This window comes from Nerophis lumbriciformis, linkage group LG24 (assembly GCF_033978685.3).
Source record: "Nerophis lumbriciformis linkage group LG24, RoL_Nlum_v2.1, whole genome shotgun sequence".
Classification (NCBI taxonomy): domain Eukaryota; kingdom Metazoa; phylum Chordata; class Actinopteri; order Syngnathiformes; family Syngnathidae; genus Nerophis; species Nerophis lumbriciformis.
The window spans coordinates 30962403-31106581 of NC_084571.2; the positions used below are offsets into that span (position 1 = coordinate 30962403).

Sequence of the window (144179 nt, forward strand, 5' to 3'; positions counted from 1 at the left end):
CCCGGTAGAACAGGAAGCGCTTCTTCTTCTACGCAAGCAACCGCCAAGGTAAGCACCCGCCCCCATAGAACAGGAAGCGCTTCTTCTTCTACTGTAAGCAACCACCCGCCCGCGTAGAAGAAGAAAAAGCGCGCGGATATTACCGTACATTTCCTTTGTGTGTTTACATCTGTAAAGACCACAAAATGGCTCCTACTAAACGACAGGGATCCGGTTCATGAAAAGACGCAATCTCTCCATCCGCACACGGATTACTATTTCACAGCAACTGATATTCCTGTGAACCGCACTGTGGATACAACGGGAGCACGTACGGTGAATATTCGCACCACAGGGAATGAGAAGTCATCCTTCACTGTGGTTCTAGCTTGCCATGCTAATGGCCAGAAACTTCCACCCATGGTGATATTCAAAAGGAAGACCTTGCCAAAAGAGACCTTTCCAGCCGGCGTCATCATAAAAGCTAACTCGAAGGGATGGATGAAGAAAAGATGAGCGAGTGGTTAAGGTAAGTTTAAGTTTACGCGAAGAGGCCGGGTGGCTTTTTTCACGCAGCTTCGTCCATGTTGATATACGATTCCATGCGCGCCCACATCACGCTGGTTTTAATATATTATTAAAGTTTGACTGACCTATTTGACTGTTTTTTTGACATTCCTTTAGCGCAGTTAGATGCGGCTTACAACACGGGGCGGCTTATAGGTGGACAAAGTTTTGAAATATGCCGTTCATTGAAGGCGCGGCTTATAACCCAGGGCGCCTTATGGTGCGGAAAATACGGTATGTATGTATATATGTATACATGTGTATATATGTATGTATGTATGTATGTATGTATATATGTATACATGTGTATATATGTATGTATGTATATATGTACACATGTGTATGTATGTATGTATGTATACATGTGTAAGTATGTATGTATATATGTATGTATGTATTTATGTATATACAGGTAAAAGCCAGTAAATTAGAATATTTTGAAAAACTTGATTTATTTCAGTAATTGCATTCAAAAGGTGTAACTTGTACATTATATTTATTCATTGCACACAGACTGATGCATTCAAATGTTTATTTCATTTAATTTTGATGATTTGAAGTGGCAACAAATGAAAACCCAAAATTCCGTGTGTCACAAAATTAGAATATTACTTAAGGCTAATACAAAAAAAGGATTTTTAGAAATGTTGGCCAACTGAAAAGTATGAAAATGAAAAATATGAGCATGTACAATACTCAATACTTGGTTGGAGCTCCTTTTGCCTCAATTACTGCGTTAATGCGGCGTGGCATGGAGTCGATGAGTTTCTGGCACTGCTCAGGTGTTATGAGAGCCCAGGTTGCTCTGATAGTGGCCTTCAACTCTTCTGCGTTTTTGGGTCTGGCATTCTGCATCTTCCTTTTCACAATACCCCACAGATTTTCTATGGGGCTAAGGTCAGGGGAGTTGGCGGGCCAATTTAGAACAGAAATACCATGGTCCGTAAACCAGGCACGGGTAGATTTTGCGCTGTGTGCAGGCGCCAAGTCCTGTTGGAACTTGAAATCTCCATCTCCATAGAGCAGGTCAGCAGCAGGAAGCATGAAGTGCTCTAAAACTTGCTGGTAGACGGCTGCGTTGACCCTGGATCTCAGGAAACAGAGTGGACCGACACCAGCAGATGACATGGCACCCCAAACCATCACTGATGGTGGAAACTTTACACTAGACTTCAGGCAACGTGGATCCTGTGCCTCTCCTGTCTTCCTCCAGACTCTGGGACCTCGATTTCCAAAGGAAATGCAAAATTTGCATGGTTGGGTGATGGTTTGGGGTGCCATGTCATCTGCTGGTGTCGGTCCACTCTGTTTCCTGAGATCCAGGGTCAACGCAGCCGTCTACCAGCAAGTTTTAGAGCACTTCATGCTTCCTGCTGCTGACCTGCTCTATGGAGATGGAGATTTCAAGTTCCAACAGGACTTGGCGCCTGCACACAGCGCAAAATCTACCCGTGCCTGGTTTACGGACCATGGTATTTCTGTTCTAAATTGGCCCGCCAACTCCCCTGACCTTAGCCCCATAGAAAATCTGTGGGGTATTGTGAAAAGGAAGATGCAGAATGCCAGACCCAAAAACGCAGAAGAGTTGAAGGCCACTATCAGAGCAACCTGGGCTCTCATAACACCTGAGCAGTGCCAGAAACTCATCGACTCCATGCCACGCCGCATTAACGCAGTAATTGAGGCAAAAGGAGCTCCAACCAAGTATTGAGTATTGTACATGCTCATATTTTTCATTTTCACACTTTTCAGTTGGCCAACATTTCTAAAAATCCCTTTTTTGTATTAGCCTTAAGTAATATTCTAATTTTGTGACACACGGAATTTTGGATTTTCATTTGTTGCCACTTCAAATCATCAAAATTAAATGAAATAAACATTTGAATGCATCAGTCTGTGTGCAATGAATAAATATAATGTACAAGTTACACCTTTTGAATGCAATTACTGAAATAAATCAAGTTTTTCAAAATATTCTAATTTACTGGCTTTTACCTGTATGTATACATGTGTATATATGTATGTATGTATGTATGTATGTATAATGTATACATGTGTATATATGTGTATATATGTATGTGTGTATGTATAGTATATATGTATGTATGCATGTATATATGTATACATGTGTATATATATATGTATATATATATATATATATATGTATACATGTGTATATATGTATATGTGTATATATGAATAGATATGTATATAATTACAGTATTTATGTATGTATATATACTGTATATAATGTGTGTATGTATGTATGTATGTATGTATGTATGTATGTATGTATGTATGTATGTATAATGTATACATGTGTATATATGTATGTATATATGTATGTGTGTATGTATAGTATATATGTATGTATGCATGTATATATGTATACATGTATATATATATATGTATATATATACAGTATATGTATGTATACATGTGTATATATGTATATGTGTATATATGAATAGATATGTATATAATTACAGTATTTATGTATGTATATATACTGTATATAATGTGTGTATGTGTGTATAAATGTGTATATGTATACTGTATGTGTATATATATATATATATATATATATATATATATATATATATATATATATATATATATATATATATATAGTAATAGTAATATTTCATTGTATTGCTTTTTAGATGATGTAAATTTTTAGTTAAAGCAGCGTTTACGTCAATGCTCAGTGTTATTGACATTTTTTTGCGTTTTATTCATTTAATTTCTCTTTCCTTTTCAACGGTTGTAAAGCGCTGGAAAAATAAAGTTTGGATTGAACCGTGAACCGGGACTCCACGCCTGTGAGAGGCAGAAATGTGCAACATCACGCCAACAGGAATAGTCCTTTTTCCACGCATAATAACCACAAACGTTGCGACTCATGTTCCCCCTCAACGAACCGTAGCTCCCCTCATAGCGCTGGCAGCACTCGTGCAGCCATGCCACCATGCGTGACCGCAGACAACACATGATTGTCTTGCCTTGACTCATTTTTCAGTGAGTCGTAAACCTCTCCAAGCTGTATCATGACTACTCTTGAGCACATCCTTGATGTTGTCTCCTGACCAGACATCATAAAACTGACTTTTTTGAGGTGTTGCACACATATTCTCTCTACATAACGAGTAGTAAATATTCTGACCCCGTCGGCCTGCGTTTGCTGGCCTCCCAAAATGTTGCCAGTTCTCCCACAGCTAAATGTGTCACCTATTGTGCGTGTTGGTGTTTGCTACGCCAAGGGAGGAAACGGCCTCGGCGGACGGAAAACAGGCCGCGGCATCAGCTCGTCCTTTGTTGAGGACGCTTTTGTTGCTGGTTTCCAGGGACAGAATAAATAACCCAGTCCAAGCAAAAGCATTCCCTCGCTCGCCCACACCAGTCTCTCTCTCTCTCTCTCCCTAGTTTCCCCAATATTCGAAATACAACAAATACAACGTAAATATTCCCATTTTCCAAATAATCTCTCCTATAGTCGTTAGGTGCGTGTGGTCTACAAAATAAACCAATAATATTAACCCCCAGGTCAAAAAACATGAACATCTGTGGCTGTAGGCGACCTCTTGATTAGGAGAGAGTACAAAATGTGGTCCTTTAATAAGGCACCGACCTAATTCCTTCACTACTACCGGGTATTGAGTCAGGGAAAATAAAATGATGTCATATTTCCATAGGTTTGGCTTCCTGTCCGGTTACGGACTAAACACTTGGTGTGGAAACAAGCCCCCGGGTACAAACAAAAAATTCCCCAAAAAATAAATGAACCAAAAATATATATATATGTATGTATGTATGTATAGTATATATGTATGTATGTATGTATAGTATATATGTATGTATAGTATATATATATGTATGTATGTATATATGTAACATATGAAATAACAAGTGTATGTAAGAAATTAAAATGCGCTCCCTCTGGCCAAAATTAATAAAAGAAATATGTATGTAGAGACATACTGTAATAACTTGAAGTAAATAATGAAGATTAAAAACTAATTACAAAACCAAAAATTACCCAAAAAATAAATGAACCAAAAGCAGTCTTTTTCCTCACAATGTGTCAACTTTTGTCTTATAAAATTGGGAACAATTTCTCATATTCTTTCCGTTTCTGTAATATTGCAATATTTTCTCGTAGAATTGTGACTTTTTTTATATGTAAAATTGTAATTTGGTTTTGAAAAATGATTACTTTTTAATGCAAAATAATGATATTTGTCATATAAAATTCTGACTTCTATCACAATATTGCCAATTTTTTTGGTCGTTTTTGTAAAATAGTGACATTTTTGGAGTACAATTATGACTTTTGTCATAATTTTGCCAAGTAAAATTCCGATGATTATTATGATATTATGATATTGCCCAAATTTGTAAGTTTTCTTAAAAATGTTTGACTTTTGTCGAGTAAAATTACGACTCTTTTGATAAAATTGCCAACATTTTAAGCTTTCCTTGTTAAATTGCGACTGTTATTGAGTAAAATTCCAACTTTTATCATAATATTGCACAAATGTTCAGTTTTTCTTGTAAAATCTTGACTTGCGTTGAGTAAAATTACGACTTTTATTATAATACTGCCAAAATGTTAAGTTTTTCTTGTGAAATTTTGACTTGCGTTGAGTAAAATTACGACTTTTATTATAACGCTGCCAAAATTCTAAGTTTTTTTTGTGAAATTGTGACCTTTTTTGTGTGAAATTCCAACTCATTTTTCACAACAAGGCTTTTTTATATTTGCATAGTATGTATATATTATTAATGTTGAAAAATACACTTCTTTATATATCTAGAAAGGGTGGTCCTAAAGAGGTAGGCATTTTTCGGAGGTCTCAAGAAGGTAACAAATACAAGAGTGTGTGCATGTGTGTGTGTAAGTGTGTATGGTCTCATGTTTGCACCGAAAAGCTGAGGTGAAAGTAGCCGAAAGCGAGCAAGTAAACGCGAGCATCACATTCCAAAGGGATGAAGGGAAGATGATGAGATTGGCTATAGGATCACAGAGCACGACCATATATGGAGGACGGAGGGTTTTGATCCCCCCAGCAATAATTGGGAACATCAGCATGAAGGAATGTCCACATTATGATGAACCACTTCTGAGAAACACCCGATGTTTCAGACAAGACGGGGGTCGAAGGTGAAACAGGTGTAAATGCTGCACCTGTGCACGTGAGAGAAGACATGTGCAAAAATACAACACACAATAAACTCTTAAGATGAAGCAAAAGTCCACAGAAACACAAAGTGAAAGAATGTGCGGCCATAAAAAAACAACACTAAAGTATGGCTGAAGCCACATGAAAGTATCCACCGACATAAATAGAACATCAAACATGTCTTTATTTTTTATTTTGTTGGCATGCGAGCCGACATTTGAGAATAGATTATAGTACTGAACTTGTTTTATAGCGAGTAACTAAAGAATACAGAATAGCATTTTGATCAAGCTTATTGCGTGCAGAATGTGCCAGCGTTGTTGGACTCGGACACACTTTAATGATCCACGAGGGAAATTGTTCCACACAGGAGCTCGGTTACAAAGGATGGAAAGGAGAAGGATGGAAAGGGTCATGCACACAAGGGCTAAAAAAGAGGGCGAAAATAAAAGTAAACTAAAAATGTATCATAGTAGCAATATAAAATATAACATATACTGGTATGTAATATTTACATATTATATATACATTATTTTATACATCCTGATACATTATTTATATATATATATATATATATATATATATATATATATATATATATATATATATATATATATATGTACATATTATTTTTTTTAATATTTTCTTTTTATATTTTTATATACTATATACAATATATAACAATGACGTTGACGTTGTCGATGAGACGATGTTATAAATGTGAATAGTAGCAATATAAAATATAACATATGTAATATTTACATGCTATATATACAGTATATAATATATCCTGATATATTATATTATATTATATATATATATATATATATATATATATATATATGTATGTATATATGTATATATATATATATATATATGTATGTATGTATGTATATATATACGTATGTATGTGTGTATATATATATATATATATATATATATGTATGTATGTATATATATGTATGTATATATATATATATACATATATATATACATAATTTTTTATGTATATTTTTATATAATATATACAATGAGACTATGTAATAATTGCGAATAGTAGCAATATAAAATATATGTAATACATACATACTATATATACAGTATATAATATATATTGATATGTTATATTATTATATTATATTTTTATTATATATATATATATATATCATATATATAGTTTTTAATTTTTTGTTTATATATAATATATACAAAATATAACAACGAAGTTGTCGATGAGACGATGTAATAAATGTGAATAGTAGCAATATAAAATATAACATATGTAATATTTACATGCTATATATACAGTATATAATATATCCTGATATATTATATTATTATATTATATATTTATTTTTTATTTATATATATATATATATATATATATATATATATATATATATATAATACATATATATACATATATATATAATATATATATATATATATATATACACATATATTTTTTTTTAAATATATTTTTAAATAATATATACAATGAGACAATGTAATAAATGCGAATAGTAGCAATATAAAATATATGTAATATTTACATACTATATATACAGTATATATTATATCCTGATATGTTACATTATATTTATATATATATATATATATATATATATATATATATATATATATATATATACATACACATATATACGGCGTGGCGCAGTGGGAGAGTGGCCGTGCGCAACCCGAGGGTCCCTGGTTCAATCCCCACCTAGTACCAACCTCGTCATGTCCGTTGTGTCCTGAGCAAGACACTTCACCCTTGCTCCTGATGGGTGCTGGTTAGCGCCTTGCATGGCAGCTCCCTCCATCAGTGTGTGAATGTGTGTGTGAATGGGTAAATGTGGAAGTAGTGTCAAAGCGCTTTGAGTACCTTGAAGGTAGAAAAGCGCTATACAAGTACAACCCATTTATTTATTATCATTTATCATTTCTGTGAAATGCTCAGTCATTCACAAACAAGGATGGGGCGAGGGTCACCACTTTGTCAACAAATGCGTGAGCAAATTGTCCAACAGTTTAAGAACAACATTTCTCAACCAGCTATTGCAAAGAAATTTAAGGATTTGACCATCATCAAAAGGTTCAGAGAATCTGGAGAAATCACTGCGAGGCCGAAAACCAACATTGAATGCCCGTGATCTTGTATCCCTCTGGCGGTACTGCATCAAAAAGCGACATCAGTGTGTAAAGGATATCACCACACGGGCTCAGGAACACTTCAGAAAACCACTGTCAGTAACTACAGTTGGTCGCTACATCTGTAAGTGCAAGTTAAATGATTGGGTACAAAAGTAGATTCCATGAAATGCTCAGTCATTCACAAACAAGGATGAGGCGGGGGTCACCACTTTGTCAACAAATGCGGGAGCAAATTGTTGAACGGTTTAAGAAAAACCTCTCTCAACCAGCTATTGCAAGGAATTTAGACATTTCACCATCTACGGTCCGTAATATCATCAAAGGGTTCAGAGAATCTGGAGAAATCCCTGCACATAAGCAGCTAAGCCCGTGACCTTTGATCCCTCAGGCTGTACACATCAACAAGCGACATCAGTGTGTAAAGGATATCACCACATGGGCTCAGGACCACTTCAGAAAACCACTGTCAGTAACTACAGTTGGTCGCTACATCTGTAAGTGCAAGTTAAAACTCTACTATGCAAAGCGAAAGCCATTTATCAACAACACCCAGAAACGCCACCGGCTTCTAAGATGGACCGATGCAAAGGGGGAAATGTGTTTTGTGTCAATTCAAACTTGGACCAAAGCGTCAGTTGCTATGTAGAGTAATAATAATAATAATAATAATAACTGGGATTTATATAGCGCTTTTCTAAGTACCCAAAGAACCCATCAATCATTCACACCTGGTAGTGGTAAGCTACTTTCATAGCCACAGCTTCCCTGGGGTAGACTGACGGAAGCGTGGCTGCAATTTGCGCCAACGGCCCCTCCGACCACCACCTATCATTCATCATTCAGTTCACCGGTGTGAGTGGCACCGGTGAACTGAATAGAGCTGAGTAGCGCTTTCCACCATTTTCAGCAGACTGCATTGCAAGATGATTAACCCCCCCCCCCCCATCCCCATACCTTTTAAACGTTAATAGTATCCAATATTGCAACAAATATTACAGTATATTATCATACTTTCCAAACGTGTTTTTTAAAGTCTAAATAAAAATACTTAACTTTACAGCAAACTACCCATCAAATTAATAAAAATTATGAATTTTACGTTGTTCTTTTGGAGGAAGATTATCCTGAAGCCTTATTGGTATTTCATTATACTTTCTGAGAAGTATTTTCGGAATCAAAACAGAATTTGAGATGAAAGCCGACATTCCTAACAGACGTTTTGACTTGAAAGTGCACTTTAAAGTTTGCTGGAGATAAAGCGGCCCAATGATCATGTTTGCGGAGCGTAAACACGGCGGCCGCTTTTGCAATCTGGCCTGGGATGACACTCTGGGACATTTCTAAGAAAGTTCTAAGAAAAGAAGAGGACTCGTATAAATAGTAATAATAAGCAGCTTTATTATGACTGGAAGCTAATAGGAAAGAGTCTCCCCCAGCCCACCCGCAGGACCTGATGTTCCTCATCATGGACTTGTACTGCCTTGGCCTCACGAGGTGTCAGCAGGAAGACAAACTGGTGTTTATGAGACCCCTCACCTCACAAACGCTGCTCATTTTTAGAAACTGCAGTGGGCCAAATAAAAACAACAAGAAAAAAAAACACAAAAAAAGTGTTTTTGCCAGAATTGACAAAGTAGATCCTTCTGTTTGGAACCTGAACAGCGAATAATTGGCTCAAAGAGGCTGCAAATGATGCGTAAAAAGAAATACTAATCTACATCCAGTGTCAATTTCAGTATATATACTTTTTTTTTTAAATCAACATCATTTTTTAATGGAACAGGTTGACAATCTGAGTGACTAACACGCCCACAGGGAGGTGAAAGGCTGAACAACAGCGACACCAAGAGGCGTTTTAAAGTATTGCAAGGCCAGGACTCTATAAACCAACAATTACATCCAAATATAACGAAAACAAACAAAAAAAACACAAGAAGTGCAAAACTTCATGAAGTACAAACCGAACAAAAAAAAACAAAAGAAGTAATATACACCTCACGGGATGATACAAAACAAATACAAAACCAAGCAAAAGATACGTAAAATAATAAATATAAAGCAAAATGTAAATATGATCTTATTGTTCTGTCTTTATATATTTTTTCAACTGGAATATATTTTTACAATCTTTTATCTCATTGTAAAAGAGAATTCCATAGTTTAACCCCCACCATTGATATGCACATTTGTTTTAAACTTGTCCTTGAATACTGATGTTGGAAATGACCTTTTCTTCTATGCTCTTCATTCTCAGAAGTGATGACAAACATTTTTTGTAAATTTCCTAGTAATGTTTTACTTTTAGCCTTAAACATGACACATAATGTCTGTAACTTTACTAGCTCCTGTAATTTCAATAAACCCGAATTAATAAATAATATGTTAGTGTGTTCTAAGTAATCTACTTTATGAATAATCCTTATAGCTCTTTTCTGTAGTTGATACAGAGAAAGTTGCGGTGCACAAGGAATACAACTTGAAACGTCATTATACAACTAGACGTGCTGAGGAGTATGCAAAATACCAGGGAGATGAGCGAGTGAACCGGGTTGCAAATTTTAAAACCAGTCTACTGAGGCAACAAGATTTCGTCAAGAAAGCAAGCGAAAAGAGCGACGCAGCAGTCAAAGCTAGCTACATGGTGAGTGAGATGGTTGCTATTCAAAGAAGGTGAATTCATTAAAAAGTGCATGTTGGATTTTTTTTAAGAAATCTTTTCTTGCGGCCCAGCCTCACCCAGTTTCTGCATCCAGTGGCCCCCAGGTAAATTGAGTTTGAGACCCCTGCTCTAGATAGATCAGACCTGGGCAAATTAAGGCCCGGGGGCCACATGCGGCCCGTTAAGCTTTTCAATCTGGCCCGCCGGACATTCCCCAAAATTGTTTTTATATCTTTGAGATGGAAAGTGTAGCTGCCATTATGTTGTGCAGTGATGTTTTCTAATGACCGTAACTCTTGAACTATACAAAGTAGAGATGTCCGATAATATCGGCCTGCCGATATTATCGGCCGATAAATGCGTTAAAATGTAATATCGGAAATTATCGGTATCGTTTTTTTTTATTATCGGTATCATTTTTTTATTTTTTTTTATTTTTTTATTTTATTAAATCAACATAAAAAACACAAGATACACTTACAATTAGTGCACCAACCCCAAAAAAAACCTTCCTCCCCCATTTACACTCATTCACACAAAAGGGTTGTTTCTTTCTGTTATTAATATTCTGGTTCCTACATTATATATCAATATATATCAATAGTCTGCAAGGGATACAGTCCGTAAGCACACATGATTGGTCCACTAATAGTACTAACCTTTAACAGTTAATTTTACTCATTTTCATTCATTACTAGTTTCTATGTAACTGTTTTTATATTGTTTTACTTTCTTTTTTATTCAAGAAAATGTTTTGAATTTATTTATCTTATTTTTTTTATATAATTTTTTTTTTTTAAAGTACCTTATCTTCACCATACCTGGTTGTCCAAATTAGGCATAATAATGTGTTAATTCCACGACTGTATATATCGGTTGATATCGGTATCGGTAATTAAAGAGTTGGACAATATCGGATATCGGCAAAAAGCCATTATCGGACATCCCTAATACAAAGTATTTCTATGGTTGGAATCTGCGCTTTTGCATGATATTTTAGTGACTAGTGTTGTCCAGATACCAATATTATTTCGATACTTTTCTAAATAAAGGGGACCAGAAAAAATTGCATTATTGGCTTTATTTTAACAAAAAAATCTTTGGGTACTTTTCAGAGGCGGTATGGTACCGAATATGATTCATTAGTATCGCGGTACTATACTAATACCCGTATACCGTACAACCCTACTAGTTGCTATGGTAATCCACGTCACAGCAGGTCAGACGAGGCACCAAGCAGTTTGGGTGTGGCTTGACTGTAAAATATGTCGATGGAGAGGGGGTGTGACGTTCATATATTCTCAATATTCAGGATTTTATCGTTCATAGAAAAATTTAAAATTCCATTCCATTCTGTCATAACATTTTTAGCATTCAATCAGACTTTATTGTGAGGTTTTGTATTAGTTTTATTTACTTAAAACGTATATCAATAATTCAACAACATAAGTAAATATTTATATGGCAATATATTAGAATATCTCACCAGGACTTATTAATAACAATATAGTGGTACTTTTTTTTAATTTTTTTTTTAATTACATTGAATATCATCCATTTCTTTCCTCAGCACTGTCCTTGACGCTACCATGCTTGGAGAAACAAAGTTGCTAGCTATAAGCTAATGCTAGCGTGTAAAACAAGTTTTTTTTGGTTGGATTGTATAGGGTTGACTGTGCCAACTAGTGGTGGGGAGGCTCCTAACCCAAATTTCGCTTGTAGCCTCTAGCAGTTATCCTCAAACTGTGGTACACAGGCTCTAGTGGTACGCCAAAGATTGATTAAAGTAGTGTTTTATGTTCCTATTTTCCAACACAGTGTTACTGTTCAAATTGTTTGTCAGAATAATTGTATCTAAGTTATCACAAAATGTGTTGCCATGAGTTCCCGGCGAGCAGAAAAAAGCTGTCTTTGATCTTACCAATCAAAAGGCTTGTAAAACTCCACTGTGTATGATGGGAAGCGCCATGAAGGTGTCGGTTTCTGTGATCTATTGTGATCCACAGGAAGATCTTGTCTTGACCCGAGATCTACAAAGCGGAGAGGAAGCTGGACCTGACGCAGCTCCTGGCACCTTTTCTTTGAACTGTTTTGTGACCAAGGGGCGACGGCTGTTTACGACCCCTTGCCCCTTAGAAACAGCTGTTGCTATGCAATCAGGGAAAGTTCAAATAAAAGAGGCGTAGAATTCTCTTGTCAAAGCGTGGTGGAAGTCTGTACAAAGAGTACAGCCCAGACGTTTCTCCCCAATGAGCTAAATTGAATTCTGTCTGTTTAATTCCTTGCTTCTTGTCTGTTTAATAGATGTCCTCGGTGTTTGAACCTGACACTGTTTGTGACAGTGGCCAATAATGTTAAATATACTTGGAGAGCAAAGTGTTTTCTGAGGTGGTACAGTTAATCCGCCGAAACTACCCAAAGAAAGGTGTGCCAAGCGTGTGGCGTCGTATTCAAAAAGACTTGAGGCTATAATTGCTGCCAAAGGTGCATTAACAAAGTATTGCACAAAGGCTGTGAATAATTATGTACATGTGTTTTTTTTTTGTTTTTGTTTTTTTTTAAGTTTTGACCAATTTTGCAAAATTTAAAAAAAAAATTACTTTTTACATTGTCATTACATGTAGAATTTTGAGGACAAAAAATATTTTTTTTCCATTTTGGAGTAAGGCTGTAACATAAAATGTAGGAAAAGTGAAGCGCTGTGAATACAATAAGTTACATAAAATAGTTTGAGAACCCCTGACCTAAAGCAAGGCAACTGGCTGAGAGACAACTTGTTAGATTGAATTACAATTTTTGAAAAATGCGTAGTAATATTAAATCTAATTGAATGTTACTTTATATATTGTGCGTCCAGAAATAGTCATTTTTATTCCATTTAATTTTCTATTTCAATTTAAATTAAAGCTGCAAGCAGCGATGGACGGGACAGACTTTGACGGCACATCAAATCCAAACCAGAGCAGTAATTAAAACTCTTAGGTTAACTTTTAATCAGAAGGGTTCAATCTCTCTCCTGTGCTAGTTTGAAGCCGACACGACAAACGCGCTCAGAGGAGATAATGTTTGAAAACAGGTGATCGGTTTTTACAAAACTTTTGTTTTGAAGGGGGAATTGCAAACTTCCTGTTGATTTTTGCTGGGGGCTGTCAGTATATGAAATGTAGGTCTAAGTGAGACCTACACAGAGGTCTTTGTTTCATGTCTCTACGACATTCCTACTGGAAGTTACAGGCAGTTTTGTCTGAGTTATCTTCCTAGGAGCAGTTGTGTCTGTTTTCTTCCTAGGGGCGCTAGAGCGCAATTTTGAGTTTTGGGGTTGGGTTTTTTATTAGATCGCAATTTTTGCCAGTCCTGTTGTGTGTGTCCAGTTTGGCGAGTTTTGAAGCAAGTTAAGGGGGTCAAATTACAGCTCAAAGAGGCAAAAGTGACTGTTTTTACTAAATATTTGTTTTGAAGGGGGAATTGCCAACTTCCTGTTGATTTTTGCTAAAAGATGTCAATGTATGGAATCTAGGTCTAAGGCAGACCCACATAGAAGTTTTTGTTTCATGTCTCTACGACATACCTACCGGAAGTTACAAGCAGTTTTGTCTGTGTTTTTTCCTAAGGGGCGCTAGAGCACAATTTTGAGTTTTGGGGTTTGTTTTTTTGATTAGATGGCAATTTTCGCCAGTCCTCATGTGTGTGTCAAATATAGTGAGTTTTGAAGCATGTTAAGGGGGTCAAATTACAGCTCAAAGAGGCGGCGGAATAATAGAACCTTACAATTACAATAGGGTCCTCTGTCCAAAAGGGACATTGCGGTCCCTAATTACTTTCTAATTTAAATATGCCTGCAAATATTTTTATTTAATAAATGAAAAAAAACATGCAACAATGTTTTGTAATTTTTTTACACAAAATGTATTTGATTTATTAATGATAAAATATTAAAACCCTCAATTATTGCAGTTAATTTGTTTCAGACATGGCCAAGATAAATGAATTTCCATCAAAGTAAGAATCCATCCATTTTCTACCGCTTGTCCCTTCATTCATTGTAAATCAAATATTTTCATAAGTGAGCGCACGAACATACCAGTTTACGACATTCCTAATATATATTTTTTAACATGAGAGCCCACTAGACATGAATAAAACAGTTTAACTCCAACATAGTAATGCTGCAGCCAATCAGTGGCCACGATACTGAGCATCGCGCTGTGATTGGTTTGGTCTCATCTAGTGACAAATACTACTGTAGTATTGATATTTGTGGTTAATTTAGCTATGTTTAAGCTTGAAAATGCTTGATTTTAGAACCCCAAAAAAATACAAAACAAGGGACAACATTTTATTCATCTTTATCTTATTTTTACTGGATTTTTTGTTGCATTTTTATAAAATAATTCAAAATTAAATACGGAGGAAGATCCTTCTACAGCAAATATTTTGTGTTTTAAATAAGGAAATAAACCAAAACCAGCTTTTCCCACATTTATTGGTGAAAGATGATCAGACAACACAAGACGAATGTATGATGGATCTGCATTAATCATATCTCGTTAGTTTACTATGATTTGCAAAGAGACGGACATATGTCTTAATGCACACTTTCCCTTTTGGACCTTCATGACTGATACATGTTTGTGGTAATCATTCACCGTGAGGAACTGTTTGCATAAATAATATACAACTACAAACTCATTAAGACGACACACACACACACACACACACACACACACACACACGTGCTACTTGAATCCTGCTCTGAGAGATGAGACTTTTAGATCCTAGAAAGGTGAGACGTTTAAAACAAACAGGTCGGACACACACCGGAGACGGCACCTCAGTCTTCAGAATTTCCATCCAGGATGCTTACGAAGGTGAAGGGGAGGAACTTAAAGCCCTGACCGCAGTAAAACTTGCTCTGGAACTCCACCCTGCAGGCACAAGATGGAAGAACCACACAGAGTATTTCTTTAATACAATACTATACAAGTACAACCCAACCCATTTTTTTTTACTTAAGAACCTCTAAAGGCTTAGTGGCCACATACGTGGACAGCACCTTTTAGTTCTTATTTCCAAAATTGTGTACACTACTGAATTGGGGTCTTATGGCCGCTTATGTGGACACTTATACTGCCATCTGGTGGTGTCAGAAGAGTATAACATACAATGGAATTACAAACCCCGTTTCCATATGAGTTGGGAAATTGTGTTAGATGTAAATATAAACAGAATAAAATAATTTGCAAATCATTTTCAACCCATATTCAGTTGAATATGCTCCAAAGACAACATATTTGATGTTCAAACTCATAAACATTTTTTTTTTTTGCAAATAATCATTAACTTTAGAATTTGATGCCAGCAACACGTGACAAAGAAGTTGGGAAAGGTGCCAATAAATACTGATAAAGTTGAGGAATGCTCCTCAAACACTTATTTGGAACATCCCACAGGTGAACAGGCAAATTGGGAACAGGTGGGTGCCATGATTGGGTACAAAAGTATATTCCATGAAATGCTCAGTCATTCACAAACAAGGATGAGGCGAGGGTCACCACTTTGTCAACAAATGCGGGAGCAAATTGTTGAACAGTTTAAGAAAAACCTTTCTCAACCAGCTATTGCAAGGAATTTAGACATTTCACCATCTACGGTCCGTAATATCATCAAAGGGTTCAGAGAATCTGGAGAAATCCCTGCACATAAGCAGCTAAGCCCGTGACCTTCGATCCCTCAGGCTGTACACATCAACAAGAGACATCAGTGTGTAAAGGATATCACCACATGGGCTCAGAAACACTTCATAAACCCACTGTCAGTAACTACAGTTGGTCGCGACATATGTAAGTGCAAGTTAAAACTCTCCTATGCAAGGCGAAAACCGTTTATCAACAACACCCAGAAACGCCGTCGGCTTCGCTGGGCCTGAGCTCATCTAAGATGGACTGATATAAAGTGGAAAAGTGTTCTGTGGTCTGACAAGTCCACATTTCAAATTGTTTTTGGAAACTGTGGACATCGTGTCCTCCGGACCAAAGAGGAAAAGAACCATCCGGATTGTTATAGGCACAAAGTTGAAAAGCCAGCATCTGTGATGGTATGGGGGTGTATTAGTGCCCAAGACATGGGTAACTTACACATCTGTGAGGGCGCCATTAATGATGAAAGGTACATACAGGTTTTGGAGCAACATATGTTGCCATCCAAGCAACGTTACCATGGACGCCCCTGCTTATTTCAGCAAGACAATGCCAAGCCACGTGTTACATCAACGTGGCTTCATAGTAAAAGAGTGCGGGTACTAGACTGGCCTGCCTGTAGTCAAGACCTGTCTCCCATTGAAAATGTGTGGCGCATTATGAAGCCTAAAATACCACAACGGAGACCCCCGGACTGTTGAACAACTTAAGCTGTACATCAAGCAAGAACGGGAAAGAATTCCACCTGAGAAGCTTAAAAAATGTGTCTCCTCAGTTCCCAAACGTTTACTGAGTGTTGTTAAAAGGAAAGGCCATGCAACACAGTGGTGAACATGCCCTTTCCCAACTACTTTGGCACGTGTTGCAGCCATGAAATTCTAAGTTAATTATTATTTGCAAAAAAAAATAAAGTTTGAGTTTGAACATCAAATATCTTGTCTTTGTAGTGCATTCAACTGAATATGGGTTGAAAAGTATTTGCAAATAATTGTATTCCGTTTATATTTACATCTAACACAATTTCCCAACTCATATGGAAACAGGCTTTGTAGGAAAAAAAGGTGTAAAAATAAGAATTAGCATGTCACTAAACATGAAGTACACGTTTGTGTACTTATGGACTAAGTACATCATATCAAAAGATGATTTTTTATTCTAATTAGGGTCCAATAAGCCCAAATAGCAAAGAGAAAGAAAAAAAATTATGTAAACAAACAGCTAGGGCCTTAAGAGGTTAAAAAGGATTCAGACCACTTGGAATCTAAAGCCCTACTTCCTCTCTGGGAACTGATCTTGCTCTATATTTCGAAATGGTGATGCTAATTAGCGCGTTGACCTTTTTAGCTCAGCAGACAGAAATAACTAAGGAGGGTGGGGGCGCAAATCTTGAAAAAACAGCAATGAAAAAGATGCAAGTTTGAGCACAGTAGAAATGACAAGGAGTGGCCAGCAGGTGGAGACAAACCTGACAGGTGCAATGCAGCTTACCAGTGCAGCCTGAGGGCGTGAAGGAAGGCGGACAAGCCCTCCATGATGAGCAGAATGGCCACTGTGAGAATGGCGAAGAAGTAAAAGACGATGAACACCATGAAGAAGCCGCCCAGGCCGCGCGTGGACAGGCCGATGTGCATCACCATGGACCAAAGCACCTCGGACAGCTCTGCAAACAAAGACGTCGTTTTTACATGATCACGGGTTGCGTTTTGTTTGTTTTACCGCACCCTTACAATTTTATATCCACCATGGATATCACTGGACATGTTGTACATTTTCTCACGCATTTAGTGGATGAAAGCACAATTAAATTAATGAATTAAAATCCACTGATGCTTCTATTTAGACTTACATGCACTTGTCCCTCGCCACATCATGCTTTACTCTGCTGCAATTGTTTTTATTACATTATTGGAATGGTTTCACAAAATTATATTATGTCTTCTCATTCAACATCGCTTTAAAAAAAAAAGGGTTTTCTTTATTTTCATGACTATTTACATTGTAGATTGTCACTGAAGGCGTCAAAACTATGAATGTATATGAGTATATATATATATATGTAATGTATATATATATATATATATATATATATATACACACATACATATATATATATATTTATATACATATATACATATATATATATATATACACAAACATACATACATACATATATATATATATATATATACACATACATACATACATACATACATACATACATACATACATATATATACATATATATATATATATATATATATATATATATACATACATATATATATATATATACACACACACATATACATATATATACACACACACATATACGGTACACATATATATATATATATATATATACACACACACACACACACATTTACTTCCGTTTTTCTTACTAAATTGTTGAGGCTTGAAAAGGTTTAAATATAAAAAAAACATTTAACTTTTAGACTTAGACTTCCTTTATTGTCATTCAAATTTGAACTTTACAGTACAGATAAGAACGAAATGTCGTTGCATTAGCTAGTTGTAGTGCAGGATAATTGTCGGGCTGTTAATAATAATAATAATAATAATAATAATAATAAAAACAGTGCATTTTTATGGAAACACATTTTGGTCTTTAAAGTGCAAAATACCAAAAGTATAACATGTGTATTTTAGGCACAAGTCATAAAAAAAACCTACTTTATTAAAGTAAAAAAAAATGGCTATAAATTTTATACTTTATCAAAATACAGAAATACATTTTTATGGTGTAAACTAGAGATGTCCAATAATGGCATTTTTGCCGATATCGGATATTCCAATATTGTCCAATTCTTGATTACCGATTCCGATTTCAACCGATATCGATATATACAGTCGTGGAATTAACACATTATTATGCCTAATTTTGTTGTGATGCCCCGCTGGATGCATTAAACAATGTAACAAGGTTTTCCAAAATAAATCAACTCTAGTTATGGAAAAAAAATGCCAACATGGCACTGCCATATTTATTATTGAAGTCACAAAGTGCATTCTTTTTTCTTTTTTTTTAACATGCCTCAAAACAGCAGCTTGGAATTTGGAGGGGGGCGGGTAGGGGTAGCGGGGGGTGTATATTGTAGTGTCCCGGAAGAGTTAGTGCTGCAAGGGGTTCTGGGTATTTGTTCTGTTGTGTTTATGTTGTGTTACGGTGCGGATGTTCTCCCGAAATGTGTTTGTCATTCTTGTTTGGTGTGGGTTCACAGTGTGGCGCATATTTTTAACAGTGTTCAAGTTGTTTATACGGCCACCCTCAGTGTGACCTGTATGGCTGTTGACCAAGTATGCCTTGCATTCACTTGTGTGTGTGAAAAGCCGTAGATATTGTGTGATTGGGCCGGCACGCAAATGCAGTGCCTTTAAGGTTTATTGGCGCTCTGTACTTCTCCCTACGTCCGTGTACCGCTCCGTAAACAGCGGCGTTTTAAAAAGACATACATTTCAATTTTTTAAACAGATACCGATAATTTCCGATATTCCATTTTAAAGCATTTATCGGCCGACAATATCGGCAGTCTGATATTATCGGACATCTCTAGAGTAAACCGTCAATGTGAAAACGTTTGGTTTGAGCGTGTAGGACTTACGTGCGTGGGCCAGACTGAGGGCCCAAAGCCTGAGATAGGAAGCCGTATTGGAGATGCAACCCAGGCAGTATTCGATGGTGTGTATGGCCTGGTGCACGGCCATGTCTGCAAAGTTAAACTGAGGGACAAGAGGTGCATGTCAGTGGGAAACAGAAACATCCCTTAAAGCCCTTTTCTCGATCAGACACCAGCCCTTAAATTTAAGACCTGAAATGATGGCAAACCTGTAAGCTTGAAGCGCTACCCTGCATCATCCTACACCAACACACAGCCGCTAACATGTCAACACAAAGCCAGAGCGACAACACGAGGGGTGGGGGGGGGGGCGGCGACACATGCACAGACTAAAGAGATGTTAGCGTTTCAGGTCCTACCTCTTCCTCCTCACGGGCCTTGAAAGCAGACGACAGAAGGCAACGCTTAATTATACACACACACAAACACACACACGTGCATGTCAGAACACAAGGTAGTCATGACAGAAAGGAGGTTACACAGTAAAAAAAAAAGGGGGAAGATTCAAGAAGAGTGAGTGGGCGGCCGAGAGTGGAGTCGGCTCTCTTGGTTGCTTTGTTGGGTCTGCTCTTGTCTCTGGCCATGCTCCCTCCACCCCAGCAGAGGCCACCACAGTGTATGTTTCTTTCACTTTTTATTAATAGCTGTATGTAGAAGTGCCTGGTTGCATCAGCTCTGCTCTTTTAATGTCTTTAATGTCCTTTGTGTTGTTTGATGTTTCCCTCTTACATGATGTGTGCTATGGGTATGAGTGTTTTTTTCCCTTGGCCTCAGTCTGGACCCCCTCTCCAGGGGCCCAGGCTTAGACCGATTTAAAAAAAATAAAATAAAAATACATTCTTCATGCCTTTCAGAATGATTGAACGATTAAAAAAAAAAAAAGGTGCAGTTCCCCTTTAAGTTACACTGTAAAGATGGCAAAGAGGTTACGTATTAGTGATGGGTTGATGAGGCGTCATGAAGCGTTTCGACACATTGCAAAACTGTATTGATACTGTGTCGATACTGTGTCACTAAATACTGACATCTGCTGGACATTAAAAATCCCTATGGACCGACTCAACTGACACTGATTTTATGACCTAGTACAGTGGTTCTCAAATGGGGGTACTTGAAGGTATGCCAAGGGGTACATGAGATTTTTTTTAAATATTCTAAAAATAGCAACAATTCAAAAATCCTTTATAAATATATTTATTGAATAATACTTCAACAAAATATGAATGTAAGTTCATAAACTCAGTGAAGCACAAGCTCAGGTTTGTCACTAAAATGTCTGTCAAAAAGAAGTGTGAAAAGAAATGCAACAATGCAATATTCAGTGTTGACAGCTAGATTTTTTGTGGACATGTTCCATAAATATTGATGTTAAAGATTTTTTTTTTTTGTGAAGAAATGTTTAGAATTAAGTTCATGAATCCAGATGGATCTCTATTACAATCCCCAAAGAGGGCACTTTAAGTTGATTACTTCTATGTGTAGAAATCTTTATTTATAATTGAATCACTTGTTTATTTTTCAACAAGTTTTTAGTTATTTGTATATCTTTTTTTCCAAATAGTTCAAGAAAGACCACTACAAATGAGCAATATTTTGCACTGTTATACAATTTAATAAATCAGAAACTGATAACATAGTGCTGTATTTTACTTCATCTTTTTTTTTTTCAACCAAAAATGCTTTGCTCTGATTAGGGGGTACTTGAATTAAAAAAAAATTCACAGGGGATACATTGCTGAAAAAAGGTTGAGAACCACTGACCTAGTATATACAATAATATAAACCAAGTCATTGTATTTCATTTAGGATGATTTCATAACTTAATTTAAATAAAAATATATTTTTTGTCTTTTTTAGATACAGTCAATAAATAATGTGAACATGTATCATAACATGGAAATCTAAGAGAACATGTTGTGAATGAGGAGGCTTGTGGACCTGGAAATTATTTATTTATTTATTTTTACACATTTTTATTTAAAAAAAACAACAGTTTTTCCAACGTATTCAATTTTAGACGCTTTCTTTTCTTAGTTATTATTTCTCCGGCTGTAGAAAAGACCCGCTCACGGGGCACAGAGGAGGCGTCAGTGCGACACAGTTCGCGTATCGGTCACGTGAGCAAAACAGCTCATGATCGGTCACGTGACTTTCTAAAAGCGGTACGCGCACCGACACAGGGTTTTGCTCTATGAGCTCGACGCATGCGTCGATGCATCGGTGTTGCCGGACCCATCACTAGTACGTATGTATTCATTATTTCCCATGATGGGGGTTGTCTTGTGTTGTGCTTTAGAGAAACTTGTTTTTATTGAGAGCCACGTCGCAATTATGGCTGCTCGCGGAGGGTCGCTTGTAATAGTGAATCTATATGAATTTAAAGGCCTACTGAAATGCGATTTTCTTATTTAAACGGGGATAGCAGGTCCATTCTATGTGTCATACTTGATCATTCCGCGATATTGCCATATTTTTGCTGAAAGGATTTAGTAGAGAACATCGACGATAAAGTTCGCAACTTTTGGTCGCTGATAAAAAAGCCTTGCCTGTACCGGAAGTAGCAGACGAGTAGCGTGACGTCACAGGTTGTGGAGCTCCTCACATCTGCACATTGTTTACAATCATGGCCACCAGCAGCGAGAGCAATTCAGACAGAGAAAGCGACGATTTCCCCATTAATTTGAGCAAGGATGAAAGATTTGTGGATGAGGAAAGTGAGAGTGAAGGACTAGAGGGCAGTGGGAGCGATTCAGATAGGGAAGATGCTGTGAGAGGCGGGTGGGACCTGATATTCAGCTGGGAATGACTAAAACAGTAAATAAACACAAGACATATATATACTCTATTAGCCACAACACAACCAGGCTTATATTTAATATGCCACAAATTAATCCCGCATAACAAACACCTCCCCCCCTCCCGTCCATATAACCCGCCAATACAACTCAAACACCTGCACAACACACTCAATCCCACAGCCCAAAGTACCGTTCACCTCCCCAAAGTTCATACAGCACATATATTTCCCCAAAGTCCCCAAAGTTACGTACGTGACATGTACATAGCGGCAAGCACGTACGGGCAAGGGATCAAATGTTTGGAAGCCGCAGCTGCATGCGAACTCACGGTACCGAGTCTGCGTATCCAACTCAAAGTCCTCCTGGTAAGAGTCTCTGTTGTCCCAGTTCTCCACAGGCCAATGGTAAAGCTTGACTGTCATCTTCCGGGAATGTAAACAATGACACACCGGCTGTGTTATCCGGCACAACAGTCAAGGGGTGCATTCTCCGGCGGGGGTGCGTTATCCAGCACAACACCTGCCGCAATACACCGCTTCCCACCTACAGCTTTCTTCTTTGCTGTCTCCATTGTTCATTGAACAAATTGCAAAAGATTCACCAACAGAGATGTCCAGAATACTGTGGAATCTTGCGATGAAAAGAGACGACTTAATAGCTGGCCACCATGCTGTCCCAAAATGTCCTCCACAATCCGTGACGTCACGCGCAGGCGTCATCATACCGAGACGTTTTCAGCAGGATATTTCGCGCGAAATTTAAAATTGAACTTTAGTAAGCTAACCCGGCCGTATTGGCATGTGTTGCAATGTTAAGATTTCATCATTGATATATAAACTATCAGACTGCGTGGTCGGTAGTAGTGGGTTTCAGTAGGCCTTTAAACGTATAAAAGCCTCAATACACAATTTGCATATGCAAATGATTTTGTTTTACCAATTGATGGATAACTTGCTTTGAGTCAAGCAGATATTAGAGTACCATAAATTCCGGACTATAAGCCGCTACCTTTTTTCCTGCACTTTGAACTCTGTGGCTTATAAGACGGAGCAGCTAATTTATGGACAAAAAAATGTTTTCCCTAAAATTGTTTGGGTGAGGCTTACATCCCGGTGCGCTCTATAGTCCGGAAAATACGGTATTTATTTTGTATTAAAAAAAATGCTTGTTGCATGATCAGATAATATTTAAATGTAGAACTTTTGCTGTTTTGTGAAATAATTTTTTTTTTTTGTCAAAAATTGAAACAACAAATACATTTAGCCTTTCACAGGCCACATTAATGATATGGCAGCTCATATAAAATGACGTGGCGGTCCACATTGAATGACGTACCTGGCCACAGAGTATTAATAACAATGATGATGAATTACATTTATATAGCGCTTTTCGAGACACTCAAAGCGCTTCACGGTGAGAACGCCATACTCACACGTTGTGGTGGTAAGCTACGTTTGTGGTCAGACTGATGGCAACCTGGCTTCCAGTTTGTGTTTCTGGCCTCTCCAACCACCACCAAACATTTAAAACAAAAAACAAGCAAACACACCACAACACCAAACCACCACCAAACTGAATTCGTACCAAGAACCCTCAAGTTTTTGTACAGCCAGAATGACGTGCGGGCCCATTTCACGAGGCGGTCCATGAAGAATGACGTGGCTAGCCACATTAAATGACATGCCGACCCACATTAAGACGTGCCGACCCACAATAATACTGTGGCCCAAATTAAACGATGTGGCGGCCCATATTAAACGATGTGGCCCCCGGGCTGTGAGTTTGACAGCAGTGGTCCCCAACCTTTTTGTAGCTGCAGACCGGTCAACGCTTGAAAATTTGTCCCACGGACCGAGGGGGGGTTTAATGGTATTTTGTTTTTGTTTTTTGTCATAAAGAAATACAATCATGTGTGCTTACGGACTGTATCCCTGCAGACTGTATTGATCTATATTGATATATAATGTATATATTGTGTTTTTTATGTTGACTTAATAAATAAAAAAAAATGGAAAAAAATTAATTAATTTATTTATTTATTTTATTTCTTGTGCGGCCCGGTACCAATCGGTCCGCGGACCGGTACTGGGCCACGGACCGGTGGTTGGGGACCACTGCCTTAAAGGTTCCAATGTGCAGTATTTGAAGGTTCTTATGTTACACTGTCGCAAGCGAGGGAAACATAAGAACCTTCATTCATAAAATATGCTTTTGTTGGCCTCAAAGCCACAGTGGAATGAGGTTTCTGTTTCCGAATAAACTATTAAAGGGGAACATTATCACCAGACCTATGTAAGCGTCAATATATACCTTGATGTTGCAGAAAAAAGACCATATATTTTTTTAACCGATTTCCGAACTCTAAATGGGTGAATTTTGGCGAATTAAACGCCTTTCTAATATTCGCTCTCGGAGCGATGACGTCACATCGGGAAGCAATCCGTCATTTTCTCAAACACCGAGTCAAATCAGCTCTGTTATTTTCCGTTTTTTTCGACTGTTTTCCGTACCTTGGAGACATCATGCCTCGTCTGTGTGTTGTCGGAGGGTGTAACAACACGAACAGGGACGGATTCAAGTTGCACCAGTGGCCCAAAGATGCGAAAGTGGCAAGAAATTGGACGTTTGTTCCGCACACTTTACCGACGAAAGCTATGCTACGACAGAGATGGCAAGAATGTGTGGATATCCTGCGACACTCAAAGCAGATGCATTTCCAACGATAAAGTCAAAGAAATCTGCCGCCAGACGCCCATTGAATCTGCCGGAGTGTGTGAGCAATTCAGGGACAAAGAACCTCGGTAGCACGGCAAGCAATGGCGGCAGTTTGTTCCCGCAGACGAGCGAGCTAAACCCCCTATCGACCCTAGCTTCCCTGGCCTGCTGACATCAACTCCAAAACTGGACAGATCAGCTTTCAGGAAAAGAGAGCAGATGAGGGTATGTCTCCAGAATATATTAATTGATGAAAATTGGGCTGTCTGCACTGTCAAAGTGCATGTTGTTGCCAAATGTATTTCATATGCTGTAAACCTAGTTCATAGTTGTTAGTTTGCTTTAATGCCAAACAAACACATACCAATCATTGGTTAGAAGGCGATCGCCGAATTCGTCCTCGCTTTCTCCCGTGTCGCTGGCTGTCGTGTCGTTTTCGCTTGCATACGGTTCAAACCGATATGGCTCAATAGCTTCAGTTTCTTCTTCAATTTCGTTTTCGCTACCTGCCTCCACACTACAACCATCCGTTTCAATACATTCGTAATCTGTTGAATCGCTTAAGCCGCTGAAATCCGAGTCTGAATCCGAGCTAATGTCGCTATAGCTTGCTGTTCTTTCCGCCATGTTTGTTTGTGTTGGCTTCACTATGTGACGTCACAGGAAAATGGACGGGTGTTTATAACGATGGTTAAAATCAGGCACTTTGAAGCTTTTTTTAGGGATATTGCGTGATGGGTAAAATTTTGAAAAACACTTCGAAAAATATAATAAGCCACTGGGAACTGATTTTTAATGGTTTTAACCATTCTGAAATTGTGATAATGTTCCCCTTTAAAACCTCAATGACAAGACACCGACACGTCCATTTCACCTCAGGCTCGTCCTCGGAGTGTTGTGACAGCTGGTCGTGCTGGATGATCTCCGCCTCGTCATCGGTGGGCCCGTTGCCCACCCTGATGCCGCCAAAGTTCTGCATTCCCTGTCGTGCAAAACGCAGCACTTAGGAAGGACAAAGAGTTATGAAGATGCGAGTCTTAGCGCAGCTTACGAGGTTTTTGCGCCTCAGATACTGTCGCCGCAGGACCAACGTTTTGACGATTAACATGCAGGGAACGCACGCCAAGGCGATGATCACCAGGAGGCACTGCAGGGCTTGCTGCAGATTTCAAAACAAGTAGACAATTAGCTTCTTGTACTTAAGGGGTATAAAAAAACAAAACAGGATTACTTAAACCGACCTGTCCAGGATAGAGAGGTTTGACGGTGGGGTCGCTGTAGTTGAAGAGGAACATGTTGATGAAGGCGATGAGAAGACTCGGAGCGTCACGGGACGTCCGGGCGTCGTATGACAGCCACTTGTAGAAGACGAGCAGCACTAGGTAGCCGAAGAGGCTGGCCATAAAGACGATCTCAGGGATGAACCCCAGGTAGATGTTCAAGGGCTTATCGAAGTACCTGAGGAGAGAGTCTGTCAGTGAGAAGAAAAAAGAAGGCACTAAGAGATGCTCACTGGTGGTTGAAGAGACTGAGGGTGACTCCAAAGAGCATGTGGATGACTCCCAGGATGACGGACATCTTCATTTTGAAGGAGTTGAGGAATGTCAGCTTGTTTTTCGCAATATTCCAGATCTGACGGACAAGGACAGTGAGTGTTTAGGGTCATTTAGAAATACACTTTATGAACAAGCCTTGAGATACACTTTCTGATCAATTAACAAATCAGAGGTTGCAATAAAGCCCTTATTAGTTAACCCCGGAATCGCAAAAGTTCCCATATTAGGCTATGTTCTAACTAGGGCTGCAACTAACGATTATTTTGATCGTCGATTAGTCAACGATGATCTTAACGATTAGTCGACTAATCAGATAAAGCGTACACATATTTAATGGCTAAAATTTTTCCACGCACTACTAAATGCAGCTTAAGTTATTTTAGGCATGTGCTTACTAACAACAAATATGACTAATTCATTCATAAATATTAGGGATGTCCGATAATGGCTTTTTTGCCGATATACGATATTCCGATATTGTCCAACTCTTAATTACTGATACCGATATCAACCGATACCGATATATACAGTCGTGGAATTAACACATTATTATGCCTAATTTGGACAACCAGGTATGGTAAAGATAAGGTCCTTTTTTTAAAAATTTATAAAATAAAATAAATACATTTAAAACATTTTCTTGAATAAAAAAGAAAGTAAAACAATATAAAAACAGTTACATAGAAACTAGTAATTAATGAAAATTAGTAAAATGAACTATTAAAGGTTAGTACTATTAGTGGACCAATCATGTGTGCTTACGGACTGTATCCCTTGCAGACTGTATTGATATATATTGATATATAATGTAGGAACCAGAATATTAATAACAGAAAGAAACAACCCTTTTGTGTGAATCAGTGTGAATCAGTGTAAATGGGGGAGGGAGGTTTTTTGGGTTGGTGCACTAATTGTAAGTGTATCTTGTATTTGTTATGTTGATTTAATAAAAAAAACAAATAATAAAATAAAAATTAAAAAAACATACCGATAATAAAAAAAAACAATACCGATAATTTCCGATATTACATTTTAAAGCATTTATCGGACGATAATATCGGCAGGCCAATATTATCAAACATCTCTAATAAATATGTATTTATACTGTAACTATCCTGCTCAATCAGCTGTTACAAACATTTAAATGACTAATAAAATGTCAATTTAAAAGAAAGGAAAGGAAAAGTGTTAAATAGCAGCAATGAAAACAAAACACAAAATCTCACTTCCTCAAAAAGAAAAGCATTTTGTGATGTTTAAAAAGCTGCACACTGATATATTGACTATTGGCAGTTTTAGAACTCTAATAGACTCAATGTGTAGAATGTTATATTTGATTAATTATTAAAATGTTGGCTATTATGTTTAATCTTGTTTAATCATATGATACCTCTGCATTGGTGCCTGTCAGTCTCTCTAAAGTTAAAGTTCCAATCTCTGCATTTGACCCATCACCATTGATCACCCCCTGGGAGGTGAGGGGAGTAGTGGGCAGCAGCGGTGGCCGCGCCCGGGAATAATTTTTGGTGATTTAACCCCCAATTCCAACCCTTGATGCTGAGTGCCAAGCAGGGAGTTCATAGGTCCCATTTTTATAGTCTTTCGTATGACTCGGCCGGGGTTTGAACTCACAACCTACCGATCTCAGGGCGGACACTCTAACCAATAGGCCACTGAGTAGGTGTGCGTGTGTGCACGCGCGCTGCTCGGGTTTGTTAAAGTGCCTTATTTTACGACATTGCAAATTGACGCTGCTTTCAAACGTACTTGAATTGATGTAGACAAAGTTTAGCTGGCTTACGCTAAAATAAGTTATTTTTCACACAACTTCGTCTCACTCTTGTTAGCTAGTATATATCTGTATCATGAATCAATTTAAGTGGACCCCGACTTAAACAAGTTGAAAAACTTATCCGGGTGTTACCATTTAGTGGTCAATTGTACGGAATATGTACTTTACTGTGCAACCTACTAATAAAAGTCTCAATCAATCAATCAATGGCTAGCAAGGTAGAAGCTAACAATCTTACCGAGATTGAATTGTGGCCAAGCACGGACTGAATTTCTAATTCGTGTCAACGGGCGGGCTTATTTGAGATACGAGTGTTTGGAGCTATGAGCTCGGTTGTGGAACCAATCGAGCTTGTAAGTTGAGGTACCATTGTATATGTAAAAAGTGCACAAGGGCACATAAACACAGCTCATTAGTAGGGCTGGGCGATATATCGATATACTCGATATATCGCGGGTTTGTCTCTGTGCGATATAGAAAATGACTATATCGTGATATTCGAGTATACGTTCTCACGCAGTTGCTTTTAGCTGCAGGCATTACACTACATGCTCTTTCTTGTCTCTCCTTCTCACAGAGACTTAAAACAAGCACACCTTCTTACACACGTCACGTGTGCAACGTCACACGCTCCCACGAAGCAGAGAGGTAGCGACATGGTAACATTAGCTGTGATGCTAACGGTGTGGTGCGAGTGGTAATACGAGAGAGAGAAGGTGCTAATCTGGTAACAAATGGAGGAAGAATTAATTCCCAAGAAAAACAGCACGGGGTCCATCGTCTGGCGGTGGTTTGGCTTCAAGCGGGAATATGTTCAACAAGTATGCGGCAAAAGCGTTGCTACAAAAAGTAGCAGCACCGCTAATATGTAGCATCATTTGAAAAGTCACCCGCTGGAGAATGAAGAGTGCTTCAAACTCTGCATGTCAACATCTCCGTTCAGTGCCACACCAACAAATTGCCGAAGCAACTGTTTCCACATCAACACCGTAGGACAGTGGTTCTCAAATGGGGGTACGTGTACCCCTGGGGGTACTTGAAGGTATGCCAAGGGGTACGTGAGATTTTTTTTTTATATTCTAAAAATAGCAACAATTCAAAAATCCTTTGTAAATATAAATAAAAACCTATCTTTTTTTCCAAATAGTTCAAGAAAGACCACTGCAAATGAGCAATATTTTTGCACGGTTATACAATTTGATAAATCATAAACTGTTGACATAGTGCTGTATTTTACTTCTTTATCTCTTTTTTTCCAACCAAAAATGCTTTGCTCTGATTAGGGGGTACTTGAATTTAAAAAAAATTCACAGGGGGTACATCACTGAAAAACGGTTGAGAACCACTGCCGTAGGACATATACTATTTGATATGCAGCTCATTTTTATGTGACACTTATTGAAATATCTTGTGTGACATCATGCACAAAAGTGCACTTTATTTGTTTTAAACTATTGTAGTGGCGTTCTGTACAAAAAGTGCACTTTAATTTTGTGTTGTTTTGATATGTCATCTTAGTGACATCATGCACAAAAGTGCACTAATAGCTTGTTTTAAAATGTCTCTGACAATCTTGCACTTTCTGTTTTGAAATGACATGAATGTTTGTGCCACTGCTTAAGAACTGTTTAGGTCAATTGACTTAGTTGTGATTTCCCTCTCTGCATGAAAGTTTCAAATGAGCATATATTAATGGAGTATAAACAAGAATGTTTTAAAGGGGAACATTATCACAATTTCAGAAGGGTTAAAACCATTAAAAATCAGTTCCCAGTGGCTTATTATATTTTTCAAAGTTTTTTTCAAAATTTTACCTATCACGCAATATCCCTAAAAAAAGCTTCAAAGTGCCTGATTTTAACCATCGTTATAAACACCCGTCCATTTTCCTGTGACGTCACATAGTGAAGCCAACACAAACAAACATGGCGGAAAGAACAGCAAGGTATAGCGACATTAGCTCGGATTCAGACTCGGATTTCAGCGGCTTAAGCGATTCAACAGATTACGAATGTATTGAAACGGATGGTTGTAGTGTAGAGGTAGGTAGCGAAAACGAAATTGAAGAAGAAACTGAAGCTATTGAGCCATATCGGTTTGAACCGTGTGCAAGCAAAACCGACGAAAACGACACGACAGCCAGCGACACGGAAGAAAGTGAGGACGAATTCGGCGATCGCCTTCTAACCAACGATTGGTATGTGTTTGTTTGGCATTAAAGGAAACTAACTAGGTTTACAGCATATGAAATACATTTGGCAACAACATGCACTTTGAGAGTGCAGACAGCCCAATTTTCATCAATTAATATATTCTAGAGACATACCCTCATCCGCTCTCTTTTCCTGAAAGCTGATCTGTCCAGTTTTGGAGTTGATGTCAGCAGGCCAGGGAAGCTAGGGTCGATAGGGGGTTTAGCTCGCTCGTCTGCGGGAACAAACTGCCGCCATTGCTTGCCGTGCTACCGAGGTCCTTTGTCCCTGAATTGCTCACACACTCCGGCAGATTCAATGGGGGTCTGGCGGCAGATTTCTTTGACTTTATCGTTGGAAATGCATCTGCTTTGAGTGTCGCAGGATATCCACACATTCTTGCCATCTCTGTCGTAGCATAGCTTTCGTCGGTAAAGTGTGCGGAACAAACGTCCAATTTCTTGCCACTTTCGCATCTTTGGGCCACTGGTGCAACTTGAATCCGTCCCTGTTCGTGTTGTTACACCCTCCGACAACACACCGACGAGACATGATGTCTCCAAGGTACGGAAAACAGTCGAAAAAACGGAAAATAACAGACCTGATTTGACTCGGTGTTTGAGAAAATGACGGATTGCTTCCCGATGTGACGCCACGTTGTGACGTCATCGCTCCGAGAGCGAATATTAGAAAGGCGTTTAATTCGCCAAAATTCACCCATTTAGAGTTCGGAAATCGGTTAAAAAAATATATGGTCTTTTTTCTGCAACATCGAGGTATATATTGACGCTTACATAGGTCTGGTGATAATGTTCCTCTTTAATGTAGACACATAGAATCATCATACTGCTGTGATTATATGCATCAAGTGTTCATTCAAGGCTAAGGCAAAATATCGCGATATATGTCGTGTATCGTGACATGGCCTAAAAATATCGAGATATTAATAAAAGGCCATATCGCCCAGCCCTACTCATTAGACTTAAAGCTAAAGACACAACATAACAGTGTGTACCGGGTCAATGCCAATGGGGTATGGTCCTCTGAACACGCCGTCTACTACCGGGTCCAACTGCAAAACTGGGGTGCTTTCGAGCAACTCAAATCTTTAACACAAAATAAAATAGAAAAATAGAATAAGAAATCATTTTGAGGTTAACAATGTTTGCTTATTGAAAAAGCTCGGCAGCCGCGCTTACGTCCAGTTGCCTGCCAAACGGGGGTCAAACATGGGCCGAACGCTCCAGCCCGAGCCAAAGACGTTGAGCGACTTGGAGAAGCAGTCGTTGTAGATGATGCCCGTGTAGATGGAGAAGATTCCCATCAGCAGGATGATGTAGCGGCCAGCAAACACCATGCTGAACATCTGCAACGACACGCGTCGTGTTAAATTTACGGGAGGAGTGGGCGTGTCGCGTGACGGGAAGAACAAATCAAATCAAATCAAATCAACTTTATTTATAAAGCACATTTAAAATTCAAATGAGACGGGAGGGGGTGATGAGGTGGCCTGTGATACCTCGTTGTCGTTCTTCTGAGCGATCAGGCGGCTCTCCCGCAACACCAGATAGAGAGCGGCGCAGGTCATGAGCACGCCGTGGCCCAGGTCGCCAAACATGACGGCGAACAGGAAGGGGAAGGTAATGATGGTGTATGGTGCTGGAGTGGCATCGGATGCAGGGGTGAGATGGCGTGGGAGAGGACACTCGTCATGACAAGGAGATAAAGGCACACACAAAAATTCATACCTGGGTTGATCTCGCGGTAGCTGCCGATTCCGTAGGCGTCTACAATGTTTTGGAAGCCCGAGGTGAACTTGTTTGTCTTGTTGTAGGTGGGTGGGGTCTGTTTGCTCTGCATCCTGTTCAGGATGGAAGGCACTGTGGAGCCACTCTTCTCCTGGAGGCACGAAAAAGCAGATTTTGGTCAAGCAAGTACACCATTTTACCATAAGATAGGGTAGGTAGTTCTTTATTGTCATTGCACAAGTACAACGAAACTTTGTTTTCAGCACAAACCCCTTCAAGATTAGACAAACAAACAGTGTACAGCAGACCTGGGCAATTATTTTGACTCGGGGGCCAAATTTAGAGACAAAACCTTGTCTGGGGGCCGGCATATCTATTTTTAGGAACACTAATACAAAACCTCACAATAATGTCTGATTGAATGCTAAAAACATGATAACAGACCGCCTTAAAAAAATGAAATGGAATTTTTAATTTTTTTACTGAATTACACCCCCAGAATTTACATGAAAATAAAGAATGTGGGTTTTACAATATTAACTATGAAGGATAAAACACTGAATATTGACAACATATGAACGTCACACCCCCTCTCCGTCCACATATTTTACAATCAAGCAAAACACAACAAAAATGCAACAAACAGCAAAATATGAACGCGAAGGGTAAAAACAACCCTATCTACAATCTGATATATCTGATATATTACTAAGCTTTAGAACTTTGTTGTAAAAATCTCCTTCCGCGTCTGTCCCTGACACCCGCATTTCAGGCTGGCCGCTCTGGAAACACTCTGTGGAAACGCTCCCCACCCACACTGCTTGGTGCCTCGTCTGAGCTGCTGTGACGTAGATTACCATAGTAACTAATTCGACGACCATAGTAACTAATTAGATGACCATAGTAATTAGTACATTATGCAAAAGCACAGATTCCGACCATTCAAGACTTACGGTCATTAGAAAACATCACTGCACATCACAATGGCAGCTACACTTTCCATCTTAAAGATCTAAAACAATTATTTGAGAATGTTCGGCGGGCCAGATTGAAAAGCTTAACGGGCCGCATGTGGCCCCCGGGCCTTAATTTGCCCAGGCCTGGTGTACAGGGTTAAAGAACAGGAATGCTGATGGCTCAAGGCACCCCGTAAAAGATGGGGAAATAGGTAAACGCTGGGGAAGGATGAGTAAAAAGATACAAGCTAGACTAGTCTGGAGTGGGGGAAAAAACCTCCATAGCAAAGCACATACAAATTACAACAGCCATCTCGAGACTAGCAACAGAGGGGAGGGAGTGGGGGGCCACGGTGGCAGGCTGCAGCTCTTCAGGCGCTGCCCATCCATCCATCCATCCATCACTCCTAAACGATTCGCGTCAAGGGCGTTGGGTATGTGTGTGTGTGTGTGTGTGTGTGTGTGTGTGTGGCGTATATTTTTGTGGATGCATGTGTGTGTGTGAGCCTGCCGCGTGTCTCTGTTCCGCGGCCTTGGTGTCGTGCAGTCGCTAGTCAGTCCAAAGTCAACAACAGGTGTGTGTTGATGAGAGACAAGAGGGGAGTTTGTTGTGTCTTCGCCGCACTGTCCTTCGGGAGAGTCTCGAAGCGAGGGAAACAATCCAAATTAGAATGTTTAGTATGCGAGTGAAAATAATATTTTCTTTTCACTCTAAATTGTCTATGACTGGTCCTCAAAATTCATCCTGCGGGGCATACAGTCCGATGTTACACAAGAGTGTCCACAGTATCTTCCCGCATCCTCCAATCATTTGTGGCAGCTTTGGGGTACTTTGAAGACTGCCAACAACTTCCAATTTGTCGACAAACCAGAGCAACGCTTACTCCAATCAACAGATGTCCTGTTGTCATAATTCAGAATAGGTGGATATCTTCACGTCCTCGACTGAAGGGTCGACAGGCACACAGCACTACTCCTTCTCCCATGAGTCCGTTGTGTGTCCAGCAAGAATCGCTCCGTCACGACAAGCAGGTTCCCCAAACCCAAGATCTTGTCAATTTCATTGAGAACAGTGAAGTAGTTCCAATGTTTAGATTCGGAGAGAAGTGCAAAAAGAGGCAACAAGAAAGTTAAGACAAGACAAAGACGCAAGCAGGAGAGATAAGGGAGAGGAAAGGGGAGCGTCCGCCCTTGATGAGTGCCAGTGAGAATGCTCGAATTATACCTTAGGCTTATATGTACCAAAACCGCAAGGTTTATGTAACAAGTTAATCTATTGTATTTGATAGTAATTTCTGACCAGTCATGATACTTAAAATGCAGGTATGGAAAGTTGGCCGCAGCCTCTGCTGTTCATGTTTTTAACGTGTCGCTAATTAAAGACCTGGGTGGTTATTTGCTTTTGTAGACCACACACTCACCGACTGAATCGAGGCGTTGACCGGTGCGTTCACGGTGGCTCCACAAGTGAATAAATTGTACAGCACAAATACAAGCAACGTTACAGGATAACTTCAGGAACGTCTCACCGTGCCCCTGCGCAGAGCGAACTGAATGGAGTCCAGGTCAGAGACGGGGCACCACACCTCGGCGATGAGACACTTCTGGGTCACGTCGATGTTGCAGAGGTTGAGCGTGTGGTAGATGGCCTTCATCTTCCTCACCTTGATGAACCACACCCGCACCGCCTTGGCCGCCGCCTGCAGGACCCTCTGTCTGTGGTCCTCCGTCTGGTTCAGCACCTACAGGCCAAATCGCACATGGTGCCAATAATGTGTGTGAGGCTTTTAAGCGATGGGTTTTCTTTGAAATAATTTACCATTTGCAGGTCTTCGATGCGAGCGTTAACCCCCGCCAGCATCTCTTTTCTCTCCAGGGGGGTTTCTGGACATGGGTACAACGTTGCTCGGAAGCTGAAGACATGGAATAGGGAGCAGGACTTAGCAGAAAAATACATAACTAGCGATGGGGACTATTCACATTTGAACCGACACCAATTTCTGGTACCCGGGCACTAGAGATGCGCGGTTTGCGGACACAACCGCGGAGTCCGCGGATTATCCGCGGGTCGGGCGGTTGAAATAAAAAAAAATTAGATTTTATCCGCGGGTCGGGCGGTTGAAATTAAAAAAAATTAGATTTTAAATAGATTCAGGCGGGTGGCAGTTAAATCAATTCGGAAATATATATACATAGTTAAATGTTGTTACCCACATACGAAAAACGAGCAGGCACCTGCAGTACGCCACAACAGAAGAAGAAAAAAAAAAAGATGGCAACGCCGGCAGCAAACGTGGTACGCGACAAACTAAAAAAGGGAATACTAAAGACCAGGGGAAAAAAAGGCCAGAAAAGTTCAGCGTGGACTCGTTTTTATGAGGTTGTAAATCAGGATGATAGTAATGCTGGCTACGTGATTTGCAAGAGCTGCGACGCTGTTTATGTCTACGACAGTCACAAAGTCGGGACATCTAACATGGTGCATCACATTTGTGCAAAACCCCGAAACTCCACAAACACCCTGAGCATGAGCAGTTTCGTCCGCCGTGATCCCAGAAGAGTGCCACAGGATGTTAAAACAAGATAGAACGCAGCTACCTGCAGCAGTTTGAGTGGCGCGAGCGCGCTTGGAGGTGCGCTCAGCGCGGCTCCCAGATGATTGCGCACTGGTGTGCGTCTGGGCCGTGACAGCGTGGCACGCATTGAATGTCTCTGCTGCATTGGATCAGTCTCCTTTCTTTAACAGGCAAAAGCTGTATAACCTCACTAATGCCTTGCATCGTCTATATTAGATATATAACAACGGGTGGGTGCGGTTTTGATAAAATGTTAGTTCGGGTGGATGGCGGATGGGTGACGACTTTTGTGATGCGGTTGCGGATGAAATAATTGCCTATCCGCGCATCTCTACCGGGCACATACTTGCCAACCTTGAGACCTCCGAATTCGGGAGTTGGGGGGGGGTGTTAAGGGGGAAGGAGTATATTTATAGCTAGAATTCACTGAAATTCAAGTATTTCTTATATATAAATAAAATAAATGCCGTATTTTTCGGAGTATAAGTCGCACTGGAGTATAAGTCGCACCTGCCGAAAATGCATAATGAAGGAGGAAAAAAACATATATAAATCGCACTGGAGCCCGGCCAAACTATGAAAAAAACTGCGACTTATAGTCCAAAAAATATGGTACTTGACTTTCAGTGAATTCTAGCTATATATATATATATATATTTTATTTATATTTTTTTTTTTTTTATTTAAATATATATATATAAATAAAATAAATACTTGAATTTCAGTGTTAATTTATTTACACATATACACACACATAAAAGTCTGATCTACAAAATGTGCAGGCAGCATACCCCTTTCCCTTTCGAGCTGTCCTGGATGAACTGAAATTATTTTTTCCAATCATTTTGGAACTTGCAAGCGTACTTCTTCTTCTTACTCGTCGTCGCCGTGTCTCTTCTCCGTTCTTCTGCTTCGTCTCTGTCATGTTTTTGGACATTACTACTTGCCGTAGTTTTGAAGCAATGCATGATGGGAATCCGGATGTTGTGTGTCAGTGTATGAACGTGCCGGCTGGAATAAACACACGCTGAGAAATAGCTCCGTGCCTGCCTACTTTATGGGTTATAGATAAACCTATGGATAATGGAGACATATAATAGTCTCCTTTTCAGGTGAGAGAGGATGCTAAAGGCAGTGCCTTTAAGGCACGCCCCCAATATTATTGTCCGGGTGGAAATCGGGAGAAATTCGGGAGAATGGTTGCCCCGGGAGATTTTCGGGAGGGGCACTGAAATTCGGGAGTCTCCCGGGAAAATCGGGAGGGTTGGCAAGTATGCTCGGTTATCAATACCGGTACTCAACTGTACTGTGTTAAGAAATGTTATTTTTGATGACAAAATATATTTGTTTGTTGCAACATTTAAAAATGAGCCGATTGTGATACCTGCTGTCCAGTTGTTATATCTTGTGACATTTCTGAGTCTCAATTACAGTTGCAAGTCCAAGACGCTAAAATGGCAGTAGTGTTTATGGTGTGACAGCAAGTCCGTTCAGTCTTTGCTGTCTAGTCTTTTGTTGCGCCCAAAATGTTTTAAAACTGCAAGTATTGTACTTATTACACCAGCTATTTGATTGTAACGTGCATCTTAGTTGCAGTTTTTATTAACAAATTTGGAGCTGTTGAAATTGCCATGTAAAATCGCTAATGCTAATCAGTAGCATGTCAACAGTAAAGCCGATGTATATTAGCATCAAACTAGCGCATTTTCGTAAAGGTGGAGCCTACATTTACTTACGTTTTTTTAATTAATTATTTTGTTTGAATTTAAAATTGCAACATTACCAGTCCACTCTCAGTGCTGCTGGAATGATGACCAAGTGCCCAAGTGGGATTCGGTCGGTGCCAAAACTGTACCGGATTCGTTACTCATTCTTATAAATAAAAAAAACATATTTGGGTTTATTCACTCACCCTTCACAGATCTTCTTCACTCTGTTCTTCAGCTGGTCTCCCTGGAAGAAGATGATGAAAACCGACTTGTGGACCTGATCGCCCTGCGGACACATTTAACACGGTAAGCACCTTGACATGCATTGTGTGCACCATAAAGCTGCAGGCTGACCGAACGAGGGTCCTCCAGGGTATCTTCGATGTCAGCCTGCCTCAGGAACACGTTCCCTCTGCAAACTCTCCACAGCATCCTCTCAAAGGTGGGAATGCGCTCTCTTCCGATGACTCCCGCCACAAATCTTGAGCAAAGAATCGGGTCAGTCGTTGCGCTTCAAATATATTGCTTTAATATATTGAGAATGCTTTGTTCATACTGTCATTTTTTATGTTTTCGTCTTTAATGTATTGAGTATAATCATTCTTCGTGCCGTTTGTAATAATACTATTTAGGATTTCCCACATTGCTCTCATATTATCTTTGTTCCCATCTAATAAATGATTGTAATATTCTTTTAGTTGTTGGCTATTCAGCTTGTTTTTATACTTTTTGTACTTATTTTCTGCTTCTTACCGGTACTAATAAAGTACTGCGATACCAATTGATTGAAATTGGTACTATACTGCCTTTGAAAAGAACCAGTACTGTTCTTTCATCTAAATGCCGCTGTGTGGCGGTGACTACAGAGCCTAGGCCAGGGGTCGGCAACCTTTACCAGTCAAAGAGCCATTTTGACCAGTTTCACAAATTAAAGAAAACAATGGGAGCCACAAAAATCTTTTGAAATTTAAAATGAAATAACACTGCATACAAAGTTGTTTTTTTTGCTTTGTGCTATGTATAAACCAGGGATCTCAGACACGCGGCCCACACCTTAATATGAAAATTGAATGTTAGTGCGGCCCGCGGGTTTAATGTGAATGGCGCTTGACAGCGTCATACTTGTCAACCCTCCCGATTTTTCCGGCATTTCAGGGCAACTATTCTCTCGAACGTGCCGTGATGGTACAGCATTTAGCGCCCACTACAACCAGCGTGCCGGCCTAGCCACATGTTGTTTGGGGCTTCTGCTTGCTCACGTAAGTGACAGCAATGCATACTTGGTCAACAACCACACAGGTTACACTGACGGTGGCGGTATAAAAAAACTTTAACACTCTTAATAATAATGCGCCACACTGTGAACCCACACCAAACAAGAATGACAAACACATTTCGGGAGAACATCTGCACCTTAACACAACATACACACAACAGAACAAATACCCAGAATCCCATGCAGCCCTAACTCTTCCGGGCTACATTATACACCCCCGCTACCAAACCCCGCCCACCTCAACCGACGCACAGAGGGGGGTGGGGGTGTGGGGGGGTTGATGTGTGAGGGAGCAGGGTTGGGGTTGGGGCGGGGTTTGGTGGTAGCAGGGGTGTATAATGTAGCCCGGAGGAGTTAGGGCTGCATGGGATTCTGGGTATTTGTTCTGTTGTGTTTATGTTGTGTTAAGGTGCAGATGTTCTCCCGAAATGTGTTTGTCATTCTTGTTTGGTTTTGGTTCAAAGTGTGGCGCATTATTAGTAAGAGTGTTAAAGTTGTTTTATATGGCCACCGTCAGTGTAACCTGTGTGGCTGTTGACCAAGTATGCATTGCTGTCACTTACGTGTGCAAGCAGAAGATGCATATAGCAAGAGGCTGGGCTGGCACGCTGTTTATACAGATCGTAGAGAGCGCTAAATGCTGTACCATCATGGCGCGCCCTTATTATTATTGTAAGGGTGAAAATCGGAGAATATTAATCCCGGGAGGTTTCTGCGAGAGGCACTGAAATCCGGAAGTCTCCTGGGAAAATCGGGGGGGTCGGCAAGTATGCAGCTAAGCCGCATCAGAGTGATCAAAGAGCCGCGGGTTGTCGACCCCTGGCCTAGGCGCATGATGTTGAGTGTGTCAAAACGCACACACAAAGTGCATATAAGCAATATGGCAAAATACCACAATTCTGCTGGTTAATAAAGAGGGTGGTGAAGCGTATTAAGGAGGTATTTGGGCTTGAAAACCAATGGTAAAGGTGACGCTTTAAACAAGGAAGCGCCGCGCTTCAAGTGTTGATTTAAAACACACCACGCCAAATGTGGCAATTAGTATTACCACCTTTGCGTCAAACGTAGGTAAACACAAGGATTTATAAAGAGTGACAGGTAATAATGTAGTTGTTACACCTGTCCTGCTGTTCGCTCTGGTGCAGACCGTAGTAGGGCAGCGCAGGAGAGACGTTCCCTTCTGTTCACTTTACCCCGCAATGAGTCTGCTAAGATCCGCTTTCCGGTCAGAATTCGAGGCCGCCGATTTGTGACAATCTGGTTGCTTTGGTGTTAGTTTTGCAGGACACAACCGGACCTGTTCATCCTTCTACTGCGCAGTGCGTGTGCTCCTCTCTCTCTGTACTCGCCCACTCACTCACTGACGTCACTCAGCCAACACGTTGACATTCTCGCAAACACCCATACTACTCTCATAAGTCAACAGCTCCTCTGTTGTGCACATGTAGATACATAGACATGCACACAGCTCCTTGGCTTGATGCCAAATATTTGCGGAGTTAACACCACCTATCTAACGTAACTACAATTTGTGTTTTATCTTTAACAATGTGTGTTTTACCTGCTACATGGCTTATCTGGGTACATAGTTTTGTTGTTAGTACTTACTAATAATTGTATTTTTCTTAAAGCACAAACCAGGATTGGCAACCATAAATCATGAAGCATTTAATATAATGTAAATAAAGATTTTTTTCATTATATTCTAATCTAATCCTTGATTATGGCAGACAAAAGGGAATATGGAAATTTGTAAATTGTTCTTTAAGTGCAACAAGAAAAACAATGTGTTTAATGCCTTTAGTTTATATTTTAACCTTCTAAAATTGTTCTTTGAGTGCAATAGGAAACATAAGTTTATTGTATTGCAAGATTTTATGTTAAAATAAAACTTTGTTTTCGTAGTTCCCTTTATTTGGAAAAGTATCGATATACATTTTGGTACCTGTAACAAATAATTGGTATCGGGACAACCCTAGTTCTATATAATTTATTCTTTTTGTTACAAGCATTTTTCAGTCCCTTTGTAATCTTTGGTTGATTTTTCTTTTTTTGCTTCTCACTAAGTTGTTTCTATGGACAATGTTTGTCATAAAGCGTCATGAAAGTACTGAAAAATTTAACATATGCTTTGTTTACATCATTTCCACTGTACACATTGTCCCAACTTTGTTGTCTTAAGATAATTTTTTTTAAATATTGATACTTTTCTCTGTGCATAGTGTGCAAAGTGGAGACTTACTTTACATTTTAGCGTTTTTTTATAAGGCATAATTGCTTTGTTGACATTGAAAATTGCAACATTAATTAGAGGCAATATGGCTGCTAAAGTGCTTGTTTCCTTGCTAACAACGGTGTTTAGTCTGCAACCGGACGTGACGTCACGAGCAACTAAAGGTATCGAAATATGGCACCTTTTGATTTTTCGTGAATCATTACCTGGCAGTACCGACCAGAGGTGGGTAGAGTAGCCAGAAATTGTACTCAAGTAAGAGTACTGTTACTTTAGAGATTTATTACTCAAGTAAAAGTAAGGAGTAGTCACCCAAATATTTACTTGAGTAAAAGTAAAAAGTATGTTCTGAAAAAACTACTCAAGTACTGAGTAACTGATGAGTAACCTGTTCGTTTAATGATGACGGCAACAAATAATGCACAAAAACATAAAAATAGCAATGAGCAAATTCAGAGCCAGGAATATCTCTTAAGCAACTAAAACAATAATATATATTAAATAATAATACATTAACTTAAAAAAAATTAAGGCAAATTGAGCCACAATAATTTTAACAGAACCATAGGTCCAGTAGGCAGAGATTACAAAGGAAAATAAAAAGTTAGCCTTTACGCAAACTATAAACTGATAGGTGTGGGCTGCACCTGGGAACACACTGTGCACTTCTGATTGGTGTTTCTATGCATGCGTGTGCCTCTGTCTGTCTATGAGGCTGCAGTGCGTTAATAAATGTCCCCACACGATGTACATTTGACAGTGATTCATAGCAGGGAAGCTAACATCAGCCTACGGTGACAGCCACAATATCTACTAACGTTACTTACCGCGATGTGCTTCCTCAAATTTGACGTTGAGTTCATGTAAGCTTAAGCTTGTTGTTGTTTGCCGCTGAAACTTTATGTGCAGTTAATCATGTGACCGCCTGGCTCTGTTTGATTGGTGAAACGGAGTCAAATGTCACCAGTGACTGCATTTGATTGGTGAAACGCAGGCATGCGATAGATCCTACTTTGTAGGTATGTCTGACAAACCAAAACAAACAAAGCGTGCATTAACAGTTCGATACAAATCAGTAGCGAGTAGCGAGCTGAATGTAGATAAATGGAGCGGAGTAAAAGTAGCGTTTCTCTATAAATATACTCAAGTAAAAGTTAAAGTATGTTGCATTGAAACTACTCTTAGAAGTACGATTCGTCCCAAAAGTTACTCAAGTAGATGTAGCGCGTTACTACCCACCTCTGGTACCGACGTAATTGGGTGCCTATAAATGTACCAAATTCGGCACCAATTCTTACGAGTGAGCACTGTGTAGAACAGGGGTGCTCATTACGTCGATCGTGAGCTACCGGTCGATCTCGGAGGGTGTGTCAGTCGATCACCAGCCAGGCATTAAAAAAATAGTCCTAAAAATGAGCGATCATAAATCTTCAGTATGACGTCACTTTCGTCACTTGATTGACATTCACGGCACCCGAGGGTCTTCTGAGATGATGCTGGCTGCTGCCAGCTCATTAAAATTACCGACTGGAAGGCGAGAAACACTTTATTTCAACAGACTCTGGCGCCGTACCTGTCGTCAAACTTCCAAAGACCGACTGCACAGTTGCACAGTTGCGCTAACAAAATAAGAGTCTCAGAAAGCTGGCGTGCACAAGCTAGCAAGCTACGGAGTTTGCCGACAATGCATTTCTTGTAAAGTGTATACAAAGGAGTACGGAAGCTGGACAAATAAGATGCCAAAAAGCAACCACTTTCATGTGGTATTGGACAGAAAGGAGGACTTTTTTTCTCCTCCATTCGAAAATGCGGACCTTATCAGCACCACTGCATAATCAATGCAAGTCATCAGAATCAGGTAATACACCAACTTATATTCTTGTCTTCATGAAAGAAAGAAATCTATATGTGTTAAACATGCTTGTATTATCATTAAACACCTTTTACTTGTTAACAATATTAACTATATGTGTTAAACATGCTTGTATTATCATTAAACACCTTTTACTTGTTAACAATATTAACTATATGTGGTAAACATGCTTGTATTATCTTTAAACACCTTTAACTTATTAACAATATTAACTATATGTCTTAAACATGCTTGTATTATCATTAAACACCTTTTACTTGTTAACAATATTAACTATATGTATTAAACATACTTGTATTATCATTAAACACCTTTAATTTATTAACAATATTAACTATATGTGTTAAACATGCTTGCATTATCATTAAACACCTTTAACTTGTTAACAAAAACATATATTTCATAAATAAGTCAATATAAATTATATATATGAATGAGGTAGATCCCCACGACTTGATCAATTGAAAAGTAGCTCGCCTGCAGAAAAAGTGTGAGCACCCCTGGTGTAGAACATAATCAAGATTACTATATTGGGTGAAACGTGTGTAAAGGTAACTAAATTAGTGTTATTTCATGTTTAAAGCACTATAATTATGTGAAAACAAACATTTTTTAAAGGTTGTAAACAGTTTTTTAATGGTAAATGGTAAATGGGTCGTACTTGTATAGCGCTTTTCTACCTTTTTAAGGAACTCAAAGCGCTTTGACACTATTTTCCACATTCACCCATTCACACACACACATTCACACATTCACACACTGATGGCGGGAGCTGCCATGCACGGCGCTAACCAGGCCCATCAGTTAACTATGAAAACATCCTACTTCACCGAAATGTGTTTACCACTGTCAGGCCTGGAACCAATTAGCCGCGATAAAGAAGGGACGACTGCACCATTAAAAAACACAAACTCACCCAAGCCGCAGCGGAGTCCCTCGATTTGCCTCGTTGGGGTCCAGCAGGGTAGATGACTCCTCCAGGAGCGTGGGGTCCTCCATCTGTAGGAGAGTCCATTAACAGTAAAAAAAGAAAAAGAATATTAAATAAAAAAAGGAGACGGTTAATTGCTAAACTTCGAGATGTCTGGTTGAATGATTAACCTCCTTAACAGCTTATTAAAGACAACTTTACAACTTTACATCTGTAGTTTGTGGAGCGGCACTGATGTTTGGGCAAAAGTGAGCGGGATAAAAGCGAGGTTCACATTGCTACTTTCTCCACTGTGTCCTGGCTCGCATGTTTTGTTTCTGTCTCGTGCTCACCTCGTCGAAAAACTGCTGAGTGCGCCGCAGAATGTGCTTGAGCTCGGTCAGCTCCAAGAAGTTCTTTTTCAGGGCTTCCTGGTTGGTGTTTATTTCCTTCAGCTCGTTCTCCAGCTTCTCAAAAGTGGCCTGCGGGCGAGTCGAGCGGGAAGTAAACAAACGGCGCTACTGGGAGATCTTGGCAGGCTAGTAGCGATGGGCACGTACCTCCAAGTCGATCATGTCTCTCGGGAAGGGGACTTCTGGGTTCTCTCCGGTGTCGACTATTGGAATATTGGCCTTCTTGATCTCTTTCTCCACAAACCCTGACGATCAGTAAATGGCAGCGATACAATAAAAACTTGACACTTAAGGAGCAAGCCACCCCAATTAAATAACACATCGAAAAACAAAGGGCTTAAAGCAGGGGTGTCAAACTCAAATACAGAGCGGGCCAAAATTTAAAACTGCGGGCCAAGGCTGAACAAAGTAACCTTTTAATAGGGACCCAAACAAGTTTTGCATTGAATATTGAACAAGCAAGGCGTATATAACTTTATAGTGACATGCAAAATCGAGTTTCAAATAATAATAAAAAAAATATCAATGGCATATCAAATACAATTTTAATACAAATTGAATGCCTCTTTTCTATTTGCAGCCTTCTGAGGTAAATATCAAAACAAACTTTTTCCACGGGCTAAAAATAAATTTGAAAATAAAATAACAATAATGAATGAATCAAACATTCAAGCTGAAGTAGCAAGAGAAAGTGAATGAATAAAACGTTAATTATTGCTCAGTTTGCTACACTGATTTGCTTTAACACTGAATACTTAATAGTGCAAAATCAACGTTTAAAAAACAAACGACAAAACATCAATGGTATATTAAATCAAATTTAAATAAAAAAATGTAATGCCTTTTTTCTATTTGCAGCCTTCTGAGGTAAATATCAACATTATTGGGTGGGGGCGGGGATGGGGGGGCGCAGTTTGGTGGTAGCGGGGGTGTATATTGTAGCGTCCCGGAAAAGTTAGTGCTGCAAGGGGTTCTGGGTATTTCTTCTGTTGTGTTTATGTTGTGTTACGGTGCGGATGTTCTCACGAAATGTGTTTGTCATTCTTGTTTGGTGTGGGTTCACAGTGTGGCGCATATTTGTAACAGTGTTAAAGTTGTTTATACGGCCACACTCCATGTAACCTGTATGGCTGTTGATCAAGTATGCCTTGCATTTACTTATGTGTGTGTAAAAGCCGCATTTATTACGTGACTGGGCCGGCACGCTGTTTGTATGGAGGACAAGCGGACGTGACGACAGGTTGTAGAGGACGTTGAAGGCAGTGCCTTTAAGGCACGCCCCAATAAAATGGAAAATCGGGAGAAATTCGGGAGAACAGTTGCCCCGGGAGATTTCCGGGAGGGGCACTTCCGGGAAAATCGGGAGTGTTGGCAAGTATGAGTATTAGCGGTGAATGCGGTGTTACAGCGGCATTGCCGCTGTATAATACCGGCGGGCCAGCTCTAATGTTAATTTGATATTGCCTCAAGGGCCAAATTAAATTACACACCAGAGTTTGACACCCATGGCTTAAAGAGAAGGAACAAATAAAATACCGTTTTTGGAGTTTTGAGTACTGGCAGATATTCAGCTGATACTTTTATTATTTTGTAGTGTGCAATGTTAGAAAATGATTGACCAAGTGAAATTACTAAAACAGAAAACAATGGCAGGTATAAAAACACTAACCTCTTTATTATTAACAGTCAGTAATAGACGTATATTGTCTTTAAGTCAAAGTGAAGTCATATATGTTTTTTTTTGCCGACACCAACTAGTCACCATAAATAGTTAGTTACTCTAATGATGCAGTTAGTTGAATGATGCAGACACGTTTGTTACTGAATACTTTCTAATACATTTCTGCCTTGCAGACTTTGTATCTGTAAGTAGTATGCAACTATAGTTAGTTGATAATTATTTGTTGGTTTAGACTGCAATATTTATATTTACATTTATTACATATTTCTAGCTTTTGTGCTATTGTGTGCATAGCTGTTGTGTAGCTGCCAGCTCTTAGAAGCCTATAGCCTACCATGTTTACCTTTTGTAAATGACTTGACTAAAATATGTGATAAGACGAACCTTGTGTGCTTACTGGAGGACATTTAGATGTTAATTGGCTGTTCAGCTTTGCACTAATAAACCCACAGCAGGACTGCTTGTATCAGAGCTCTTATATCAGAGATGTTTTTTTATTTGTTTTTATTTTTTTATCAGAGATCTTAAATGCAAGCCCATATATTGTTTTTTGCTGACATCGAACCGATATTTGATATCAATATCCGACTGGGACAACCCTAGAAAAATAATGTTGCTGGTTATATAATTATAACCTATGTAATTTGATATTAACATACATAATGTACAATGTACATAGTATGATAATGTATTACTAATATATATATTATTTATATACCGTATTTTTCGGAGTATTAGTCGCTCCGGAGTATAAGTCGCACCGGCCAAAAATGCATAATAAAGAAGGGAAAAAAAACATATATAGGTCGCACTGGAGTATAAGTCAGTATAAGACATTTGAAAGGCAATTTAAAATAAATAAAAAATAGTGAACAACAGGCTGAATAAGTGTACGTTATATGAGGCATAAATAACCAACTGAGAACGTGCCTGGTATGTTAACGTAACATATTATGGTAAGAGTCATTCAAATAACTATAACATATAGAACATGCTATACGTTTACCAAACAATCTGTCACTCCTAATTGCTAAATCCCATGAAATCTTATGAGTCTTGTCTCTTACGTCAGTGGTTCTCAAATGGGGGTATGCGTACCCCTGGGGGTACTTGAAGGTATGCCAAGTGGTACGTGAGATCTTTTTTAAATATTCTAAAAATAGCAAAAATTCAAAAATCCTTTATAAAATATATTTATTGAATAATACTTCAACAAAATACGAATGTAAGTTCATAAACTGAACATCAAATCAAGTAGGCTATTCCATTCATTATGCAACAATGCAATATTCAGTGTTGACAGACAGATTTTTTGTGGACATGTTCCATAAATATTGATGTTAAAGATTTTTTTTTTTGTGAAGAAATGTTTAGAATTAAGTTCATGAATCCAGATGGATCTCTATTACAATCCCCAAAGAGGGCACTTTAAGTTGATGATTACTTCTATGTGTAGAAATCTTTATTTATAATTGAATCACTTGTTTATTTTTCAACAAGTTTTTAGTTATTTTTATATCTTTTTTTCCAAATAGTTCAAGAAAGACCACTACAAATGAGCAATATTTTTGCACTGTTATACAATTTAATAAATCAGAAACTGATGACATAGTGCTGTATTTTAATTCTTTATCTATTGTTTTCAACCAAAAATGCTTTGCTCTGATTAGGGGGTACTTGAATTAAAAAACAATCACAGGGGGTACATCACTAAAAAAGGTTGAGAACTACAGTCTTACGTGAATGAGCTACATAATATTATTTGATATTTTACGGTAATGTGTTAATAATTTCACACGCAAGTCGCTCCTGAGTATAAGTCGCACCCCCGGCCAAACTATGAAAAAAACTGCGACTTATAGTCCGAAAAATACGGTAATCATTATTAATATTGTGTAGTTACACGTTTGTTTTTACTAATATTTTTTTTGTTATATTAGGACCTTATTTACTCTAAAAAAAACAGTTTCATAATCGTAAACCTTTTCATATAATTTTCTTTACTTAAAATAACATCTTGGTTACTGTAAAAATATGCAATTTTTTTCTACCAATATTTCATATTCAGTGTGTAAAATTGTGTTTTTTTTTCTCCTGTATTAATATGAGAGTATATTTTCATAAAATAATTTATTTTCGTAAAATTAGTCCTGTATTAATGAAATGTTAGTCTAGTACAGGGGTCGGCAACCTTTACCAGTTAAAGAGCCATTTTGACCAGTTTCGCAAATTATAGAAAACAATGGGAGCCGCAAAAAATTTTTTAAATGTTAAATGAATTAACACTGCATACAAAGTTTTCTTTTTGCTTTGTGCTATGTATAAACCAGGGGTCTCAGACACGCTGCCCATATCTTTATATGGAATCTGAAAGCTGGTGCGGCACGCAGGTTTTGAATGAATGGCGCTTGCCAGCGACATGCGTGCCGTGATGGTAAAGCATGTAGCACCCTCTACAAGCAGCGTGCCTGATCAGTCACATGTTGTATGGCGTTTCCGCTTGCTCACGCAGGCGACAGCAAGGCATACTTAGTCAACAACCACACAGGTTACACTGACGGTGGCGGTATAAAAAAAACTAACACTCTTACTAATAATGCGCCACACTGTGAACCCACACCAAACAAGAATGACAAACACATTTCGGGAGAACATCTGCACAGTAACACAACATAAACACAACAGGACAAATACCCAGAATCCCATGCAGCCCTAACTCTTCCGGGATACATTATACACCCCCGCTACCAAACCCCGCCCACCTCAACCGACGCACAGAGGGGGGGTTGATGTGTGAGGGAGCAGGGTTGGGATGGGGGCGGGGTTTGGTGGTAGCAGGGGTGTATAATGTAGCCCGGAAGAGTCAGGGCTGCATGGGATTCTGGGTGTTTCTTCTGTTGTGTTAAGGTGCAGATGTTCTCCCGAAATGTGTTTGTCATTCTTGTTTGGTTTTGGTTCAAAGTGTGGCGCATTATTAGTAAGAGTGTTGAAGTTGTTTTATATGGTCACCGTCAGTGTAACCTGTGTGGCTGTTGACAAAGTATGCCTTGCTGTCACGTACGTGTTCAAGCAGAAGATGTATATTGTATAACAAGTGTTGGGCTGGCACGCTGTTAATACAGATTGTAGAGAGCGCCAAATGCTGTACCATCATGGCACGCCCTTATTATAGCTGTAAGGGTGAAAATCTGTGATTATTAATCCCGGGAGTTTTCTGCGAGAGGCACTGAAATCCAGAAGTCTCACGGGAAAATTGAGGGGTTCAGCAAGTAAGCTGCTGAGCCGCATCAGAGTGATCAAATAGCCGCATGCGGCTCCGGAGCCGCGGGTTGCCGACCCCTGGTCTAGTAAAAAATATGACTCCCCCATATATATTACAATTGTGTATAATTTTGTGACTTTTTCGTTTTTTTATTAAATTACAACTTTATTCTCATAAAATTGCAATCTAATTCTAGTAAAATTCAGATTTTTATGCCCAGTTAATATTATGACATTATTTTTCTCATATGGTGTATATTTTTGGGGTACTCTTGAGTGTGCCCTTGATACTTCTACTGTGTTTGTATTAATGTTGAAATAATTGTCTTCCTCTTCTAAATATTTTTGAAGATGGTTTAACCATCTGATGTTCAAATAACATGAAAAAAAATTAGACTTCAACTGGAAATAACAATAAATTCTTCACAATTCATGTAGACTCACTCAGTTTGCGATCCATTTCCTCACATCGCCGCACCTCATTGACGAACTTGCGCTGGAAGACGTTAACGTCAGGGTTTAACTGCGAGAGAATCAAGCAAAACGTGTTAAATATGAAGCAAAATATGTTATTTTATGGATGTGCCCCATCATGTGCTCAAACAGTCTTTCTTTCACTAAGTAAGGGACGTGAGGATACGACATAACCGCTGGGGATGCCCTCCACCTCAACTCTCTAGCACAATACTTCTCTCAGGCGTCTTTAGGGGTGGAAGTTCTCACGTGAGGAACAAGGCGCCAGCTGGGAGCACATGATGGAGATGACAATCAGAGACTCACGTCGCGGAACTGCACCATCCCAATCTCTCCCAGTTCGCTGACGCAACAGTAGGCCGCTTCCGACTGCAGGAAGAGCTGAGCCAGCGTCATCTCCTCGCTTCTGAAGAGTTCCCCCATAACGGCGGGTAGTCGCGAGTGCCGCCGGTGTCCTGCAAGAAATCACAAACAATTATTCCACCCCGTTCTTAGTGGCGAAGCTCCCTTGTGTAGCACCGTGGTGTGACGCTCACTAATGATGTAGGCCAATATCAACTATGTGTGCAGTTTGGCACAAGCGTGAGAGGGCTGACATGTGATGGCCAGAGGACAGAAAATCCGGTTGCCTTCACGCTGATCCCATGATCGGTGTAGGAATGCGGTTACGCTGGCATAGACTAATAGCACAGTGCTAATAAAGATTGAACAAAGCAAGTGCTATTATGGGTAGAAGGCCAAGATTAATTTCTGCCCTTTCTGGGATGCCAGGCAATGAAAACAAAGCATTTCTCTGTCCATAGGACAGTGTTTTTCAACCACTGTGCCGTGAGATACAGTCTGGTGTGCCGTGGGAGATTATCTAATTTCACCTATTTGGGTTAAAAATATTTTTTTGCAAACCAGTAATTATAGTCTGCAAATGATGTGTTGTTGTTGAGTGTCGGTGCTGTCTAGAGCTCGGCAGAGTAACCGTGTAATACTCTTCCATATCAGTAGGTGGCAGCCGGTAGCTAATTGCTTTGTAGATGTCGGAAACAGCGGGAGGCAGTGTGCAGGTAAAAAGGTGTCTAATGCTTAAACCAAAAATAAACAAAATATGAGTGCCCCTAAGAAAAGGCATTGAAGCTTAGGGACGGCTATGCAGAACCGGCTACAAAGTAAACAAAACAGAATGCTGGACGACAGCAAAGACTTACTGGGGAGCAAAGACGGCGTCCACAATGTACATCCGAACATGACATGACAATCAACAATGTCCTCACAAAGAAGGATAAAAAACAACTGAAATATTCTTGATTGCCAAAACAAAGTAGATGCGGGAAATATCGCTCAAAAGGAAGACATGAAACTGCTACAGGTAAATACAAAAAAAAAAGAGCGCAAGACAAGAACTAAACCACTACACACAGGAAAACAGCAATACACTCAAAATTAGTCATGGCCTGATATGACAGGTCGTGACAGTTGACCTACTTTGAGACAAGAGCTATAGTGATGTATGGTTGGTTATTGTTTAAAGCAGTGGTTCTTAACCTTGTTGGAGGTACTGAACCCCAGCAGTTTCATATGCGCATTCACCGAAACCTTCTTTAGTAAAAAATACAATTTTTTATTTTTTTTTCAAATTCAAGACAAAGTTATATGTTTTTGGTAACACTTTAGTATGGGGAAAATATTCTAAGTAATAAAGACTTCATTTAGAGTTATTTGGTTAGGGTTAGGGTCAGGGTTATAATAAGGCCATGCCGAATAAGGCATTAATAAGTACTTAATAATGACTAGTTAAGAGCCAATGTTACTAATTTGCATGTTAATAAGCAACTAATTAATGGTGAATATGTTCCCCATACTAAAGTGTTACCATGTTTTTTTACTGGTGCACAAAATGAACCGTGCATGAACATCACCTTGTTCAAAGAACAAAACCAACGCAGTCCATAAACTCACAACAAATTACACACCTGCAAATAAGTCTGACTTCTGCTGTTGCCGTATCCGTAATACGCCAATAGGGAGAAGTTTTTATTTACACGATGAGTCGGGTGTGTTTTGACCTCCGCCGAACCCCTGAGCCCGACTCACCGAACCCCTATGGTTCGATCGAACCCAGGTTAAGAACCACTGGTCTAATGCTTAAACCAAAAATAAACAAAATATGAGTGCCCCTAAGAAAAGGCATTGAAGCTTAGGGAAGGCTTTGCAGAACGAAACTAAAACTGAACCGGCTACAAAGTAAACAAAAGCAGAATGTTGGACGACAGCAAAGACTTACTGTACACAATGTACAACCGAACATGACAATCAACAATGTCACCACAAAGAAGGATAAAAAAAACAACTGAAATATTCTTGATTGCTAAAACAAAGTAGATGCGGGAAATATCGCTCAAAAGGAAGACATGAAACTGCTACAGGAAAATACAAAAAAAAGAGCGCAAGACAAGAACTAAACCACTACACACAGGAAAACATCAATACACTCAAAATTAGTCACGGCCTGATGTGACAGGTCGTGACAGTTGACCTACTTTGAGGACAAGAGCTATAGTGATGCATGCTTGGTTATGGTTTAAAGTCATATCCAACAATTGCGACGACGACTTTTTACTGTCAACTGAGTTTCGTTTTTTAATGATTTCTGTGGTGTGCCTTTTTCAACGCAAAAAAAATGTGCCTTGGCTCAAAAAAAGGTTGAAAAACACTGCCACAGGAGGTGCCATAACCACCTTGTAGGAGGAGGAAAAAAGGACCACCCAGGTCTTATCTGTGGATTACAAGAGGAGCATGTGATCTGAAGCACCATTAAGCCTCACTACTCCTTTGATTTCAGCATGCAACTTCACTATAAAGCCCCTATTCGGTTAGTCCAAATGTTTACTTTAACTGCACGTCCATCGGCGCAGTTGACAGCTTCACCTGTCTAAAACAGGAAGTGGACACATTCTGCACAGCTAATGTGCCAATAATTTGCTATAAAGGGGATTAAATACATACAATGGCGACAGTAGTGATTCCCGGTTAGCTATAGTTGACTTTTTAACACTTTAAGCACACTTGAAGTTGAAAGCGTATTTTTGGGAAGCGTTTTGGCATCTAGAACAAACGATGACGTAATGCGGTTATTAAAACATGCTTGGCTAATTAGCTTTGTTTCGTTAAACTGTGGCTAAAGTCAAGCACCTGTTCATCGATGTGGAACCTTCGTATAATCACTTGCGTTACTTATTTTTTATAACTACAACGTTTTGCTTTTGTTTTCTTTAAAGCGGTGTACTTACCGATGAAATTGGGATGTTATCGTCCGCCTTTCAGTCCTGTTTGTTGTTAAAGACTTTTTAGTGGCGGAGCAGAGAGGAGTGAAGCGTCCATTTGTCAGCGAAAGCGCTCAAGGCGGAAGTAGAATTGTCGGTCACGTGACCACCTCCTTTATATAGTCATTCACATAGACATCTTATAAGTAGACGCAGCATCGAGCGCGAACTGCCTACTGGCGCTGACGAGACGCGGGGCCGCCATCTTGGAGTGGTGATCCGCTCCACTCAGTGCAATTCATTTGGCAGGAGTAATGAACTGTCAGCGCATTTAATTCATTTTACCTCACTGACACCACTGATTTTCACGCGCTTTTTTGTCATATGATCAAGGACACATGTTTTGGCGTGTTTTATTATTCATAGTTTGCTTAACAGTAATAGAATATTCTTATCTTAGTTTTTGGTGCTAAAAAAGAAAGGTTTAAAGCATACTTGCCAACCTTGAGACCTCCGATTTCGGGAGGTGGAGGATGGGGGGGCGTGGTCGGGGTGGGGCGGGGGCGGGGTTGGGGGCGGGGCTAAGGGGGGAAGAGTATATTTACAGCTAGATTTCACCAAGTCAAGTATTTCATACATATATATATATATATATATATATATATATATATATATATATATATATATATATATATATATATAAGAAATACTTGACTTTCAGTGAATTCTAGCTGTATATATATTTATTTTATTATATATATATACAATATATATATATATACATATATAAATAAAAGAAATACTTGAATTTCAGTGTTCATTTATTTACACATATAAACACACATAACACTCATCTACTCATTGTTGAGTTAAGGGTTGAATTGTCCATCCTTGTTCTATTCTCTGTCACTATTTTTCTAACCATGCTGAACACCCTTTCGCAGGTAGCCAGAAAGGTTTCGAGTACCACCAAAAAAACGGAATCTCTGAAGACAGTATAAAAATATGTGTTAAAGGTGTACAAATACTGTTTGTATAATAAGCATGTTATTTTTTTTTTACAAATGAGGGTTAAGAGTTCAGTACTAAAAAAAAGAAAAGAAAAAGAATGTGGCTTAAGTACAGTTTTTTAATTGAGCTGCTGCATTTTTTGGTTGGGTTGTTTATTTATTTTGAGTAACTTCTATACATTTCTAAAAGGGGAATAATGTAATAGAGTTATCTATGTTTGTCTGTTGCCATCTCCTGGTGAATGTTGGCTATAGCGTACTGGGGTTACTTTTTGGTTGGCCAACGATTTACGTGGTGTTGCGCACCTGACGTCACTCAGGTCCGCATGGAGCTGGAGGGGGCGTGATTTCCAGCTCCGCCTGAATTTCGGGAGATTTTCGGGAGAAAATTTGTCCCGGGAGGTTTTCGGGAGAGGCGCTGAATTTCGGGAGTCTCCCGGAAAATCCGGGAGGGTTGGCAAGTATGGTTTAAAGTCATCCAACACCTTCAATCACTGTCCCTGAAAACCTCAAATAAAGCCAGAAATCGTGGGGTTATTTTAGATTCTGATTTACATTTCGACAGTCACATCAAATCAGTAACAAAATCGGCCTACTATCACCTCAAAAATGTAACAAGACTTAAAGGGCTCATGTCAGAAAAACTTGTATATGCCTTTATTACCAGTAGGTTAGACTATTGTAATGGTCTCATTGCAGGCCTTCCCAAAAAACTGTCAGGCAGCTACAGCTTGTTCAGAACGCTGCTGCTAGAGTTCTAACAAAGACCAAAAAATGTGAGCACATTACACCAATTCTTAAATCCTTACATTGGCTCCCTGTACATCAGGGAATTGATTTCAAAATCCTCCTACTCACATATATATCAGGTCTAGGGCCGAAGTATATCACTGATATGCTCCCACTATATAAGCCCTCTAGATTACTAAAATCTTCTGAGACCAATCTGTTAGCGGTTCCCAGAGTAAACTCAAATCAAGGGAGAGCATCATTCAGTCACTATGCAACAAATAGCTGAAATAAACTTCCTGAAGATGTCAGACTTTCCCCAACTCTGACTACTTTTAAAACTAGGCTGAAAACTTTTATGTTCACCTTTTTCATCTTTTAATCTTTTAACTTTTAACATCCGCACTGTTTTTATTTTTATTGTCTGCATTTTAATTTTGCTTTTATTTTCTTTCATTTCACTTTGTTGTCTGTGAAGCACTTTGAGTCTGCCTTGTGTATGAAAAGTGCTATACAAATAAAGTTGCCTTGCCTTGCCTTATATTTTATAAGTGACCAGACGTCCGAGATCAAAAGTGGGAATATAATCCCGGAGAAGGGGGAAAAAAACGGTCAGCTATTTTTAAATTGAAGAAACAATATGATTAGGTTATATATACATGCGTATATCCTACATAAACAATGTATTAATACATTCGATATCTATATATCTTAGGGACTTATAGCAACAGAAAGTTTATTCTGTCTTGACACTTTGTATTGATATTTTGTATTACATTATTCCCTTAAATGATAATGTTTACAGTGATTGTTTTATATGTATTTTTATGTATGTCACTTTGGATAAAAGTCCCACACATTTCACAAAAGTGGGCTACACAAAATTGGGTTGGAAAAGCTAGACTAAATTTAGACTTGTATAATACTGTATAGCCACTGTACATCTGATTGTCTAGTTAGCTAACCCCCCCCGCCCCCCCAGTTTAGGCTGCTCGCGGCTCCTCGTCACCACTTCAAGATGGCGGCCGAATTTCTCGCGTCACAGCAGCCAATGATGCATCTACTTATAAGATGTCTGTGGTCATTCACGCCCATCCAAATGAGGTAAAAAAAAACAAAAAAAACAACAACAACAACAACTGTCAGTAAAGATTAGAAAACTAATTTGACCAGATTGGCACATAAATATTACTTATATATTTTTTTTTTAAGTTGAGTTGTGAACGCTCAAGATTCGTGTCGTAAACAGTTGACACAAATACTAACGATTATGCAAATTGACACAAATACCAATGATTATGCTTCTCCCATCTCCTTTTCGGACATGTGGAATTTTGCATCTCAGGGCAACACACATAGACAACATTCACACTCACAGACAAGCGGTATAAAATGGATGGATAGATGGATGGAATTTAGCGAATACGTCTTTGTCTTATTTTGAATGCTCATACCGGAAACGCACAATGCCAAGCGCGTCCTCGGTCACGTGACCACCTCTTTTAAATAGGCATTCATTATATAGTCATTCGCACCCATCCAACTGAGGTAAAAAAATTAAAAAAAAAATGTCAGTAAAGATTAGAAAACTAATTTACCAGCTTGGCACATAAGTATTACTTATGTGATTTTTTTATTTTATATTTTTTATTTATCAAGATTCGTGTCGTAAACAGTTGGCACAAATACCAATGATTATGCAAGTTGACACAATTATCAATGGTTATGCTTCTTCCATTTCCTTTTCGGACATGTGGAATTTTGCAAGTGTGCCATCGTAATTTAACTGCATTCGGGCGGAAGGCGGGGTACACCCTGGACAAGTCGCCATCTAATCGCAGGGCAAACACATGTAGACAACATTCACACTCACAGACAAGCGGTAGAAAATTGATGGATGGAATTGAGCTAATATGCCTTTCTCTTATTTTGAATGTTCATACCGGAAACGCACAATGCTATGCACCTACTCTCAAGCATGTTACACAAACCGACCGCGTGGAGGCAGTAATGACTTTCGGTAAATATTGCATTAGCTTGATGTTTTGGCTAAGCTAACCGTTTATATTTATTCTAGGAAAATTCCACAAAATAGGCATGGAAGGCTGTCAATTTGTCTTTATGTGGGCATCGTTTTTGTTCACTTTTAAAAGCCATTTCCCGACGTAAGTGAGTTGACCCTCTACTACTAAACGATCTGAACTAAAGGTGAGTGTCTCAAGAAAAATAACTGGACTGAAACAAAAAGTCACGTTTTTTTTTAAATGTGCTTTAAAGAAATATAAATATAAATAGTGTGTATATATTTTTGATAATGACTGTTAACTATTTCAGGAGTGTCAAACTCACACTTCTGGCTGCCGTTAGTATATGTTCACTGTATGAATATCCATCCATCCATTTTCTACCGCTTGTCCCTTTCAAGCCTCATGATATTATTAAACAATTGCAAAGGCATTTAGATTTTTTTTTTTTACATTCACTGTAAAAAAAAAAATCTGTAGATTTGTAGTAAAACACTGGCAGCTGACTTGTATTGTAAAATATACAGTGTTTTTACAATATATTGTTGTAAATGAAAAAAAACACGAAAAAACATTTTTTTCCTGTAAAATTCTGGTGACTGAATTTTGAGTTTGAGTTTGAGTTTATTTCGAACATGTATGCATACAACATGATTAGGGCTGCAGCTAACGATTATTTTTCTATCGATTAATCTATAGATTATTTTTTTCGATTAATCGGTTAATCTATAGATTATTTTTTCGATTAATCTATAGATTATTTTTCCTTTTACCGATTATTTTTTTTATTTAAAATGAAGAGGAAAAAATAAATGTAGGCCAGTTTTTTCAAAAGGCATGGCTTTTATTTACAAAAAAAAAAGTATGGCCACTCAGTCAACATTGACAACAACATGACAAAATATTCTGTAACAATGTAAACATTTAAAACTTTTAACGTTTAACAAAATTAAAAGTAGCTTATTTGCGTTTTAATGTGCAAATATAAAAGTAAACATCCAGTGCAAATCTTAATATTCTGGAATAGTATAAGCATTTAAAAAGTAAAAGTATTGCTTATTTTGCTTTAAAATGTGCAAAAATAAAGATAAACATCCAATACAAAAAAGTGCAAAACGGAAATATTCTGTAACAAGTGTAAACATTTCAACAAAAGTAAAAGTATTGCTTATTTGCTAAAATGTGCAAAAATAAAGCTAAACATCCAATACAAAAAAGTGTACAGTGTAAACATTTCAACAAAAGTAAAAGTATTGCTTATTTTGCTTAATAACACAACAATGATAGTATGATTAAAGTGAAAGTTAATTGTTGGTTTGTACATAGTATATGTAACTGTTAATGTTGTAAAAGGTATTTGCACAACTAATTAACGTTAGCGTTTGTGACACGTCTTGTGCCGTGGGGTTCTTTCAGGACCGACAGACTGAACGCCAGACGGCTTTGCCAGGTTTACAATCTTTTAATTTTACACAAAGTCTTTTCTCTTCCAACTCTTTTCTCTTTCTTTCCTCGCTTTTCAGCTCCTCTTGCTCGCTCGCTCGTCGTCCCCTGTCTCTTGCGGCGTCGCTCCCGGCGCGCCCCGCCTCGCCGCTCGCTCGCCGCCGCCGCCTCCTCACAGCGTTAAAGAGGAGCGCGTCTTTGTAAACACTGAACAGGCACGCCAAACGCGCCTCTCAGAGCAAACGGTGCTTTAGTTTATGAATTTACAACGCAGATGCAAATGACACATTCATGTTTTTGTGTAATAATGACAACGTATACGCACGCGGACGATTGACTTGTTGATGGTGATGGCAAGAACGCTGTCGGGGGTTTTCTTTTCAAATGTTCGTTCATAGCCGTTGTGCTGCTATATGATAGGCCATTTCCGCTCGACACAGTGTGCATACAACAACATTATTAGGCCGTTTATTGAAATACTCCGACACTTTTGACGACTTTTGCCGTGCTTTTTCCCCCTCGCTCGCATCGTCTGCTTTGCGCTCCGCCATGACAGTAGTGTGACGTAAATATGCGACGCGCCGACGCACAAAAACGGCATCGACGTATTTACGTAACCGATGACGTCGACTACGTCGACGCGTCGTTTCAGCCTTAAACATGATACATCAGAATTTCCATCCATCCATCCATCTTCTTGTGCTTATCCGAGGTCGGGTCGCGGGGGCAGCAGCCTAAGCAGGGAAGCCCAGACTTCCTTCTCCCCAGCCACTTCGTCCAGCACTTCCCGAGGGATCCCGAGGCGTTCCCAGGCCAGCCGGGAGACATAGTCTTCCCAACGTGTCCTGGGTCTTCCCCGTGGCCTCTTACCGGTGGACGTGCCCTAAACACCTCCCTAGGGAACCCCCTCATCTGGCTCCTCTCCATGTGGAGGCGTAGCGGCTTTACTTTGAGCTCCTCCCGGATGACAGAGCTTCTCACCCTATCTCTAAGGGAGAGCCCCGCCACCCGACGGAGGAAACTCATTTCGGCCGCTTGTACCCGTGATCTTGTCCTTTCTGTCATAACCCAAAGCTCATGACCATAGGTGAGGATGGGAACGTAGATCGACCGGTAAATTGAGAGCTTTGCCTTCCGGCTCAGCTCCTTCTTCACCACAACGGAATGATACAGCGTCCGTATTACTGAAGACGCCGCACCGATCCGCCTGTCGATCTCACGATCCACTCTTCCCTCACTCGTGAACAAGACTCCAAGGTACTTGAACTCCTCCACTTGGGGCAGGGTCTCCTCCCCAACCCGGAGATGGCACTCCACCCTCTTCTGGGCGAGAACCATGGACTCGGACTTGGAGGTGCTGATTCTCATCCCAGTCGCTTCACACTTGGCTGCGAACCGATCCAGTGAGAGCTGAAGATCCTAGCCAGATGAATCCATCAGGACCACATCATCTGCAAAAAGCAGAGACCTAATTCTGCAGCCACCAAACCGGATCCCCTCAACGCCCTGACTGCGCCTAGAAATTCTGTCCATAAAAGTTATGAACAGAATCGGTGACAAAGGGCAGTCCAACCCTCACTGGAAACGTGTCCGACTTACTGCCGGCAATGCGGACCAAGCTCTGACGCTGATCGTACAGGGAGCGGACCGCCACAATCAGACAGTCCGATACCCCATACTCTCTGAGCACTCTCCAAAGGACTTCCCGAGGGACACGGTCGAATGCCTTCTCCAAGTCCACAAAGCACATGTAGACTGGTTGGGCAAACTCCCATGCACCCTCAAGGACCCTGCCGAGAGTATAGAGCTGGTCCACAGTTCCACGACCAGGACGAAAACCGCACTGTTCCTCTAATCAACATGTTCGAAAAGGAGTAGGAAGAAGCAGAGCTTGTTTAATCCTACCCCTTTTCCTTTACGTAGCAGTTGCTAAAACTCTTGTTCACTTCCTGTTCTCAATTTATTCACAATATACTCCATAAGTAATAACAATAAAACTAAATAAATAATAATTGGTAAAGTTAGTTATATTTCATATGGTGAGTTGAGTAAGATTATCTTGAAAATGAATGGATGGATGAAATAAATTCAGAATGTTTGCCATGGTACTTCTTACATTTTTTTCCATTTTGTTAGGTACAATTTTGGCCACTGAGCTGTCAGTTTTTTTGCCATAAAAGCCACGGGTGTTTTTTTCACAGTGTGTAACTGTAAATGGAAGGAAAAAAAAACGGTACCACTGTTTTTTTACGGTACAGTTTTGGCAACTGAGCTGCTGTTTATTTACAAAAAAATCTACAGTTGTGGATATAGCACTGTATTCCTGGAAATGGAAAAAACTGTACCACTGTTTTTTTTCGGTGCAAGTTTCGTAATTGAGCTGCCGGTGTTTTTTTTTTTTTTTTTACAATCAAATCTACAGTTGTGGTTTTTACAGTGTATTACTGTAAATCAGGGATGTCAAACAGGTTCAATCCGGCCCACGAGATTAGTTTGCTAAGTGTAAAAATGTATCTGCATTTTTTAATTACAGAAACTGCTGTTCTAAATGTGTCCACTGGATGTTGCAATAGCAATTCTGTTAGGCAAGCAAATACTTTATACCTGGGTGAGCAAGTATACCAAGCAAGACGTGCACGATAAAGCTGTGACTCCTCCCCCTTGACCCAATGTAAAACAAACAGGAGTAAAATAAACAATTGGTAACCCCACTTAAAATGCCTCATAAGACACTGCACATTAATAATAATAATAATAATAATAACTGGGATTTATATAGCGCTTTTCTAAGTACCCAAAGTCGCTTTACATGTAGATATAGTTCTGTGAAAATTATTGTCTTAAGTGCACATTTAAAGGAAGTGAACATTGGTAATGACAAATGAGGTAATTAATACATAGAAGTGTTTTTATTTAAGCTTTATTTTGTGTTTTGTTCAAGCCTCGATGGGCTGTGACTTAAAGTTTGATAGCTTTGTAGCTCCACTGAAATCAAGTCTAAGTGCATTGTGTTCTTCATTGTGTTTTTGAAACAGCACCAATTTTCTTCCTCAGAATTTTTTAACTAACTTGAAGTGTTTTGTCAAGAGGATTATTTGCGATATGTAAATTTTCGGAATGTGCTAGTTATATTTTGGGCCGAAGTAAAACAGAAAACAATGCGAAGTTGTCGTAGCTGTATTTTTAAGTTATTATGCCATGATTTTACCCGTCCGACCCACATAGGAATAGATTTTCCTCCATGCGGCCCCTGAGCTAAAATGAGTTTGTACCACTGTTTTTTTACGGTAAAACTTTGGCGATTGAGCTGCCAGTTATTTATTATGTCGGTATGAAGTCCTTCATACCGACAGCCATCAGACTGTATAATGCATATGTTCCTTTTGACTGTACATGTACTATAAATGTATAATGTATTTATATTATTCACATGTGAATAATGCTGTATAATATACTGTATTTATGTTATTCACATGTGAATAATGCTGTATAATAGACTGTATTTATATTATTCACATGTGAATAATGCTGTATAATAGACTGTATTTATATTAGTCACATGTGAATAATGCTGTATAATAGACTATTTATATTATTCACATGTGAATAATGCTGTATAATAGACTGTATTTATATTATTCACATGTGAATAATGCTGTATAAAAGACTTTATTTATATTATTCACATGTGAATAATGCTGTATAATAGACTGTATTTATGTTATTCACATGTGAATAATGCTGTATAATAGACTGTATTTATAGTATTCACATGTGAATAATGCTGTATAATAGACTGTATTTATGTTATTCACATGTGAATAATGCTGTATAATAGACTGTATTTATATTATTCACATGTGAATAATGCTGTATAATAGACTGTATTTATATTATTCACATGTACAAAATACCTAAGTGTTTATTGTCTATTGTGAGCGAACTGTGGTGCTGAATTTCCCCCAGGGATCAATAAAGTACTTTCTATTCTATTCTATTCTATTTACTGTAAAAATCTATAGTCATTTTTACAATCATAAGACAAGCAGATGTTGAAGTATTCATTTTTATTTTAGCTAAAAAAAAATGTTTATGTATGATAACAAAATTTTGTTGCATTATTCGATACTATTACAGTTTAAAAGATATGCAATTTTTTTTCTATGCCAAAATGGAAAGAACGGATACTCGTACTGGTACTTTATTGACGCGTCTTATTGTTAGGGTTTTGCGGGCCATGTTAAAGGATGTGGTGAGCGCATTTGACACCATTTTTCTCGAACAGTGATTCGTAAACTATGGTACTAGTGGTCGCGGGTTCCATCTAACCAAATAATTGCTTAAAAGGGAACTGCAATTTTTGGGGAATTTTGCCTATCATTCACAATCCTTAATGAGAGACAAGAGCACATGTCTTCTTTTTTAGGATTCTAAAGAATATAAAAAACACTTGCAACGTGCGGCTAATGGGAGTCACTGTTGTAGCCTTCAAAGCCCTCTAAAAACTCTTCAAAACCCTCCATCAAAGTTCTATAAAACACACCGCAAGTCTGTATAATGTTGTAACTGACACATTCATAACAATTAGTAATATATCTACGTTCAATATTTGTCGTATTTTGGTAATTTTGAGCAATAACCGAACTTCTTTCATCAGCGCAATTATTTTTGTTACCATAGCAGCGCACTTCTGGCAACAAACGTGAGTGGGTTGTAATCATGGCAGACTTGGTAACAGACAACAAGGACGACTATTTTTGGGCAACCGAGAATTCACAACCTAATCTTTTTGAAGCTGAATATACGGAAGATGAACTGCTGGTTACAGAAGCGAGCACGAACAGAGGGTGAAACGTTGGAGTAGAGACTTTGACGCTGCAAATGTGGAACTTGGAGCCAAGCTATGCCAAAATAAATGCATACCTGCCAACTACTCCGGTTTTCCCGTAATTAGTACGGTTTTCATCAACCTATTCCGGGTTACGGTTGCAGTGATAAAAAATACGGTTTTTCATTAATTAAAAAAAATAAAAAAAATTTAAGTTTTATTCATGAAATCGCGTAACAACAATGACAATCGACACTGCTTCCCGTAACTTCCTATCGAGCCATTCCGAATGCCATGCGCAAGGCTATTTATAGCACCGCTGCCAAGCACGAGGCACCAGTTGCCATTGTTTCCAAACGAGTGAACGATCATGGAATCAGCCGGAGAAAAATCGCAAACGAGTCTTAAACCGAAAAGAAAACTGCAGTCATTCCGTGAAGAATATTCAAAAGCCTATCCGGGGCATAATTATCCGTTCCAAAAAGGGTGAAAACTACGCGAATTGCACCTTGTGCAGACAAGATTTTTCGATCGGACACGAAGGAATTAGCGTTGTAAAAGACCACGTTGGGACAAAAAAACACAAGTCTAATGCCGTTGCTAGCGATACAAGTGGAAAACTTTCAACGTTTTTCGTCGCCCAAACAGATGTGATAAATGTCAAAGTTTTATTTACGGAGGCAATAATTGAGCATGGACTTCCAATCGCACTGGCTGATCACATGGGACAGTTATTTCGGAAAATGTTTCCCGACTCGAAAATTTCTGTTGAAAAGTTAAAATGATTACATTAGAGATGTGATGTGCCACTTTTCAAGTGTCTGATGGCTTAAATTAATTTTCATTAATTTTTCATATTTTGAATTCTTTTGAAAGGCTTACAAAAAAACTGCATTTGAATTGTAATTCCATGCTATTGACAGGACTTTTAATTTTAATGAAGTTAGCTTACCATGTTTACAGCATGATAATTGTGATAGAAATGTGAATTTTAGGCACAGAATATTTTTTACAATTGAACAAGGCAGTAGATTATACAAGCTTGGACAGAAAGTTAATAATGACACCAATTTTTTTTTTAATGGAATTGTTTAGTACTGTTTTACCATTTGTTTACTGTAAAAAGTGTTTATACTGTTTATACTTTCAATTAACAAATTGAAGTCTTGTGAAAGGTTGACAGGATAACTGGCATTAACTGTCAAAATAATTTCAAACTATTGAAGTTAGCTTACAGAATAAACATGTCAATCAACCCATATGATTTTTGCTGTAATATTTTTGTTTTGAAAAGTCACTGTGACTGATAGAAAAGTGATGGTTTTAGCAACATTTTAACCTGTCTGAATGCTAATAATCATTTTGCGTCGGGGGGCGAACCTGAACCCCCCCACCAGGACTTTGTCCTGGACCTACCGGGGCCTGCGGCCCATGGACCCTGGCTACTAGGTTTTTTTCTGATTTCAAAAGTTGGCAGGTATGTAAATGGATTGCTTACCAAATCAACTAGAAACGGCCCCGGCCAGCTGAATGATTGGAAGGTACCAAAAAGCTCCTTGTAGTTGCATGCAAATGGTCAAAAAACTAACTTTTCAAAATTGAATCTTTAAAACAAACATTTTTTTAATTATTTAATTAATTTAAAAAAATACTTTTGACATTTGAAAGCTCATGGAGCCCTTTTTTGCTGTATGTCAACTCTCTTGACCTATGCCCAGACGCAGATGAGGAATAATCTCCCTTTTATTTATTAGTATTATTTTATTCTATTTTTTATTTTATTATATATTATTATTATTATTAATTTTTATTTTATTTTATTATTATATATATATATTTTTTTTTATTTTATATATATATATCTGTCTGTCTCTGGCCGCGTATGTGTGTGTGTGTGTGTGTGTGTGTGTGTGAGAGAATGTGTCTGTCTTTGTCGTCTTACTTGTTACACAATTGCGCCATTTGTCCCTCGTTAGTGGGACCTGAGTGGGGTGGGAGGGTGGGTGAGTGGTTTGGGTTTTAAGGGAAAGGGTGTGAATCATTTACTGCCTTTAAAATTGTACTGTTTTGACTTGTACTTTTTTCTGTCTGTTTGAAAATGCCAATAAAAAAAGTTGGAAAAAAAAAAAAAAAAAAAAACTTTTGAAAATAATGACTCCATTTAGAATCAGAATGAATAAGAACCGCAATTCGGATGTGAATTGATTTTTTTTGTGCACCCCCTGATTATTATTGTTATTACTAATATAAATATAGCGGTCCATGTACCTTTCGTTCATTCTATTTCCAATTCTGAAACGCAAATCAAAAAAACTAAGATAGGGCCGTTTTTCGTTTTTTTTTATATATGGCAGATTTTAAAACAAACAAAAAAAGGTTGATTTTCATTCAAATATTGCCATAAAATTGGTTTTTGTGCTGTTTTCTTTTTATGGATTTTTATTTTTTTTTTAAATGTATGGCAATTTTTTAAAAGGAAAATCAACCCTTTTGTGTGTGTGCCATATAAAATAGAAAAACAGCCCTAACTTTGTTTTTTGATTTGCGTTTCAAAATTGGAAATAGAATAAACGGCGTGGCACGGTTGGGAGAGTGGCTGTGCCAGAAACCTGAAGGTTACTGGTTCAATCCCCACCTTCTCCCAACCTAGTCACGTCCGTTGTGTCCTTGAGCAAGACACTTCACCTTTGCTCCTGATGAGTCGTGGTAAGCCCCTTGCATGGCAGCTCCCGCCATCAGTGTGTGAATGGGTGAATGTGGAAATAGTGTCAAAGCGCTTTGAGTACCTTGAAGGTAGAAACGCGCTATACAAGTATAACCCATTTACCATTTACCATTTAAGGTACACAGACTAATGCTCCTTCTAGTTGCATGTAAATGGTTATAAAACGTCCATCCATCCATCCATTTTCTACCACTTGTCCCATTCGGGGTAGCGGGGATGCTGGAGCCTACCTCAGCTGCATTCGGGCGGAAGGCGGGGTACACCCTGGACAAGTCGCCACCTCACAACAGGGCCAACACAGATAGACAGTTGTAGTGTTGCCAATCAACCTATCCCCAGGTGCATGGTTTTGGAGGTGGGAGGAAGCCGGAGTATCCGGATGGAACCCACGCAGTCACGGGGAGAACATGCAAACTCCACACAGAAAGATCCCGAGCGCAGGATCGAACCCAGGACCTTCGTATTGAACGGCAGACGCACTAAGCCCTCCTCCACCGTGCTGCCCGGTCTGAAAATTATGAATCCATTTAGAATCAGAATGAATAAGAATCGCAATTCGGATGTGAATCTTTTGTGCACCCCCGGTTATTATTGTTATTACTAATATAAATTAGCCTATGTTTAAATCATACTTGCCAACCCTCCCGAATTTTCCGGGAGACTCCCGAAATTCAGCGCCTCACCCGAAAACCTGCCGGACAAATATTCTCCCGAAAAACTCCCGATTTTCAGCCGGAGCTGAAGGCCACGCCCCCTCCAGCTCCATGCGGACCTGAGTGACGACAGCCTTTTTTCACGAGGACAACAGGGTGACAAGAACTAAATCATCCAGACTAGAGATAAATTGTATTATTATGTTTATCTTACTTAAAAATAAATATATTTATTAATAAAAAAATTAAAAAAACGAAATACATTTTGACTATATTTTGCTAAAAACATCAAAATTAATTGTATTTTTATTTGTATTTTTTCTGACTCCTTATTACATCCAGCCATAGAATTATACCGGTACATTAAAATAAACATATTTGAAATAATTAATTTTAAATTATCATAATAATTCATTTAAAATGACCATATTTAATTATTAAAATAATTGCTTGTTTATCAACAACTTTACCATTTTATTCATTACAATTTGAAGCTCTCAGAAGCCAAGTTATGTTATATTCATGTTATATTTATGCAAGTTTGAAGTATCAATTATCTAAACACAGATTTGTTTGCATATTTTCAGGATGTAGATATATATATATATATATATATATATATATATATATATATATATATATATACATATATATATATATATATATGTATGAAATACTTGGTGAATTCTAGCTGTCAATATACTCCTCCCCTCTTAACCACGCCCCCAACCACGCTCCCCCCCCCCCACACTTCCCGAAATCGGAGGTCTCAAGGTTGGCAAGTATGGTTTAAATGCATTTATTATGTTACTCTGATATACATTCAAATCCAATGTTAAACTTTCATGCCTCTTTTGAAACTGACCTTTGACCCTATGCTATATTGCAATATAAAGGGCATTGACACAAAATGTCAGTGTTCAGCCTTTAACTTGTTCTTGTGCCAAATTTGAGGCAATATGGCTCTTCTGTTGGGTTCTGCATAGAAGGCACTTTCATCACAATGGGCATGTGTGAAATTGTTAACGGCATAAAATCCAGAGTGTATCGTGTTGCTGTTTGTCATTTGCTGAACCCCCCCCGCATGCGTGTGGCGGGTTGGGGGGGGACAGAATGGGGTGGAGTCCCGGCAGCAATTGGGAGCCAGGGGGGGGTCTGGGCAGGGTTTAGTCAGGAAAAGTCTGACAGGGTGGTTTCACATGGAGCGGCGTGCCTGAGCTGTGAGAGGCCCAACTCCCCTTGGCTGGCTGTCATCCCAGAGCAGAAGCACAGAGGTTTTAGTGTGAAAGGGTACGAGGAACAGTGAGAGAAGCAAGAGGGGATCCGAGAGGCTCTCGTTGGTCATTTTTCAGAAGGTTTATTTTTATCTGCAGAGGGAGTGCAAGTTTGTTTTTGGAGCCGACAGCCATGGCGGATACAGCGGTCCAGAAGGAGCACGGCGCTCTGGCAGAGGTCTCCTACGATGACGACGAAGTCGCCCTCGTGGGTGCTGCCACAGAGCCGGCGGTGGACGGCGGTAAACCCGCAGAGGACGCGCTCGCCATCGGCTCCGGAGAAAAGAGCGAAGCCCAGGCGAACGGCGTCATGGTCCTGTCCCTGCTCGACAAGATCATCGGGGTGGTGGACCAGATCCAACTGACCCAGAACGGGCTGGAGGCTCGGCAGGAGGCCATGGAGAAGTCGGTGTCCGCCATCCAGGGGGAGCTGTCCAAGCTGTCCAAGAGCCACCTGGGGACGGCCACCACCGTCAACAAGATGCTGGACAAGGTCCGCAAGGTCAGCGTCAACGTCAAGACAGTGCGGAGCAACCTGGAGAAGCAGGCAGGCCAGATCAAGAAGCTGGAGAGCAACGAGGGCGAGCTGCTGAAGAGGCGCAACTTCAAAGTCCTAATCAGCCAGGTGAGCACGGTATTGTCCAAAAGTCATTTTAAAAAAAATGGACGGTTAGAGTAACAAACTGGAAAAAAGTAACTTTTTTTCCACCAGCATCGACATAGTATGGGGCGGACTAGGTTCTGTATAAAATACAGGGTCGGATAAATACCGGTTGTAACGGTTATAATGCGGCTATTTACCCTCATCCCTGTCTGTAAGGCTTCGTGAAACATGGCGGGGGAATTTGATTGATTGATTGAAACTTTTATTAATAGATTACACAGTACAGTACATATTCCGTACAATTGACCACTAAATGGTAACACCCGAATACGTTTTTCAACTTAAGTCGGGGTCCACGTAAATCAATTCATGGTAAAAGGAAAGTGATACCCTTACACATTGGTGGAGTGCCGCCTCTGCTAGAGTTCGGATGTTATCTCAGACAGCGAATCTATGTCGCTGTTCTTTACAAACCGCAGCGACAGAAAAATGGCGGCTTTTTGCAGGCAGACTGAAAAGGGCTAAAAGCAACTGTGCGACATCTAAAGCCTCCGGCTTCCACATGATCCTACAAAGGATGTACGCCGGTTTAGAGATGACCAGACAGATAGGTGTATTGCATCAAAGTTGCGCACATAAAAACTATAATCACCAAGCAAAAAGGTCACTCTCTGGGTTTTTCCCCTTTGGCACTCCGGAGGCCGGCACTGAATACACGGCCCAGCCACTCCCCTCCTTTTTGATTGGTCACTTTAGACGCCAATCCAATGAAACCTGTTACCGTCGAACCGAGGTAACAGTTTAATGCAGCGCGTGGAACAAGACTTGTCTTTTTGCACACTGATTACGGTTTCTATGAGGGATCTGCCGATCGATCAGCCATAGTTTTTTTGTGGAAAAAAGTACGAAATCTACCCCGATTAATGCCTTTCAAAGTCAATCACCGCTGACTGATACTTCATTTTTGGTCACTCAACTGCTTAGTTAATATAATCACCTCTATTGCGGCAAGTAAACTACATTTTTAGTATTTTAAGTATCTTCACACAGTCAGAGCAGGCCAGGATTAGACATGTTATCGCTAAAATAGCTTAAAACGACACAAGAAATTTAGAAGTCTAGAGTACTATTTTCATGTCTACAAATTCAGGTAATAATTCCCTGTACCAAAGAGGACTTTGAGCGGATACAAAACAAAGGATTTAAAAGATAGTAGATAGTAGTTTTGACTTTTGTTTAGGTATGATGTTCTATTGACTTTGTTTTAACCAAACATTCTTATGTAATAAATAAGGAACTAGTTTAAATATTGTGCCTATATTGTTAAAATGTCAATAGCACTCACAACAAATATTTTGAAAAATGTACAGTTAATACATGTGATCGCAATGGAACGATTTCACTCATGGAAGATTGGCAGCATAAAACCCTGATCGGAACATCCCGAATTTGATATGTTTTTACACCATACGTGTTTAATTCCTATGAGATGTCTGGGATCAGAGGGTTGGTCTTGAACTGGGCAAGAAGCTAAGAACCAACAAAGAACAACAACAAGAACCAACAGGAAGCAATATGTGAAGCTACAGCTCTAAATCTATCTTGCGGCGTACCCCAGGGATCAATCCTGGGTCCAAAATTGTTCAGTCTCTATACAGTATAAACCACATTTGTAAAGTTACAAAGGACATAAAGTAAATACTAGGGATGTCACGTATTAAACATTTCCTATCGGTTCAGTTCAGTTCAGTTTATTTATTTTTATAGCACATTTAAAAACAACCCCAGTTGACCAAAGTGCTGTGCAGACATAGGAAAAGGGACGCATTTGTGTCACATTTACATCGTAACTTGGAAGGATGAATAAAATACAGTAGTAAAATATACCTTCAAAGAAGTGCGGAATATATCACCTTAAATACTCAAATGTAATAAATAAATAAAAAGGATAAAACAAGAAATTAAAACAACCAAGAAATTAAAATTATCCCGGTAATCATTATTATCGCGGTATTGTTAAATTAAATAAACATTTTCAAAAAGTACTGAAACTAAAATCTTTTAACCAACTTTTAATTTAAAAAAAACCCCACAAACAACACATCCAAAATGGTTTGTAGAAGTAACATTATTGTAGATCAAAACACTGTTTCATGGACCTCAAGTAGAAATTGAATGTGCACATTAAAGCAACACAAGTAATATAAACAAAGTAATATGGCAAAAAACAAAAAACAAACACATAAATAAATAAAATAAATGTAAAAAGTGTGCTTTATTGACATTGAGATTCAAAAAAATGTAAACAAATGTATGAATTTTGCGTCTTTTGGCCAACAATTGTTGGCACTTTTTGTCCATATAGATACAAATAGTGTTCATGTACGAGATATAGTCTTATGGAAAAAAATGGTGTGTAGGTAATGTGTATGGCTGGGGAATTAAAGAAAAAAGCGTAACATTAGCTAAAACAGTTAGCACTTTAATGTTAGCATGCTATTGATTGATTGAGATTGATTGATTGAGACTTTTATTAGTAGATTGCACAGTACAGTACATATTCCGTACAATTGACCACTAAATGGTAACACCCGAATACGTTTTTCAACTTGTTTAAGTCGGGGTCCACGTTAATCAATTCATGGTATAAATATATACTATCAGCATAATACTGTCATCACACAAGTTAATCATTAGAGTATATACATTGAATTATTTACATTATTTACAATCCGGGGGGTGGGATGTGGAGAAGGGGTTAGGTTTGGTTGATATCAACACTTCAGTCATCAACAATTATATCATCTGAGAAATGGACATTGAAACAGTGTAGGTCTGACTTGGTAGGATATGTACAGCGAGCAGTGAGCTCAGAAAGCATAAGAACAAGTATATACATTTGATTATTTACAATCCGGGGAGGTGGGATGTGGTGGGGGGAGGGGGTTAGTCTAGGGTTGTAGTTGCCTGGAGGTGTTCTTTTAGTGCGGTTTTGAAGGAGGGTAGAGATGCACTTTCTTTTACACCTGTTGGGAGTGCATTTCTTTGTTAGATCGGAATCTGGGTTTAACTTGTTAACTGCTAACAGTTAACAAGTGTCCCATACCAGGTTAAATGACTGTAGACCTAGACTTATTTGCCAAAAAAAGTTCCATTACAACCACGAGCCTTTGTAGCCGACGCCATATTGAGCTATCTGTAGTGTAAATGGTTGCAAAATTAGCTCAAAAAGCTCTGCACTGTGTTTACGTTTATGTTAGCATGCTAACATAAACGTAAATATGCTAACGATTAGCATGTGTCACATACCAAGTTATATGACTGTAAGGTGTACGGCTGTTTAATTAGAGGGAAAAAAACGTAAAGTTAGCTTAAAAGTTAGCACTTTATGATAATAAAACAAAAAATAGGTAAACATGAATAAACACACACTCGCGTACACAAACACATGTACACACTACTGGAAAAAATGAAGATGAATTGCTATGGAAGGAAACAAATAGTATGATTAAGTAGGCCTTGTTTCTTCCTATTGGGCAGCACGTTGGAAGAGGGGTTAGTGCGTCCGCTTCACAATACAAAGGTCCTGAGTAGTCGTGAGTTCAATCCCGGCCTCGGGATCTTTCTGTGTGGAGTTTGCATGTTCTCCCCGTGACTGCGTGGGTTCCCTCCGGGTACTCCGGCTTCCTCCCACCTCCAAAGACATGCACCTGGGGATAGGTTGATTGGCAACACTAAATTGGCCCTAGTGTGTGAATGTGAGTGTGAATGTTGTCTGTCTATCTGTGTTGGCCCTGCGATGTCCAGGGTGTACCCCGCCTTCCGCCCGATTGTAGCTGAGATAGGCTCCAGCGACCCCGAAGGGAATAAGCGGTAGAAAAATGGATGGATGGAGGGTTTCTTCCTATTCCTTTGTGGGCATTAAAGTTAAAGTACCAATGATTGTCACACACACACTAGGTGTGGTGAAATTCGTCCTCTGCATTTGACCCATCCCCTTGTTACCCCCCTGGTAGGTGAGGGGAGCAGTGGGCAGCACCGGTACCGCGCCCGGGAATCATTTTTGGTGATTTAACCCCCAATTCCAACCCTTAATGCTGAATGCCAAGCAGGGAGGTAATGGGTCCCATTTTTTTATACTCGGCCCGGGTTTGAACTCACGACCTACCGATCTCAGGGCGGACACTCTAACCACTAGGCCACTGAGTAGGTCAGTGTTTTTCAACCTTTTTTGAGCCAAGGCACGGGAAAAATCCGGAGGCACGCTGCCAGCAGAAATCATTAAAAAACGAAACTCAGTTGACAGTAAAAAGTCGTTGTCGCAATTGTTGGATATGACTTTAAAGCATAACTAAGCATGCATCAATATAGCTCTTGTCTCAAAGTAGGTGTACTGTCACCACCTGTCACATCACACCGTGACTTATTTGGACTTTTTTTTGCTGTTTTCCTGTGTGTAGTGGTTTAGTTTTTGTCTTGCACTCCTATTTTAATGGCTTTTTCTCTTTTTTTTGGTATTTTCCTGTAGCAGTTTCATGTCTTCCTTTGAGTGATATTTCCCGCATCTACTTTGCTTTAGCAATCAAGAATATTTCAGTTGTTTTTATCCTTCTTAGTGTGGACATTGTTGATTGTCATGTCATGTTCGGATGTTCATTGTGGACGCCATTTTTGCTCCACAGTAAGTCTTTGCTGTCGTCCAGCATTCTGTTTTTGTTTACTTTGTAGCCAGTTCAATTTTAGTCTCGTTCTGCGTAGCCTTCCCTAAGCTTCAATGCCTTTTCTTAGGGGCACTCGCCCTTTGTTTATGTTTGATTTAAGCATTTGACACCTTTTTACCTTCACACTGCCTCCCGCTGTTTCCGACATCTACAAAGCAATTAGCTACCGGCTGCCACCTACTGATATGGAAGAGTATTACACGGTTACTCTGCCGAGCTCTAGACCAGTGTTTTTCAACCTTTTTTGAGCGAAGGCACATTTTTCTCATTAAAAAATCCGGAGGCAAACCACCAGCAGAAAACGTTAAAAAAATGAAACTCCACCAGGTCGTCGTGCCTTATTTTGAGTTTGTTGGTGTTTTCCTGTGTCTAGTGTTTTAGTTCTTGTCTTGTCTTGCGCTGTTATTTTGGTGGCCCTTCCTGTTTTGTTGGTGTTTTCCTGTAGAAGTTTCATGTCTTCCTTTGAGCGCTATTCCGCACACCTATTTACATTGTTGCTATCCTTCTTTGTGTGGACATTGTTGATTGTCATGTCATGTACGGATGTACTTTGCTGCAAGTTTTTGCTGTCGTCCTGTATTCCGTTTCTGTTTACTTTGTAGCCAGTTCAGTTTTACTTTCGTTTTGCATAGCCATTGCCTTTACCTTTCCCTTTTGTTAATTTTTGGTTTAAGCATTACATACCTTTTTACCTGCACACTGCCTCCCGATGTGGTCTGCGTATTGGGATCACAACAAACCATCATCTTCCGACTTTTAAGAAAGCAATTAACTACCTGCTGCCACCTACTGGCATGGAGTATTACGTCGTTACCCTGCCGAGTTTTACACAGCACAGCCACTAAGCAATGGCACATTATTTGCAGATTATAATTATTGATTTGCAAAAATTAGGTGAAGTTGCATAACTCCCCACGGCACACCAGACAATATCTCACGGCACACTAGTGTGCCACGGCACAGTGGTTGAAAAGCACTGCTCTAGACAGCACTGACACTCAACAACAACACATCATTTGCAGACTATAATCACTGGTTTGCAAAAAATACTTTTAACCCAAATAGGTGAAATTAGACAATCTCCCACGGCACGCCAGACTGTATCACACAGCACACTAGTGTGCCGCGGCACAGTGGTTGAAAAACACTGGAGTAGGTAATGAGAGACTATGTGATGTTCCAATAGTGTAACTGTATGCGTGTTCGAAATGAAATAAAACCATAACCAAGCACCCTTGTCAATATGCTGCAGTTGACAAAAATAAGTACAGTATACTATTTTTTTCCGGGGGGGCACCTGTTGCTTGGCAGAATTCATGGGGCACATTTTTTTAAAAAGCCAGTGTGAAACGTTCAAACTGACTAAACCGAGTGAAATAATGTGGAAATTGACTTTATACAAGGTGTTTTTTTACGCTAGAAAACGAACAAATCTTTTTAGTAGTATTACCATACGTACATTGTAATCTCACTTGACCATGTTCATTCATATGCATTCATTTCATAGTCAAAATGCCACTCTGTATTAAATATAAGATCTGCACAGCTGCCCAAAATGTTATTTGGTGTCGTGTGAAGGCTTCTTGAGGCCCCTCCCGTTCCACTGGACTTCCAGTATGATTACGCAGTAAAACGCTATAAATACAGAAGGTGTCAATAAAAATATTATACTTCTAAACACAGGCATGGGAGGGGATGGATGGAGATAGAACCCAACCCCCGTCTAGCATAGTTGGCCTCAGATGAAGATGTAGTTAGCGTGCGGTTATTTGTACCTGTCACGTGTCGGATTAATTTTGGAAACAAAAGTCATAAAAGCAAGGCCGCAATGTGAGTGGATGTGCGTGAGAGCCTGACGGCGGAGCTGCTGAGCGACGGAGCTCCCGTTGTGAACATGACACTCGCCCTGCGCCGCTCTGTTTTTAGCAGGAGACGTTCTCACGTCCGGCTGCCGAAGGTTTAGCTTGCAGCAACCGTGCTTGTTTTATCTCAGACCCACGAGAAAAAAACGCCAAGTGTGACTCTTAACCTTATTCTAAATCGGACTGCACGCCCCCAAGCGTGTGACTTATTCATTAAAGCATTTCATTCTTCTGCCTGTCGCTATACGCAGTGCATTTTGCACCTTGCACTATGTCACCACAATGGCATGAGGGAGGGGCCTCAAATCTGTATCACAATATATATTGCTGTCTCTTGTGATAGCGATATATGGCATAATTCTGGTTGTGCTTACCGACCTCGAAGCAATTTTATTTGGTACATGGTGTAATGATAAGTGTGACCAGTAGATGGCAGTCACACATAAGAGACACATGTCGACTGCAATATGACGGCAGTAAACAACACCAAAACTTTAAATGTTCCACTGAAAATAAAGAACATTACACACAGCACTCAAAAATCTGTCAAAATGTTTTAGTATGACTATGAAGCCGCACCGCTTGATGGATTGACGGCCCATTACGGCTATCGTAGTCAGCAGGCATGTGATTTTTCCGTCTAAAGTCGGAATTCCATCTTTTTTAATCTCAGGAAGAAAAAAAAAATTATCTCCCGTTTTTCCGTTTTTTTTTCCGACCCTAAATCAAGATTTGAAACGTAGTTTATATTACGCCGTAGTTGATTGGTCGATATGTTCCTTGTGACCAATCAGGACATCTGTTATGAACATACTTGCCAACCCTCCCGGATTTTCCGGGAGACACCCGAAATTCAGCGCCTCTCCCGAAAACCTCCCGGGACAAATTTTCTCCCGAAAATCTCCCGAAATTCAGGCGGACTCAGGTCCATGCGGACCTGAGTCCGCTTTCCCACAAAATAAACAGCGTACCTGCCCAATCACGTTATAACTGTAGAATGATGGAGGGCGAGTTCTTGGTTTCTTATGTGGGTTTATTGTTAGGCAGTTTCATTAAAGTCCTCCCAGACCCAGCACGGCAACAACACACAACAACAGCAGTCACGTCTACCGTAAAGCAGTTTGTCTGCCGTAAACAGCAATGTTGTGACACTCTTAAACAGGACAATACTGCCATCTAGTGTATTTGATGAAAGCACTTTTGTGCGTGCCACACAGCAATGCATCATCAGTATGGTTAGAAAAATAGTGACAGAGAATAGAACAAGGATGGACAATTCAACCCTTAACTCAACAATGAGTAGATGAGTGTTATCTGTGTGTATATGTGTAAATAAATGAACACTGAAATTCAAGTATTTATTATATATATATATATATATATATATATATATATATATATATATATATATATATATATATATATAATAAAAGAAATATATATTTATAGTTAGAATTCACTGAAAGTCAAGTATTTCTTGTATATATATATGTATGTGTGTACATATATGTATATATATATATAATATGAAATACTTGACTTAGTGAATTCTAGCTGTAAATATACTCCTCCCCTCTTAAATTTGCGCACGTCCGCCATTGTAGTCCGTGCCTGTCAGGTTCAAACACTGATGACATCTATTAAACAGACAAGAAGCAAGGAATCATGCAGAGACAGAGTTCAATTTGGCTCAATGAGGAGAGACGCTTGGGGCTACACACTCAGTTACAATCTCCCACCACACTCTAAGTGCTCCTCTATTTATTTGGGAGGGCCCTGGTTACATCACTGAGGCTGCTTCTGAAGGTAGGGGGGTCATTTCAGCAGCCCCAGTTGGACACAATATATGATTATTCAGAAATGGAAATGTGCTGACACTCTGCTTTGTCTGCGTCACGGTACTCGATGTTCTGGACACAAACACTAATACGAGACGACACGAGACAGTTGTCCCTTTGCACAGATAGAAAAGTACCACTTCAGCACAATTGATAATAACTATAGAAACGGCCTTTAAGCATAAAAGTTGTGTGATAACTTACACGTAATTATTCTAACATTATTAATTATTCTTACCTGGCCCGGACACGGAAAGCATTGACAGATTGATGGCTCTTTCTCGATTCTTTACGCGGTAGTCGAAAAGCTTCTTCTTTTTCTCTATGTTCTTGTTATGGGACAACTAATCCTTCACTGTTGCAATTTTTACTATAAAGTAGCTAAAGTTCTAACTTATATCTCGTTATGGAAGCGCTAAAAACTACCAGTGTAGTGAGTTTACATTATTCACCCAAGGAACTTTAGTTATTAGAGAGTTCCGGTCGGACGTTTTTTCACGGGACACATTTCCTGCGTTGTTGTTGCACTAGTGAGCCACGGATGAGGAGATGCTGCTCCGTTATGGATTTAAGTAAAGTCTTAACTTAACTCTTAACTAGACTTAAAATAAGTATATTCTCACTAATAACAAGTGCACTTTTCTTGGTAGAAAAAAAAAAGAGACCTTTTTGCTCAATATGTCGAAAAATATAAAACAAAAATATAAAATATAAAAAATATAAATATAAAAATAACATAAATAAATAATATAAATATATATATATATAAATAATATTAAAAAATAATCATTCTTAAATTAAGTAAATGCTGGTGCCATTATCTTGAAATAATGATATGCGCTCGGCATCATGATTTTTTTGTTCATGCTTGAAGTAAGAAATTACTACTTTAAAAAAGTAGTTTTATACTTGTGAGTGTTAATGACACAGCTTTGCAACAGTTGATATTCTAGTTCAGTGGTTCTTAACCTGGGTTCGATCAAACCCTAGGGGTTCGGTGAGTCGGCCTCAGGGGTTCGGCGGAGCCTCCGCCACGGAGGTAAAGTCACATCCGACTTATCGTGTAAATAAAAACTTCTCCCTATCGGCGTATAATGGATACCCCCAAACAATGTTCCCACTAATTTTCCATCTGATTTGCAGGTTTTTTGATTGATTGATTGAAACTTTTACTAGTAGATTGCAAAGGAAGAGAATACATTATATGAAACAGTGAAGTTTACACAGTACAGTACATATTCCGCACAATTGACCACTAAATGGTAACACCAGAATAAGTTTTTCAACTTCTTTAAGTTGGGGTCCACGTTAATCAATTCATGGTAATGTTTGTAAGGTGTGTAATTTGTTGTGAGTTCATGCACTGTCTTGGTTTTGTTCTTTGAACAAGGTGATGTTCATGCACGGTTCATTTTGTGCACCAGTAAAAAAACATATAACATTTTCTTGAATTTGAAATTTGAAATTTTTATTTTTTTCACTAAGGAAGGGTTCGGTGAATGCCATACTTGCCAACCTTGAGACCTCCGATTTCGGGTGGTGGGGGGCGTGGTCGGGGGGCATGGTTAAGAGGGGAGGAGTATAGTTACTGTTAGAATTCCTAGCTATATATATATATATATATATATATATATATATATATATATATATATATATATATATATATATATATAAGAAATACTTGAATTTCAGTGTTCATTTATTTACACATATACACACACATAACACTCATCTACTCATTGTTGAGTTAAGGGTTGAATTGTCCATCCTTGTTCTATTCTCTGTCACTATTTTTCTAACCATGCTGAACACCCTCTCTGATGATGCATTCTGCTTCGTCTCCTTGTTGTGTGCGCAGTTGTGCACTGCACTCTCTAAAAGCCTTAGATGTTAATGTCACATATGCATGTACAGTAGATGGCAGTAATGTCCTGTTAAAGAGTGTCACAACATTGCTGTTTACGGCAGACAAACTGCTTTACGGTAGACGAAAACGTGACTGCTGTTGTGTGTTGTTGCCGTGCTGGGAGGATGTTAATGAAACTGCCTAACAATAAACCTGGAGGGGGCGTGGCCTCCAGCTCCGCCTGAATTTCGGGAGATTTTCGGGAGAAAATTTGTCCCGGGAGGTTTTCGGGAGAGGCGCTGAATTTCGGGAGTCTCCCGGAAAATCCGGGAGGGTTGGCAAGTATGGTGAATGCGCATATGAAACTGGTGGGGTTCGGTGCCTCCAACAAGGTTAAGAACCACTGTTCTAGTTTCAAGCATGTTTTACTCAATATAGGTCATAAAATCTCAGCAACAAGCTGTAATATCTTACTGAGATCATTTAGGACCAAAACCCTTAAAACAAATAAAAGACTCTAACATAAAATCTGCTTAGTGAGAAGAATTATCTTATCAGACAGAAAATAAGCAAATATCCCCCTCATTTGAGATATTTAATCTTACTTAGATTTCAGTTTTTGCAGTGTGCCTTGACATTGTTTACTTCAGGGGTATGTCAGCTAAAAGTTCAGCCAAACTCATTTTGAAAAAAATAAAAGACCGTTCAAATCAGGGTTCCCCAACCTTTTTTTCCACCGGTTTAATGTATGCATTATTTTCACGGACCGGCTTTCTACTGTACGTGCGGCAGATAAAATCAGCAAAAAAATTATCCTTCAGCTACAATCTGGCACATTAACATTTTATATGTCTATTAATGTGCATTGTTCCATGTACTATAACAAAGGAGTAATATACATCTATTAACAATCTTATTAGGTAGGGGTGTAACGGTACACAAAAATTTTGGTTCGGTACGTACCTCGGTTTAGAGCTCACAATTCGGTTCATTTTTGGTACAGTAAGAAAACAACGAAATATACATTTTTTGGCTATTTATTTACCAAATTTGTAAACAATGGCTTTATCCTTTTAACATTGGGAACACTACAATAATTCTGCCCACGTTAATCAACATTAAACTGCCTGAAGTTGTTGCTCAGATTAAATAAAATGACAAAACTTTTCTTCTACATATAAAAAGTGCAACATTAAACAGTTTCAAGTCAACTCATCATGCTTAATTTATTACAGCATTTGGGAAGCCTGTAGTTGATTTTTATTATGTAAATGTTATATTTTTATCAACATGTGATAGCAGGGACCCTGCCATTCAAAACTAGGCTGCTCCATTACTAATGATTAATGTAACTATAGCTGAAAAAATAGTACAATAGCAATAGGAGAGACTATTCATCCCTGAACATCATGGAGTGCATGTAGGCTTTACGATGCAGTTACATTATTATATCAACTATCAGAGACAGAAACTCTTCATTTGACATAATATCCTTTTTTGCTGCTTCAATCAACACAGAAAAAGGTAAAGTGAAATAACAGACAGACAGGGCTTTGCTGTCCGTAACACACACACACACCGCAAAATGAGCTAACATTACGCTAAAAGCGAATTAGCCTTCACCTCAAGCCAGGACTGCGAGCGAGCTGAGCTGCAGTTTATATTTCTAGAACGTCAACGGCCTCACAGTGATGTTACTAGTAGTTGACTGGGAGGTGTTTATTATAATTTGGGGAGAGTCCGCTGCCTGATGCTTACCTGCTAAACGCTAAGCACTGACTACATGCGCTCTGAATACGCACTGCTGATTGGCTGTTACCGCTCTGTATGTAACCAATCAGATGGTTGTGTGGGTGGGACAATGCTGGGTGCTGAGACAGGCAGAAGAAGCAAAGCAGCTTGTTAAGACTTTAGCTTAGCTTAATATGTTCGTGTGGAAACTCGTTCGGTACACCTCCAAACCGAACCGAACCCCCCCGTACCGAAACGGTTCAATACAAATACACGTACCGTTACACCCCTTTTATCAGGGTTATATCGTACTGGTTTTGTTAGTAAAAAAATGCTAAAATGGCCCCCGCATGCTTTGATATTTTAGTGGGAAACATTTGGCCGCCCCTGCTTTTACAGTGAAACCAAGATCATTCAATATTAATTTTGGATATTTATTTGTCTACAAGCCTCTCGGGCCTTGGATGTAGGAAGTCAAGAGAGAATTCACTATCATGCAGGTCAGTGAGTCCGAGGATCTGGTTTGGTATGCTGAAAGGTTTGTATGTTCCCTGGCTGGGAATTTTGCTGCAGGAGAGGATTACAGTATTGGAATCTGTCAGAAATGCAAGCGCAGATATTTGGGCTTAATAAATTACAGGCAGCAGGTGTGTCTGATGTGCCATCGTCTCCATTTCTGAAAGCCGGGCCACTTTATTATTGCTAACATTTTGTTTGTTAAGAAAACAAATGCAAGGTACAGCGGTAACTCGGCTTATGTTAGTCGTCTGTTCCAAAATGTCAGACAAAAATTGCAAAAACGTAAATCCAATTAGTCTGTTCCACACAGGCAAAAATATGAACACAAAGCACAGTTTTAGAGAACAATTGTAATTTAACATGCATAAATCAATGTGAGGTACATATAAATGATGAATGAAATACATACGGACCTTTTGTTGCTATGAGTTCTGTCTTGAATTCAATGGTGTTTCTCACCTTCTTTATCAAAGTGCTGGCATTCGCAACTTTCTTTGGCCCCATGTTGGATTATTTTACAGTCTTCTAAAAAAACAGAAATACTTTTGGGGTAACTGTCAGTTAGCAAAGAACTACGGAGTCAATGCAATATAAAAGTAATATGAATGAAAAACAAATTGTTTAATCATAATTTATTTATACGAAATAACAAAATTAACATTAAATGAATAACTTTATTTCGTTTTTTTCAAGATTGCATTATGATTTATTTCAGAGCTTCTCAATTATATTCGGTTACGCCCCTCTATAGGAAGAAGAAACATTTCGCACCCTGCCCTCCAGTCTTTTCCGTGACTATGTATAGTATAATTTGTCTAAAAAATTGTTATAAGTACACCTCTGCATAACATTGCATCCTTATTAACATTAAAGAAAAATTTAAAACACAGAAATATAAATAAAGTAACAACAAAGAATAACTTAATTAACACTGTTTTTTAGTCTGTAACAGAGAAGATTTAAAGTGAAATTGTATTAAAAAAAATAACACCTTTTTTAAAAAATATACATTTTTGGACCGACTTGAACCATTTGATACTGGAACAATTTAAATTAAATTAATTCAGTAAATACGAATACATTCAAATTGATCAGAAACATTAATTTCAGAGCACAATATACAAAACACTTTAACCGACAAAACAAAAATGAATAAAACTATTTCAAGTCAGGATTAATGGCCACACTGAGCACGATTTGTAGTGCACAGCTTTTCGAAGCGAGGTTTAAAGCATGATACTGATAAAGCATATTACCCAAGGTCACATGCGCTTGGCATCCACCCAGTAGGGCCCGCCCCGCTGTTTGAGAAGAACTGATCTAGTTTCGTGTTTACCTTGTACGTCCGCTGGAACAAAAGACTTGTACTTATCCATCCATCCATTTTCTCCCGCTTGTCATTTATATAGCCCCGAATCCCAAGTGTCTCAAAGGGCTTTACAAACTGGCCGTATAAACAACTTTAACACTGTTACAAATATGCGCCGCACTGTGAACCCACACCAAACAAGAATGACAAATACATTTCGGGAGAACATCCGCACCGTAACACAACATAAACACAACAGAACAAATACCCAGAAACCCTTGCAGCACTAACTCTTCCGGGACGCTACAATATACACCCCCCGCTACCCCTTATCCCCCCCGCCCCCCCACCCCGCCCACCTCAACCTCCTCATGCTAACTCAGGGAGAGCATGTCCCAAATTCCAAGCTGCTGTTTTGAGGCATGTTAAAAAAAGATAATGCACTTTGTGACTTCAATAATAAATATGGCAGTGCCATGTTGGCATTTTTTTCCATAACTTGAGTTGATTTATTTTGGAAAACCTTGTTACATTGTTTAATGCATCCAGCGGGGCATCACAACAAGATTAGGCATAATAATGTGTTAATTCCACGACTGTATATATCGGTATCGGTTGATATCGGAATCGGTAATTAAGAGTTGGACACTCTGTTTCCACATGTTTTCCCACTAAATCCTACTCTGTTCTTTTTGCTAGTTTAGTCTGCCAAAGTTGGCTGGAAACATGAGCTGTGTTGTGTTATTTGAGGCATGGATCACGCTGACTGAAAGCATTTGTGTTAATCAACACTGAAACCGTTACCATTGTTAGGACCCGGTCACGTTTTTCGAGCAGCTGCAAAACGAGCTGGCTCGCTATCACGCCGCCCGTGGCTAGTTGTGTACTATTTCCTGCCACACAGCCGCTGTTTTTTAATTCAATAGGCCAGCAAAATATTGGCGCGGCTGCAACTCTGCTGGCTCCTGCTCGACTTTTACCACGTTCCTCTTTGTGTGTGTTAATGTCCTACAGCGGGACCAGTTTAGACTCAGGATCGGGCTAAGGATGAGATAAGGGTTATGCACGCGGAGGTGTCTGTGGTACTGAATGTCAACGGAATATACGGAGGCTTGTCTTAAAGGCCCCGCATGAGGGCGATACCAGCTTGTGTGGTCATTGCTTGCCGAATTTACCCTTGCTTTTGCCGAGGAACCTTATGGCCTAGCTTGCTAATGCAGCGTTAACTCCGGGTGTTTATTCTAATCCGACTTTAGCTCCGTCTCTATGCAGAGAATAGCTACATACCTTAGGGTGTTGTTGTTTTTTGGCAACGCGCTTGATAATTCAACTTGTAGTCATGTAAGCTTGCAACATTGGCGAGGTTTTTTTTTGATTGATTGATTGAGACTTCTATTAGTTGGTTGCACAGTACAGTACATATTCCGTACAATTGACCACTAAATGGTAACATCCGAATAAGTTTTTCAACTTGTTTAAAGGCCTACTGAAATGCGATTTTCTTATTTAAACGGGGATAGCAGGTCCATTCTATGTGTCATACTTGATCATTTCGCGATATTGCCATATTTTTGCTGAAAGGATTTAGTAGAGAACATCGACGATAAAGTTCGCAACTTTTGGTCGCTGATAAAAAAGCCTTGCCTGTACCGGAAGTAGCAGACGAGTAGCGTGACGTCACAGGTTGTGGAGCTCCTCACATCCGCACATTGTTTACAATCATGGCCACCAGCAGCGAGAGCGATTCGGACCGAGAAAGCGACGATTTCCCCATTAATTTGAGCGAGGATGAAAGATTCGTGGATGAGGAAAGTGAGAGTGAAGGACTAGAGGGCAGTGGGAGCGATTCAGATAGGGAAGATGCTGTGAGAGGCGGGTGGGACCTGATATTCAGCTGGGAATGACTAAAACAGTAAATAAACACAAGACATATATATACTCTATTAGCCGCAACACAACCAGGCTTATATTTCATATGCCACAAATTAATCCCGCATAACAAACACCTCCCCCCTCCCGTCCATATAACCCGCCAATACAACTCAAACACCTGCACAACACACTCAATCCCACAGCCCAAAGTACCGTTCACCTCCCCAAAGTTCATACAGCACATATATTTCCCCAAAGTCGTGACATGCACATAGCGGCACGCACGTTTGGGCAAGCGATCAAATGTTTGGAAGCCGCAGCTGCATGCGTACTCACGGTACCGCGTCTGCGTATCCAACTCAAAGTCCTCCTGGTAAGAGTCTCTGTTGTCCCAGTTCTCCACAGGCCAATGGTAAAGCTTGACTGTCATCCTCCGGGAATGTAAACAATGAAACACCGGCTGTGTTATCCGGCACAACAGTCAGGAGGTGCATTCTACGGCGGGGGTGCGTTATCCGGCACAACACCTGCCGCAATACACCGCTTCCCACCTACAGCTTTCTTCTTTGCTGTCTCCATTGTTCATTGAACAAATTGCTAAAGATTCACCAACACAGATGTCCATAATACTGTGGAATTTTGCGATGAAAACAGACGACTTAATAGCTGGCCACCATGCTGTCCCAAAATGTCCTCTACAATCCGTGACGTCACGCGCAGGCGTCATCATACCGAGACGTTTTCAACAGGATATTTCGCGCAAAATTTAAAATTGCACTTTAGTAAGCATGTGTTGCAATGTTAAGATTTCATCATTGATATATAAACTATCAGACTGCGTGGTCGGTAGTAGTGGGTTTCAGTAGGTCTTTAAGACCTTTATTAGATCGGAATCTGGGTTTAACGTGGTTAGTGGAGCTCCCCCTGGTGTTGTGGTTATGGCGGTCATTTACGTTAAGGAAGTAGTTTGACATGTACTTCGGTATCAGGGAGGTGTAGCGAATTTTATAGACCCAAGCTCAGTGCAAGGTGTTTTACTCTGTCCTCCACCCTGAGCCAGCCCACTTTGAAGAAGTGGGTAGGAGTGAGGTGTGATCTGGGGTGGAGGTCTAGAAGTAACCTGACTAGCTTGTTCTGGGATGTTTGGAGTCTAGTTTTGAGGGTTTTGGAGGTGCTATGGTACCAGGAGGTGCATGCGTAATCGAAAAAGGGTTGAATGAGAGTTCCCGGTAGAATCTTCATGGTGCTTTTGTTGACCAGAGAGGAGATTCTGTAGAGAAATCTTGTTCGTTGGTTGACCTTTTTGATTACCTTGGTTGCCATTTTATCACAGGAAAGATTAGCCTCTTGAATGGAACCTAGGTGGGTGACCTCATATTTCCTGGTGATAACAATGTCACACACTTTAATAGTAAAGTCACTTACCGTATTTTTCGGAGTATAAGTCGCACCGGAGTATAAGTCGCACCTGCCGAAAATGCATAATAAAGAAGGAAAAAAACATATAAGTCGCACTGGAGCCCGGCCAAACTATGAAAAAAACTGCAACTTATAGTCCGAAAAATACGGTACTTTCTTAAGGTTGATTTGGGACCCAAATAGGATGGATTCCGTTGTACCTAAGTGTATGGATAGTTTATTGTCAGCGAGCCAGGTGCAAATACTACAGAGTTCGGCACTGAGGATTTTTTCCACATTGCCGAACTCTAGGTAAAATATATGTCCCAGCTTGTTGTTTATACCCCAGAGGTCGGCAACCCAAAATGTTGAAAGAGCCATATTGAACCGAAAAAAAATAAATAAAAAATCTGTCTGGAGCCGCAAAAAATTTAAAGCCTTATATAAGTGTTATAATGAAGGAAACACATGATGTAAGTGTCTATATTAGCTCTATTAGCCTACTATCAAAGGCTGGCACAAATCTTTGTTGACAGAATTTTTATTCTACACATTTTTGCAACGACGTTGTTATGTTGGGAGAGTGGCCGTGCCAGCAACCTGAGGGTTCCTGGTTCGATCCCCACCTTCGACCAACCTCGTCACGTACGTTGTGTCCTTGAGCAAGACATTTCACCCTTGCTCCTGATGGGTCGTGGTTAGGGCCTTGCATGGCAGCTCCCGCCATCAGTGTGTGAATGGGTGAATGTGGAAATAGTGTCAAAGCGCTTTGAGTACCTTGAAGGTAGAAAAGCGCCATACAAGTATAACCCATTTACCATTTAACATTGGAAATCATTAGTAAAATGGAGGCTTCTCACAAGATGACATAACTTCTAGAAATTACTGGCTTAGAATGGCCAAAGATATAGATGTGTGTCCAAGTTTAAGGAAACAGCAGGCTGTCTTCTTCAAATGGATTTATTACAATCTTTCCAAACTGGGTAACATTTGCTGTGGTCTGGAACAACATGGCACACAAACAACTATGACAAATTCAGACAATATTACATACAGATAATGTGTCATATGACATGCAAATATATATTAAATACACAGAGGACATAAGTAAAGGAAATTAAATGAGCTCAAATATACCTACAAACGAGGCATAATGATGCAATATGTACATACAGCTAGCCTAAATAGCATGTTAGCATCGATTAGCTTGCAGTCATGGATTGACCAAATATGCCTGATAAGCACTCCAGCAAATCAACAACGCATACCTTTGTGCATTCACACACAGCATAAAACGTTTGGTGGACAAAATGAGACAAAGAAGGAGTGGCATAAAACACAGCTTTCTGTGGCAGCATCGGAGAAAGTTATACATGTAAACAAACTACGATGAGTTCAAGGATCGCTGAAAGTCGTAGGACAAAACAGTACTTGCCAAATACTCTCATCAGTGAAGCATGTATAACATAACCAGTGGGGTTTCTAACAATTAGGAATGTTTGTGTCATGTCTGTTCTCCTACAGAAAATACATTAAAACAAAAAAAATATTATTTCTTCATTTTTTTCCATTTTCACACATCTCTGAAAGAGGTCCAGGGACCCCCGCCCCATACCAATAGAGGGCAGCATATTATTGATTGCAGATTCAAACTACTTTTTCTTTAGAAATAAATGAATGACATTAAAGACTGATGCCAGTTGAAGTGAAGGTGAAAGTGGACTTGACACTGGGGATGCGACGGTTATAGATTTTGACTGTACGATTATAAGAGGTGGGGGAAATAATCGATTTTTATTTGCATCGCAGTTCAGACATGGGCGATTTTTAAAACGTCGGTTTTTAGGGAGCGAGGAGGACTGAAACACACGATGTATTGGAGCCGTAATTGTGACATTTTTATTCATGGTTAATAATAAGACCCACCTTTTTGATTTGGCTTTTACCTGATATTAATTATTTTATTGAAGTCATTTGTATTTTACTTTTTATCCTATTAGTTATGCAAGATTTTATTTAGTTATATTTATTTATTTACTGTACCGGTATATATATATATATATATATATATATATATATATATATATATATATATATATATATATATATATATATATATATGTCGTAATAAGGTTATCCAAAAAATAGTGCTCGATACCGTAGTAGAGCGCAATATATGTATGTGTGGGAAAAACATCCCATTAAAATCTCCTGATGATTGAGGGAACCCCCTCATGAAACAGGCCTGTAGAGATGAAGTAGTCTTGTGATTTTTTTTCCCACACATACATATATATATATATATATATATATATATATATATATATATATATATATATATATATATATATATATATATATATATATATATATATATATATATACACTTTATTTTATTTATTTTTTCTATTAATCTTCATATGTCTTACTTGTATTTTATTCTTTATCTCTACACATGGTTCTTACTATTTTAAAAGTTGTATTATTATTATTTTCCAACGTTCCTCAGATGAGCCATCTGCCTCAGGGGTTATCGGCCGTGCTTGTGGGGGCGCTTTTGTGTCAGCGTCCTGGTGGCCATGGTCTGATGACCTCCTGGTGCAGATGGCTCCTGTGATAGTGTTTACTCACATGTCTCCTCTGTACTCAGCCATGCAATCATTGGTCCATATAGTTACACACGTGTGTATGTTGTGTGTGTGTTTAGTTTAGTTTAGTTTATTAAGGATCCCCATTAGTCTACACCGCAGTGGAGACTATTCTTCCTGGGGTCCAGGCAAAAAACATCACACAATCCCAAAACAAAAGATTACAATGCAGTACAACATGATCAAATAATAAAATGTTGTAATACAAAAATAGCAACAACAAAGAACCAAAACAAAAAAAACAATAACTTCGAGTTTACATAATAATGTTCATACCAAAGATAAAAAGAGCAATATAAAACTATTTTTATATATATATATATTTTTGCAAAAATAAAACAAAGAACCAATGGCCTAAAATATACACATTAGTGTACCAAAGACAAACAATAAGTGACGGAAAAGAACCATCCCTCCATTTTCTACTGCTTATCCCATAATCAATAAAATAGTCAATAATCAATAAAACCAGTCATGACATTAGGTACAATCTAGAATAATCTCTTTCCGCAATACTTCTCCTCTTAGTCTATTCTTAAAACCCACTATGCTGGTGATTGATAGCAGATATTGTGGAAGTCGATTCCAGTAAGGGATTGCCCTATACATAACAGTCTTTTTCAAAACATCATTTTCATTTACCATGAATTGATTTACGTGGACCCCGACTTAAACATGTTGAAAAACGTATTCGGGTGTTACCATTTAGTGGTCAATTGTACGGAATATGTACTGTACTGTGCAATATATTAATAAAAGCTTCAATCAATCAATCAATCAATCAGTTTTGGGTTTAAGACGGGTGAGAGCACTTCTTCGGGCTAGCCTGGTAGCATAGTTGTGACTGTCACTAGCAAGCAACAGCTGAGAATACAGAAAAGAAGGTTTATGGTATGTATAGATTTTTTTTTTTAAATAGAATCAAACTATACGCTAGTCTTTCACCAACTCTCATCCATGACAATTCATTATGCATGATCTCAATGCCGGTCCTAAATGAGCAATGGAGAGCTAGTCTGGCAGCTCTGTTTTGGGTAAGCTGGATTTTATTTAGTTGTGTGTGTGTGTTTGGGTTTGGTATCTGTGTCCATGCGTACGTACCGTATTTTTCGGACTATAAGTCGCAGTTTTTTTCATAGTTTGGCCGGGGGTGCGACTTATACTCAGGAGCGACTTATGTGTGAAATCATTAACACATTACCGTAAAATATCAAATAATGTTATTTAGCTCATTCACGTAAGAGACTAAACGTATAAGATTTCATGGGATTTAGCGATTAGGAGTGACAGATTGTTTGGTAAACGTATAGCATGTTCTATATGTTATAGTTATTTGAATGACTCTTACCATAATATGTTACGTTAACATACCAGGCACGTTCTCAGTTGGTTATTTATGCCTCATATAACGTATTCAGCCTGTTGTTCACTATTCTTTATTTATTTTAAATTGCCTTTCAAATGTCTATTCTTGGTGTTGGGTTTTATCAAATCAAATTCCCCAGAAAATGCGACTTATACTCCAGTGCGACTTATATATGTTTTTTTCCTTCTTTTTTATGCATTTTCGGCCGGTGCAACTTATACTCCGAAAAATACGGTAATCTTCATATGTCTTACTTGTATTTTATTTTTATCTCTACACATGGTTCTTACTATTTTACAAGTTTTTATTATTTTTATTTTCCAACGTTCCTCAGATGAGCCATCTGCCTCAGGGGTTATTTGTGTCAGCGTCCTGGTGGCCATGGTCTGATGACCTCCTGGTGCAGATGGCTCCTGTGATAGTGTTTACTCAAATGTTTCTTCTGTACTCAGCTATGCAATCATTGGTCCATACAGTTGCATATGTGTGTATGTTGTGTGTGTGTGTTTGTGTTTGGTATCTGTGTCCATGCGTAGGTATGTGATAATGGGGGATATGGATCACCAGGGAATTATTTTAACTTTGTAAAGACTTAGACTTAGACTTCCTTTTTATTGTCATTCAAATTTGAACTTTACAGCATACTTGCCAACCCTCCCGGATTTTCCAGGAGACTCCCGAAATTCAGCCCCTCTCCCGAAAACCTCCCGGGACAAATTTTCTCCCGAAAATCTCCCGAAATTCATGCGGACCTGAGTGACGTGTCGACAGCCTGTTTTCACGTCCGTAAAGCAGTTCGTCTGCCGTAAACAGCAATGTTGTGACACTCTTAAACAGGACAATACTGCCATCTACTGTACATGCCTATGTGACAATAACATCTCGGGCTTTTAGAGAGTGCAGTGCACAATTGGGTTCAATCCCGGGCTCGGGATCTTTCTGTGTGGAGTTTGCATGTCCTCCCCGTGACTGCGTGGGTTCCCTCCGGGTACTCCGGCTTTCTCCCACTTCCAAAGACATGCACCTGGGGATAAGTTGATTGACAACACTAAATTGGCCCTAGTGTGTGGATGTGAGTGTGAATGTTGTCTGTCTATCTGTGTTGGCCCTGCGATGAGATGGCGACTTGTCCAGGGTGTACGCCGCCTTCCGCCCGATTGTAGCTGAGATAGGCTCCAGCGCCCCCCGCGACCCCAAAGGGAATAAGCGGTAGAAAATGGATGGATGGAGTGCACAACTGCGCACACAACAAGGAGACGAAGCAGAATGCATCATCAGAGAGGGTGTTCAGCATGGTTAGAAAAATAGTGACAGAGAATAGAACAACGATGGACAATTCAACCCTTAACTCAACAATGAGTAGATGAGTGTTATGTGTGTGTATATGTGTAAATAAATGAACACTGAAATTCAAGTATTTTTCTTATTTATATATATATATATATATATATATAGCTAGAATTAACTGAAAGTCAAGTATTTCTTATATATATATATATATATATATATATATATATATATATATATATATATATATATATATATATATATATATATATATATATATATATATATATGAAATACTTGACTTGGTGAATTCTAGCTGTAAATATACTCCTCCCCTCTTAACCACGCCCCCCCGGGACCACCCCCCCACCCCTACCATCTCCCGAAATCGGAGGTCTCAAGGTTGGCAAGTATGCTTTACAGTACAGATAAGAACAAAATTTCGTTACATAAGCACTTTGCGTTGCATTTCCTTTAGGTATGAAAAGCGCTTTATAAATAAAGCTTGAGCTGGTTAATCGTTGTATCTGTACTTGAATCGTCCCAACACAGCATCCATTTAATCGCGCGGATGAATCCGTTCGGTGATGTCTTGCGTCGGCGTGCCCGGACTGGAATCTGGGTGTGTTCAGTTGCAACTGATACCCTTTGCGCGCCACTCTCGAGACACGTCTCACTCGACAGTTTTTCGTGCCAAACTTGTTGACCTCCTGGGGGATGGCGGCCGACATTTCAACCCCCCGCCCACGATGTGTCCTAATCAGTTCCACTTTGTTACTGCTACTACGCTCGTTAGATAAGCCCTCCCCTTCAGAGCAAACAACTGTGGACTTAATAAACAGACGGAGCAGCGGTGTTAAATTAGCATGGTGATTCATCCCACTGGTATCTCCCGTTCCCCCACCCTTCGTCTCAGATTTTTTCCCCCTGTCCAGTCCGTCTTGGACCTTTAACCCAGAACCCCACGCAAGTCCTATAGAGCGTCTTATTTGCAGCACCGCTCGCACACTATGTTGCTGTCTTCGAATTGAGTGACGGTGGAAAGATGGCTGACAGGCTCCACATTTCACTGTTGCATGTCAGCGAGCACAGTCGGTCACTTAGCTACCTGGTCGTACATCAATATAATCACATATTTCATTGTTTTGACATATGTATGCTTTTATTCCCCTATGAGGTAATAACCCCTATTTGATAACATGGTAAATGTTAAACAAAGGAACCAAACAAATTACCAGTATTTGCCAAGACATTAAGAAGGGGTAGGATTGAAGAAGCTCCTCTTCTTTCTACTCCTTTTCGGACACATTATACTGTAAAATTCTGACTGTTTTCATTCGCTTGGGTATTTAAAACTTGCAGAGGGGCAAAGCATGGGCAAAGAAAGTACTTGGAAAAATGTGTTGTGCTTCAGGATTTTTTTTTTTTTTTTTTTTACATTCCAAAATAGGCTGTTTGATTTTTAAAACATGATAAATAATAATAATTAAATATTAATCATAAATAATAGTATGTAGAATATTATGTTAGTACATTTTCCAGTAAATAATGCATGTGGATGCAGGGTTTTTTTTCATGTATTATTTATCAAAATAATATTTCTTCAGGATTTATTTAATTTTTACTTTGCAAAATGGGCTGTTTAATTATTTTTTTAATATGTCAATAAATAAGATATTTCATTCATTTCATTTAATTTTTTTAATTTATCTCCTTCATTGATGTGCATCTTTGATCGATAGACAATTATACCACAATTATTCAATTATACATTTACACACCAATGCCTGAGAAGGAGCAGGATGAAGAAAAATCTTATATTTTCCTGCCCCCTTCAACATAATACATAGTCTTACTTAATGATATCATATAAACCAACAATTACATCCAAATATATTGAAAACAAACAAAAAAAACATACAAAAAAACACAACAAGTGCAAAACTTCATGAAGTACAAACCGAACAAAAAAAACTAAAGTGATATACACCTCACGGGATGATACAAAACAAATACAAAACCAGGCAAAAAATAAGTAAAATAATAAATATAAAGCAAAATGTAAACACTTATGGCTGTCCATATTATTATTGTTATTATATCTTTACATATTGTTTCCAGTAAATAATGGATTTTTTTTCATTTAATATTATTCATAATCATATTTTCAGAATATACTTTTTTCAGTATGTGTCTCCAGAAGTAGTTTCACTGAATATTTATAAATAATTTATTAATAATTTACGCTGCAGCTATAAATTATTTTAATAATTTCGTAATCTATTTATTAATCCAATTAATCACGTAATTGGATAAAGCTAACTAATAGTGGAAATAAACAATTGTTCTGCTTGCCATAAAAACGTCATGTCATTCTCATAAATGCACATCAACATTGAAATTTCACTTTTAACATGTGTGCATTAATATCACTCTCCTGTGCGCTTTATTGCAGCGGCCATGCAGAAACTATGCCCGCGTATTTAAAGTTCCAGGCACTCCATGCGATCTGGATTTTATACATTTTTGTTCGTTATCCTCATTAAATTATTAATCAAATAAGTAATAAGATAAATTTAAGCTTTTTCTAATCAAATGAATCGATTAATTCGGTTAAATGTTGCCGGTCTCATGCAAAAAATCTATAAACTTGACATTTTTATCCTATTTATTCCGTATTAATAACCTGGTAAATATTAAATACAGGAGGTGAACAAACTACCAGTAATTGCAAAGAGGATTAAATAAATTCTGCTTCTTTTTACTCATTTTCAGACATGTTAAACCAGGGGTGCCCAAACTACGGCCCAGCGTCCAAAACATTTTTTTTTTTTTGTTATTTATTTATTTATTTATTATTATTATTATTTTTTTTTTTTTTTTTTTTTTTATCTGTCCTTTCTAATCCAATTTCTACCGCTTATTACTCTCGGTGTCTACTAGCCGCTCAAGCAAATCATATTGTCTAATAATGCATTTTGCCATCGATAACGTGACATCATCATGCTCAGAATATATATATATATATATATATATGTATATAGCCTTGACCCCGGCCAAATTTTTTCAACCCAATGCGGCCCCCCGAGTCAAAAATTTTGGGGACCCTGTGTTAAACCATACAACTCTGACTGTATTATAATCCATCCATCCATCCATCATTTGTTTGTGTATTTATTGGCAAAAAACTTGAAGCTTTTTGCAGCATAGCCCAGGAAAGCACTTGTAAAAGCGTATTTTTCTTCTTTTTTTTGTTTTGTTTTTTAGATTGCAAAATTGGCTGTTTGATTATACAAAACAAAATGTTTAATATGTCAATAAAGTAAATAATTGTATTTATTAAAATATTTTTTTATATATTTTCCAGTAAATAATGCGCGTGAACGTAGGTTAAAAAAAAAAATATATATATATATATATATATATATATATAAATATTTTCAACGATAAAATTAGATAATTCATGGGTTGCCAGGAGTTTTGTCACTGAATATTTTATAAATGTTGTTTAATAATAATCATATTTCTAATAATATTTTTTTTTAATAATTTAACATTTTCCGGACTTTCTTTGTAAATAATGCATTATTCTAGGAGCCAAAATTCAGTCAAAAAACCAGGAAGTGTGGCTATGGGTATGGTTACAAAAGATCTACAAAAGGAAAAAGGCCATTTCATTTTGGTGAGCATCTGGATAAAAGTGCAGATACTGGAAGTAACGTTATCCTCCACGAACTAAGACGTAGCCTGTTTTGTGACATTTTAATGACATTTAATTTTATTAATACATGCATTTAGTTTAGTAGACTTTAATAGTAAATGGTATGTCACATTATGATGAGACAACTATTCCAAAAACACTGACATAATGTCCCAAATGCTGTAAATATGTTCCAAGTCGTCCACCTGTGGAAACGCTGAGGTGACTTGTAGCAGGACAAAGTGCTTCTTACTCTACCGTCTGTCAACATGAATGACAGCATCAAACAGTTGTCACCTAGACGTGAGCGCGAATGTTACGTTTTCCACCTCGGACAGAGTGGAAGGGCTTCCCCACTCTTCAAATCCCAAAGAACCACAGACCTCCCCCCAGCTGGAGAATATGAAATATGACATGCTATGTTAAATGTAATATAACTTGACTGGGTTGGTTTTGTGGAACAGCGAGGCCTCTGTCTGGTTCTTGTGGGTTTTGCGTGACTCACAGCAGCCCTCCTTGAATGGCTTCCCAACTGAATTGTGTGCTCAGTTGTTGCAGCTTTATTTTGGGGATCATGTGTGGGCGTCACAATTAATCAGCCCATCGCATCGAGGGTTGCTTATTTTAAGCACCGGCGGGCCTTCAACGTACGCTCCGTGCCGAGCCCTCATGGGGCCCCGACGTCCGATATCACTCATTGTGAAAGTGGGGTACACAGCTGCAAGGAGCAGACGGGGCCCGACAGCTGATATCGTCTCCCAGCCCCCACTTGCGAGCCAGCATGCAGGCCTCGCTGTCGCCCTGCCCGAAAAAGAACAGCAGGCATGTCGGTGGACCAGGAATGTAAATGTGTTGTTTCTCTAAGTGCAAAGAATCAGATAGAAAGAAACGGAATGCTTAGTTTACACCTGTCAAATATTAGGTATGGTTTGATACCACTTTTTAGGCCTTTTACCACCAAAAGTTCAGGAATTGTAAGTTCCTGTAAGGAAAGGTTCCTGTACAGTATACTGGTACTAGTATAGTATTGCGGTACTAATGAATCAAAAACGATACCAGTGTTTCCCACACATTCATTTATTTGTGGCGGCCCGCCACGAAAGAATTACGTCCGCCACAAATGGATTTTTCGGCTTTTGACTCGCTCGACCGCTCATAAAAGCAATGGGACTCTGTCTGTGAATGTACCTTGTAGTTACAACTCCGGTGCAGTAGGTGGCGGTAGCCTACTATACATTGTAACTCCACCAATAGCACTTAATTCACCTGGTGGGCCAGAAGAAGAAGAAGAAGAAGAGGGACGGACGGACGGGATCAAAATACGAGGGTAATATAGGTTATAGGTAGATAGGTTATAGCTGCATCGCTCGCGGCTCGTCATATATTTAACGTTAATCCGCGATTTCACCGAGCGTTTCACTGACGGTGAGCAGCCTGACGCTGCTTCATTAACACCGCCGCTGTTTGACTCGGGGTCCGGGGCAGACGCACGTAATAACAGTTACCTGTTTTCATACCGACGAGCTAACGTGTCCAGGTTATAACCCTGTTGTCAATAAACACACGTGGAGACGGTGCTTCAGATACTACATTAATACTCAAGCTAAAATGTCCACTGTCCACTGCAGCATGTGAATGCAATGAAAAGAATAAAATCTGAGCCAACCAGCTGTTAAAATGTTGTCCAGGTTAATGTTTTGGCCATTAAAGGCCCTTCATTTCAAGATTTCAACTGTGATCGGGCTTTAAACAGGTGGCTGACCTGTTCAGATGGGTGTAACTGCTACTGGTCAAATAATGTGAAATAGCATTTAATTTTACATGTATGCAATGCCATTTAAATGTAATTATAGATAATAATAATAATAAATACTGTGTAGTGTTGTAAATAGTCAACGGGAAGGATTTTAGTAAGATATAAGCCATGAGCACTACACAGCCAGAAAAAAACCTAGGCAGGACAAGTAAAAATATTGGGGCAAGTAGATTTGAGAAGTCAGGCAAGTAGAAAAATTAGGGCGGAGGGAACAGGTGAGACTCAGCAAACACTGAAAAATAAAGCAGGGTCAGATCAGAAATGCATTTTTCTCATGAAAAGGGTCCTAATTTATATTCTTATGTGCCTTATAGAGAGGACCACGACAAAACATAGAGCGACTAGCTTCAGTGCGACCTGTTCAGCAGCAGCAGGAGGAGAAGGAGGAGGTTGACTGACTGTGGCAGGACACCCCTGCCTCTGTTTCACTTTATGTTGCTGGTAAATAATATGGTTGTAGAAGGCGGACCTGGCTAAAGTTAAATTATTTAGTGTGCACTAATTAAAGGGGCAGAGCTTTAAGAGACATTTTAGCTTTTATATTTTATAAAATATATTTTTTGTAAGAACCACAATTAATAAATATATTTCAATTAATAACTAATTGTTCAAATCTGTATATAAATATGTACATAAAGGGTTGTAATTATATTCCAACTCCGCGTTCTTCTTGGTCATCGCCGCTGCCGCCGCCAGCCCCCCCCCCCCCCCCCCCCCCCCCCCCCCCCCGACCACACCACCACAAATAGATGCCTGCCCTGTGGGAAACACTGGATACTATAATCTGTTTGAAAAGAACCAGTTCGCCATATTTATTAATTTTTTTACAGGCATGATGGTGACATTGGTGGTTTTACGAGCAGAGGAGCATGTTTGGCAGCGCACAATCACGGAGTACTTACAAGCAGACACAGTGTGTAGACAGAAAAGGGAGAACGGGCGCATTTTGGCTTAAAAAAATAACGATAAAGGTGAAGCTATATTCGTTCTCATTTACCGTATTTTTCGGACTTTAAGGCGCACTTAAAATCCTTTCATTTTCTCAAAACTCTACGGTGCGCCTAATGTACGGAATAATTTGGGTTGTGTTTACCGACCTCGAAGCTATTTTATTTGGTAGATGGTGAAATGATAAGTGTAACCAGTAGATGGCAGTCACACACAAGAGATACGTGTAGACTGCAATATGACTAAAGTAAACAACACCAAAATGTTATATGTTCCGTTGAAAATATAGAACATTGCACTCGGCGCTCAAAAATCCATCAAAATGTTTTAGTACGACTTTGGTAAGCTATGATGCCGCTTCAACAAACGAGTATTATGGTGTTTGTATAAGGTAAAACATATTATCTGGCGTTTTGTTTCGCAATATTATGCAAAAGAAACTTTTCTTACCTCCTGGTACCTGCTGATCTGTTTTTGGGATCTGCATAAGTCCGGAAAAATTGTGTGCGCCCGCCTTTGTAGTCCGTGCCGATGCTGTAGTCGATAAGCTTCTTCTTTTTCACTATCTTCTTGTTATGGGACATTCATCCTCCGCTGTTGCCATTTCTAATATAAAGTAGTGTAAAGTTCTTACTTATATCTGTCAGTGAACTCGCCATGAAAGCGCTAAAACATACCGGTGTCGTGAGTTTACATTATTCACCCAAGGAACTTTACTTATTAGAGAGTTCCGGTCAGACGGTTTTTCACGGGACACATTTCCGGCCTTGTTGTTGCACTAGTGAGCCACGGATGAGGAGATGCTGCTCCGTTATTGATTGAAGTAAAGTCTGAATGTCATTAAAACTTTTGTATGAAAATAGACCTGACTAGACCCGTTCATCGGCAGTGCGCCTTACAATCCGGTGCGCCCTATCGTCCAGAAAAACGATATTTAATATTTAGAATGCATAAAAAAAAGAAAAACATATGTGTGCTTGTCTTACAAAAGGATTTTGAATGATTGGCAAAATACCTACCACCTACTCAGTGGCCTAGTGCAGTGTTTTTCAACCACTGTGCCGCGGCACACTAGCCGTGAGTTACAGTCTGGTGTGCCGTGGGAGATTTATCTAAATTCACCTATTTGGGTTAAAAAAGTATTTTTTGCAAACCAGTAATTATAGTCTGCAAATGATGTGTTGTTGTTGAGTGTCGGTGTCGTCTAGAGATCAGCAGAGTAACCGTGTAATACTCTTCCATATCAGTAGGTGGCAGCCGGTTGCTAGTTGCTTTGTAGATGTCGGAAACAGCGGGAGGCAGTTTGAAGGTAAAAAGGTGTCTAATGCTTAAACCAAAAATAAATTAACAGGTGAGTGCCCCTAAAAAAAAGGCATTGAAGCTTAGGGAAGGCTATACAGAACGAAACTAAAACTGAACTGGCTACAAAGTAAACAAAAACAGAATGCTGGACGACAGCAAAGACTTACTGCGGAGCAAAGACGGCGTCCACAATGTACATCCGAACATGACATGACAATCAACAATGTCCCCATAAAGAAGGATAAAAACAACTGTTCTTGATTGCTAAAACAAAGTAGATGCGGGAAATATCGCTCAAAGGAAGACATGAAACTGCTACAGGAAAATACCAAAAAAAAGAGGAAAAGCCACCAAAATAGGAGCGCACGACAAGAACTAAAACACTACACACAGGAAAACAGCAAAAAAGTCCAAATAAGTCGGGGCGTGATGTGACAGGTGGTGACAGTACACCTACTTTGAGACAAGAGCTATAGTGATGCGTGCTTGGTTATGGTTTAAAGTCATACCCAACAATTGCGACGACGACTTTTTACTGTCAACTGAGTTTCGTTTTTTAGTGATTTCTGTTGGTGGTGTGCCTCCGGATTTTTTCAACGCAGAAAATGTGCCTTGGCTCAAAAAAGGTTGAAAAACACTGGCCTAGTGGTTAGAGTGTCCGCCCTGAGATCGGTAGGTTGTGAGTTCAAACCCCGGCCGAGTCATACCAAAGACTATAAAAAAAGGGACCCATTACCTCCCTGCTTGGCACTCAGCATCAAGGGTTGGAATTGGGGGTTAAATCACCAAAAATTATTCCCGGGCGCGGCCACCGCTGCTGCCCACTGCTCCCCTCACCCCCCAGGGGGTGAACAAGGGGATGGGTCAAATGCAGAGGACAGATTTCACCACACCTAGTGTGTGTGACCATCATGGGTACTTTAACTTTAACTTTAACTAAAATTCCCAAAAAAGTGCAGTTCCCCATTAACTTCAGTCAACTCTCACTTGAACACACAAGAATGGAACATCTCCCCTCTACAGTTCTTTCAAGAAATAATAACTCGAAGAGGCAATTTCTCCAGAAATTGCGTTTGAATGCTGAAGAGAGGAAGCTGAGTGGAAATGCTGTACAATGTGACAAATAAATGGTTTGATAGGGTTGAGAAATGTGGAAGTAGTAAGAACTGTCAATTTGAGAGGGACTTTTTGGTAACCAAAAATTGGGAATTAGGGCAAAATGTGTCAAATTATAAGTGTGCATTTCAAGAATGTCCTGTGTTTCCCACAGTACTGCAATCTATCAGTGGGAGTGGGCGGCCAGCGGCGGGGATAGATGACGCCTGCCGAGTGTTTTGATGTCGGAATGGTTTGAATCTTTTAAGAAATGCAGAAGAAGTATTAATTGTCAAGCTACAAGGGATTTAGTGTTGTGGAAAATGCGGAATTACAGTGGAACCTCAATTTACAAACTTAATTAAAAAGTTCATATAGTGAAGCAGATTTCCCCATAAGAAACAATGTAAACATGAGTAATAATCCCTATTTTAGTAAAATAATGCACAATTTGAAGACAACATGTGTGTGTATTGTTGCGTCGGACCAGTTCTTCCTCCAAGGGAATTTAAGTTACTGGTCAATCCCAAATTATTTTGGATGACATATATGCTGAGTAAGAAGGATCACCAGGACAGAATAGGAATATCATCAAGTTTTACTGAAAATTTCAGGAGAACAACCTAGACCAATATTTTCATACTGGCTTCCTAAGTTGTTCTGACCCTCAAACTGAATAGCCCACTTCTTACACAGAAAGAAATCCCCCACCTGTTCGGAAAGGAACACGACCTCATTGTTCCACTGAAGATAAGACAAAAGGGAGTATTCAATCTCCTACAGTGCAAACCTTCAAGGTCACACACATAGTTTACTTGCGGACATAAGATAAAAAAAATAGAAAGAGTACAAATGGAAAAACACTAGGTGTTTCAAATCTGACTATGAATAGAAATAAATAACTCTTAAATATATATATATATATATATATATATATATATATATATATATATATATATATATATATGCATTCTTCACAATCCCTCTTCAGATCTTCTCCAAAAGATCTCTATTACTAGAGCAACACTTCTAAAGCACGCCCTACATGTGTGTGTGTGTGTGTGTGTGTATATATATATATATATATATATATATCTATATATATATATATATATATATATATATATATATATATATATATATATATATATATATATATGTATGGATGTATAGATGTGTATATATATATATACATATATATATATATATATGTATATATATATGTATATGTATGTATGTATGGATGGATGTATATATACAGTATATGTATTTATATATATGCATATGTATATATATATATATGTATGTATGTATGGATGTATATATATGTGTGTATATATATATATATGTATATATATGTGTGTATGGATGCAAGTTTGCATATATATATATGTGTATATATATGTATATATGTGTGTATATATGTATGTATGTATGTATATATATATATGTATATATGCGTATATATGTATATGTGTATATATATATACATATGTATATATATATGTATATACCTATGTGTATGTATGTATATATATATATATATACATACATATTTATATATATATATATATATGCCTGTGTGTGTATATATATATGTTTGTGTATGTGTATATATATTATACATGTGTGTGTGTATATATATATATATATATATATATATATATATATATATATATATATATATATATATATATATATATATATATATATATATATATATATATATATATACATATATATATATAATATATATATGTGTGTGTGTGTCTATAAAAATGTTTTAGTACGACTTTGGTAAGCTATGAAGCCGCACCGCTTGATGGATTGTACTGTGCTTCAACATACGAGTAGTATTATCGTGTGTGTACAAGGTAAGACTTATTATCTGGTGTTTTGTTTCGCAATATTATGCAAAAGCAACTTTTCTTCACTTCTGGTACCTGCTGATCTGTATTTGGGATCTGCATAAATCCTGCAAATTAGCGCGCCTCCGCCTTTGTAGTCCGTGCCGACACCGTAGTCGATAAGCTTCTTCTTTTTCTCTATCTTCTTGTTATGGGACATTCATCCTCCGCTGTTGCCATTTCTAATATAAAGTAGTGTAAAGTTCTTACTTATATCTGTGAGTAAACTCGCCATGAAAGTGCTAAAACATACCGGTGTAGTGAGTTTACATTATTCACCCAAGGAACTTTAGTTATTAGAGAGTTCCGGTCGGACGTTTTTTTGTTGTTGTTGCACTAGTGAGCCACCGATGAGCAGATGCTGCTTTGTTATTGATTGAAGTAAAGTGCGAATGTCATTAAAACAGTTAGCTCCATCTTTTGACACTTCTTCCACTCTCGTCCTTGCACGCTACACCGCTACAACAAAGATGACGGAGAAAAGACGCTGTCGAAGGTGAGCCACGTAAATAAGACCGCCCACAAAACGGCGCATCCTGAAGAGACTGTCAGAAAGCGGCTTGAATAGGATCTTTAGAACATAATCTATGCAACATTTTGACCAAAGAACCACCATCAATCACATGATATGTAGACCACAAGGAATGTTTTCAATTTAGAAAAAATAATAATAATATGACCCCTTTAATGCGCCCTATAATAGAAAATAGACCTGACTAGACCCGCTCATCGGCATTGCGCCTTACAATCCGGTGCGCCCTATGGTCCGGAAAATACTGTAGTCGTGTCACTGAAAAAGTCGATTTACGGGAAAACAGAAATTTTTTGTAAGGATGTAAATTTGTTGCAATCCATTCAAAAAAAAGGTGTGTTGTAGAGATAATGGCTTTTTTGCTGATATTCCGATATTGTCCAACTCTTAATTACCGATTCCGATATCAACCGATACCGATATATACAGTCGTGGAATTAACACATTATTATGCCTAATTTTGTTGTGATGCCCCGCTGGATGCATTAAACAATGTAACAAGGTTTTCCAAAATAAATCAACTCAAGTTATGGAAAGAAATGCCAACATGGCACTGCCATATTTATTATTGAAGTCACAAAGTGCATTATTTTTTTTAACATGCCTCAAAACAGCAGCTTGGAATTTGGGATATGCTCTCCCTGAGAGAGCATGAGGAGGTTGAGGTGGGGAGGGTTGTGGGGGTGGGGGGGGGGGGGGGGTGTTCTGGGGTGTAGGGGGTAGCGAGGTGTGTATATTGTAGCGTCCCGGAAGAGTTAGTGCTGCAAGGGGTTCTGGGTATTTGTTCTGTTGTGTTTATGTTGTGTTACGGTGCGGATGTTCTCCCGAAATATGTTTGTCATTCTTGTTTGGTGTGGGTTCACAGTTTGGCGCATATTTGTAACAGTGTTAAAGTTGTTTATACGGCCACACTCAGTGTGACCTGTATGGCTGTTGACCAAGTATGAATTGCATTCACTTGTGTGTGTGAAAAGCCGTAGATATTATGTGATTGGGGGCACGCAAAGGCAGTGCCTTTAAGGTTTATTGGCGCTCTGTACTTCTCCCTACGTCCGTGTACACAGCGGCGTTTCAAAAAGTCATACGTTTTACTTTTTGAAACCGATACCAATAATTTTGAAACCGATACCGATATTTTCCGATATTACATTTTAAAGCATTTATCGGCTGATAATATCGGCAGTCCGATATTATCGGACATCTCTAGTGTGTTGTAAATGGTATCAGGTGATTTTCACGTGGAATTGTAAAAAAACAGGATTCTTTTGAATGGTGTCGTCTCGAAAGAGCTACGTATTTTGACTTAGGAATTGTTTGTATGTGCAAGTTGTAAATGGATAGTCATTTTAAAAGCTGCACAGTGGTTCATTCAGGCAAGGCCAGGAGCTGCCATTGGTCCATTTTAAGGATCTTGTTTAAGTCCCGCCTCTCATTACGTGTTCTACTCACCTTTCACCATTCATGACATCATCACTTCGCTCGGTACGTGTCTACACATTTTTTTTGTCGGTCTAATTAAGAAGCTCAGACCCTCAACTCTGTCGTCATGGCGTCAGCTGCGGGGCGCCCGTCTAAAAACTACACCAGCTGCACTTAGGGGAGGTGTGGAGCCGGTTGCCATGGCGACACGGCCCTGTGTTTACCCGTTGCCGTGCAATGGCGCAGGGGGAGGCTGTCTATGTAGGGCCGAACAGCAGCTTGGCAGGTAGCCAGGGAATGGAGGATGGAATCCACCGAGAGGAAAAGGCCAGCCCAGAATAAACCTGTGCAGACAGAAGCGCTCAGCCCATTCCGCTCGGCCACCGCGCCAGATAGGGAGGGAATGTCAATTTTTTGACGTCTTGGAAACGTGCCTCTTCTTTCATCTGACATTGTCTGGTCAGGAGATATTTAGGATTTATAGATAGTTGGCTTTCATAATGGAGAACACTGAGCGTTTTGAACAAGAATTAAAAATAGTTTTGGTCTGTGCTGGTGTTGCATGTCCAATCTGCATTCCATTGTCTTGATGTTTCACAACAGGTGAATTTTGGCACCTGTTTTTTTTTTTCACTTGTTCTTTTGCAAAAACTGATTTTATTTTATTTTATATCCAACACTTATAAAGCGTACAATTTTGATAAGTATGACATTAAATGAAATATCTGAAAAAAACTAACTCTTTTTTTTATCGTTATGTTCAATCATAATTAATTGTATTTTATTAATTTTTTTGTTTTTTTAAAGATACATTTTTTTGTTTAATTTTGTACACATTTCTTCAATGTATTTTTAAAAATCTTAACTATAATGTTTATTTTGTAATAAACCAACAATCCAAAAAATTTAAAAGCACAACACAGATAATACAGCCACCATTTTTTTTATTCAACGATTAATTCAGCGACGTTATTGCAATATTTATTCACAGAGTGAATATTGACTTCTTTCATTTTCTTTAATTGAATTGTATTAGAGTTTTTAAATTCATTTTTATTTGTTTATTTTTGTAGACATTTTTTTTATGTATTGTATTTATTCAGGATAAATCCTAGCATTTTAAAATCTTAACTGTAACATTTATAAACGTGCAGTAATTTGTGATGTACCAACAAACAACAAAATGTTTTTAAAATTTATAAATATTAAAAATAAATGTACGATATGGGTTAAGTTATTTATTTATTTAATTTGTTGTTAAATTTTTTTATTCAGTAATGTTATTGCTATATTTATATTTATATATACATACATATATATATATATATATATATATATATATATATATATATATATATATATATATATATATATATATGTATGTTGACTTATTTCATTATCATTATGTATAATTATATAATTATATATCATTTGTTTATTTTTATTTTTGTCATTTTTTAAATATACTCTTTTTATTCTGGATGAATCGTAACTTTTTAGAATATTAACTATTACGTTTATAAACTTGCAGTAATTTGTAATAAACCAAACAATAAATAAGCTGAACACACCTAATATAAACAGTCACTTGTTTTTATATGTTTTAAAGTTTGTAAAAAATTAAAAATAAATGTACAATGTGGGTTGAGTGCATTTGTATATGTATTACAATGTTTGTTAAATTATTGTTCAGTTAATTTACTGCTATATTTGTTCTATATTTAAATATTAACTTATTTCATTATCTTTATGTATAATTATATTCGATTTTTTTAAAAAGTAAATTTTCATTTGTTTATTTTTTTTTAGACATTTTTTTAAAATATATTAGATTTATTCTGGATGAATCCTAACTTTTAAAACTATTAATTAACTATTATGTATATAAACTTGCAGTCATTTATAATAAACGAAAAAATAAATAACATGAACACAGCTAATTTGAACAGTCACCATTTTTAAAATGTTTTTAAAGTTTGAAAAACAAAAATTGAAAATAAATGTACAATGTGGGTTGAGTGCAGTTGTATTTTTTTTTTTTTGGAAAATTAAATTGTTATTCATTTAATTTATTTCTATATATAAATATTAACTTATTTCATTATGTGTATGTGTATAATTATATTCGATTTTTTTTAAAGTACATTTTCATTTGTTAATTTTTTTTAATTATTTTTTTAAAATATATTAGTTTTATTCTGGATGAATCCTAACTTTTAAAAATATTATCTATGGGCCTGCTGCATTGCAAGCAGCCCATATTATTATTGCTCATACTTCTTTTATTAGTATTATAATTCTGCACGTTTCTCTTACGATTAATACGAGACGAACCGGCCAACGAACCCCCACATATGTTACACCGTCAAAAAGGTCTCGCTCGCGCCGACAGCGGTACTTTAAGTTTGGGACATTTTGTGTTACCATGTCAACACTACTCATAAATTGAATGGGTACATACCCTTTAAATGGACGATTACTTTGAGGCAAACGTCAAAAAGACAAGATTACCTCCTCTTGTAGCTCAGCCATACTTTTACGCAGCCTGGTGCTTAAACGTCTCATTTTGTTCACACACTTGTGTACTTTAACCCTGGCTAAATAAAAATGTACGTCCTATTTTTGGTTTTGGCTGGAAGGTTAGCTCTGTTGCTCATTTTGTACAGTTACACCTAAAACCCACGGATTTGGACACTCGGCATCATCTTCAAAGTACGGCGGGTCAAGGGCGCATATAGCAGACCCATCAAAATTTCCGCGGGAATTTTGTAGTTAACTATAACATTTACAAACTTGCAGTAATTTATAATAAACAAAAAAAGAAAAAACATCAACACAGCTAATATAAACAATCACCTTTTTATTGTTGTTGTTTAAACATTTGGCAAAATAAACGTACAATGTGAGTTGAGTGTAGTAGTATTTTTTTCTTCTTTTAATTATTTTTCAGTTAATTTATTGCTTTATTTATTCACATAGTAAATATTGACTTCTTTCTACACATCTGGGTTTTTTGTGAATTCGGAATATTATAATTTATAATAATCACAGCTTGAAGCTTCCGTCATACGCCAATTAATTCCAACTTTTTTATTTATTGCATAATAAATTAAAGATAAGTGGGTGATTTGTTGTGTGTGTGTGTGTGTGCGTGCGTGTGTGTGCGTGCGTGTGTGTGTGCGTACGTGTGTGTGGGGGAAATGATTGCCAAACAGCAGGAAATGAGCATGCGCTTCTTTCATTCTGACTAAGAGGATGCAGAAAAAAAACGTGCAGCCTTTTCCTCTAAGCCTTGTAGCTTTACAGATATTTGCTTGATGTGGCTTTTTTTAATAAATATGACCACATCTACCTCAGATGGTGAGTAAAGGAAGTTGCAACAATGTGGCCACTAGATGGCACTCTGCAATTCCACATCAAAAAAGGTCAATCATTCTCTCCTGAGTGTAACTGATTAAAGAATGCAATAGTAGTTTTTTTGCAGCACTGCAAATGTCAACATGGAAAAATAATTATGATAATAATAATTAGGGGTGTAACGGCACGCAAAAATTCCGTACCTCGGTTTAGAGCTCACAGTTCGGTTCATTTTCGGTACAGTAAGAAAACAACAAAATATAAATGTTTTGGTTATTTATTTATTTACCAAATTTGTAAACAATGGCTTTATCCTTTTAACATTGGGAACACTACAATAATTCTGCCCACGTTAATCAACATTAAACTGCCTCAAGTTGTTGCTCAGATTAAATAAAATGACAAAACTTTTCTTCTACATATAAAAAGTGCAACATTAAACCGTTTCAAGTCAACTCATCATGCTTAATTTATTACAGCATTTGGGAAGCCTGTAGTTGATTTTTATTATGTAAATGTTATATTTTTATCAACATGTGATAGCAGGGACCCTGCCATTCAAAACTAGGCTGCTGCATTTCTAATGATTAATGTAACTATAGCTGAAAAAATGGTACAATAGTAATAGGAGAGAATAGGTTGTGCTTAATGTTTATAATGTCTATTTTCTATTTCTTGCTGGATCTACTCTCTATTTTATGCTACTGCTGTCACATATACTGTATATACTGTAATATTGTACAGGGTCATTGGTATATATTGTATATATGTTATAGACATGATATAATATATCTGTGTATTAGAGATGCGCGGATAGGCAATTATTTAATCCGCAACCGCATCACAAAAGTCGTCAACCATCCGCCATCCACCCGAACTAACATTTAATCAAAACCGCACCCGCCCGCCATCCGCCACCCGCCCGTTGTTATATATCTAATATAGACGATGCAAGGCATTAGTGAGGTTATAAAGTTTTGCCTGTTAAAGAAAGGAGACTGATCCAATGCAGCAGAGACATTCAATGCGTGCCACGCTGTCACGGCCCAGACGCACACCAGTGCGCAATCATCTGGGAGCCGCGCTGAGCGCACCTCCAAGCGCGCTCGCGCCACTCAAACTGCTGCAGGCAGCTGCGTTCACACATGCATCTGTAAGCCTTGTTTTAACATCCTGTGGCACTCTTCTGGGATCACGGCGGACGAAACTGCTCATGCTCAGGGTGTTTGTGGAGGTTCGGGGTTTTGCACAAATGTGATGCACCATGTTAGATGTCCCGGTTTTGTGACTGTCGTAGACATAAACAGCGTCGCAGCTCTTGCAAATCACGTAGCCAGCATTACTATCATCCTGATTTACAACCTCATAAAAACGAGTCCACGCTGAACTTTTCTAGCCTTTTTTTCCCCTGGTCTTTAGTATTCCTTTTTTTAGTTTGTCGCGTACCACGTTTGCTGCCGGCGTTGCCATCTCTTTTTTTTTTTTCTTCTGTTGTGGCATGCTGCAGGTGCCTGCTCGTTTTTCGTATGTGGGTAACAACATTTAACTATGTATATATATTTCCGAATTGGTTTAGCTGCCACCCGCCTGAATCTATTTAAAATCTAATTTTTTTTTATTTCAACCGCCCGACCCGACCCGGGGATAAAATCTATTTTTTTTTTTTTTCAACCGCCCGACCCGCGGATAATCCGCGTACTCCGCGGTTGTGTCCGCAAACCGCGCATCTCTACTGTGTATATATTATTCTGTATACATATTATGTATCTATTCGTATATATGTTGGATTTTTTTATATTAGTCTATTTATACCTGCATTGTCCTTTCCATCCTTACACTTTCCATCATTGTAACTGAGCTACTGTGTTGAACAATTTCCCTTGTGGATCATTAAAGTTTGTCTAAGTCTAAGTCTATTCATCCCTGAACACCATGTAGGCTTTATGATGCAGTTACATTATTATATCAACTATCAGAGACAGAAACGCTTCATTTAACATAATGTCCTTTTTTGCTGCTTCAACACAGCTCAATCAACACAGAAAAAGGTAAAGTGAAATAACAGACAGACAGGGCTTTGCTCTCCGTAACACACACACACTGCAAAATGAGCTAACGTTACGCCAAAAGCGAATTAGCCTTCACCTCAAGCCAGGACTGCGAGCGAGCTGAGCTGCCTTTTATATTTCTAGAAGGTCAATGGGCTCATAGTGATGTTACTAGTAGTTGACTGGGACGTGTTTATTATAATTTAGGGAGAGTCCGCTGCCTGATGCTAACCTGCTAAACGCTAAGCACTGACTACATGCGCTCTGAATACGCACTGCTGATTGGCTGTTACCGCTCTGTATGTAACCAATCAGATGGTTGTGTGGGTGGGACAATGCTGGATGCTGTGTAGAAGACTGGCAGAGACAGAGGCAGAAGGATTTACTTAATATGTTCGTGTGGAAACTCGTTCGGTACACCTCCGAACCGAATCGAACACACCCCCCGTACCGAAACGGTTCAATACAAATACACGTACCGTTACACCCCTAATAATAATTAATACCTACTCAGTGGCCTAGTGGTTAGAGCAGGGGTCGGCAACCCAAAATGTTGAAAGAGCCATATTGGACCAAAAATACAAAAACAAATCTGTCTGGAGCCGCAAAAAATTAAAAGCCATATTACATACAGATAGTGTGTCATGAAATATAAATTGAATTAATATGACTTAAAGGAAACTAAATGAGCTCAAATATATCTACAAATGAGGCATAATTATGCAATATGTACATATAGCTAGCCTAAATAGCATGCTAGCATCGATTAGCTCGCAGTCATGCAGTGACCAAATATGTCTGATTAGCACTCCACACAAATCAATAACATCAACAAAACTCACCTTTGTGCGTTCATGCACAACCTTAAAAGTTTGGTGGACAAAATGAGACAGAAAAAGAAGTGGCATAAAACACGTCCTAGAAAGTTGCAGAAAGATATACATGTAAACAAACTAAGGTGAGTTCAAGGACTGCCAAAATTAGTAGGACAAAACGGCGCTCGCCAAATACTCGAATCAGTGAAGCATGTTTAATATAAACAGTGTGCTTTGTAACAATTATGGAGGTTTGTGTCATGTTTGTCCTCCTACAGAAACCATATTAAAACAACAACAAAAAAATTTACCCCTCAACTTTTTCCATTTTTCATAAATTTTTAAAAAAGCTCCAGAGAGCCACTAGGGCGGCGCTAAAGAGCCGCATGCGGCTCTAGAGCCGCGGGTTGCCGACCCCTGGGTTAGAGTGTCCGCCCTGAGATCGGTAGGTTGTGAGTAGGGATGTCCGATAATGGCTTTTTGCCGATATCCGATATTCCGATATTGACCAAACCCTTAATTACCGATACCGATATCAACCGATACCGATATCAACAGATACCGATATCAACCGATACCAATATATACAGTCGTGGAATTAACACATTATTATGGACAACCAAGTATGGTGAAGATAAGGTCCTTTTTAAAAAATAAAATAAAATAAGATAAATTAATTAAAAACATTTTCTTGAATAAAAAAAGAATAAAAAACAATATAAAAACAGTTACATAAAAACTAGTAATTAATGAAAATGAGTAAAATTAACTGTTAAAGGTTATTACTATTAGTGGACCAGCAGCACGCACAATCATGTGTGCTTACGGACTGTATCCCTTGCAGACTGTATTGATATATATTGATATATAATGTAGGAACCAGAATATTAATAACAGAAAGAAACAACCCTTTTTTGTGAATGAGTGTAAATGGGGTAGGGTGTTTTTTTGGGTTGGTGTACTAATTGTAAGTGTATCTTGTGTTTTTTATGTTGAATTAATAAAAAAATAAATAAAAACAAAACGATACCGATAATAAAAAAAACGATACAAATAATTTCCGATATTACATTCTAAAGCATTTATCGGACATCTCTAGTTGTGAGTTCAAATCCCGGCCGAGTCATACCAAAAACTATAAAAATGGAACCCATTACCTCCCTGCTTGGCACTCAGCATCAAGGGTTGGAATTGGGGGTTAAATCACCAAAAATGATTCCCGGGCGCGGTCACCGCTGCTGCCCACTGCTCCCCTCAACTCCCAGGGGGTGAACAAGGGGATGGGTCAAATGCAGAGGACAAATTTCACCACACCTAGTGTGACAAACTTTAACTTTAACTTAACTTAATTATAATCCTGTTCTTCTTTCAGGACCAAGTGAAGGCCCCAAAGACACCCAAGGCAGGTGAGACGGTCGCCGAGGACGGGACTGTGGAGGGCCTCCAGCAGATCCCCGAGGAGGGCGACGAGGGCGAGGGCCGGCCCGCCGACCTCAACTCTGACGAGGAGGTGGAGATCGAGGAGACAGTGGAGGAGTCCCGAACCAAGCGTCTGCAGCGCTCCACCAAGAGGCAAGTGGCCAGCATAAAGAAGGCCTTCTCCAAGGAGGAGATGGAGAAGACCAAACTGAAGACCAAGGAGAACCTGGAGAAGACCAAGCAGAGAACCCGCGAGAACCTGGAGAAGACCCGGCAGAGAACCCGCGACAACCTGGAGAAAACCAAGCACAGCCTGGAGAAGAAGATCAACAAGCTGGGCACCCGCATGACCCCCAAAATGGAGCGCCGGGTCAAAATGAAGAGCTCCAAGGAGAAAGTGAAGAAGTCACTCACGCCCGACCACACCGTCTACGCCCGCTCCAAGACCAGCGTCTACCGCGTGCCGCCGTTCACCTTCCACGTCAAGAAGATCCGGCCGGGCCAGGCGGAGGAGGAGGCGGCGGAGAACGCCGAGGTGGCGGCGGCGACCGAGACGGAGGGCGAGGAGAACGGGCTAGGGGTGCACGTGGAGGTGGAGGAAGGTGAGCTGGTGAGGGTGGACACCCCGGGCATGGAGGACCCTCACATGGTCATGGTGGAAGCAGACCGCCTGGAGAAGACCCAGCTTGACTAAGAGATCCCATCAAACGCCATCCTGATGGATCACATGAGGACACATCAGTAACCACCAGGACTTCAAACACACATTTCACACCTGTTCTGTTCTTTTCTACGCCCAAGCCTTCATACTCACGCTTTTCAAAAGGGCCCCCCTTTACTGTACGACACACCTCTGCATGATTAGGAGGGGGAAAGGGTACCGTATTTTTCGGACTATAAGTCGCAGTTTTTTTCATAGTTTGGCCGACTTATACCCAGGAGCGACTTATGTGTGAAATTATTAACACATTAGCGTAAAATATCAAATAATATTATTTAGCTCATTCACGTAAGAGACTAGTCCAGGGGTCGGCAACCTTTACCAGTCAAAGAGCCTTTTTGACCAGTTTCACAAATTAAAGAAAACAATAGGAGCCACAAAAATCTTTTGAAATTTAAAATGAAATAACACTGCATACAAAGTTTTTTTTGCTTTGTGCAAGGGTCTCTGACACGCGGCCCACACCTTAATATGATAATTGAATGTTGGTGCGGCCCGCGGGTTTTATATGAATGGCGCTTGACAGCGTCATACTTGCCAACCCTCACGATTTTTCCGGCAGACTACGAATTTCAGGGCAACTATTGTCTCGAACGTGCCGTGATGGTGCAGCATTTAGCGCCCACTACAACCAGCGTGCCGGCACAGCCACACGTCGTATGGGGCTTCTGCTTGCACACGTAAGTGACAGCAAGGCATACTTGGTCAACAACCACACAGGTTACACTGACGGTGGCGGTTTAAAAAACTTTAACACTCTTACTAATAATGCGCCACACTGTGAACCCACACCAAACAAGAATGACAAACACATTTCGGGAGAACATCTGCACCGTAACACAACATAAACACAACAGAACAAATACCCAGAATCCCATGCAGCCCTGACTCTTCCGGGCTACATTATACACCCCCCGCTACCAAACCCCGCCCACCTCAACCAACGCACAGAGGAGGGGGGGGGGGTTGATGTGTGAGGGAGCAGGGTTGGGGTGGGGGCGGGGTTTGTTGGTAGCAGGGGTGGATAATGTAGCCCGGAAAAGTCAAGGCTGCATGGGATTCTGGGTATTTGTTCTGTTGTGTTTATGTTGTGTTAAGGTGCAGATGTTCTCCCGAAATGTGTTTGTCATTCTTGTTTGGTTTTGGTTTAAAGTGTGGCCCATTATTAGTAAGAGTGTCAAAGTTGTTTTATATGGCCACCGTCAGTGTAATATGTGTGGCTGTTGACCAAGTATGCCTTGCTGTCACTTACGTGTGCAAGCAGGAGATGCATTCAACAAGAGGCAGAGCTGGAACGCTGTTAATACATATTATAGAGGGCGCCAAATGCTTTACCATCATGACACGCCCTTGTTATTATTATAAGGGTGAAAATCGGAGAATATTAATCCTGAAAGTTTTCTGTGAGAGGCACTGAAATATGGAAGTCTCCCGGGAAAATCGGGGGGGTTGGCAAGTATGCAGCTGAGCCGCATCAGAGTGATCAAAGAGCCGCATGCGGCTCCGGAGCCGCGGGTTGCCGACCCCTGTTCTAGACGTATAAGATTTCATTGGATTTAGCGATTAGATTGTTTGGTAAACGTATAGCATGTTCTATATGTTATAGTTATTTGAATGACTCTTACCATAATATGTTACGTTAACATACCAGGCACATTCTCAGTTGGTTATTTATGCCTCATATAACGTACACTTATTCACTATTCTTTATTTATTTTAAATTGCCTTTCAAATGTCTATTCTTGGTGTTGGCTTTTATCAAATACATTTCCCCCCAAAAAATGCGACTTATACTCCAGTGCGACTTATATATGTTTTTTTTTCCTTCTTTATTATGCATTTTCGGCCGGTGCGCCTTATACTCCGGAGCGACTAATACTCCGAAAAATACGGTATAAATATTATTTGCTGATAAGATGTGATGTACAGCAATCAACATATTTGCCACGTTTCTATGACGTGCACACGTGTCGCGAACAGGGTAACCGGAAGTTGAAGAAGAAGAAGAATGATCGGGTTCGAGGGTATAACCTGAGCTCGCTGGGGTTTGCAGTGGGCACGGATCCGCCAAACCTTATCGGGAAGTGCACGATCATCATTTTTGTTTTTGTTTTTAAAGGAAAACCGTATGTTAGGAAGTGTGCTGCTGTGCTGCACGGTCGCCACGACGACCTGGCTGTGTCGTGTTTGAAAGGACAAAGCAATGCAACGCAAGTCAAAAGTTTGTAGACACTTTTCTGTGAAAAAGTGTATCCAAACATTCGACTGGTTCTGTATATCACATCTTAAAAGCTCCCTCACGTTTGTATTTTACTGATTGCCAGCGTTCTGTCGAAATGAGCTGCTTCGTCGGAAAAAAGGCTACCAGTTGCATAATTCGACTTACTTGCAGCGCCAGTGGCAAAGTCGACTCTTTTTCTACACAAGGCAGCTCATTTTGATGTCCGATAATGGCTTTTTTGCCGATATCCGATATTCCGATATTGTCCAACTCTTAATTACCGATTCCGATATCAACCGACACCGATATATACAGTCGTGGAATTAACACATTATTATGCCTAATTTTGTCGTGATGCATTAAACAATGTAACAAGGTTTTCCAAAGTAAATCAACTCAAGTTATGGAAAAAAAAAAAGCCAACGATGCACTGGATCCCTCAGGCGGTACTGCATCAAAAAGCAGTGTGTAAAGGATATCACCACATGGGCTCAGGAAGACTTCAGAAAACCACTGTCAGTAACTACAGTTCGTAGCTAAAGCCATTTATCAACAACACCCAGAAACGCCGCTGGGCCCGAGCTCATCTAAGATGGACTGATGCAAAGTGGAAAAGTGTTCTGTGGTCGATGGATCGTGCTCCTTATTTTGCTCAAAGAGACGCAATTTACTTTGCACACGTTTAGTAGATCACCTTTTGCGTGCGCTTATCAAGTTTGCACATGTTTTAGCACACGCAAGCCTTTTGTAGATCAGGCCCTTACTTTCTGTTGGCAAAAAATGTTCTTCAATAAATATTGAACATCTTGAAGTGCGTTTTTTTCCCCCCCAGTTGGAAAAACTGAGTCGGGTGGTTTGTTTTGTTGTCTTTTTTTTTTTGTCGCCATTACTTTCCGACAAATTTGACGTATTCGCTCGTTTGCAATCATCTTTTCTCCACATCATTTTCATGAAACTTCTGCCCCCGACCCATAAAGAAATAAAATGTATTAATTCATCCAGGCCTAGTTGAGTCACGTGCTGAACGTTCTCAACTCCTGTTTCCTGCTGAGCTGACATCACGCTAAGCGGTACTTCTTTAAACAGCAGTCGAACTCGAGTATGAATGAGACAACAGTGCCTCTGCTGGTTGCAGCCAAGCAGTGCACTCTATTCTGCCTCCATTGCGTCAATGACAATCTTAATACGCTTGATTACGGTGAAGTAATAACAACACGTTTGACTTTATCTTTACTTTATTATTGTAAAATTAGGTTAGATTAGATCAGGTGTGTCGAACTTGTTTTCATTGAGGGCCGCCTGTAACAGTGAATGTAAGAATATAAAAGTATAATCGCCTCATTATATTATATTATTGATTTTTGTACGTACAAATTGATGGATAACTTGCTTTGAAATCGCAAGGTGACAAGCAGATATTTAAGTGTTAATTGTTATTTTTACAAACTATCATACGGTATATAATAATTAGGGGTGCTAAAAAATGTTTTTTTATCACATTCGAATCCCGATTTCTTTAGTAATTTTCAAAAATGTACTTTTAATTTTTTTTTTTTTTGGCGAATTAAGAATCCCGATTTCTTTAGTAATTTTAAAAAATCGATTTTTTTTTTTTTTGTTTTGACGAATTAAGAATCCCGATTTCTTTAATAATTTTCAAAAATCGATTTTTTTTTTTTTTGACGAATTAAGAATCCCGATTTCTTTAGTAATATTCAAAAATCGAATTTTAATTTTTTTTGGACAAATTAACGATTGTAGCTGAGATAGGCTCCAGTACCCCCCGCGACCCCAAAAGGGAGGACAATTAGGGGGTGCTAAAAAATGTTTTTTTATCACATTCGAATCCTGATTTCTTTAGTAATTTAAAAAAAAAAATTTTTTTTTTTTTTTGACAAATTAAGAATCCTGATTTCTTTAGTCATTTTCAAATATCGATTTTTAAATTATTTTTTTTATTAATTAAGAATCCCGATTTCTTTAGTAATTTTCTAAAATCGGTTTTCAATTTATTTATTTTTTACGAATTAAGAATCCCGATTTCTTTAGTAATTTTCAAAAATCGATTTTTTATTTTTTTTGACGAATTAAGAATCCCGATTTCTTTAGTAATTTTCAAAAATCGATTTTTAATTTTTTATTTGCCGAATTAAGAATCCCGATTTCTTTAGTAATTTTCAAAAATCGATTTTTTATTTTTTATTTGACGAATTAAGAATCCCGATTTCTTTAGTAATTTTCAAAAAATCGATTTTTAATTTTTTTTTTTTGACGAATTAAGAATCCCGATTTCTTTAGTAATTTTCAAAAATCGATATATTTTTTTTTTGGACATATTAATGATTGTAGCTGAGATAGGCTCCAGCACTCCCTGCGACTCCGAAGGGAATAAGCGGTAGAAATGGATGGATGGATGGATTTTAAAACATTTTTTGATTAATTAAGAATCCCGATTTCTTTAGTAATTTTCTAAAATCTTTTTTTAATTTTTTTTTTTTTTTTTAAGAATTAAGAATCCCGATTTCTTTAGTAATTTTCAAAAATCGATTTTAAATTTTTTTGGACGAATTAAGAATCCCGATTTCTTTAGTAATTTTCAAAAATCGATTTTTTATTTTTTATTTGACGAATTAAGAATCCCGATTTCTTTAGTAATTTTCAAAAATCGATTTTAAATTTTTTTTGACGAATTAACGATTGTAGCCCAAAAGGGACAAGCGGTAGAAAATGGATGGATGGATGGAATTAATTAACAAAAAAAAACATTTTTTAGGCCATCTCTATGCTTACTTGGTGCATGTATGTGTCATACGTCAGCAACCAAAATAAGGTTTTTTAACCGATAAGCTGTTTTGTTAAGGTGTTGTTATTATTATACCAAATAATACATTGCAAAAATCAATTTGAATCGAGAATCGTGTTGAATTGAAAATCGACTATGAATCAAATCCTCACGCCAAGAATCGGAATCGAATGGCGAGGTGCCCAAACATTTGATTTGATTTTTTATTAAGGATCCCCATTCGCTGGTTGCCATAACAACCCACTAGTCTTCCTGGAGTCCACAAACTCAATACAATTACAAGTAAAAACATATAATTATAACTACACAACTACAGAAACAAATAAAAGCATCAATAAGAAAACAAGCAAACAATTTGCAGTCACAGAATAATAATTACCATATAAATATAACTACACAATACAAAACCAAACAAAAATCATCAATAAGCAAACTGATTTACAGACTCAGATAAAATATTACTTTCCTTTTAAAAACCGAGAATTCGAGGCAGGTTATTCCAGAGCGATACAGATCTATAAATAAAAGATTTCCGCAAAGCATTCTTCCTGGAACGAGGGAGTACAAAATGCCCCTCACTAGACGCCCTAGTATTATGAAAACATTCACATTTACATCAATAACAACTGAATATGTGTATGTACAAACCCCGTTTCCATATGAGTTGGGAAATTGTGTTAGATGTAAATATAAACGGAATACAATGATTTGCAAATCATTTTCAACCCATATTCAGTTGAATATGCTACAAAGACAACATATTTGATGTTCACACTGATAAACTTTTTTTTTTTGTGCAAATAATCATTAACTTTAGAATTTGATGCCAGCAACACGTGACAAAGAAGTTGGGAAAGGTGGCAATAAATACTGATAAAGTTGAGGAATGCTCATCAAACACTTATTTGGAACATCCCACAGGTGAACAGGCAAATTGGGAACAGGTGGGTGCCATGATTGGGTGTAAAAGTAGATTCCATGAAATGCTCAGTCATTCACAAACAAGGATGGGGCGAGGGTCACCACTTTGTCAACAAATCCGTGAGCAAATTGTTGAACAGTTTAAGAAAAACCTTTCTCAACCAGCTATTGCAAGGAATTTAGGGATTTCACCATCTACGGTCCGTAATATCATCAAAGGGTTCAGAGAATCTGGAGAAATCACTGCACGTAAGCAGCTAAGCCTGTGACCTTCGATCCCTCAGGCTGTACTGCATCAACAAGCGACATCAGTGTGTAAAGGATATCACCACATGGGCTCAGGAACACTTCAGAAACCCACTGTCAGTAACTACAGTTGGTCGCTACATCTGTAAGTGCAAGTTAAAACTCTCCTATGCAAGGTGAAAACCGTTTATCAACAACACCCAGAAACGCCGTCGGCTTCGCTGGGCCTGAGCTCATCTAAGATGGACTGATACAAAGAGGAAAAGTGTTGTGTGGTCTGACGAGTCCACATTTAAAATTGTTTTTGGAAACTGGGGACGTCGTGTCCTCCGGACCAAAGAGGAAAAGAACCATCCGGATTGTTATAGGCGCAAAGTTGAAAAGCCAGCATCTGTGATGGTATGGGGGTGTATTAGTGCCCAAGACATGGGTAACTTACACATCTGTGAAGGCGCCATTAATGCTGAAAGGTACATACAGGTTTGGAGCAACATATGTTGCCATCCAAGCAACGTTACCATGGACGCCCCTGCTTATTTCAGCAAGACAAGCCCCGTGTTACATCAACGTGGCGTCATAGTAAAAGAGTGCGGGTACTAGACTGGCCTGCCTGTAGTCCAGACCTGTCTCTCATTGAAAATGTGTGGCGCATTATGAAGCCTAAAATACCAGAACGGAGACCCCCGGACTGTTGAACAACTTAAGCTGTACATCAAGCAAGAATGGGAAAGAATTCCACCTGAGAAGCTTAAAAAATGTGTCTCCTCAGTTCCCAAACGTTTACTGAGTGTTGTTAAAAGAAAAGGCCATGTAACACAGTGGTGAACATGCCCTTTCCCAACTACTTTGGCACGTGTTGCAGCCATGAAATTCTAAGTTGATTTTTATTTGCAAAAAAAAAATAAAGTTTATGAGTTTGAACATCAAATATGTTGTCTTTGTAGTGCATTCAACTGAATATGGGTTGAAAAGGATTTGCAAATCATTGTATTCCGTTTATATTTACATCTAACACAATTTCCCAACTCATATGGAAACGGGGTTTGTATTACATACATTTTTTTCTGTCAAAATGGAAACAATGAAAACAATTAGTAAGAAAAATGAAGTATGCACATTATTTCCAGGCTTTCGCGGGCCACATTAAACGATGTGTCGGGCCGGATCTGGCCCCCGGGGCCTTGAGTTTGACACTTGTGGTTTAGATGGATGTGTGTCCTTAAGGAAATTAAGGTTCCAATAACACAGTATACAGGACAGAGTAAACAGTAGAGTATGAATAAAAAAATCATTTTTTTCTCCTGCCTTCCAGCTGTAGTGAGATTTGATCGAGTTTGATGGCACGGGGAACAAAGGAGTTTTTAAGTCTGCAGAGGAGTAGCCTCACACTGAACAAGACTTTTCTGCTTCTTCAATGATGCTCCACATCCATATGTAAATGGTCTTCCTCACAAAGTGCCAGCTGGTGTACATCGCAATTGTAGACAACATGTCCACGTTTAACAAAATGCAGCCCGGCTATAATTGCATTGAATTGTACTTTTAAACCAAAGATACCACCGCTCAACATAATTGGATTGTAATTATTGTGACTTTTCCACACACACACACACACTTGAGTGTACACAGCTTCCTTTTATTTGCCTGGAGACTGTGTGTGTGTGCTTGTGTGTGTGTGTGTGTGTGTGTGTGTGTGTGTGTGTGTGTGTGTGTGTGTGTGTGTGTGACCTTGATTTTGTGCACCTTGCCCTAACACACGTGTGTAGTTCAAAAAGACATCCAATTAATCAATGAGCCACAGAATTCAATTAAGGAGAGTGCTCGCTTCGAGTACCCAGCAGCGTGGACGACAGAACAGAACAGCGAGAACCAGGAACGAAGGAGTGTGTGTGCGTGTGTGTGTGATTGTAATAACGATTGTATGTGTAACATAGGACATGGTACAGACATAACCCAGCAGGCACAAGACATTAAAACAACGTTGAATTAAGTCCTGACGTCGAGCAACTCAAACCTAACGTTGGAACAACATGCTTTTTGACAACGTTTAATCAATGTTGGGTTCTGGCGTTGATTTGAGCGTTGAATTTTGGTCATTTCCCAACCAATATTCTACAACACAAATTTAACGTTTAATTAATGTTGTTCTGACGATGATTTGACCCTTGAATTTTGGTCATTTCCCAAACCAATATTCTACAACATTTTATCAATGTTAGGTTCTGGTGTTGATTTGATCGTTGAATTTTGGTCATTTCCCAACCAATATTCTACAACGCAAATACAACGTTTAATCAATGTTGGGTTCTGGCGTTTAATTGAGCGTTGAATTTTGGTCATTTCCCAACCAGTATTCTACAACACAAATACAAGGTTTAATCAATGTTGGGTTCTGGCATTGATTTGACCGTTAAAGTTTGGTCATTTCCCAACCAATATTCTACAACACAAATACAACGTTTAATCAATGTTGGGTTCTGGCGTTGATTTGACCGTTGAATTTTGGTCATTTCCCAACCAATATTCTGCAACACAAATACAACGTTTAATCAATGTTGTTCTGGCGTTGATTTGACCGTTGAATTTTGGTTATTTCCCAATCAATATTCTACAACACAAATACAACGTTTAATCAATGTTGGGTTCTGGCATTGATTTGACCGTTGAATTTTGGTCATTTCCCAATCAATATTCTACAACACAAATACAACGTTTAATCAATGTTGTTCTGACGATGATTTGACCCTTGAATTTTGGTCATTTCCCAACCAATATTCTACAACAAAAATACAAAGTTTAATCAATGTTGGGTTCTGGCGTTAAATTGAGCGTTGAATTTTGGTCATTTCCCAACCAATATTCTACAACACAAATTTAACGTTTAATTAATGTTGTTCTGACGATGATTTGACCCTTGAATTTTGGTCATTTCCCAAACCAATATTCTACAACATTTTATCAATGTTAGGTTCTGGTGTTGATTTGATCGTTGAATTTTGGTCATTTACCAACCAATATTCTACAATGCAAATACAACGTTTAATCAATGTTGGGTTCTGGCGTTAAATTGAGCGTTGAATTTTGGTCATTTCCCAACCAGTATTCTACAACACAAATACAACGTTTAATCAATGTTGGGTTCTGGCGTTGATTTGACCGTTAAAGTTTGGTCATTTCCCAACCAATATTCTACAACACAAATACAACGTTTAATCAATGTTGGGTTCTGGCGTTGATTTGACCAATGAATGTTGGTCATTTCCCAACCAATATTCTACAACACAAATTTAACGTTTAATCAATGTTGTTCTGACGATAATTTGACCGTTGAATTTTGGTCATTTTCCAAACAATATTCTACAACACAAATACAACGTTTAATCAATGTTGGGTTCTGGCGTTAAATTGAGCGTTGAATTTTGGTCATTTCCCAAACCAATATTCTACAACACAAATACAAAGTTTAATGAATGTTGGGTTCTGGCGTTGATTTGAGCGTTGAATTTTGGTCATTTCCCAACCAATATTCTACAACACAAATACAACGTTTAATCAATGTTGGGTTCTGACATTGATTTGACCAATACATTTTGGTCATTTCCCAATCAATATTCTACAACAAAAATACAACGTTTAATCAATGTTGGGTTCTGATGTTGATTTGACCGTTGAATTTTGGTCATTTCCCAACCAATATTCTACAACACAAATACAACGTTTAATCAATGTTGGGTTCTGGCGTTGATTTGAGTGTTGAATTTTGGTCATTTCCCAACCAAAATTCTACGACACAAATACAACGTTTAATCAATGTTGGGTTCTGGCGTTAAATTGAGCGTTGAATTTTGGTCATTTCCCAACCAATATTCTACAACACAAATACAACGTTTAATCAATGTTGGGTTCTGGCGTTAAATTGAGCGTTTAATTTTGGTAATTTCCCAACCAATATTCCACAACACAAATACAACGTTTAATCAATGTTGGGTTATGGCGTTGATTTGACCGTTGAATTTTGGTCATTTCCCAACCAATATTCTACAACACAAATTTAACGTTTAATCAATGTTGTTCTGACGATGATTTGACCCTTGAATTTTGGTCATTTCACAAACCAAAATTCTACAACATTTAATCAATGTTAGGTTCTGGCGTTGATTTGACCGTTGAATTTTGGTCATTTCCCAACCAATATTCTACAACACAAATACAACATTTAATCAATGTTGGGTTCTGGCATTGATTTGACCGTTGAATTTTGGTCATTTCCCAACCAATATTATACAACACAAATACAACGTTTAATCAATGTTGGGTTCTGGCGTTGATTTGACCGTTGAATTTTGGTCATTTCCCAACCAATATTCTACAACACAAATACAACATTTAATCAATGTTGGGTTCTGGCATTGATTTGACCGTTGAATTTTGGTCATTTCCCAACCAATATTCTACAACACAAATTTAACGTTTAATCAATGTTGTTCTGACGATGATTTGACTGTTGAATTTTGGTCATTTCCCAACCAATATTCTACAGCATAAATACAACGTTTAATCAATGTTGGGTTCTGGCGTTGATTTGAGCGTTGAATTTTGGTCATTTCCCAACCAATATTCTACAACACAAATACAACGTTTTATCAATGTTGGGTTCTGGCGTTGATTTGACCGTTGAATTTTGGTCATTTCCCAATCAACATTCTACAACACAAATACAACGTTTAATCGATTTTGGGTTCTGGCGTTGATTTGACCGTTGAATTTTGGTCATTTCCCAAACCAATATTCTACAACACAAATACAACGTTTAATCAATGTTGGGTTCTGGCGTTAAATTGAGCGTTGAATTTTGGTCATTTCCCAACCAATATTCTACAACACAAATACAACGTTTAATCAATGTTGTTCTGACGTTGATTTGACCGTTGAATTTTGGTCATTTCCCAACCAATATTCTACAACACAAATACAACGTTTAATCAATGTTGTTCTGACGATGATTTGACCCTTGAATTTTGGTCATTTCACAAACCAAAATTCTACAACATTTAATCAATGTTAGGTTCTGGCGTTGATTTGACCGTTGAATTTTGGTCATTTCCCAACCAATATTCTACAACACAAATACAACATTTAATCAATGTTGGGTTCTGGCATTGATTTGACCGTTGAATTTTGGTCATTTCCCAACCAATATTATACAACACAAATACAACGTTTAATCAATGTTGGGTTCTGGCGTTGATTTGACCGTTGAATTTTGGTCATTTCCCAACCAATATTCTACAACACAAATACAACATTTAATCAATGTTGGGTTCTGGCATTGATTTGACCGTTGAATTTTGGTCATTTCCCAACCAATATTCTACAACACAAATTTAACGTTTAATCAATGTTGTTCTGACGATGATTTGACCGTTGAATTTTGGTCATTTCCCAACCAATATTCTACAGCATAAATACAACGTTTAATCAATGTTGGGTTCTGGCGTTGATTTGAGCGTTGAATTTTGGTCATTTCCCAACCAATATTCTACAACACAAATACAACGTTTTATCAATGTTGGGTTCTGGCGTTGATTTGACCGTTGAATTTTGGTCATTTCCCAATCAACATTCTACAACACAAATACAACGTTTAATCGATTTTGGGTTCTGGCGTTGATTTGACCGTTGAATTTTGGTCATTTCCCAAACCAATATTCTACAACACAAATACAACGTTTAATCAATGTTGGGTTCTGGCGTTAAATTGAGCGTTGAATTTTGGTCATTTCCCAACCAATATTCTACAACACAAATACAACGTTTAATCAATGTTGTTCTGACGTTGATTTGACCGTTGAATTTTGGTCATTTCCCAACCAATATTCTACAACACAAATACAACGTTTAATCAATGTTGGGTTCTGATGTTGATTTGACCGTTGAATTTTGGTCATTTCCCAACCAATATTCTACTACGCAAATACAACGTTTAATCAATGTTGTTCTGACGTTGATATGACCAATGAATTTTGGTCATTTCCCAACCAATATTCTACAACACAAATACAATGTTTAATCAATGTTGGGTTCTGGCATTGATTTGACCGTTGAATTTTGGTCATTTCCCAACTTATATTCTACAACACAAATACAACGTTTAATCAATGTTGGGTTCTGGCGTTGATTTGATCGTTGAATTTTGGTCATTTCCAAACCAATGATCTACAACACAAATACAACGTTTAATCAATGTTGGGTTCTGGCCTTGATTTGACCATTGAATTTTGGTCATTTCCCAAACCAATATTCTACAACACAAATACAACGTTTAATTAATGTTGGGTTCTGGCGTTGATTTGACCGTTGAATTTTGGTAATTTCCCAAATCAATATTCTACAACACAAATACAACGTTTTATCAATGTTGGGTTCTGGCCTTGATTTGACCGTTGAATTTTGGTCATTTCCCAATCAACATTCTACAACACAAATACAACGTTTAATCGATTTTGGGTTCTGGCGTTGATTTGACCGTTGAATTTTGGTCATTTCCCAAACCAATATTCTACAACACAAATACAATGTTTAATCAATGTTGGGTTCTGGCGTTAAATTGAGCGTTGAATTTTGGTCATTTCCCAACCAATATTCTACAACACAAATACAACGTTTAATCAATGTTGTTCTGACGTTGATTTGACCGTTGAATTTTGGTCATTTCCCAACCAATATTCTACAACACAAATACAACGTTTAATCAATGTTGGGTTCTGATGTTGATTTGACCGTTGAATTTTGGTCATTTCCCAACCAATATTCTACTACGCAAATACAACGTTTAATCAATGTTGTTCTGACGTTGATATGACCAATGAATTTTGGTCATTTCCCAACCAATATTCTACAACACAAATACAATGTTTAATCAATGTTGGGTTCTGGCATTGATTTGACCGTTGAATTTTGGTCATTTCCCAACTTATATTCTACAACACAAATACAACGTTTAATCAATGTTGGGTTCTGGCGTTGATTTGATCGTTGAATTTTGGTCATTTCCAAACCAATGATCTACAACACAAATACAACGTTTAATCAATGTTGGGTTCTGGCCTTGATTTGACCATTGAATTTTGGTCATTTCCCAAACCAATATTCTACAACACAAATACAACGTTTAATTAATGTTGGGTTCTGGCGTTGATTTGACCGTTGAATTTTGGTAATTTCCCAAATCAATATTCTACAACACAAATACAACGTTTTATCAATGTTGGGTTCTGGCGTTGATTTGACCGTTGAATTTTGGTCATTTCCCAATCAACATTCTACAACACAAATACAACGTTTAATCGATTTTGGGTTCTGGCGTTGATTTGACCGTTGAATTTTGGTCATTTCCCAAACCAATATTCTACAACACAAATACAATGTTTAATCAATGTTGGGTTCTGGCGTTAAATTGAGCGTTGAATTTTGGTCATTTCCCAACCAATATTCTACAACACAAATACAACGTTTAATCAATGTTGTTCTGACGTTGATTTGACCGTTGAATTTTGGTCATTTCCCAACCAATATTCTACAACACAAATACAACGTTTAATCAATGTTGGGTTCTGATGTTGATTTGACCGTTGAATTTTGGTCATTTCCCAACCAATATTCTACTACGCAAATACAACGTTTAATCAATGTTGTTCTGACGTTGATATGACCAATGAATTTTGGTCATTTCCCAACCAATATTCTACAACACAAATACAATGTTTAATCAATGTTGGGTTCTGGCGTTGATTTGACCGTTGAATTTTGGTCATTTCCCAACTTATATTCTACAACACAAATACAACGTTTAATCAATGTTGGGTTCTGGCGTTGATTTGATCGTTGAATTTTGGTCATTTACAAACCAATGATCTACAACACAAATACAACGTTTAATCAATGTTGGGTTCTGGCCTTGATTTGACCATTGAATTTTGGTCATTTCCCAAACCAATATTCTACAACACAAATACAACGTTTAATCAATGTTGGATTCTGGCATTGATTTGACCGTTGAATTTTGGTAATTTCCCAACCAACATTCTACAACACAAATTTAACATTTAATCAATGTTGGGTTCTGGCGTTGATTTGACCGTTGAATTTTGGTCATTTCCGAACCAATGATCTACAACACAAATACAACGTTGAATCAATGTTGGGTTCTGGCGTTGATTTGACCAATGAATTTTGGTCATTTCCCAACCAATATTCTACAACACAAATACAACGTTTTATCAATGTTGGGTTCTGACGTTGATTTGACCGTTGAATTTTGGTCATTTCCCAAACCAATATTTTACAACACAAGTACAACGTTGAAACAACATGCTTTTTGACAACATTTATTCAATGTCAGGTCGTAACGTTGATTTGATCATTTAAATGTGGTCATTTCCCAACCCACAACGTGGATCCAACATTGTCTCCATCTCCAAATACGACTATTTTGCAACGTTGTTTCGACGTCCGTTTTAAAGGACATGCACGTATAATCAACCTTGTATCAATGTCTTGTGCCCGCTGGGAATGCTACAGTTGTAGTAGTAGCTTTAGGCAGAAATAGAGCTCATGAAAAATGGTTTTACATGATGCATTGTTAAATAAAATATGGCATTGATTTACTTGTAATATATTACAACATATACTGTTATTAAAAGATACGTATACAGTGTGTGCTATAGCCTGATACAACTTGTTTTAAAGAGAAGTTGAACAAGTGCAAAACACATTTGAAGAATAAAAATTGTTATTGTTTGTTTGTTTCATGCTTCTTCATTTTTTGCCCTATATAAATAAAATGTTTATTTATATTCGGGACTGGTAATCTTTATTTGGTTGATTTAATGTACCTAAAGTATATTTTTATCAATAAACACATATTTTTAGTTGTGCAATAACATTTAAAAAAAAAAAAAAAAAAGTTTTTTTTTTGTGCCTGTGCTGAATAATGGCATCAGAAAATACAATGCAATAGCGCTGGTGATGACGTCACCCCTGCCAGTAATTCAGATGACTTCCAGACTGGCTGTTCCGTGGAACTCGCACGTCCTCCCTCCGTTGCTCCGCGCTGTCCGTCGGTGTTCCGGAGGGAGGGGTTTTAACCCTGAACAGCGCAGTTGCGACAGCAGTAAAATTCGACGCACTCAAACACTACTGTACGTAAGTCCCGCCTTTTATACCGATGTTAGAGATAGTGATTGGCTTTCGGCTTGTACTCTTAAACCATTGGCTGTGTGTAGCTGTCAATCAAGCAGTTTTATGGGGTTTGTGTGGCTGGAACGGCTGCAATGTATACAACGAGGCTTCAGACGTGGGACCTGGAATAAGTGGGTGGATAACGCGGACACTTTTCTCAGTCTAATTTATCGATTGAGCGCTACATTGTTTTACCTTTTGAGTGTGCCTTTTCCCCATAGTGAGGTGTGGCTCTTTTATTTTTATTGAGGGATTTTCTAAAGGAGTACACTTTGACTAGTCAGGTAAGCAACAGACACGACATTGCTTTTTGCGTTCTAAATTAAATTATTGAAAGGAGTTTTTTTTTAAATTCCAATTAACTATTAAGTTGTCCTACGTGTTATTTACAACACTAATTTATTTAAAAACCCATGTATAAATACGCGAGGGTGGATATTCAGGGTGACATACACCGACTTATAATTGCTGTGTTATTGGAGTTGAGTTCTTTCAAAATGGCCGCTTCTGTCGTTGCCTTTTTAAAATAAAGAGAGAACAAATCACCAGTTTGTTGAAAAACAAACCGGACAATATCTTACAGTTGAAGCTGTCTTTTTATTGAAGTCGTGCATTGTTTTCCTGCATTGGCCACGCCCTCTGGCCACGCCCATCTGCATCCTCACAGTGCAGGCCAACATGGCTGACACCTGCATGCTGATGGAAACAGCAGCCTTACCAAAACACACATTTATTTGTTATTTCTGCGTTATTTATTTATTTTTGGCGAGGGGGCCTTTTGTTTTGGCCAAATATTTTTAATCAGCATTTCCATGGTTTCAGTTTCTGTTTTTTAAGCATATAAGGATGTCACACACACACATTAAACGTGCAGTATCATTTTATGAAGTTGATTGCATTTTATGGTTGTTTTTTTGTTTGTTTTTTGTGAATTATATTTATATAGCGCTTTTCTCTAGTGACTCAAAGCGCTTTAAATTGCGAAACCCAATATCTAAATTACATTTTAGAATGGTTGCTGGTAGAGATGTCCGATAATGGCTTTTTTGCAGATATCCGATATTGTTCAACTCTTGATTACCGATTCCGATATCAACCGATACCAATATATACAGTCGTGGAATTAACACATTATAGGCGAGGGCGGACCTACGTCACTTCCGCCTGCCAATCCCCTAGCAACCGGTCGCCATATTGAATTCGTTGAAAACAAACCAGCTCACAGCGAACACAGCATTGACAGAAAAGGCATTTAAAAGTTAAAAGTTAAAGTACCAATGATTGTCACACACACACTAGGTGTGGCGAAATTATTCTCTGCATTTGACCCATCACCCTTGATCACCCCCTGGGAGGTGAGGGGAGCAGTGGGCAGCAGCAGTGGCCACGCCCGGGAATCATTTTGGTGATTTAACCCCCAATTCCAACCCTTGATACTGAGTGCCAAGCAGGGAGGCAATGGGTCCCATTTTTATAGTCTTTGGTATGACTCGGCCGGGGTTTGAACTCACAACCTACCGATCTCAGGGCGGACACTCTAACCACTAGGCCACTGAGTAGGTTAACGAGGTTTCACGGCATTTTAAACTGTTCTAAATGGCGTATGATTATGTAAATAGTCTTTCCAGTGAGGCTAGGTTAAGATACGAGTTAAAATGTTCTGTAGTTGGATTAAACGACTGCCCTTACCGCCTTCCAGCAGATGTGTGGACTGATAATCCTACAGAATGGCCAGACATGGAATTTGGAAATCTTTATGTCTACCTCACAAGCGCACCAGGTCGGTTGTTAGCTTCGGTTGTTATATAACGAATAAATCACATAAAAATTGTTAAATCACCCAAGGTATGTTGATAAATGATAATAAGGATGACACGGTGGATACCAGTATCTGTATATTTATTATATCTGTAGAGAGCTCATTCAAATTCAGTTCAGTATTATGATTTATTATTTGCTGAATTACTGTTCCTTTTTTTAACTGAATTATTTATTTAAAATTACAGGCGTTTTTGCAGCAGGCTCAATGTTTTCACACTCATTTGTCCTTTCCGTTAGATCACTGAAAGGTAGTTGTTTCCCACAGTGTTTCTTTGTACTTTTTGAGTTCTCTGCTGCCGATTCACGCTTTGAAGTTGTCAGTTGATGTCGCTCGTAACTGTCCATCCTATGGGATGCCTTCTTTCCACTCTGTGGCAGGTGAGGTAAGATGGATGGTGCATAATCAGGGTGCATGGGATTCTTTACAGGTCGTTCTGAGAGGGAAAAAATGAAAAAATATTGAGAGATTTGAGGGCTACAACTACAAGTAATGTTTGATTACAACAAAGGAGACTTGCAGACAGCATTTTACGACTGTCTTGAAAAGTTGATTAAATGGCAACATGAAAATTATAGGGTTTATTGGTTTTTAAAAACCCAACCGTTAAGTGCAAATTTAAATGAAACCGGTTTTCGAAAATAGCATTTATACCGTATGTTATTGTTGTGCAACAACAACAACTTCAGCTGTCGAACGTTATTCAGTAAAAATTCAACGGGTTCAACATTAGCATGGACGGTATAGCCAAGTTGTGGTTAAGAAGGTGGATTTTTGTTCCTTATATTTACCAGAAACGAAGTGATCCGAACACACGACCCGGGATTTTGGGGGACTCCAGTGAGAACCGTCCTCGTTTTCCCGGTGTAAAGCTGCGAGCCATTTGTCTCGTCTCTGTGGGCTTTTAGCACGCTTTGGCAGAACAAAATACAACCTTTGTTTTCCCTGTTTCCAGTTGTGGTTTGCACAACCAAAAACAACACAGTTTTTTGGCATTTTGGAGGCAGAATGACGGGTTTAATCAGCGCAGGTCGACAGGTTAAAGAGTACCGGTAATGGCGACGGTTTGTTTTCAACGCCAGTCAGGTTGCTATGGCTCGAAGAACCCGTATGTAGCTCAGTTGCCCGGATGTCGGCCCTGCCCTAATATGCCTAATTTTGTTGTGATGCCCCGCTGGATGCATTAAACTAGTGGTTCTCAACCTGTGAATTTTTTTTTAATTCAAGTACCCCCTAATCAGAGCAAAGCATTTTTGGTTGAAAAAAAGAGATAAAAAAGTAAAATACAGCACTAGGAACGGCGTGGCGCAGTGGAAGAGTGGCCGTGCGCGACCCGAGGGTCCGTGGTTCAATCCCCACCTACTACCAACCTCGTCATGTCCGTTGTGTCCTGAGCAAGACACTTCACCCTTGCTCCTGATGGGTGCTGGTAGCGCCTTGCATGGCAGCTCCCTCCATCAGTGTGTGAATGTGTGTGTGAATGGGTAAATGTGGAAGTAGTGTCAAAGCGCTTTGAGTACCTTGAAGGTAGAAAAGCGCTATACAAGTACAACCCATTTATATTTATCATTTATTTATGTCATCAGTTTCTGATTTATTAAATTGTATAACAAAATATTGCTCATTTGTAGTGGTCTTTCTTGAACTATTTGGAAAAAAAGATAGGTTTTTATTTATATTTATAAAGGATTTTTGAATTGTTGCTATTTTTAGAATATTTTGAAAAAATCTCACGTACCCCTTGGCATACCTTCAAGTACCCCCAGGGGTACACGTACCCCCATTTGAGAACCACTGCATTAAACAATGTAACAAGGTTTTCCAAAATAAATCAACTCAAGTTATGGAAAAAAAAATGCCAACATGGCACTGCCATATTTATTATTGAAGTCACAAAGTGCATTATTTTTTTTAACATGCCTCAAAACAGCAGCTTGGAATTTGGGACATGCTCTCCCTGAGAGAGCATGAGGAGGTTGAGGTGGGCGGGGTTGAGGTGCGGGGGTTGGGGGGTTTATATTGTAGCGTCCCGGAAGAGTTAGTGCTGCAAGGGGTTCTGGGTATTTGTTCTGTTGTGTTACGGTGCAGATGTTCTCCCGAAATTGTGTTTGTCATTCTTGTTTGGTGTGGGTTCACAGTGTGGCGCATATTTGTAACAGTGTTAAAGTTGTTTATACGGCCACCCTCAGTGTGACCTGTATGGCTGTTGACCAAGTATGAATGGCATTCACTTGTGTGTGTGAAAAGCCGTAGATATTATGTGATTGGGCCGGCACGCAAAGGCAGTGCCTTTAAGGTGTCCGTATACCACTCCGTACAGCGGTGTTTTAAAAAGTCATAAATTTTACTTTACCGATACCGATAATTTCCGATATTACATTTTAAAGCATTTATCGGCCGATAACATCGGCAGTCCGATATTATCGGACATCTCTAGTTGCTGGTTTGAAGTCATGTTTTATTGTGCAGCAAAGGAAAGGAAGGAAAATATTTGACTACTGTTGTTGGGCCTTTTCCGGAAATGACTTTCTTCAGTGTTTTGATTGGCTAAAAAGGCGTTACAGTTCGGGTTTTTAGCACCACTCGTTGATATATGGTATATATTTTTTATACATGGGCAGGATTCTTGATCATTTTTGCAAAATTATTACCATATTCCCCATATTTTTCTCATATTATTCTGACTAAAATAAGACTGGGGATGACGTGGCGAGGTTGGGAGAGTGGCCGTGCCAGCAACCTGAGGGTTCCTGGTTCGATCCCCACCTTCTATCAACCTAGTCACGTCCGTCGTGTCTTTGAGCAAGACACTTCACCCTTGCTCCTGATGGGTTGTGGTTAGCGTCTTGCATGGCAGCTCCCGCCATCAGTGTGTGAATGTGTGTGTGAATGTGGAAATAGTGTCAAAGCGCTTTGAGTACCTTGAAGGTAGAAAAGCACTATACAAGTATAACCCTTTTAACCCATTTACTGTATTCTTGTAAAATTCTACCTTTATTCTCATATTTCAATTTTATTAGGTCGCATTTTTCTGTTTTTTTCAACATTTTTTACAGTTTGGGTTTTTAGCACCACTCGTTGATGTATGGTATATATTTTTTAAACATGATCAGGATTCTTGATCATTTTTGTAAAATTATTACCATATTCCCCATATTTTTATCATATTATTCTGACTAAAATAGGATTGTATTCTTGTAAAATTATACCTTCATTGTCATATTTCTATTTTATTAGGTCGCATTTTTCTGTTTTTTTTCAAAAAAATTTACAGTTCGGGTTTTTAGCACCACTCGTTGATATATGGTATATATTTTTTAAACATGGGCAGGATTCTTGATAATTTTTGCAAAATTATTACCATATTCCCCATATTTTTCTTGTATTATTCTGACTAAAATAGGACTGTATTCTTGTAAAATTATACCTTTATTCTCATATTTCAACTTTATCAGGTCACATTTTTCTCAGTTTTTCCCACATTTTTTTACAGTTCAGGTTTTTAGCACCACTCGTTGATATATGGTATATATGTTTTAAACATGAGCAGGATTCTTGATAATTTTTGCAAAATGATTACCATATTCCCCATATTTTTCTCATATTATTCTGACTAAAATAAGACTGTATTCTTGTAAAATTATACCTTTATTCTCATATTTCAACTTTATTAGGTCACATTTTTCTCATGGCTGACACCTGCCTGCTGATGGATACAGTAGCCTTTATTCGCAGCCTTACAAAAACACACATTTCTTTGTAATTTCTGCATTATTTCTTTCTTTTTGGCGAGGGGGCCTTTTGTTTTGGCCAAACATTTTTAATCAGCATTTTCATGCGGTACTGCTTTTGGTTTCAGTTTCTGTTTATTAAGCAAATAAGGATGTCACACAAAGTCAACGTGCAGTGTCACTTTATGAAGTTTCGAATGGTTGCTGCTTCAAAGTCATGTTTTATTGTGCAGCAAAGGAAAGGAAGGAAAAGGCTCAGATTTGACTACTGTTGTTGGGCCTTTTCTGGAAGTGACTTTCTTCAGTGTTTTGATTGGCTAAAAAGGCGTTACAATTCGGGGTTTTAGCACCACTCGTTGATATATGGTATATATTTTTTAAACATGGGCAGGATTCTTGATCATTTTTGCAAAATTATTACCATATTCCCCATATTTTTCTTGTATTATTCTGACTAAAATAGAACTGTATTCTTGTAAAATTATGCCTTTATTCTCATATATCAACTTTATTAGGTCACATTTTTCTTGATTGTTTTACAGCTTTATTTTGGGAAACTAGAAATTCATTCATTATTATTTTTGTAATATTTCAACTTTAAGATATTCCTTATTTTTATATCTATATCCTAGTGAAATGACGTCTGTATTTTTGTAAAATGTATTCTATTCTAGAAAAAAATCTTACTTATTTTACAGTTGTATCTGAGTGAAATTCGAACTTCATTTTTGTAAAATTTTTACTATATTTTTGTAATTTTTCAACATTAAGATATTCCTTATTTTTATATCTATCCTAGTGAAATTAAGTCTATATTTTTGTTAAATTGATTTTGTTTTAGAAAAAATCTTACTTCTTTTACAGTTGTATCTGAGTAAAATTAGAATTTCTTTCTTGTAAAATTTAAATTTCATTCAGGTAATAATTAATTAAATAAATAATTAATTAATAATTATTTAATTATTATGAACTTTTTGTTACAACTTTTTCCTAATACAGGTAAAGAACATTTCTCTCGCTATTTCACCTTTATTCCATGCAAAATTAGGACATTTTATTGCATCTCCCAGTAAAATTATAACTCATATTTTTGAAACATTTCACTGTATTCAAGTACAATTATGCCTTTATTCTTGTATATGTAAAATAACATCTCTGGTATCATTTATTCAATATTTTCATTCTTGCAAAATTATCCTTTTTAAAATTGTGACCTTTTTCTTATCATATTCTGACTTTATTTTTTGTAAAATAGGACCGTACCTTTATTTCACAACATGTGGACTTTATTCTATAAGACTTTATTCTTGAAATTTTATGATTTTTATGTACAACTTTATCCTGGTAAAATGGCTTTATTCTTTAAAAAAATACAGCTTTTATTCACATAATTTTTAAATGTATTCATTTAATTTTGTCATGTTACAAGTATAAGAGTAAAATCTGAGAATAAAAAGGAAATAATACAAGACTAAAGGCATCATTTTACAAGAATAAAGTCTACCTATTCTAAGAATAAAGTCTTAATTTAATGAAAGTAAAATTGTAATATTATGAAAAAAGAAAAATTCAAAACATTTGAAATTTTCTTTTTCACAATATTACATTGTAATATTATGAAAAAAGAAAAATTAAAAACATTTGAAATTTTCTTTTTTCATAATATTACAATTTTACTTTGTAATATTATGCTTGAAATAAGAAATTATTACTTTAAAAAAGTAGTTTTATACTTGTGAGTGTTGATGACACAGCTTTGCAACAGTTGATATTCTAGTTTCAAGCATGTTTTACTCAATATAGTTCATAAAATCTCAGCAACAAGCTGTAATATCTTACTGAGATCACGTATCCAATCCAATCCACTTTATTTATATAGCACATTTAAACAACTAAAGGCATAATTTTACAAGAATAAAGTCTACCTATTCTAAGAATAAAGTCTTAATTTAATGAAAGTAAAATTGTAATATTATGAAAAAAGAAAATTTCAAATGTTTTTAATTTTTCTTTTTTATAATATTACAATGTAATATTGTGAAAAAAGAAAATTTAAAATGTTTTTAATTTTTCTTTAATGAAAGTAAAATTAATATTATGAAAAAAGAAAAATTAAAAACATTTTAAATTTTATTTTTTCACAATATTACATTGTAATATTATGAAAAAATAAAAAACAAAAACATTTTAAATTTTCTTTTTTCACAATATTACATTGTAATATTATGAAAAAAGAAAAATTAAAAACATTTTAAATTTTCTTTTTTCATAATATTACAATTTTACTTTCATTAAATTAATACTTTATTCTTAGAATAGGTAGACTTTATTCTTGTAAAATTATGCCTTTAGTCTTGTATTATTTCCTTTTTATTCTCGGATTTTACTCTTATATTTGCAACGTTATTTTTTTATTGGTAAGCTAATCTTTGTTGGAAATAAAGGAGGAGAGAAAAAGCTTTGTTTGAAATAGTGGGAGTCATTTAAGACGGTCATAGGATAAGATCTTATATTTCACGCCCTCATGGGAATGTCGTGGCCTGCTGTTGCTAAAATTTGGTAAGATGAGCTGCTTTCTATCCGTGCAGCTAATTGATAATCAATGAAGCCATCTATAAGTCTCAGGTTGCAACTATGCTACTGTAACATCAGCCTTATCTTCGACAAAGGAAACACCCGCCTTTATTTACTAGCTTATAAAGTTGGGGCCATATTCAAAGATTGTTTACCGTCAGTGACATAGCAGTTGTTCAGTGTAAAAGGAAGTGTGCATACTTGCTTCCTGTATTTCTTGTATTGGACATTTAACTGGATGCCCTTACGTTGTAGGTCAAGATGGCCCAGTGGAACCAGTTGCAGCAGCTGGAGACCAGGTATCTGGAGCAGCTCTATCACCTGTACAGCGACAGCTTCCCAATGGAGCTTCGGCAGTTCCTCGCCCCTTGGATCGAAAGCCAGGACTGGTGAGAGGCGCGCATCCAATTCCAAGACTGCTATCATTATCAACTTGAACTGTTTTTACCATAGAAACAATGACCAAGGTTTTCCTTATTCCCTTCCTGCACGAGCATGAGCAGTAAAAACCCTGTTAAAGGTTATATTTACGGTTTTTGCCGCCTACTTCCCTATCTTTGCGGTCAATTATAGAAACATTTACGTAGTACTATAGTACGTTGTACTGCTATCTTTTTGGCAAATAGAATAAAAATCTAGAGATGTCCGATAATGACTTTTTTGCCGATATTCCGATATTGTCCAACTCTTAATTACCGATACCGATATATACAGTCGTGGAATTAAAGGCCTACTAAAATGCGATTTTCTTATTTAAACGGGGATAGCAGGTCCATTCTATGTGTCATACTTGATCATTTCGCGATATTGCCATATTTTTGCTGAAAGGATTTAGTAGAGAACATCGACGATAAAGTTCGCAACTTAAAAAAGCCTTGCCTGTACCGGAAGTAGCAGACGATATGCGCGTGACGTCACAGGTTTTGGAGCTCCTCACATCCGCACATTGTTTAGAATCATGGCCACCAGCAGCGAGAGCGATTCGGACCGAGAAAGCGACGATTGCCCCATTAATTTGAGCGAGGATGAAAGATTTGTGGATGAGGAAAGTGAGAGTGAAGGACTAGAGGGCAGTGGGAGCGATTCAGATAGGGAAGATGCCGTGAGAGGCGGGTGGGACCTGATATTCAGCTGGGAATGACTAAAACAGTAAATAAACACAAGACATATATATACTCTATTAGCCACAACACAACCAGGCTTATATTTAATATGCCACAAATTAATCCCGCATAACAAACACCTCCGACCCTCCCGTCCATATAACCCGCCAATACAACTCAAACACCTGCACAACACACTCAATCCCACAGCCCAAAGTACCGTTCACCTCCTCAAAGTTCATACAACACATATATTTCCCCAAAGTTACGTACGTGACATGCACATAGCGGCACGCACGTACGGGCAAGCGATCAAATGTTTGGAAGCCGCAGCTGCATGCGTACTCACGGTACCGCGTCTGCGTATCCAACTCAAAGTCCTCCTGGTAAGAGTCTCTGTTGTCCCAGTTCTCCACAGGCCAATGGTAAAGCTTGACTGTCATCTTTCGGGAATGTAAACAATGAAACACCGGCTGTGTTATCCGGCACAATAGTCAGGGGGTGCATTCTACAGCGGGGGTGCGTTATCCGGCACAACACCTGCCGCAATACACCGCTTCCCACCTACAGCTTTCTTCTTTGCTGTCTCCATTGTTCATTGAACAAATTGCAAAAGATTCACCAACACAGATGTCCAGAATACTGTGGAATTTTGCGATGAAAACAGATGACTTAATAACTGGCCACCATGCTGTCCCAAAATGTCCTCTACAATCCGTGACGTCACGCGCAGACGTCATCATACCGAGACGTTTTCAGCAGGATATTTCTCGCGAAATTTAAAATTGCACTTTAGTAAGCTAACCCGGTCGTATTGGCATGTGTTGCAATGTTAGGATTTCATCATTGATATACAAACTATCAGACTGTGTGGTCGGTAGTAGTGGGTTTCAGTAGGCCTTCAACACATTATTATGCCTAATTTTGTTGTGATGCCCCGCTGGATGCATTAAACAATGTAGCAAGGTTTTCCAAAATAAATCAACTCAAGTTATGGAAAAACATGCCAACATGGCACTGCCATATTTATTATTGAAGTCACAAAGTGCATTATTTTTTTTAACATGCCTTAAAACAGCAGCTTGGAATTTGGGACATGCTCTCCCTGAGAGAGCATGAGGAGGTTGAGTTGGGGTGGGCGGGGGTAGGGGGTAGCGGGGGGTGTATATTGTAGCGTCCCGGGAGAGTTAGTGCTGCAAGGGGTTCTGGGTATTTGTTCTGTTGTGTTTATGTTGTGTTACGGTGCGGATGTTCTCCCGAAATGTGTTTGTCATTCTTGTTTGGTGTGGGTTCACAATGTGGCGCATATTTGTAACAGTGTTAAAGTTGTTTATACGGCCACCCTCAGTGTGACCTGTATGGCTGTTGACCAAGTATGAATTGCATTCACTTGTGTGTGTGAAAAGCCGTAGATATTATGTGATTGGGCCGGCACGCAAAGGCAGTGCCTTTAAAGGGGAACATTATCACCAGACCTATGTAAGCGTCAATATATACCTTGATGTTACAGAAAAAAGACCATATATTTTTTTAACCGATTTCCGAACTCTAAATGGGTGAATTTTGGCGAATTAAACGCCTTTCTATTATTCGCTCTCGGAGCGATGACGTCATAACGTGACGTCACATCGAGAAGCAATCCGCCATTTTCTCAAACACATTACAAATACCGAGTCAAATCAGCTCTGTTATTTTCCGTTTTTTCGACTGTTTTCCGTACCTTTGAGACATCATGCCTCGTCGGTGTGTTGTCGGAGGGTGTAACAACACGAACAGGGAAGGATTCAAGTTGCACCAGTGGCCCAAAGATGCGAAAGTGGCAAGAAATTGGACGTTTGTTCCGCACACTTTACCGACGAAAGCTATGCTACGACAGAGATGGCAAGAATGTGTGGATATCCTGCGACACTCAAAGCAGATGCATTTCCAACTGGATAGATAGATAGATCAGCTTTTAGGAAAAGAGAGCGGATGAGGGTATGTCTACAGAATATATTAATTAATGAAAACTGGGCTGTCTGCACTCTCAAAGTGCATGTTGTTGCCAAATGTATTTCATATGCTGTAAACCTAGTTAGTTTCCTTTAATGCCAAACAAACACATACCAATCGTTGGTTAGAAGGCGATCGCCGACTTCGTCCTCGCTTTCTCCCGTGTCGCTGGCTGTCGTGTCGTTTTCGTCGGTTTCGCTTGCATACGGTTCAAACCGATATGGCTCAATAGCTTCAGTTTCTTCTTCAATTTCGTTTTCGCTACCTGCCTCCACACTACAACCATCCGTTTCAATACATGCGTAATCTGTTGAATCGCTTAAGCCGCTGAAATCCGAGTCTGAATCCGAGCTAATGTCGCTATATCTTGCTGTTCAATCCGCCATGTTTTTTTGTGTTGGCATCACTATGTGACGTCACAGGAAAATGGACGGGTGTATATAACGATGGTTAAAATCAGGCACTTTGAAGCTTTTTTTAGGGATATTGCGTGATGGGTAAAATTTTAAAAAAACTTTGAAAAATAAAATAAGCCACTGGGAACTGATTTTTAATGGTTTTAACCCTTCTGAAATTGTGATAATGTTCCCCTTTAAGGTTTATTGGTGCTACGTCCGTGTACACAGCGGCGTTTTAAAAAGTCATAAATTTTACTTTTTGAAACTGATACTGATAATTTCCGATATTACATTTGAAAGCATTTATCGGCCGATAATATCGGCAGTCCGATACTATCGGACATCTCTAGTAACAATGGCTAAATGAAATACAGTATGGTAACTTCCTGTTTGTATTCTTCTATCTTTTTTGCTGCTTCTTTTGAAATAAGTGTCACCGGTGCTGAATAAACCCTTTGATACTCGCGGGACAATATGTATTCACTTTGTTTATTCATTTTGTCAAAGGGCTTATGCTGCCAACCAGGAGTCGCACGCTACTTTGGTGTTCCACAACCTCCTCGGCGAGATAGACCAGCAGTACAGCCGCTTCCTGCAGGAGGGCAACGTCCTCTACCAGCACAACCTACGACGGATCAAGCAGCACCAGCAGAGCAAGTACTTGGAGAAGCCCATGGAGATCGCCCGCATCGTCGCCCGCTGCCTGTGGGAGGAGCAACGGCTGCTGCAGACCGCCGCTGCCGCCGCCGCACAGGTCTCCCAACGACACAATGATTCTATTGCTTGATGCTTTCAATACACTTTCCATCCATTCGTTTTCTGTATGGCTTATCCTCACTAGGGTGGGGCCTATCCCCACTGACTTTGAACGAGAAGCAGGGAACACACGAGACTTTTTGCCAGCCAATTGCAGGGCACATACAACCATTCATACTTGCTGACGATTTAGTGTTTATTTTTGGAAAGTGGGAGGAAGCCAGAGTACCTGGAAAAAACCCACGGGAGAACGTGCAAACTCCACACAGAGATGTCCAAACGGAGATTTGAACCTAGATCTCCCTGACTGTGTGGCTTACATACTAACATGCTTACTTTAGAACAGGGGTGTCTTAACTTTTTCCAGCGAGGGCTGCATGAAAAAAAAACAGATTTTATACATATTATACATTAAAGATACTAAAACCAATACAATATAGTTCAATGATATATGCTAAACTGTCTGAACACAGGGAGCACGGTGGCACAGGGGTTAGTGCATGTGCCTCATAATACAAAGGTCCTGAGTAATCCTGGGTTCAATCCCGGGCTCGGGATCTTTCTGTGTGGAGTTTGCATGTTCTCCCCGTGACTGCGTGGGTTCCCTCCGGGTACTCCGGCTTCCTCCCACCTCCAAAGACATGCACCTGGGGATAGGTTGATTGGCAACACTAAATTGGCCCTAGTGTGTGAATGTGAGTGTGAATGTTGTCTGTCTATCTGTGTTGGCCCTGTGATGAGGTGGTGACTTGTCCAGGGTGTACCCCGCCTTCCGCCTGAATGCAGCTGAGATAGGCTCCAGCACCCCCTGCGACCCCAAAAGGGACAAGCGGTAGAAAATGGATGGATGAATGTCTTAGCCCTGTGTTATAAACAACAAATCATATTCTATGTAATTTTGCCATAAATTAGGAATTTTACCAACTACCATACCATCCATCCATCCATTTTCTACTGCTTGTTTTGATTGACTTGATTGATTGAGAAGTTTATTGACATCTTAAAGAATTGAATCCATGTAATGCTTTAAAAAGGCAAAAGTATGGCACAAAAAGTAGAGATGTCCTATAATGGCTTTTTTGCCGATATTCCGATATTGTCCAACTCTTAATTACCGATTCCGATATCAACCGATACCGATATATGCAGTCGTGGAATTGACACATTATTATGCCTAATTTTGTTGTGATGCCCTGCTGGATGCATTAAACAATGTAACAAGGTTTTCCAAAATAAATCAACTCAAGTTATGGAAAAAAAAAATGCCAACATGGCACTGCTATATTTATTATTGAAGTCACAAAGTGCATTATTTTTCTTAACATGCCTCAAAACAGCAGCTTGGAATGTGGGACATGCTCTCCCTGAGAGAGCATGAGGAGGTTGAGGTGGGGGCCGGGTGGTAGAGGGTAGCGGGGGGTGTATATTGTAGCGTCCCGGAAGAGTTAGTGCTACAAGGGATTCTGGGTATTTGTTCTGTTGTGTTTATGTTGTGTTACGGTGCGGATGTCCTCCCGAAATGTGTTTGTCATTCTTGTTTGGTGTGGGTTCACAGTGTGGCGCATATTTGTAACAGTGTTAAAGTTGTTTATATGGCCACATTCAGTGTGACCTGTATGGCTTGCATTCACTTGTGTGTGTGAAAAGCTGTAGATATTATGTGATTGGACCGGCACGCAAAGACAGTGCCTTTAAGGTTTATTGGCGCTCTGTACTTCTCCATACGTCCATGTACCGCTCCGTACAGCAGCATTTTAAAAAGTCATGAATTTTACTTTTTGAAACCGATACCGATAATTTCCGATATTACATTTTTAAAGCATTTATCGGCCGATAATATTATCGGACATCTCTAACAAAAAGCCAAAAGGCTTGTTTCCATTGTGGTCCCTTTCGGGGTTGCGGGGGGGTGCTGGAGCCTATCTCAGCTGCATTTGGGCGGAAGGCGGCGTACACCCTGGACAAGTCAACTACCATACCATACCAACTTTATTTATGAAGCCCTTTAAAAACAACCACAGTTGAAAAACAAAGGGCTGTACACTACAAAGAAATACAGGCAAAGGACAGACTAAAATATATAATTTAAAAACAGAGACTAAATACACACATACTGTATATATATATCTATATATATTAGGGCTGAAACAACTAATCGATTAAATTGATTAAAATCGATTATAAAAATAGTTGGCGATTAATTTAGTCATGGATGGATCTACGCTATGCGCATGCGCGGTGGCAATTTTATTTTAATTTAAAAAAAATGTTTTTTTTGTTTTGTTTTGTTTTTTTATAAACCTTTATTTATAAACTGCAACATGTACAAACAACTGAGAAACAATAATCAAAATAAGTATGGTGCCAGTATGCTGTTTTTTTTCCAATAAAATACTGGAAAGGATAGAAATGTAGTTTGTATCTTTTATCCGATTATTAATCGATTAATCGAAGTAATAATCAACAGATTAATTGATTATCAAATCAATCGTTAGTTGCAGCCCTAATATATATATATATATATATATATATGTATATATATATATATATATATATGCACATAGAAAGAGCAGATAAAAATGATCTTAAGAGCAATTTGTTAGATAAAAAGGCAGTTAAAAAGTTAAAGTTACCATGAATTGATTAACGTGGACCCCGACTTAAACAAGTTGAAAAACTTTTTCGGGTGTTACCATTTAGTGGTCAATTGTACGGAATATGTACTGTACTGAGGGCGGCATGGCGTAGTGGGTAGAGCAACCGTGCCAGAAACCTGAGGGTTGCAGGTTCGCTCCCCGCCTCTTACCATCCAAAAATCGCTGCCGTTGTGTCTTTGGGCGGGACACTTCACCCTTTGCCCCCGGTGCCACTCACACCGGTGAATTGAATGATAGGTGGTGGTCGGAGGGGCCGTTGGCGCAAATTGCAGCCACGCTTCCGTCAGTCTACCACAGGGCAGCTGTGGCTATGAAAGTAGCTTACCACCACCAGGTGTGAATGATTGATGGGTTCTACATGTAAAGCGACTTTGGGTACTTAGAAAAGCGCTATATAAATCCCTGTTATTTTTTTTTTTTACTGTGCAATCTACTAATAAAAGTTTAAATCAATCAATCATTTAATAAAAACAGTTTAAACAGTTCAAATTCTCATGCTGGGTTGGAAAGTTTTGAAAATGTTCACGCATATAAATGGCTAAATGAACAAAAATGACCAACAATACAGTAGTATTAGCCTCTCGATGAGACCAAAACACTGATTGGCTCAGCCTCAGGCAGCATTGCTAACATTAGCATGCTAACTTTTTTTGCCAATTTTTCAGCCGAACACTTGAGAGTCGTATAACGAGGTTCATGACATATGCTAACTTTTAGCATGCTAACTTTTTAAGCTAATTTTACATGCGTTCACTTCATAGTCAAATGACTTGTTACTTGACGCATTCTGTTAGCATGCTAACGTTAGCGTTTAAGTTTGACTCGCGCATTTCAGTGGCTTCCGCATGACAACATTCACACGTTGTTTCTCCCAAAATTTGCACGCTCTAGTTTTTTCGTGTAATGTTCTAATTAAATGTTTTTATTTATTTAAAAAAAAAATTCTTTAGAACGTGTCGCGGGGTAATAAAAAAACAAGCTGTGGGCAACACTTTGAACACCCGTTCTTGAGAGTAATGTAGCTCAAGTTGAAGTAAAAAGTAGTCATCTTAATAAGACAAGTATTCAGTTAAAAAAAATATTGAGTAACTGGGTTTATTTAGCAGCCATTTTTTAAAAGGTGCTTGCACTACAACCCTAGTTACTACAATATGAACATTGCACAAAAAATTTCTCTGCCAGTTTCTGCATCCCACAGGGATTCTTCTTTTGTGTTTCTGCACCTGCGGTTCCCACACAAGGTTGCAACATTGTCAACACTGTCTGCTCTCATTTTCTCGCACATTTGACCCTCTGATGTTCTGTGTACCTACACTCTGTCCTCCTGTCTAGGCCTGTTCTGTTTGTTTGTTTGATTGTTTGTTTGTTTGTGTGTGTGTGTGTGTGTGTGTGTGTGTGTGTGTGTGTGTGTGTGTGTGTGTGTGTGTGTGTGTGTGTGTGTGTGTGTGTGTGTGTGTGTGTGTGTGTGTGTGTGTGTGTGTGTGTGTGTGTGTGTGTGTGTGTGTGTGTGTGTAAGAGACAGCATGTACTACAAAAGCTGCAAGAAGGTGTTTATGCTGACCAAGCAAACAAATGTTTTTGTCAGATGCAACACATTTGGATGCACAGACAACTAGGTTGCTGGAACCCACTATTACACACACACACACACACACGCACGTG

The 144179-nt window shown here is 38.6% G+C and overlaps 3 protein-coding genes across 7 annotated transcripts in view; 2 read left to right on the forward strand and 1 right to left on the reverse strand.

Moving 5' to 3' along the window:
* Nucleotides 1-15007: 15007 nt before the first annotated feature.
* On the reverse strand, nucleotides 15008-53458 carry atp6v0a1a (ATPase H+ transporting V0 subunit a1a). 3 transcript variants are annotated; one of them, XM_061981974.2, is made up of 22 exons: nucleotides 53318-53458; nucleotides 50343-50491; nucleotides 50007-50085; nucleotides 44768-44865; nucleotides 44561-44689; nucleotides 44214-44296; nucleotides 38270-38396; nucleotides 38119-38201; nucleotides 35450-35543; nucleotides 35160-35372; nucleotides 32675-32825; nucleotides 32446-32585; nucleotides 32126-32292; nucleotides 31942-32032; nucleotides 26900-27018; nucleotides 26628-26844; nucleotides 26438-26545; nucleotides 26261-26368; nucleotides 20233-20250; nucleotides 19859-19976; nucleotides 17727-17898; nucleotides 15008-15467 (listed from the first exon to the last, which is right to left on the reverse strand). In XM_061981974.2, exons 2-22 carry the CDS (start codon nucleotides 50457-50459, stop codon nucleotides 15374-15376), a joined length of 2526 nt encoding a protein of 841 aa, XP_061837958.1. In that variant the 5' UTR covers nucleotides 50460-50491; nucleotides 53318-53458; the 3' UTR covers nucleotides 15008-15373. The 3 variants fall into 3 exon arrangements, with proteins under 3 accessions (XP_061837958.1, XP_061837957.1, XP_061837959.1); XM_061981973.2 differs by having other exon boundaries at nucleotides 20233-20277; XM_061981975.2 differs by lacking the exon at nucleotides 20233-20250.
* Nucleotides 53459-57103: 3645 nt separating this feature from the next.
* On the forward strand, nucleotides 57104-112757 carry cavin1a (caveolae associated protein 1a). Of its 2 annotated transcripts, none has more exons than XM_061981984.2 (3): nucleotides 57104-57237; nucleotides 68076-68601; nucleotides 111289-112757. In XM_061981984.2, exons 2-3 carry the CDS (start codon nucleotides 68110-68112, stop codon nucleotides 112027-112029), a joined length of 1233 nt encoding a protein of 410 aa, XP_061837968.2. In that variant the 5' UTR covers nucleotides 57104-57237; nucleotides 68076-68109; the 3' UTR covers nucleotides 112030-112757. The 2 variants fall into 2 exon arrangements, with proteins under 2 accessions (XP_061837968.2, XP_061837967.2); XM_061981983.2 differs by lacking the exon at nucleotides 57104-57237 and adding an exon at nucleotides 67894-67992.
* A 14831-nt stretch (nucleotides 112758-127588) lies between these two features.
* The window catches only part of stat3 (signal transducer and activator of transcription 3 (acute-phase response factor)), a 58985-nt gene continuing 42394 nt past the window's right edge, over nucleotides 127589-144179 (forward strand). For both annotated transcript variants that reach the window (XM_072916001.1, XM_072916002.1), the window contains exons 1-3: nucleotides 127589-127771; nucleotides 135867-136000; nucleotides 139612-139858. In XM_072916001.1, the coding sequence (XP_072772102.1) occupies nucleotides 135873-136000; nucleotides 139612-139858 (375 nt within the window). In that variant the 5' untranslated portion in view covers nucleotides 127589-127771; nucleotides 135867-135872. The remainder of the gene's footprint in view (nucleotides 127772-135866; nucleotides 136001-139611; nucleotides 139859-144179) is intronic.

What these genes read in the sequence shown, in the direction of transcription:
- atp6v0a1a (XM_061981973.2), bottom strand. Translation starts at nt 50,459, where the DNA reads ATGGGGGAACTCTTCAGAAGCGAGGAGATGACGCTGGCTCAGCTCTTC. An exon ending in GGAAATGGATCGCAAACTGA is followed by an intron (nt 44,866 to 50,006) that starts GTGAGTCTACAT and finishes ACTGATCGTCAG; the next exon opens with GGTTTGTGGAGAAAGAGATC. An exon ending in CTCAGAAGAACGACAACGAG is followed by an intron (nt 32,293 to 32,445) that starts GTATCACAGGCC and finishes GTGTCGTTGCAG; the next exon opens with ATGTTCAGCATGGTGTTTGC.
- cavin1a (XM_061981984.2), top strand. Translation starts at nt 68,110, where the DNA reads ATGGCGGATACAGCGGTCCAGAAGGAGCACGGCGCTCTGGCAGAGGTC. An exon ending in TCAAAGTCCTAATCAGCCAG is followed by an intron (nt 68,602 to 111,288) that starts GTGAGCACGGTA and finishes TTCTTCTTTCAG; the next exon opens with GACCAAGTGAAGGCCCCAAA.